The sequence below is a fragment of the Panthera tigris genome, chromosome A3 (genome assembly GCF_018350195.1).
Source record: "Panthera tigris isolate Pti1 chromosome A3, P.tigris_Pti1_mat1.1, whole genome shotgun sequence".
In the NCBI taxonomy this organism is placed as follows: domain Eukaryota; kingdom Metazoa; phylum Chordata; class Mammalia; order Carnivora; family Felidae; genus Panthera; species Panthera tigris.
Window position 1 is genome coordinate 82,047,767 of NC_056662.1, and position 144,179 is coordinate 82,191,945.

Here is a 144,179-nt window from a genome sequence, read left to right on the forward strand (position 1 = left end):
ATTATGTTTTCAAGGTTCATCCATGTTGTGTCAGCTTGTATCAGTACTTCTTTCCTTTTTATTGCCATACAACATTCCATTTTATGGATAGACCACATTTTGTGTATCTATTCATTGGTTGATGGACATTATAGTTATTCCCACTTTCGGACTATTATAAACAATGCTGCTATGAACATTCATGTACTGGTATTTGTGTGAACTCACGTTTTAATCTTGGGATATATGTAGGAGTAGAATTGTGGGTCATATGGTAAGTCTATGTTTAACCTTTTGAAGAGCTGCCAGATTTTCCAAAGTGGCTGCAACATGTTACATTCCTAGCAGCAACGTAAGAGGACTCCCATTTCTCCGTATCCCCACCAACACTTGTTATTACCTATCTTTTTGATTGTAGCCATCCTAGTGGATGTGAAATGATGTCTCATTTTGGTTTTGATATGTATTTCCCTCAGGCTAATGATACTGAGTCCATCATTGAGTCAATGATATTGAGTCCTATGATAGCTTTGTTTTACTCTTATGTTTTTCTTCCTTGGGGACCCTGATGATATATATGTTGGCTCTTTGTCTCCTGTGTCTCTCACTTTTTCTCTGATATTTTTACTTCCTTTCCAAATTTACTCTTGGTTCTCCTGTTTAAATTTTTTTCCTCAATGTCCTTTTTTGAATTCTTTGTCTAACCTATTTTCTCTTAGACATCATATAATTTAGTTTTAATATCTCAAGATTATGTTTTTCTTTCCTGAGTTCAGTCAATCCTCATTTTGCTGCTTTCTATTTTGAGCTTTTCAGTATCTGATTTTTAAATATTCTTTATAGCTGCTTTTTGCTCCCTAAATGATATTTAATTTATGTTAAGAGAACTGTGCTGCAGTTTTCCTCTGCGTTTTGGTTGTATTTTCATTAGCTAAAACGGTTTGATTATTATTTTGTTCTGCAGTTATCTTATATGGATGTCAGCTGCCATTTGCTGTTTATTCCAAAAAGTCTTGGATCCTCCTAAACCAGAAATAAGAGGTGGTTCAACTGAGGGGAGACAACAGTGTAGGAGGCCTAAGTAATAGGTCAAGGTTCAAGCAACAGCTCAGAAGGAAGGAAGGAAGGATGATTTCTTAGGAAAGACATCTCTGGGGGAAAATGGAAATGTTAGATGACTGTGAGCATTTTAAAACAAAGTGCTGGTAGAAATATGACACATTTAATGGAAAAAGTAAGGACAGATACAATGAAATCTGTGCAGGTAAAAAAAATCTTTAGCTCCAGGAAAAACAAAAGCTGTAAGAGAAAGGAAACATACCATTGTACAGAACTCATTAGTAAAGAATATTTGCCTTAAATTATGAAAACTGTGTTATAGCAAATATAAGGTGGATGACAGAAAATAGGAAAGGGGTATAATAGGGCTCAATCCTCATCAAACACAGTAAAAAGTCAGCAGATCAGATCCCATATTCATAAATCAAAAATAACAGTACATTATTTGAAAATATGTAAATAACATAAGATAAAGGTAAAAATTTGAACATGAAAGCCTCTAATAAAAGAGATTATGGGGGGGGCGCCTGGGTGGCGCAGTCGGTTAAGCGTCCGACTTCAGCCAGGTCACGATCTCGCGGTCTGTGAGTTCGAGCCCCGCGTCAGGCTCTGGGCTGATGGCTCGGAGCCTGGAGCCTGTTTCCGATTCTGTGTCTCCCTCTCTCTCTGCCCCTCCCCCGTTCATGCTCTGTCTCTCTCTGTCCCAAAAATAAATAAAAAACGTTGAAAAAAAAAAAAAAAAAAAAAGAGATTATGGGGGTTGAATGGGCCATAGACTCCTTTGTCTTACAAGTCTTTTAGTAAGACATGATTTTTTTAAGCTTATTTATTTATTTTGAGAGAGAGAGCAAGCCAGGGAAGGGCAGAGAGACAGAGAGAGAGAGAGAGAGAGAGAGAGAGAGAATCCCAAGCAGGCTCCACACTGTCAGTGCAGAGCCCAACGTGGGGCTCAAACTCACAAACCGGGAGATCATGACCTGAGCCAAAACCAAGAGTCGGAGGCTTAACCGACTGAGCCACCCCGGCGTCCCTAGTACTACATGATTAAAAAAAAAAAAAAAAAAAAAAAGAATATATGTACATATTACTTTAATAACATAAAAAATATAATTAAAAAAAAAGATCAGTTGAAATGCCAGCTGGGAGATAGTACCCTGAGAGTTTATACTATTGTCCTTCTGGGTGAAGTGCACACTCTGAGCCAAGGACCGCTCCAGTTTCCCCCACAGGAGGCAGATGTCAGTGAACCAGCTGGTGAAAGCAAGTGTGGCACCTCTCAAATTATTCCTAATGATTCTCCTCCAAAACGTGTGCTTCCCTTTCCTCCACATCAGTTGGTTTAGATATTTAAGTGCAGTACTCACACCAGAGCCTATAACAGTGGTTCCTACGGACTCGAAGCTGAGATTGGTGTGGTCTTCTCGTGCCACTACAATGTTGGCTGGTGACTGGTCCTGACCAGCAAGGGGACAGAGGCAGGAAGAGTATGACTAGAGCCTAGGAGATCTCCTGGGACACCTTATCACTCCATGCCAGAGATACACGCTAATGGAAAGGTACTGCACTACATGCAGGCAGGTCCACTAGGGCAGACTCCTCGAGAATAAAGATTTGGTTCACCCTATCGGGTAAAGAATCCTGGCCAGCTTGAAGGTAAGGGGAACCTGGAATGGGTAATGGAGAAGGGAAATAATCAATGTCAATGAAGCCTTATGATGAGGTACACCACTTTAGTGGTGTTTCTTTTCTTGCTGTGTTATGTACAAGTGTAGATTTTTTACCTCTCATCCTTTTCTTTCCTCTCCTTTCATTATCATATTTTTTTAAATTTTTTTTTAACGTTTATTTATTTTTGAGACAGAGAGAGACAGAGCGTGAACAGGGGAGGGGCAGAGAGAGAGGGAGACACAGAATCTGAAACAGGCTTCAGGCTCTGAGCTGTCAGCACAGAGCCCGACGCGGGGCTCGAACTCACAGACCGTGAGATCATGACCTGAGCCGAAGTCGGACGCTTAACTGACTGAGCCACCCAGGCGCCCCTAATTATCATATTTAAAGTATATTAGTGATGGTTTTAAATTTTAGTCTACTGCTACAACACTGAGATAGGATGATGGTGAAAGTTAGAGGAAGAATGGACGCTCAGCTACAGATGTGGACTTGGGTGCAGGGAGCCAAGGCCATGCTGCTCCAGCACTCTGGTTAGGGTGCATGCTTGCACTTCTAATGCCACCATTAATTGTTTTTCAATTCTTGTGATAATAGTTATTCACTCAAGACTCAGTTTTGTACAGGACCATTGGCTCGTCCTACTCTAGGTCATGCACCAGTGTTCTAGCTACCAATAGGCAAGGAGAGTTCTGGTTTCTATCGTGGCTTCCTCTAGACCCATTGGCTTCTAGTGTGGGAGGAGAGGCCCGGACTCCTTCCAAGACTGAGAGTACGGGAGGCTCCCTCCAAATTGGATATTCAGATGCTGGGTAGCCAATAGGAACTCCATGACAGTCCATCCTTAAGTCTGCCCAATGCAACCATCTCTCCTACAACAACAACAAAGGCACTCATCCTCTCCGCAAAAGACGACAGCTCAGTCTCATGAATTATTTTATCTGCCCCCAAGTCCACATCTGTAGGTGATGATCCATTTTTCCCCTTTCAGGGGATTTCAGGTGGTTCCTCAAAGGTAAGATTACTTGTCAAGCAAAAACAAAAGATGCTCAACAGAAAATTACAAAATGTCAGAGCTGAAAAGAACCTTGGGAGTCATCCATCCTACCCCCTCTTATTGATGAGTAAACCATACAGGGTAGAAAATGATAAAGGCCATAGGAAAGGTACAGACCAAGTGCTGCAAATTTCAAAGGAGGGGCAGTGCAGGTCTCCTTGAAATTAAGGGGAGGCTTGATGAAGGTAGGGGGACCTAAGCTCGGACCTGACACACAGTGGGTGGACTATCCTGGTCTTTTGCTAAATTCTGAAGTACTTTTCTGCTCATAGTTTGCTTCTCTTAAATTCCTCCAGCCATAACTTACTTGGCTTTTTGAGATCTTACTCGTTTGGCCGTGATTTTTTTCCACATTCCCTTCATTCGGATTTTGGTGTCCTTGACCTGGTTGCCTATTTGGACTTGGCCCGGTTCTCTTTCCAGCTACGTGTCTTGGCTGGAAAACACCTGAGTCTCAGTCCCTGGGATTAGGTGACTCCCCCAGAAGTCTTAGGAGATTCAGAGAAGTCCAAGGGTCACAAACGCAAATGCCTTCTGATTTCAAGCAGGTAACAAATGTGTGAAGTGGCTGGCTGTTCATTAATACACAAGTGGTGCTCACGGGATTTAAATTTTTATTGAAAACCGAAAGCAAATAAAATTAATGTGCTGCCCAAACAAAACCATCTGTAGGCTAGTTTCTGCTTTTGCTGTCAAAAGTTCCTGACTCTTGGTTCAGACAAAACCTGTAGCTATCAGGGCAGGTTCAGGAAAACCCAACAAGTCTTTATGTCCTAAACTGCCTGCGGCCCAGGAGTTCCGTGATAAGGAATTTATTACGCTGTCCACAGCTGAGGTTCAGACATTTACAGACCTGTTTTATAAATTAGTGAGGCATTCAATGTAACCCATATTGCCGAAAGTGCTGTTGATGCAAAAGGATCAGAAAGGAGGAACAAGTCTATGGATTACAATGTGACCCCTTCCCTACCCCACGGTGGTAGTTCCTCTAAGCCCCAGGATTCCGCTGGGCAGTAGACGCTAAAGAGCTGGGTCATTAGACTCCTAAGTCTCACTGCTGACGAGGGTGATGCATCATAGCCTTCCACAATCAGGATCTCACTTCCCCTCGGACTTCATCACCGATTTCCTATCAGACCGGGCTGCTCCCAGAGCCTCTGAGTGTCTGCCGGCCCATTATCCAACCCTTCCCACACTTTCCGAGCCTGCCTAGGTCCCACCTCACTGCTGAAGCTGTCCCCATCCACTCGTCCTGGACACTGCCCTCCCAACCCCGCGCGCTGGTGCCCGGTGGCACCTTTTGGGCCAGGGTCACACGCCTGCGTGTTAAGATGCGAATGCGAACACGCACAGAAAAAAAAACTTTGAGACCGCCCCCTCCCCCCCCGCCCCGCCCCGAGGCGGCGCTCCAGAAACACAGCCGCGTGCCCTGCGCAAAAATGAATGAATGAAAACGTGACTCAGGGTGCGACCTACACGCTGGGAAAGAGCACCCTTCCACACACCTCCAAGACTTCATGCCCCCGCAGGACCTGACTCGCCCAAAACAGGCGAACCTGACCCCTGAGCGCGGAAGGCGAGGGAAGAAGGTTGCACGAAAATCAGGCTTCCCACAGGCCAGAACGGCACGAGGGGCGGGCTCTTTTTCGAACAGGTCGCATATTGGTTGAGCCTCCAGCCTTAGGGCTGGGATTGGCCGCGACGCGCCAAAGGATGCCTCCGCGCGGAGAAGGGGCGGTCCCGAAGGGCGTGGCCGGGGCTCGGTCCCGCCCCGGGCGTAGCGGGCTCAGGCGTGAGGGCCTCGGTCTCCACCTGGGACCCCCGCGTCGGGGCCGCAGCGTCGTGTTGCTGGCGCCGCAGGCCCGGTCAGGGAGTCCGAAGCGCTTGAGGCAAGGTAGGCAGCTTCCCGCACGGGGGTCGGGGTTCTGCAGCTCCCGCCCGCCCGGACCCTCTGCCCAGCGGTCGCTCCAGGTCTGCGAGGCCGGGCTGGGCGCGTCGCCGGGCTCCGAGTACCCCTCCGGGAAGGGCACAAAGGCTCCCTGGTGGGGGGGGGGGGCAGGGGGCAGGGGCGCCTCTTGCCTTCGCCTCCATCTTGCAGGCGGCCCGGCGGGTGCGGGGCGCGGCGGCAGGAGGCCCGGGTTGGAAAAGCCTGAGCTCGGTGAGGCCGAGCCGAGGGGGCGCGCGTGTCCACGTATCCTCCGGTCCGAGCAGCTGCGCGTCTCGTTGGCCCCGGGCGAATTCACTTTCCCTCGCGGCCTCTCCCGGGCGTGTGCTGTTTACCCTGTGCGCTCGCCGGGGCCCAGGGAGTAAGGGGCTCGCGCTGCTCCGGTCGGGGCTAACGCCGAGACCCTCTGTCACTAGCTCACGGCCCTTCCCACGAGAAAGATGGAGACGAATGATGCTTTCTTCGTGCCGTGAATGCAGCAGCCCCCGGCTGCCGAGGGGAAAGCGCAAAATGTCTTGCTTTTTTTGCCTAGAAAGGCCACCCTTTTCGGCTGTCATCACTAGAAGTGTTCTCAGCAGCCTGGAGGCACATGCTCAGGCCCTTTGTAATTATTTGGTTGGGTTCGGTGTATTGTTTGTAATAAAAATGAGCGGAAACCTGCCAGTGCGGGAGCAGATTGGACCTCACTGGGAATTCCTCGGGGGGTGGGGAGTGGGGCCTGCACGATACGCTGTATTCATAAATACCCTAACAGCTCCCAGATCTAGGGTGGGAAGGATGTTGTTAAAATGCCGGGCAAAATGTACTAGATCAGTTTGCCTAGGGTTTGGTTAAAAGAAGTACAGGTCACCACTTCTCATCCTGTTGCCTCCATCACCTGGGTCAATGCTAGACCACTCAGTACTGAAAAGAGCAAAGAACTCCGTTTCGCCTCTTCTGAAAAGCTTTTAAAGCTCTTCCCCACCCCACAGCTAATAATCTCTTGTTCCTTTAGGCTACCTTCTATTGCCTCTTTTTTTACAAGCGTCAAGTTGTGTGGTTTCCTCAGCTCCTAGCACAGTGCTTGGAACAGAGAAGGCACTCAGTGGATGAAGCCAAAAGAAAACAGAAAAACAGCAGTGTAGCCAAAAGTTGGCAAAGCAAAAATTTTCATTCCTTTAATTTGTTGGACCAGTTATTATTACTGGTTAGGGAAGCTGTTGACTTCTGGCTCTCTTAAGTCAAATCAGGCTTTATCTGCCAAGTTACTAACTCTGGATACATTATTTAACTTCTCTGTGCCTCAGCTTCCTTATCTGTAAGATAGGAGTTATAATAGTACCCGCTCCATGGGTTCTGAGGATTAAATAAGATATTGACATAGGGGTGCCTGGGTGGCTCAGTTGGTTGAGCGTCCAACTCTTGGTTTCAGCCCAGGTCATGATCCCACGGCCCTTGGTCGAGCTGTGCCTAGGGCTCCACAGTGAGTGTGGAGTCTGCTTAATATTCTCTCTTTCCCTCTGCCCCTCCCGGGGTTCCCATGCTCTTCCCTCTCTCTCAAAAAATAGCACCAAAAAAAAAAAAAAAGGTATAAAGTGCTTAGCATAGTTCATGGCTCAAAGAAAACGTTCAGGAGCAGTTAGCAGTTGTTAGGATAAAAATAAACAGATACTTCAATAGATTTACTAGAATTAAGTATCTATATAGTACTTGACCCTTCAGGGTCTCTCTGCCTTTTAGTCCTTATCTGTGGCTTGATTTTAAAAAGTCCTTAAGCCTTTCGTGATTTTCCCCCCATAGCAAAAGTATTCCATAGGAGACTATCTGGTATTCATTTAGAGCCTTACCACCCACTACAGATTGATGAAGTGCCAGATAATAACTTGGCCAAGTACTGCAGTAGGAGCTGATATACTCTTAATGTGGTCTGATACCCAGAATGGTCCTGTAAGAGCAGAGGAGTAAAACAGATGGGGCCTGTTGTGGCTAACAGGAAATCTTCAGGATGATTGCTTCAGCCAGAATGGCAGAGCTTGTGGAGATGGACTTGGGGTGGCTTCTTTTCTTAGAACTTTGTTCACATGAAGAAACTGTCTCCTGTCTTTGAAGTTGTTCACAAACACTGTGAAAAGTGGAAGAAGCCTTCTCATTGGCTTTAGACCTGTTTGCCAGACCTAGAGGTGGCAGATACAACCCCTAGGGGCTATTGCCTCACTTCCAGGTTTTCCTGTACCACCTTCTGGGGGCAGGAAGCAGGCCAAGTTGTACATTTCCTTTCAGCTGGAGGTCCCCTTGAACTGTGTTGATTTCTCTTAAATTATTTGGAGTCATCAAGACAAATGCTGTCTCTTTTTCACTTGTAACTATCACAGGAGAATTCTGGTCTCTGATTCTGTTTTTAATGTAGGCATAATGAATCTTGAATCTTTTCTAGGGAATACGGTTCTTTCTGGATATGCCTTTCCAGCTGTAACATACTTATAATTAGCTATTATATTAAAAACCTGCCACAGATGTGAACTTTTTCTAGTGTCCTATTGCAAAGACTTTAAGGACATGGATCATAAATTTCCTTCCCAAGTGTACCTGGCATAAGATAGGCAATCACTGGGGCACCTCGTTGGCTCAGTCAGTAGAGCATGCAACTCTCGATCTTGGGGTTGTAAGTTCGAGCCCCACATTTGGTGTAGAGATTACTTGAAAATAAAGCCTTAAAAAAAAAAAAAAAAAGAGAAGCACTCAGTGAATGGTTACAAAGCCACTGTAGTGGTTCCTTTCCAGCCTGCTGAAACAGGCTTACTGATTAACCTGGTGCTCCTGAAACATTACTAATCGCTTGAGATCTTGCTCAAATGCAAATTCTGATTCCAAGACTCTGGGGTGGAACTTTAACATCTACATTCCCAACAAGCTCTGAGGTGATGCACATACTGCTCGTCTGTAGACCACACTTTGTAGAAAGGTACTAACATAAGTACTTGCATTTGGTTTTTAGAAGTATTGCTAAAAACAGATTATGTTTCCTTATGGGTTTGGATTTACGATCTTTTTTTTTCCTATTATGTTATTCTATTTTTAACAATTCTATTTTAATTTTTAACTTTATTTATTTATTTTTATTTTAGAGCATGCAAGTGGGGGAGGAGGCAGAGGGAGACAAAGAATCTCAAGCAAGCTCCACACTCGGTGTGGAGCCTGAGCTCTAACTCACAACTGTGAGATCATGACCTGAGCCAAAATCAAGAGTTGGAGGATGCCCAATCGATTGAGCCACCCAGGCGCCCGTTTTTAACAGTTGTTATATTTTGTTCCAAAAAATGATTTGAGAAGTCATTCCAAGGTACTTTCAGTATAACAAGATTTTTCAATAAAAGTAATTGAGGCAGATAGGTTGAAAGAAAAGTAGGAGGAAGTCAGGGGTGAGAATAGTATAAAAGGTGAGTGCCTTTCTGTCCTAAGCTTTTTGCTTGAGGAGGATTGCAGATTTGGCCCTGAGCTTCCTAGTAGTCAATGCAAAGAGGAAAATTTTATCAGTTTTGCCAATACCTATGAAGTGAAAACAAACTGGCTGTTCAGTGAAACAGTTGTTTTTGTTACTGAGACCAGAGAATTCTCCAGTGGTTTCTCCAAAAGAGGATCCTTTGGTACAGTGAGTGACATTGTTATCAGTCTTCATACATGTGACCTGACTACCTCACAGAAAATGCCCAGGACAGTAAAAGCAGTGGCCTCTGGAGCTGCAACCCTGTATGCCAGGGCCAGCTTCCTTAGACAGCAGGAGAGATTTTTGTTACAGGAAAGCTGGTTTTCTGCCTGCTCTATGGTGGGAATAGAGGATACGGTTGTTAACATGTTGAGTCCTCCACATCCTTGTAGTTTTTTTGAGTTTTGTTGGATGGGGACAGTTTGCAGAGGAGGCCAGAGAGCTTGCGTTCCAGTGGACAGGAGGCTGGGAGCTCAGCCAAGCTCCTTGTAGGTGTGGTAGTTGCATCTCTTTTGAGGCCTTCTGAAGACCTGCTTGATGAGTCAGAAGACTGGCCTTGCTGCACGGCTATCTGGTGGTCCCAGTCAGCCTGTGAGTGAGCGAGTGAGAAAATGAGGGGAGCAGCCTGGCCACAGCCCTCCCACCAAATTGATTTAGAGGGAGCCAGTGGCTCCTCCTCAGGCCCTGGAGGACTGTCTCTAACTCTAAGCAGAACAGAGGGAAGTCGCCCTAGGAGGAAAAAGAAAGGGGCTGCTGGTGCCCGAGCATCCTGAGGATGGCATCAGCCCATTACCAATCACGGGAAACACGTTTACCCTCCATAGCTTTGAACCTCTTCTTCCTTTTCACTTGGCTTGAACCTTCAAAGGAGGTGGACGCGGCGCTCAGAGTGACCTGCCCCACAGGGAAAGACAGGGTCGGTGTGGAGGACTAAGGGACTTGGGGTCTTCAGCAGCCAGGGAAGGAGCAGGTAGAATGGCGGTTGCTCTTGGCTGTTGACCTCCCAGTCTCAAACCTGTGGCTCAAAGCCACAGCATTCCTGGCACCCACCCCGCTCTGAGGCAGGCCCTGGCCTCTTGTGACTGCCCCTTTTGTTGGCCTCCCCCACATATATATTTACCCCCAACATGGTGCTTCCCATGCCTGGATTGGCTTCTGCCTTTAAGCTTCTTTCTCCCATAAATTAGTTCCCCCAGAAGCTTTCCAGCAACCTGACGATGTTGGATCCTACCTTGCCCCCTCCCCTGTTCCTTGTGGGCAGTTTTATGTTTTTAGGGAAAGAGCAATAGTACTAAGAGCCTCTTTGTCTGGTTCTCTGGCCAGATTCTGCCGCAATGTGTGCATGGCATTTGCCGCCTATACCTGTGGCCTCCTGTGAAAACACAAGGAGTTTGAAGCCTTTGGCCCCTAAACTGGTAGGGCTTGCTCTGTCAAGTAATACGTAGTCTGCGTGGCTGGTACAGGTGGCTGGCTGTGTGCTTGGGTACAGAGATGGGCCTTGCCTGTACACAGCTTCCCTGGCAAAGTTGGTATAAATCAGATTATCTCAGAGGGAGGTTGTGATTTAATGAGTCCTGGAGATAGTCTTTTTTTTTTTTTTTTTTTTGGCAGGTAGTCCTTTTTTGATTGGAGGAGGATTGATCCCTGGTTGACCATTCCTCTCTCAGAATGGTTTAGTTAAGAGAGGGGCATCATCCCTCCCCCTAATTCCCAGCCCTCCTTTGTCCATCCTGGATGGGAGTGAGTGGGAGGAAGGCCTGGCAGCTGTGACAGGGCTGCACGAGAAGGGTCAGATGTCCAGGCTTACAGAGTCAGCGTTGCCACATACGTGACGTATGAGCGTATTTTTACTGTAGGGCAAGCGGATGCCAAGCCTACATCACTCCTAATTATATATATCTGGTAGGTCATATGGCCTCTGCCGGAGACTAATGAAGAATTTTAATAGAGTCCAGGTGGTTGCTACACTATCCTGAAGCTTATGTGGTTTGTCTCTTGGTTTGGCCAAGGACAGGGCAGTTCTGGGACGTACAGATTTTTCAGATGGAGGGTTGAATTCATTGTTCGTTGTCTATGCTCCGAGGGCTCCAGGCACTCATTCCGACCTTGTGGTTCTTCCCTGGTAGGGAGGAGGCCGGCTAGCTCACAGGAACTCTGTAAGATACGTTATCTCTGAGCAAGGAGGCCCCCCACAGAGTAAGTAGTAGGTTTTGTAAAGCTGTTGACCTGGGAGACAGTGTTGGTTCAACACCACAAGTCATATTCATGGTCCAGAGCAGACCATTTTGAAATGGTCTTTGAAATGGGTGCTTTGAAAAGGAGTTAAGCTGCTTCTCATTGGAAGTGTCTAAGTGGAACCCCTACCTCCGTCCTCACCCCAGAAAGTTAGAAGAAATGATGTGTAATGAAGCTATAGAAATGAGGGCTGGACCTTCATGCAGTATTACAGCTGCCCACCTGGCAAGCGTGGATGGAGTTGAGGCTCAGAAATCTAAAACTTGTGCATTTTCTAGGCCACTTCATCATGTTTGATGTTTTAAAAATGCCTTTGCTTCCAACAGTCATCACTTTCAGTTTTCCCTGATTATTTCTATCCCGGTTGACTTCTACTTTTGTATTCTGTAGCATCTTATATACAACTTGAAATGCACTCTTACAGACTTTGAAATCTTTTCTTTCACATGTATCTGTCTCCTCATAACTTGTGGAGCCAAGGGGAGAGCATGATTTGGTAGGCAGATTAATAAGTAAGATTAGGAAAAGACTGTTTATCCAGACTGAGGAAATAAACCTGCCTTTTATGCAGTACTGTTTCCATGAAAATCATTCAGTCTCAGACCATCTTACCTGGTTGCTCAAGGGCCTCTGGCGACAGTGTTAACCTAGTTCAGGTTTGTCTGTACACTTGAAAGTTACCTAGGGTGTCTTCTAAGTAGCTTATAATTCTAGCTCACCACTCCCAACCCCCCAGAATAAATGGATAGCTTCTTTTTGAATAATGAGGTCCAGACAGGACAAATTAAAACTACATCATCAAAACAAAGACCGATCATTTGCACCCTTTTTTTGCCCCAGCATCATCTTATTTCAGCCCTCGTTGCAAGACCACACCCTTTTGGTGGAGGGAGAATTAGCCACCCATCAGGCCTGACTCTAGCCATTGAGAGAGTTTCTAGGAATGGAGCAACAGTAGAAGTTGGGGGCTACAGGTTAGATTTTCCCAGTTCATGGTCTCCACGTATTTCTCTAGTTGTGAAAACAGAATTTGCCTGTCAACAGCTTCATGTGTAGTTTTTTAACTAGCCACAAGGTGAGGATGTGGCTCCATGAACATGTTGCAGCAGGACTTGGTCACTCATCTCTTTGTCCTGTCATTCTCTTCCCTCCTCCATGTACTTTTCTGCTTTGTAACTTGTTGCCTTTGATGGTTCAGAAAGAGCTTGGGTTCTGGAGTCACACAGTCCTGGATTTAAATCTCTCTGAGCCTTGGTCTCCCCCTCTGTGAGGGAAGATAAGAGGACCTGCCTCCCGTGGGAAACTCACTCTGGCATGCTGCTGGTTGGGGTATAAATTGATGCCATGCCTTAGAGGGCCACTTGGTAACGTATGCTGAGGTATGTGCAGGTACCCTTCGCCTCAGCAGCTTTTCTTCTGGATGTTTCTGCTGTGCACGTGCTAGCATGCATGCAAGAGATGTGTGCCCTTGATGGTTCTGTTTGGTCAGTTCGTTGAAGCATGGGTTGTAATAAGGAAAGATTGGAAATAATCCCAGTATTCACAGATAAAGGGACAGTGACACTTTTAAGGTGGACTATGGTACTGGGCAGTGACGTAAAAGAAAGAGGAAGCTCTCTGGGTATTGTTGAGAACAGATGTCTAAGATAGTGTGTGTGTGTGTGTGTGTGTGTGTGTGTGTGTGTGTGTGTGTGTGTGTTTTAGAGGGAAAAAAGGAAAGAAAGCATTCTGAACAGGGTGTCCTGTACAGTGCTACTTTTATGAAAAGAGGGAGAAGGGTGAAATAGATTGTTGTGTTTGCATGTACATCAAGAGCTCAGTGAGAGACCTATGTACAGAATCAATGAGACTGTTTACCTGTTTTTATGGGAGTATCTAGTAGTAAATATTTTGCTTGAGTTATATGAGAAATTGGCTGCTTTTTCTCTCTCTGTTGGACTCCTTTGTTGCCTGTAAGGTGACTTGTTACACTGATTCTGTGCCCTACACTCCCCCCATGACACTGTTGGCACCAGCTGACCCACAGCACACTCCGTGTGCCAGGCAGTGTCTTAATGCCCTGCATCATGCAGGAGCTTGTTACAGTGAGGAATGGGGACAAGGACAGAAGGAGACTTATATCTGCAGTGCATTTTATATTTCATCCACAGATTACCTGTCAAAAAAATTGTTCTGCCCCATGCAGCGGTTGTGAGAAGAGAGTCAATGTGAATTGTGTGCTCTGCTTTAGAGTCACCTCCGAATGGGTCTGGAGCCTCGTGTGCCCAGGCAAGCAGAGTAGGACCCTTTTCCAGTACCGGGCGGGGTGTTCTGAAGACATAACTGTGCCCCGCCTGGTTTCCCCGGTGTGCAAGCTGAGCAGGATGAGCCCCAGTCTTCAGCCTCCGCCTTCCCCGCTCCTCCTGGCACCTCCTCTTGCTATCACTGCTTCTCCTGGTCTCTGAGGAAACAAGGCTATTTTTGTCCAGGTTCTAGCTTTGAGGTTCGCCCAGTGCATTCCAGGTGACCGCCAAAATCCTGGGCACTTTTGCTTCCCTTGTTCCCCTTCCAAATCTTCTGGGAGTCGTTCCCTCCTTCCAGCTTTTTGGCCTGGCCCCGTCCACCGGTGCCCCCAGGGGCAGTTGTTGCGTATACTGTTAGGCTGAGGGGAGCTAGTCTCTGTCTGTAATCCCTGAAGCTCTTACTGGAACAGGCCTATTTCACTTTCAGCTCCCAGATTGTTCCGTCTTCCCTCCGTGAGTGCTCGCCCAGGTTGTCCCTCACCTGCCTGCCCGCCAGCCGGCCCAGGGCTCTCACTGTCATATGCATGCATGCTTTGTGGCCATTACCACTGTCACCCACCTGGATTTCCCTCAGTGCGAGTTAATCATAACCTGAGCTAGTGGGAGAAGAGCTGCTGCTTGCTCTCTCTCTGGCAGGAATAAATCGCTACCTGCTCCACCGCCTGGGATGTGGTTTCTGTGCTTTGAGAGAGGGCCCTGCCTCCTCTGCCAGGCAAAAGCAGGCACTGTATGAAGACCCTGGGCTCAGCCAAGGCCTGAGCCTGCCCTGACTTGCTGTTCCCTACGGCAGAGCGGTCAGAGCCAGGCCAGAGCTGCCTGCTGATGGGAGTATTGCAGCAAAAGAACTGTCGTGGGGCTGGCCCAGGGAGGGCCCAGGCCGGGCCCCTTACCCCAGTGGCACTAGGCCAAAGGGACGGGGACGAAAATGTGGATTTAAGCCTGGTCTCTGATTTGGACCTGTATTGACCCTCCTGGGCACCTGGTGCTGGGGCTGGTACAGGCCATATAAAAGCAGAGGACAAAATGGTTTGCTCCTGCATCCCCTTTGGAAGGCTCTGGGGCCAAGGAAAAGCCAGACCTGTGTTCTCTTCAGAGGAAATAGACACCATTTGTTCTTTCTTTTCTTTGGCCAAAACAGGGAGAGAGGGAGGGAGGAAAGAGGTTGTCCTTAATTTTCTTTTTTTAATGAAATATAGTTGACATATTAGTTTTAGGTGTACAACATAGTGATTCAACAATTGTATACTTAACAAAATGCTTACCACAATAAGTGGATAAGTATGGTCACCATACAACATTATTTCAGTATATAGATTATATTACAATATTATAGACTATATTCCCTATGCTGTGCTTTTCATCCCTGTGACTTACTTACTTTATGACTGGAAGTCTGTACTTCTTAATCCCCTTTATCTATTTCACCCATCAACCCCACCCGCCGCCTCTCTGGCCGCCACTAGTTCTCTATATTTATGAGTCTGTTTCTTTTTGTTGTTGTTTTGTTTTTTAGACTCCACATATAAATGAAAACATATGGTATTTGTCTTTCTCTGAGTTCTTTCACTTAGCATAATACCCTCTAGGTCCATCCATGTTGTCATAAATGGCACAGTCTCATTCTTTGTTTATGGCTGAATATTCTTGGTAATATTCCATTGTATGTATGCACCATATCTTCTCTGTCCATTCACTATGGATGGACACTTAAGTTGTTTCCGTGTAATGCTGCAATAAACATGGGGGTGCATGCATCTTTTCAAATTAATGTTTTCAGTTTTCCTCAGTAAATATCCAGAAGTGGAATAACTGGGTCATCTAGTACTTCTATTTTTAGTTTTTTGAGGAGCCTCCATACTGTTTTCCCCAGTGGCTGCCCCAGTTTCAATAATTTACATACACTGCACAAGGGTTCCCTTTTCTTCACCTTGTTGCCAACACTTGTTATTTCTTGTCCTTTTTGTTCTAGCTGTTCTGACTGGTGTGAGGTGATGTGTCATGGTTGTTTTTTGTTTTTTTTTTTAATGTTTTGTTTATTTATTTTGAGAAGGAGAGAGAGGATCCCTAGCAGGCTCCTTGGTGTCCGTGCAGAGCCCAACAGGGGGCTCCATCTCAGGAACCATGAGATCATGACCTGAGCCGAAATCAAGCCAGATGCTTAACTGACTGAGCCACCCAGGCCGCCCTGTCATGGCGGTTTTGCTGTGCATTTCTCTGATTAGTGATGTTGAGCATCTTTTCATGAGTCCATTTACCATCTGTGTCTTTTTTGGAAAAATCTCTATTCAGGTCCTCTACCCATTTTTTAAATCACATTATTTGGTTTTTTGGTATTGAGCTGTATGAGTTCTTTATATATTTGGATATTAAACCCTTATAGGATACACGATTTGCAAATATCTTCTCCCATTCAGTAGGTTACCTTTTCTTTTTGTTGGTGGTTTCCTTCACTGTGCAAATGTCTGTCTTAATCATTAAAAAGCAAGGTTTCCTGGACACAGATGCAGAAAATACATCTTTTTTTTTTTCTTTCCCATTTTGTAGAGAGCTGAAGGCCTCAGGGGAACACTGACCTAGTGACATCTCAATGGCTTTGGGAGAAGAAAAGGCGGAGGTGGAGGCCCCCGCAGACACCAAGGCCCTGTCCTATGGGCAGTGGAGCTGCAGGGAGCAGGAAGTGGACACCCCAGGGCTCACGAGTGGGGAGCAGGAGCAGCCACCACACCTGGAAGCTGAGGGAGGGCTTGCATCCCCGGTGTGGGGAACAGAGAGGCTACCTGCCCCTGCCTGCTGTGACAGGGCTGGCCCCAGCCCCTCTGGAGCCTACCAGCCACAGGCCAACAACACCAGAAGGGAGCCAGTAGCTGGTAGATCTCAGCCTGCTCTTGGTTGCCTGCTTCCTTCTGCTGGCCCGGGGACTGGAGACCTTTTGCACTCTGTGGAAAGCCAGGTAGGTGATAAGGCAAATGGGACTTTAGATTTAACTAATGTGGTCATTTGGCAGTATGTTCTAGCATTCTTCTCACCCTCTTACCTGCTTTCCCAGCTTCTGTACAAGGTGGGGACTTAAGGGAGTCTGGGTGTGATGATTTCTGATTTACAGGCTCACCTGGAGAGTTGGGCCCTGGGGACTCTGTCCACAGTGTCTCCTGTTCCTCAAAAGTGTGACTGGTGACCTTGTGAAGACTGGGGATGCTATGGCCAAGATCTGTTGCCCAGAGGGCTAGACCACGGGGCCGTGTCTTGTTTCTGACTTGGTGATCTGAAGTCTTCAGGGGGAGCCCTGAGGAGACTTGGGTCCAGGGCTGTGGGCTCCGAGACTGGATCCCCTGGGACCCAAGGAACCTGGCAGAGGCTTGGAGCCCCCGTAGTAGGCGGCACCGTCCTTGGGGAAGAATTTCTTGCGCCTCCCTGACTGCAGGGAAGCCTTGCCTAGTACGAGTCACATGGATCAAGGAGTCCTCCTTGACTCTGTGACCTCAGACGTATCACCAAGTCTTTCAGGCCCTCAGAAAGGTGAGGGCCTTGGGAAGGTGACCTGAATGATCTGTCCCTTCCGGCTCTGGCATCCTATTATGTTCTGCTTGCCAAGGCCTTCCACAGAATGGCTTTGATCTCGTTAGTATCACTCTGGCCTCGGCTGCTGAATACTGCCCCCATGCAGTTCTGTCCTGTGAGGATGCTCTGAGTATGCCTGTCTGGGAGAAAACAGAAACTGGACCCATCTGCCTGGGAACCAGGGGTGGTGGGAAGTTCAGGGCACCCGTGAGAGATTCAGTGAGGCAGGAAGCACATAAGCAAACATAGAAATGGGCTATTTTGTGAGCTTACTAAAAATGGGCTGCTTGTTGTAGTACCTGTTGTTTGTTGAGCTCTTACCCTGTGCTTTTCACATGTGAGCTCCTTTCATCCTCGTGTCCTGAGGAAGTGGTACCGTTACCATCCCCGTTTTACAGATGAGGGAAGTGAGGCCCAAAGTCATACATCTGGAAGGTGGAAGTTAGGGGTTGGCATCGAGTCTGTCTGGTTCCAAAGCCCACGCCTTTAACCGGTGTGCTATCCCGCCTCCCCCGGGGCAGGTTCTTCACTGAGCAGATTAAAAACTCAGAGGGAAGAGGCTGAAACGCGTGACTCGCTTTGCCAGCGTTCAGTTCCCGAAGGTGTGAGCGGAGCAGGGTGTGGCCTGGTGGATCCCTGCCCGTTGGTTTGGATGTGTTTCCTTCACACAGTCAGAGGTTTCTTCTGCCCGGGATGCGCTTCTCAGAAGTTAGGTGGCGGGCTCTGTAGCACGACAGAGCTGTCGGAGTTGCACCTGCTCTCTGCTTGCATGGAGGCCAGAGGGCGAGATCGGTTTGGGGAGGGCAGTCTGCTTCCCGGAGCACGCAGAGTTTCCGTGCCGGAAACTAGCCGCACGCTGTCCGGTTCTTGCATCGGATAGCAGACTCTAATTTCAAGACCTTTCCTGAATATCGTCTAGGCCCCCAAGGAACATTCCAAAGTTGTCCTTTAAGAACGAAATTTGGTTTGCTTGCTTTTACTTGACTGCTTTTTCTTCCCTCTGTCATTACAGATGGAGGAGACCAGGCTTTCTGCCTCAGAGGAGCTACCTCAGACTCTTACTGTTCCCAGAGCCACAGGTCTCTGCTCAGGACATGATGCTGATACTGAAGATGACCCGTCCCCAGTTGAGTCGCCACGGGCGCTGGACCTCAGCCAGCAGCCTCACAGCTCAGGTTTCCCTTTCCCGACAAGATGGAGGTCTGTGGTGAGCCAAGGGACGGCTGTTCCTCAGTTCTCCAGCCGCAGCGTCTCTGCCTCCTCCCCGGGCAGCAGTCTCCAGGGTCACCAGGAGAAGGCGGAACCTCAGAGTTGCTCCATTGCCAAGGTCTCATCCTCCCTGGAGCTGGCCATGCCCCACTCAGCCCCCTCTGTGGGGTCAGTGCCACGGCTCCAGTGGTCACCACAGCCTGCGTCCTCTGGGGTTGATGCTCCTGGGCTGGGGAGGAGGCGCCTCTCCTTCCAGGCCGAGTACTGGGCCTGTGTGCTTCCAGACTCCTTACCTCCTTCCCCCGACCGCCACTCCCCACTCTGGAACCCGAATAAAGAGTACGAAGACCTGCTGGACTATACTTACCCACTCAGGCCCAAGCCTCACCTCCCAAAGCACCTTGACAGCCACATGCTGGCTGACCCTGTGCTGCAGGACTCAGGTGTAGACCTGGATAGCTTTTCTGTTTCCCCCGCGAGCACCCTGAAGTCACCCACTAATGGCTCCCAGAATTGCCCATCAGCAGAGGCCTCTGCCCTGCCATTCTCTAGGCCCGGAGAGCCAAGCCTTAGGCGGTGGTCCTCTGGCATACCCCAGAAGCAGGGCAGTGTGGGGTTGGCGTCTTGTAACCAGCTCACATCTACCCCCAGAGCCCCGGGCGGTAGGGATGCTCCTTGGGAGAGCAGAGAGCCAGCCCCGAGGGGTGCGAAGGACTGGCTACCCATGGGCAAGCACCCTGAGGCGGGCTCTCCCCAGCGGAGGACATGGGAGAGAGGGTGGCCCTTGCCCAGGACAGACAGAGAGAAGGGAGCCAGCCAGGGTGTCTGGCACCCTGCCTGCACAGAATCTGGATGGAAACCAGAAGAGGAGGTGGAAAGTGATGACGAGTATCTCGCCCTGCCCGCTCGGCTGACGCAGGTTTCTAGTTTAGTTTCACATCTAGGTTCCATCCCCACCTTGGTAACCCTGCCCACGGGGGCTGCCGAAGGGCAGACCTCCCTCGACGTGTCAGACAGCGATGGGCCAGCTTCCCTCCCGTCGGACTCTAGCCAAAGCCAGCTTCCTTCTGAGGCTGCCCTCAGAGGGTCCAGGGGCCCTGAGGGCCAGAACCACCGTTTGCTCTGCTCCTTCATCCATGCAAGGGGCTCTGCAGGGGAAGGCGGTCTGGGGAACAGCCAGGCCCTGGGAGTCTCCTCTGGACCCCTGAGAGCACACTCTTCTTTGCCAGCTGTGTGGGATCGGCATGCGTTCTTAGACCTAGATGCTGCAGGGCAGCCTCCTGGGAAAGGAGAGCCCGGAAAAGAATCACTCGTGCAGTGTGTGAAGGTAAACTCCACGTTCAAGAGGCTTTGCCTAGAGGGAGCTCTTCTGCCAGTGCACGGGGAATCAAATTTAGTGACCTTGAGCACTTACATGTGCCAGGCACTGTGCTGTGCCTTAGTTTACTTGATTCTCACACCTCTGCCCGATAAGGACTATTGTTGTCATTTCACAGTTGGGAGAAAGGCCTTGAAGGGGTAGGTAACTTGCCCACCCAAGGGCTGGAGCCTAAGTTTAACCATTACTCCTGGCTGCTTCCTAGAGCTCTTGACCTTGAGGATTAAGAGGTATTCTGCACGAAAAAGGTCCGGGCTCGATTGTCTGAACTAAACAATGGTAAATGACTTTCTTGACTGCAGGACTCCTCAGAGCTTCAGTTTGATAAAGTGGTGGCACTTCGGAGTTAGAGTCACTTCATGTACTGTTTCCTAAGACATTTTGATCACCAAACCTCTTGTGGACTCATGACTCTCTGGAGATAGAATTAATACCCTGTGGAATGAGGTCGTCAGCATCAGGCAGATCTGAATTTCAATCATAACACTGCCATATTTGGAATTTCAGCTTAGTCTTTTGAGTTTGCTCATTTGTAAAATGTGGAGCCTTGCCTCTCAGGGATGTTGTATGGATTACAATGAAACTTTTTTTTTTTTTTAATGTTTATTTTAGAGACACAGAGTGCGAGTGGGGGAGGGGCAGAGAGAGGGAGACAGAATCCCAAGCAGGCTCCAGGCTCTGAGCTGTCAGCACAGAGCCCCATGCAGGGCTCGAACTCACGAACTGCAAGATCATGACCTGAGCTGAAGTCGGATGCTTAACCGACTGAGCCATCCAGGCGCCCCTACGTGAAATAATTCTTGTTGAGGGCTTTGTATAGTCCCTGACACTAGGACGTTCAGGTATGTGGCTCTCTGCACATGGAGAGTCCCACATACGGCCTTGTGTCCTGGGTGAGCGCATGGACACTGCACACACACAGCAGCACAGGTGGCTGGAAAACCTTGAACCAATGAGCCAATGCAGATGTTTCCATTTGTCCCGTGAAGCAAGTAGGACAAATGTTAGCATGTGCCTCTTTTGTGATAAAAGACTGAAATACTGCGAGGCAAAGTGCTTGGCTCATAGCCTCCCTAGGGTGAGTGGCCAGCAGGAGTCTAGGAGCCAGGTGCCCTGGGCATTGTGGGAACAGAACAGGGACGAGCAGTTGTAATTCACTTGGTTTCCTGCCGTAGGTTCAAGTTAGTCGCGATTATAGTCATTTATCTTCTGTTTTCCTCAGGGACAGTTAACAAAGTTAGCACTGGCGCTCACTCGAGAATTGGTTTCCGTGGTTGGCATGCTTTTGGGCCGTTCCCTGTCCACGGCCCCTCCCCTTAGCTGCTCTCTTCTCACGTGCAGAGCAGGCTTTTCTCAGCCTGTCATTTTTGCTGTCACGAAGGCTGAGGGGAGACAGCCAAGGTGGGGCTCTTCATATTGCGCTGGCAGAGGTCTGGAGTCCGGGTGGGAACAGGTTGGGGGGAGGGAGGGGAGTGACCCCTCAAGTGAGGGAACGCTCCAGCAAAGTGCAGTCTTTCTCCTAGAATCCCTTGGATTGCAAATGTAAACAGCAGTTTGGTCAGTAACACCATGTGTTCTTTTATTTGCCTACAGACATTCTGCTGTCAGCTGGAAGAGCTGATCCGCTGGCTGTATAACATAGCAGATGTTACCGACCACCTGATTCCATCCAAGTCCAATCTTACAGGTCTCAAGTCTTCTCTGCAGCTTTACCGGGTAATACGTGGTCCTGGCTTCTTAGCCACCAGAGTGGTGGCTAAGTACTTGATTACAAAGTAAAAGCTCAAATAACTGATACTCGGTATGTTACGGCACAATTGACTGTTCTACCTGAAATCTAATCAGAGGTCCTTTCCAAATTCTTTTTGTTGAAAAACTGCAAAATGTAGTTCTCTCCCAGGCCAAGAAGAGTTTGGAGAAAATCTATTCATCCTCTGTCTAATATCCTTAGGGATGATTTGTAATGTAATTTTCCAAATGTCTCAGGGATTAAGTATAGATCTGCACTAGTCACGGAGTCACCAGTCACATGTGGCTCTTCAGATGAAGGAGAATTAAAGATTCCTATTTCTGTTACACTAGATACAACCACAAGTGTCTGGGCATCACATTTGTCTAGTGACTACCATATTGAGCAATGCAGATAGAACATTTCCATCATCACAGAAAGTTCTTTTGGAAAGCACTGACTGGAATTTGCTTCTGTGTGTTTTGTTTTGGGGTTTTTTGGTTTTGGGGGTTTTTTGCCTCTTTTTCATTAAGGTTCCGTTATTTTTAACGTCTCTGTGTGTTCTGGTTCATTTGACTTTAGATCAGGTGTATCTGGAATGATAGTTTGTGCCTGTTCTAGAATAATTATCAACAGGTTCCCCCTTCATTCTCAGAAGTGTTCTGAATTGGAGGATCAATTCTACAGTTATGCAAAGTATAACATTAACCTTGACTGAACTACCCAGAGGCCCGTAGCACTGTCTGGTTGGCCAAGCATTTTTAACCTCTTCTGAAGGAGCAGAGGTAGTTAGGAATTGTGGTCTGAGCCTGATGCTAGTCTCGAAAGGGTTTTCTGAGACAGTTCTTTGAATTTCTGTAACCTAATTAAGTGCCTTCAGAGGAAGATGTTATTGACCCTTGCCTCAGCCAGAGTAGCACCAACCCAGCCCCCGGCACATCCTGGCGGGAGGGAGGATAGGCCTTTGGTGTTCCAGCTTGGAGCCGAGTAAAATTTAGGGAGGGGCCTCGACTGGGTAGCCAGCTGTCCTGCCTTAGTGGGAGTGCTACTTCCTGCTGTGTGGAGAGAGGTGGCCCTGAGTTCCTTGCCCAGAGTGTGCTGGAGGGAGGAGGAGAAGGCTGAGTGTGACAGCGCCCTCTGCACGCAGCTCCTGAGTGTGCTTGTGTAGCTGAGCAGGGCTCACCCCTTGGGGGTCCAGGGGCAGTACATTGTGGGGAGAGGAAACTGCCTGGAAGTTGCCCTCAGAATTATCTGGGTGGTCTCTCCAGAGTGCCTCGGCCCCATCCCCGTCAGAGCAAGTGCCAAGTAGAACAAGTCCATTCCCTCCATTGTATCCCTCACTGTCCTTCTCTGCCTCACCTTCCAGGCTGGCCAGAGCAGCTGTCTTGTTTTGTGGGTAGAACTGAGATTTGAGCTGGGAGTTAACCCTCACAAGTCAGTGAAGACTGCCCTCTTGTGTCACCACACAGCTGTGTCATAAAGCACGACAGCTCTGTCAGCCCCTTCCCCACACAGAATGGTGCAGGACTCATGAATATGTATGAGCTGCCTTGACCCCCCCCCCCCCCCGCTTAGATAGCTCATACAAGCAAGTGTGTGTGTGTCCACATGTTGTTACTGTGACTCTGTCTCACTCTCTGTCTTAACACGGTAGGTTTATGGCAGCATATAAACTAGAGAATACTAAAGAATAAAATAATCAGCATAGGTATTAGGGCAAAAGAAAACTAAAGAATATGGTTAAATCCAAGAGTAAAATGATAACTTGAGAATGTGAACCACCAAGTTCTGTACCCTGTACTAAAGGTTGTCATGGATTTGACTTTACACGTCTTAACGTTAAAGGAACATCAAAACAGTCGGCTATAATAACACTTGGTACCCATGAGGAGAAAAAAAGTCAGCTACTTGGGAGACTCACAGCTTCCCTGATGCCTTCCCCAAGGTCTGCACAGAGTAGGACGTTCCGGGAAGAAATGGGTCGAGGCACCTCTTACGTGGCTCTCACTTCCCAGGTCCGTTAGAATAGAAGACATTGTGTTTTGAGAATCCCATAGTGAGTTGTGAGTTTAAAGAAGACCCAGTGAGGTATAACAAAAAGAACCCCTGCCCCCCAAGCTGTTCATGAACCAGGCTCTGCCAGGGAAAAGAAAACTCTTTTGTCAGACTGTAAACAAAAGAAAAGATTGACTCTATTTATTTTGGGTTCAAAGAATCAAAGAAGGGAGAGTTAAACTAATGTACTGTTTACTTGGGGAATTCTGAAGATCGAGTGGGTTTGTCTTCCAGGTGAGAGGGGAATAGAACTACCTTTGCAGAGGATCATTTTGAGTAAGTTTTATAGAACAATAGTAACGAAGCTTTTTTTCTTTATTTTCTCATATGCTTTAAGCAATTTAAGAAAGATATAGATGAACACCAGTCCCTGACTGAGAGTGTCTTACAGAAAGGGGAGATTCTTCTTCAGTGCCTGTTGGATAACACCCCAGGTGAGATGCTTGAAGATTTGAATTGAGCCCGCGCTCCATCCCTCGGCAGCAGGTCCAGGGAGCCACACTGTCACTGGTAAAGACCCCCCTCCCCCCAACTGCCATAGATTCCTGTGGCTGCGGCCCTCCCACTGTCGTTGCCCCACGGCCACAGGGGGAACCAGTCACGGTCAGAAAGGTAAGTTGAGTAGAAGGCCTGGAGCCTGCAAGAGTGACACACTTTTACCATTTCCTGGTAGTGACCTGCACAGGAGTGCTGGTTTTAATCTAGCGGTCTTTGGTTCTCTGTTAGGATATACACAGTAGGGAGCCCTCAGGGGTTCCGTTCCTATCCCAGCACAGGCTGGACCCCTCTCTGGTTATCTGCTTTGTGTTCTGCCTTGAAGGAGACTTGTTTCAGCATCTGAGAGCAGCCAGTCTGTTCTAAGGGAGCAGACTAAGGGAAGAAGTGAATTGATGAGAGAAAGGGACAGGTGGATAGTGGTATACCAAGTAAGCTCAAGTTCATTCTGTAGGATGGGCTCCCCACTTAGGAAAATGTGAGGTCACAGACATTAAGAGTATGCCTAAGCCTGCAGGGTGCAAGGATTTACAGTCGGCCTTGCCCTTGCTGAGGGCAGATGGGAGGGGGAGGATGAGGTGGGGAATGCTAGCTTTAAAGCAGAGAACTGATGGATCGCCAAAGCAGCCCCTCATTTCCTAGAAGACTAAACAACCAAGAGCTAAAAGAGCCCATGTAGATTATGCCTCAGTTTTGGAGTGAGGTGTGGTTTATCCCGGGAACAGACCACATTGTCAAAGCTGGGCGGGGCCCTCGGGCTCGAGAGGCAGTGAGGTGGCACTGTCCTGACCAGCAGCGGTGGGTGCGTGTTAGGCAGGCGGTATAGGGCGGTTTCTGGACCTGGGCATTATCAACATCTTGGGCCACATGATACTTTCTTTGTGAGGAGGGTTGTCCTGTGTGTTGCGATGTTTGGCAACATCCCTGGCCTTCGGCCATTATATACCAGTAGCACCTCCTCTCCAGTTGTGACAACCCAAAATATCTCCAGACATTTCTTCCCCTGGGGAGAAAAATGACCAGGGTTGAAAGCTGTGAACAGGCAGAAGGGTTTCAATGGGACAGGGAACTACTGAAGGATTTCTGGCGGGGATTATCCAGTGTGAATTATGTGAGCCCTTGGCAATCCCCTGCCCTCAGGAGGCCTTTGTTTTGGCTCTTGCACTAGGGTTTTTTGGGTTTTACGGGGGCAGAATTCAGTACGTCAGCCTGCTCTGCTGCATGTAGTTACATCAGCATCGTGCTGAACACCGTGTGCCAGGCACTGTGAAGTAGTTAATGTACCAATTTTTTTTTCCCATTTAATCCCAGCCTTGTGAGATAGGTACTCTTCTTACTCTCACCTCGGAGTTGTGAATTTGCCTGAGACCACACAAGGAGTGGCAGCCTGGCTCAAACCCCTTTCTGCCGACTCCCCCGCTGCTGTGTCTGGAAGTGCAGGGGCCTGAGCAGGAAGGGAAAGCCCTCCATACCAGGAAACTCTCCCAGAGGCCGCATGGAACAGTGGGCCTCTTAAAAAACTACAGGTTCTTTGACCTTCATTTAAAAACCAATCCAGTAATAGTTCTCGGTGCTTAATCTGTAATAACATTTCACTTTGCCCTTGTCTCAAAAGGAGTCTAAAGGTATTTTACTGCCAAAGTAAGGCATTTGGGGTTTCTGTGATTTTCAGATACATGCGCAGGCTCTTTAAGACTGACACACTGCCCCTCCCGTCCTTGGCTTGGACTAATGAGGAACTTTGGTGTCGTGTGAACATCACAAGTTCCCCTAGACGTGCACAGGGTTTCTCCAGCTATGTGCAGGACTGCTTAGCTCTCTGTGGGGCGCACCTCCAGAGTCCGTAGAGCCTGGGCACAAGCACTCCTACCCAGTTTCACGGCCTGCTTCCTTCTGCAATCACCAGTGCAACTGTAGGGACAAGAACCAAACTAACTCCCCCTCCGAAATGTCCATCTCAGCCTCCTGCCGAGGCCTCCCTGTGGGCAGCTGGCTTTTCGCTGTGCTTAGGCTCAGTGCTTGGGTGCCCGTGTCGCCAGTCCTTTCTGGAGCCCACACTCCTTAGCAGTGACGATTCAGGCTCCTGTGTGTATGTGTTCAATTAAAACAGGAAAGTCTTACTGGGAAAGATTACTTCATTCTTACTCCCAGCTTTCCTTTTACTTGGCCCCAACCAAATACTCTAACATCCTAAAATAAATGTTTAGAAAAAAAAAATAAAGGTCCCCGAATTCTGACAAACACACAGGAGGACTGAGCAAAGGTCTGGAGGGGAAAATCCAGCCCAGTCGCTCTTATAGACGAGCTGTACCATGCACCCTGGCCGCACTCCTCTGCCGGGCCTCACCAGGACGGCACTCCGCCCAGATGACACGGCACTCATGTGGCTTCCCCGGGGGCCTGATCTCGGCACAGCGAGCCTATGTCCCTTCTCCTGCCACCCGTCTGCCAGCATCCCCTGCAGATACGCAGCTTCCCCTTTCCCTTCCGCTGCTGGCAGATGTTGCAGCTGTAGCAGGAAACCAGAGAGAGTGTTAACACAGCTGATAAAGGCTCAGGAAGCTAAAGCAGCCTTTGTGTTTCACAAAGGAAATAAGGTTTCTCAAAGAAAAACAAGCCTGCTGTGTGTGATGCACTCTGAACCTAGCCTATCCCTTCCGCAAATGAACACTTGGCCTGTAGGAGGAAATCTTGGCCTTACTAACCTCTTGTCTTACTTAGCCTGCTTTCAGGTAATTTTCTTTTGAAGTCTGTTCGCTTAGGGCCCACAAAAGGTTCACGAGCATTCCCAAATACGTTCCCAGACTAGCTGCATACATGCCAAGTAACAGTTCCCCAGCCAGTAGAAGCTGTTAGGAACCTGGCAGCGGGGCCCAGTGTCCTAATCTTGGCATATTGTTTCGTCTCATTTAAGCCTCCTGCCCCGTAGGGTCTGGGTGTGCCCTGTGTCTTAACTCTAAAGGTCAGATGATGATAACCAGTCACCAGAGCACCCTGTTTCTGTGCCTTTTGGTGAATTACGTAAATCCAGAGTGAAGCCAGTGAGATTCTTTGCTCCGCTTTAATCATAAGTTCACAACACAGATTCTCCAGCACAACAAACACCAGTCCCTAGAGAGTCACTGTTAAAAAGAGTGGACATCCTGAAACTATTGCCACGTTCCTGTTTTGTGTAAAACACTGCACCCTTATATATGATTCTTCCAAAACACACATGTTGGGTGTTGGGGGTTTTTTTTGTTTTTTGTTTTTTTTTGGCCTAAATGCTTTGAACCTCATTTGTTAGTGTTAAAGGATGTCCTCGGGAGGATCTCGAAGCAGCCCAGTGAGCTGGAGAGCCATGCAGATCGCCTGTATGATGCCATCTTAGCTTCCCTGGACATGCTGGCCGGCTGCACCCTCATCCCTGACAACACGCCAGTGGCGCACAGGAGCACCGACGTGAAGGGGATTAGTCTGGTGAGTAGGCAACCCGAGAGAAGAAAACGTGTCCACTGGACCCCAGTGCCAGGTGAGGGTACAGAGCTCCTGCTCTAAAGGTTGGCTGTCTCTTGGAAGACTGTTGAACCAAGAGTGACTGAAACAATGAGATGCTAGAAGACCCAGACGCTGAAAAAGGGAGATGCTGCCATTGCCAGGAAGAAGGTTGGGGGTCTTCCTGTGGGAAGCTGGCTCACTGAGGTGCTTTCCATTAACTCCGTTTCATCCCCACTGCCCACTAAGGACTAGGGTGCCCCATGCTCGCACTTCTGTGGCAGTCCCTTCACCTCCAACCCCTCAAAGACAACAGTGGCAGAACTCCTCTGTGCCTACTTTTTTATATGTGTGCGTCTCCAGTAGAGGGCCATTCTCAGGCTGCCTGTTCTGGAGGCTCTTCTGGCCCATCTTCAAGCAACTTACTGATAAATCCTCACCCCTCCCTTCCCAACAATGATCTCTGCAAACTCCCTTCTAAAAAGGGCTAGGGGATAGGTGGGGTAACGTGCCTTGGAGACTTAACAGTACAACTTTCTTTTCATCTTTGGGAAAGTCCAACAGGGAATGATAGGGAAAAGGAGCTGAGAGCAGAGGGGGTTCGTGCCCAGTGTGGGGCCGCCACTGCCCAACCTGCTTTCCCTGAAACTTCCTCTCCTGCAACCAAAATGTGGTGCGTCACTCACAGACCTTCTAGGTAAGACTTCACTGTGAAAGTAAAGGATAAAATCCAAGTGTGTCCACTTGGGACAGGGAGGCCCTGTACTTGCATCAAGGAAATCTGAGCAACAGTCATTGTAGTTCTAAAATGAACACAGTGCCTGCGGGTGTCCTTTCTTCCTCTGCTGCATTCTGCCTGTAAAAATGTTTCTCTTTCTCTTTCAGGCATCTTCTAAGGCAGAGATGTAATCTGTCGGCTAAAACCTGGCTGGTGGGAAGCTTTCAGGAAGCCCTTGTAAGAGCCATTTATAACGCTGAAATCACAGGGGGAACTTAACTCTAATGTAACTAGTTTTAAAATGCCTTTCTCTTCCCTGAAGTAAGGGCTATTGAGTTCCTATCTTTATTTAAAATGAATCCTTCCAAACTAAGGTTTTCCTTTTGGTGCTTCTCAACAAAAGCATGTGGCTTTGCAGTTTTTGATAAAATAATGCTAATAAGGCTTACAGGCCTTTCATCCCCTTCAATCCAGCTAAAAAGAGCAGAGCTCCTAAAATAGTCTACCTGATACAAAGGTCATTTAAAGAAGGTTCGTTTGAGAGAGAAGGTACCAAATACGTGGAATTCTCAGGCATACCAGAAGACCCAGGAGACTGAAAAAACTGAATGGTTGGCCAGGAACTTGAGTCTTTTCATAAACTTAAGCTTAGGTTTATAAATCCCCCTTGAAGATTTTAGAAGAGACTTTAAGTCTCCAAATCAATAGTTCTCAAATTATTTTGGGTTGTTAGGACACCTTTTAAGTTATCTTAGGGGCCTAGTAATGCTCCGTCTGCCTGCCTAAGATCTTAAAGGAAAATGTGTCAGACAGAGGGAACTGCTACTGAGCTTTGCAAGACTATGGACCTGATTATCCACACCTAAAGGGCACCTCTAGGAGGACGCATCTATCCACGCATTCCTACTCTGTCTTGGAAGAACAGTCCAAGATCAGGGAAGAAAAGGGCGTGCGGTCAGTAGGGAAGGAAAAAAGGGAAATGTTTGGTTGCATGATCTGTAACTTGATAGGGAAAAAAAGAAATCTATGGATCAACCATTTAAAGCATCAATTGTAAAGCTTTTTAAAGCAAAACGATCAGCTATTGCTGGTAACCAATTCTGCAAAAAATCAAAACAAAACAAAAAACAACCTTTAAAACATTTCTCTTGTGCCATGAATGAACACGGAAGAAAGCATGTCTGTCCCCGCCCCCCCCCCGTATCTGTAGCGTTATGGTGGGCTAGGACTTAAGGAAAGGATTTTTTGCACTTAAACATCTTTCTTCAAACTCCTTCCAGATTCTCATTTGAGGAGGGTTCTTTTAAGAAAGGAAGAGCTTATGTTTATAAAAAATGCACAGATCATTTTAAATCTAAAGGTGACATTAGAACAATTATTCTCACGAGATTTCTGATACTCCTCAGAATAGAACATTTAATGCAAAATTACCTTCTTTAAAAGAAATTCAGGCCTTTAATCTTGGTTCCATAGTGAGATTTAAGAAGATAAAACCCCTCCAGAGCAAATAATTCTATATGTAAAATTTCCTTAGGAACGACAGATATGTCTAATGGCCTTTGTTCTTTTACTTTTTTTTAATGTTTATTTATTTTTGAGAGAAGGACCGAGTATATGTGCAGGGGAGGTGCAGAGAGAGAATCCCAAGCAAGCTCCGCACCGTCAGAGCTGGATGTGGGCCTTGATCTCATGAACTGAGCCAAACCAGGTGCCCCTAATGGCCTCTGTTCTTGAATTGATCTATTTTCTCTTCTCTTTGTGGCTAAAATTGGTACGTGCCTTTCTACTGAGTGTTACGGGATAGCCCTGAGGCATTAAACCCACTTATTTGCTAGTATATGAGAGACAGTTTCTATTAGGTTCACCAAAAAACCTAAGATGACAACCCTACAGAAACAGACTGGCCAACGATACAGCAACTGAATGCTGAGTATGCCATTCTGTTCCCATCCAGCCTAGTAATTACCAGCTTCACCTGACAGGAATTTTCAGAGTATTTTATTTCGGAATAACCCGTTTCCCAGGAAAGTATTACTTTACTTAGAAATAGGATCTAAGATACTTTTGTTTATCTCCTTTGAAATAAGGTGTGACTGAAGATACTCAGGACCTGGCTATGAATGCCACTGAAGAGTATCAACAGAACCGTGAATTATGTCTTTAGCAGTGCTTATAAGCAGTTTAAGACCACCTTGAAGACTCGGGTTGAAATCGTTTCATCCCAGGAAGGTGCTGCCAGCAGCATTTCCATGGGCAAACGTGGCGGGGTCAGACTCGCAGAGAGCCCGGCTGGCCACTGCACCGACTGCAGTTGGTACACATGAGCCTGAAGGACAGCGTTAGCTTGCACTGACATAGCCATAGTTACCTGTCGTAAACTTTCCTAGTAGTCCCTTTAAATCAGTAGAATTGAAGTCCACGGGCAAGTGGTAGTACTAAGAGCTGGACTGGCGGTTTCGAGCCCTGGGTTCGTGTTGCAGCTCCGTGGCTAGGCTCATCTGCAGATAGGAGACAGTATCAATACAGGGCTGTTTTTCAGCTTAACTGGGGACATAAAGTAGGGCTGACCTAAAAGATGCTGCAGTGGCAGCATACATGCTAAAGGCAATTTCAGTCGCAAGTCAAAGAACGGGACATTTTGCTCAGGCCAGAATGGCTATCGTTCTGCAAGGACTTCCCAGAGATTGCAACCAATCAGGCTTAGAACACTTCCCTTACTCCCATAGCTAATTCATGGAAGCCACTGACATTAAAATATGACAAGTGGGAATTCCCCTTATTAAATTAACAAATTATTACTTGAAGCGTTTGTACTCGGAGACATCTTGCGGGAAGCCCAGTCTTGACTGCTGTGGGGGAAAGAACACTAGATTTTCAGACCTAAATAAGTATGTAAATATGCTTACATCTTAAAATAAGTTCATGTAATGTTTCTTGCTAGCTCACCAGTAAGCTGACAGTTGGAACAGCTTGCTGTATAAACTGAAGTGCACAGCATCACACTAACATTTGTATTCTTCATCTGTTCTAGGAAATAGCTTCTGAATTCTTTCCCCCTCTATATGGTATCAGTAAGGCAAAAAACAAACTTCCGAAAAAAAACACAACTTCACCCACATAACTGTTGGTAACTTGAGGGATTTTTCAGTTGCCTTATGCGAGGATGAATAGATCCAACAAGCACATCTATAATACAAAGTAAACTATGATTTTATTGTGAAATTCTCAGATGGAAAATTAAATTGAATATTCTGTCCATTTCATTTTACAATAATCTTACCACTTATTTTTGTACCATGTATTTCAATTGCCTGTTCAGTGAAAATAAAGAAACCTATCATTTTTGGCTTGTTTTTAGTTAAAATTTTATCACTGGATTAAAGATCCCACCGTAAAATGTGTTGCCAACAGCCACATCCCAAGCGCCTAACAATGTTTTGGCTGCTATTTCAACCCCAAGGAAACCATCTCTGACTTTACCACCTCAAAATGCCATCGTTAGCAAAAGATTTTTGTTCCCCACAATAAAAACAAACCTTAGGCTCTTTGACAAAATTTTTCACATGTGCAAAATTCCACTGAAATAAATACATTGTTTTCATTTATCATTCCCACCCTGCATTTGTGTTCTTGGTTAATTTTTAGGGATATGATTCCTAAAATTAGGGCAATCAATAGTAAATTTCCTGCTTTCTACTTTAATGCTTTAACTCTCCTCCAACCTAAATTATACAGTTGTGGAGGATAAGATAGTTGACATCTGACTCAGAGCACTGAAGAAACAGTATCAGCACACAACATTAGTCTGATCACTTGCCAGTTAGGAAAAATGTGCTGCTTTTCACCTCTACCGCAGAAGAATTAACAAAAATGTTGATCGATGAAGCCGTTTCAAATGGTTTTCGAGAAGGATCAGAGATAAGAGACTAGACAGCATACATTCTAAACTTGTTTTCCATATAATTTAGTCTCCCTGAACCACTAAGCCTGGTTAAATCCCTATACAGCACAGAAGCCTCCCTAGGTCATTTACTGGATATATTATCTGAAAAGCATATTGGATGCTGCTCTAAGATAGGTCTACAGTGCCCTGGTTGCACACACAAATGGCTGTTTTGAGTATAATGCAAGGCTCTATTTCCCTTTAACCATAAGAATTAAAACAATACTTATCACCATACAGTTTGATATTACTTCCAATAAGTACAATATTTATTAAACATATCTTCAGTTGTTGTTACATAGTGTGCAACAAATTACAATATTCTGCAGCCACAAATTATATGCAGAGTATGAAGAAACTATTAATCAGATAGTGTAATCTTTCCGTTTATAACTCTACAAGGAAAAACTAGCAAATCAGATCTTACATATAACATCTCACTAAACTTTATGCATGGAAAGTGACAGACACTGGTTGTGCTGTTTGATACAAAATGGCTGAACTTCATCTTCAGAAGACTAAACCTGACATCTAAACATGCCAATATAAACATCAAAACAAAATATATTCTAACCAACCACGGGAAACAGTCTGGTATCAGGAAAGCAACAAGGATTACACACATTATTTTATAAACCAGCACACAAAGGTTTAAAACAGTTCTGAAAATGAAGTTAGCTGTCTTGAGTCAAGGGAATAAAAAAAAAGTCAGTATTGACCATTTACAATCTCTGACCTTTGTGGAGACGGTAAGAATCTGTTGTAGTGCAGCTACATACAGTACAATTCAGGCAATTTTGTTTTTTTCACTTGGGTTCAGATTGCAAATTCATTGCTGTGAGAGAAGGGCGGAGGCAAATTTTAGCAGCAACCTCCACCTGACTGCTTGACCGGAGTGCTCTGAATTTTAACATTGGACTTCTCTGCACCACCAGCTGTTGCTCCAGGACCCATTCGCTTTTTAATCTCAGCTGCCATCGTCATGAAAGACTGTTCTACATTCGTTGCATTCTTAGCACTGGTTTCCAAAAATGGAATTCCAAGGGAATCCGCAAATTCCTAAGAGAATAGTAAGGTTTAATTAACACAAAGTTTCTTCCACTTAGTGCATTTCTGTCATCTGAAGCGGGGAGTGAAGGAAGGACTAAGTTTGCTGAATCCGAAAAGACACTACGCGAACTGCCATTATCAGCATATGCTACTGCACGTATTTTATTATTTTTTTAAAGTTTTTATTTACTTTGAGAGAAGGCAAGTGTGGCAGGGGCAGACAGAGGAGGACAAAGAGAATCCCGAGCAGGTTCTGCGCTATCAGTGCAGAGCCTGACACGGGACTCAATTTCACAAAACATGAGATCACGACCTGAGCAGAAATCAAGAGTTGGGTGCTTAACCGACTGAGCCACCAGATAGATGCCTCTCCAGTGCACGTATTTTAAAAGCTGTAAATGGTAGTGGCTGTTGTGGGACTCCATACCCATACATAAATAATTCAAACTGAACACCTTCAAATGCAGTTTGAAAAACCAAACTTGAAACATACCTTTGCTGTTGTGTAGTCTACTACTTTCTTTGTGGTCAGATCGCATTTGTTCCCTACCAACAACTTGTTGACGTTTTCACTGGCATAACGGTCTATTTCCTGCAGCCACTGTTTAACATTATTGAAGGACTCCTAAGAAGACAGACATTTTTAAGAATGATCATACAGTCTGGACACAACTGCTCTAAATAAGCACGTAAAAACAGAAGTGTCTTTCCCGGCCTGAGGAGAAGTAGACAAGTCTAGCTACAAAACAGTAACTAAAGTGCTGGGAAGAAAGTGAAGTGATATATTACAATGACTATACATATATGCATAAGACATTAGAATGTGAAAGCTTAAAGGAGGGAAATACAGTTCACCATTAAACTGCAGTCAGATCTGTTTTGGAATAAACAACTTAAAAGCACCTATAAAATCTTGTGTTTTGACATTTGATCAAATTTTAGTTTATGAACAAGAGAGCCTACCTGAAGTATTAATACTAGAGATGTCAAAAGGTATTATTAAATAAATGAGTCCAAGGTAAAGATGCTTGTTTCCTTTCCCACAAACCTATTTAGGGGAGGGAGATTTTCTTATTTAAGTATTTCATGGTAATGACTAGAGACATTTTTAATTAGCACTTCTTTGTTTTCCTGTTGATACTACTCCCCCAATATTTCTAATGGCATGGACTCTATAAAGTCTATGATTCTAGTTATCTCCTAATTAGCTATGATTTCATAGTTGAGATGAGACTTAACATTTGACGCAAGAAAAACAAATCCTAATTTTCAAAGTTTATTTTTCATACTTTGAGAGAAAAAAAAGACCCTGAAATTTTCTTTTTGATCAAAAGAACAATGATGGCCCTCAGACCACATTATTCACACCTTCTCTACACCCTCCTTCCTACCTTCTTGTAACAACTAATTTTTAGATCCTCATGGTCCTCTTAAAAGAATCGTCCTCTAGCTCATCCTATTTCTGAACCACCTGCAGACGCAGAGATCTCTAATCTTGCTTTAGGCAACTCTGAGAGGTCTAAATTACTAGCAAATTGCTGCTAAGTAATTAGTAATTGCTAAAACCAAGAACACAGTATACACCAAACAATCCACAGCTCCCTATGAACTCTTATCAAAATGATCAGTTATTAGTCCATAATAAATATAAACAGTCCCTTGCAAGCAAATGTAAAACCAATTACTAAGTTTTCTATTTGCTAAAGGAAAATACAAAATTTTGGTCAATTTATTAGTATAACAGAGGGGAGAAAAGTAACAATATACCTGTTGTTCTTTTTTAAAGTACTGCTTTAAAATAAGTATTTTTTAATGTTTATTTTATTTTTGAGAGAGGGAAAGAGTGGGGGGAAGGGGCGACAGAAGATCCAAAGCAGGCTGCATACTGACAGCTGAGAGAGAGCCTGATGTGGGGCTCGAGCTCATGAACTGTGAGATTATGATCTGAGCTAAAGTCAGACACTCAACCAGCCGAGCTACCCAGGTGCCTCTAAAATAAATGTTTTTTATGTGACTCATTTATTTGGGAGTGGACAAAGTATTCTGCGCTATAAATAATACTGATGCCAAATACACAAAGTAAAAGAATCTGGTATTTATCCAATAGTAACCTCCTACTTTGTCACTGTAACACGACTTCCTCCTGGAACTTACCTGATCTGTCACATCATACACAACTATGATGCCATGGGCTCCTCTGTAATAACTGGAGGTGATTGTTCGAAATCTTTCTTGGCCTGCTGTGTCCCACTATTATAAAACAATCAAGAAATCCAAACAGTTCCATTAAATAAGAGGTGGGGAAAGGGCAGGAAGGAGAACAGTTTCGTTTACGCAGCTTTGGAGATTATCAAGATTTGACATGGGAACGTTAACCCTCAATGCTCACACTACTAGACTGCACGGTAATTGCCAAATACCTGAAGGTTCAGGATGAAAAGGTTGTGCCAATACTTCAGCTTGTGGTAATGCTCCTGATGAGTTCTTTGAGTCACAGACTATGTCATTCTCTTGATATTCCTTCCTACAGCCTTAGCACTGTGCAAGGCATTTAGTATGAAGGTGGACAGGTTGACCTGATTACGAAAGCTAGTAGCCTAACACCTCTTGAACAGTATACTCTCACAAATAAGACAAAATCACTTGTTAGGACATTTTACCTTCATGGAAAAGCACTGAAAGGACCTAATTCAGATAACTACTAGTCACGATAGCACTTTAACCATCTCAGGAAGATACTATCTCAGTCCTGGGAAAAACAATGTAAAGAAGATGATTCTAAATACTTTTAGAAAACTCATTTTAAGAGCCATTTGCCACACTTCAACCATATAGGCTCAAACAATGAAAACAAATGCTTATGTTGTTACATTAAGATTCTGGGTTTAAAAGACTAATTGTTAAAAATATCAAGAGGCAAACTCAATGGTTAGATTTTAAAAGCCTTGGTTTTAAGAAAAACAGTAAGTTTATTTGAATTGCTCCTAGTCAATGACATCTTCTTAAAATATGTGTGTAATCAGAATAGCTACCTACCCCACTAAAAGCACCTGGTAAAAATAACACCTTGACTGATGGGGAAATAGCAAAATGGGAATTGTTACCATTGAAAACAAAAACCAAAAACGAGCTTGATGCCTAAAGCAAGTGGAGATTAACATGCAACAGCCTTTAAATTAAGGGAGGGAACTGTAAAGTTTTGGATCATATAGCTCATGAGTTTTACACTGATCTCCATTAGTGTCTTAAATGGCAAAACTAAAGGTTCAGGAGCACTCAGTGAAATCACTTCCTTTTTTTAAGAGCCAGCCCAAACAGGGCTGTTGAAAACAAGTTACAATTTTGGGGAAATGTGAACACAGCTTGGATATTAAGAGAATATTATGGCAGTAGTGTCAATTTTGTTAGATGTGAAAGTGGTGAAAATAGTAAAAGAGAGATGCATACTCAAGTATTTTTGGAGTAAAATATGATGTCTGTAATTTACTTTAGCATGCTCCAGTAAGAAAAAGAAAGAAAAAAAAAAAAGATGTTAAAACTGTTAATCTAAGGCAAACCAAAAAAAGTCACCACAGCTTCATTACCTTTTTTGTCCAAAGTACTAAGCTGGAGCGTGCAGAAGACTATGTAGATATGCTGTGTAAGTAAGGAGGCTCAAAGTCTTTCAGGATATCCATGGAGAAACAAGAACTTTGGAGTCACACCAACCTGACCTCCAATCTAGGTTCCTGGTTATTTAACACTAGGGAAAGTCACTTAACAGTTTCCTCATCTACAGATCACCTTATAGAACTGCTAAAAGGTTTAAATGAACTGATGTTTATAAACTGCCTAGCCTGACTATAGAAGCTGCTCAACAAAATCTTAGCTCCCTTTTCCACCAGCCCTTTCACTAACATAGCAAAGTTAGACAAGAAAAGGAAGAAATTGTTTCTGAATAAATGCTAACAAATAACTGTGACTGGCGAAGCAATGACGTCCAAAGAGTAAAATTTCTGCTCTCCTTGCCACTCTGAAAACTCCTGAGTTTTCATCCTAACAGTACCTACCGTCCTCTCTAATTGATCACCCTTAGTATATAATTCTCATAACCCCTCATAATCACAGGGTAACTGATTTTTCCATGTTTGTCTCTCCCACTGAAATGGAATCTCCTCCTATGGAGCTCTGTTTCCTTCATCTCTGTAACCTCGTATCTATTTTTGAATGGATTAATTATGAGGAAAGGGCAGGAGTCCTGAAGTGCAGGAGAGGGGAGAAAAAAATTCAGAGTCCAAATCAAAAGAAAACTTAGCCCATGTAGCCCACACTGGCTAGACTCTTATCTCATATTTGATTTTAGGAATCATACCTTAATAAAAGGCACTTCTATCATGCAAGAGTGATCCAAATTGTGAAAGGTTCTGGAAGCATGCTTCCAGAAAGGAATGACTGACTTCAGAGGTAGAAGGTTGTGATAAGACCAATCTAAAGAGCGCAGGTTGCCAACAGAAAACAAATTAATCGTGTTTAGGCAGCTCCAAAAGGCAGAGGAGTAAGAGAAATTAAAGGAAATTGGCTTTAGCTCAACATAAAGAAACAATCAGAAGTTATTTATAAACAGAACTAGCTGCTTCCCAGAAGTGTTCAAAAAAAAAGGGCACCAGAGAGCAAAAGGAAATTCCTACTGAAGATGAAAGGAAGACTGAATGACCTGTAAGATGCCTTCTAGCCCAGTAAAGTCATAATAAATGAATGTTTCACAAATAGATATTCAAAGCTTACCCGAGACCAGTGATCATACATGACATAATCATTTCACACCAGTAATTAGATTAAAGGCTTGAGTACTTCTTTTTTGAAACAGTCTTTGTGCTACCAAGTATAAAGTCGGCACTCCACATACAATGGGAAAAATCAATATAGAAGGTAATCTGTTCACTGGTTGAAAGTATTTAAAGCTATTGCTATCAAAGGCAGATAAGAAAAGGGAGCAACTAAAAAAACAAGAAGGAATCAAACATCCATTTATTTGGGTATGTCACATCACCAGTAACATTTACATAATGCCCTTCACAAAGGCCTTTCGCACACATTATTGTATCCACATACACAGAGCTACTGGGTCTGGTTCTCACAACTACCTTACGAGTTAGTAAATCAAGTATCATCATGGTCATAGAAGAGGGAAGTCCCAGTTTGAAAAAGGTTGAAGTGAGTTAAATACACGACTGACTAGTAAATACCAGAAAGAAGACAATAAATCCAAGTTTTCTTTCTGACTCCAAATCCAGAAAACCAGCAGTCACTGGTTTTCTACACCAACACCAAAAGATACTCAGAAATTAACGTTTTTAAAGACCACTGATGTGTACACTGGCAGTACCCAGACCCATACAAAGCTGATATAACTGAACTACCACAACTGCCTACTTTTAATTCGGGGTTGGGGATGGAAGGATGGATAAGCGGACTAGGATGCCACAAGGGCACCAAATACTGAAAAAAGGGAGCAGTGAGTCACTCGGTTCTGCCAGTAACTGTGGGCAAGTCATTAAATCCCTTGGCGTTAATTTTCTGAGCTATGAAACATGTTAGAAAAGCTAAGTTCCTTTCCAATAAAATTGTTTCTACAGAGTTGGTACATATAAACTAATAAATACAAAAGAACTAAATAAAACTCATCTAAGCCACATATGAAGACCCTCTCCTACGTTTCTTTTAATGTTCCACAGTATTCAGCACGGTAAGGCATCAGAAAATACTCAAACTACTTTCACTATTAGGACAAGGTAAACTTCAACTTAGACCCCCCTTCCTCCCGCCCCCTGATAAAAACACAAGAAAAAGAACTAGGACCAAGTCTGACTTAAAACGTATTTCTCTGCTTTATGAACAGAAAATTCAATTAGGAAGGTAATCTTAGAGAAAACGTTTTTAACCTAAACAATTCTGATTCTCCCACTCTACCACAGGTACATGAGATTCTGAAGATCATAACAAATACATTCTAAATTTACCAAAATAATTTCCAAAACAAATTCTAGTCTAAAAATGACTTACTATTTGAAGCTTGATTGTTTTCCCATCTAACTCTATAGTTCTTATTTTGAAATCCACACCAATTGTGCTGATGTAGCTTTCTGTATATGTATCATCCTAAAGGGAAAAAAAGTTAATAAAATTAATGTTCAATAAAGTAAATAAGAAAATACAATTTCAACTTTTATCTATAAAGTTGATAAAGTTTATAAAGCATAACATGCTGAGAACAGCTACTCCATCCCAATACTCAGTTTGCGTTCTGATTACAATGCACTATTTAATAGTTTCTTCTTGGGATTTTCTTAATAGCTGTTCTTTAATTTTATCAAACATCTGTTTGCAAATTCTTTACATACATCATATAGAAAAAGGTTTCATATTTTTAATGATTACAAGTGATGTTTCTAGTTGTTAATCAGCAGAACACTCATTCCCCTCCGTGACCCTCCATCCAATATATTCGCCACAAAGGAAGGAGGTCCTTCTCTTCTTCCATTTTTGTAGAAGTCAATTTTATTTCCTAGTTATGACTTTTAAAAGCTTGTGCAACCATCACCGTTATTTAATTGCGGAACATTTTTATCACCCCAAGAGGAAACCCTGTCCCGGTAAGCAGTCACTCTTCATTTCCTCCTCTCCCCCAGACCCCAGAAACCACTACTAAACCACTTTATGTCCCTGTGGCTTTGTGTATTCTGGACATTCATGTGAGTGGAATCATGTATATGTGGCTTTTTATGTCTAGCTTCCTTCACTCAGGATAAAGTTTTCAAGGTTCATTCATGTTCTAGCATGTACCAGTTCTTTATTCCTTTCTATGGCTGAGCATAGTTCATTGTATGGATATAAGCCATTTTGTCATCCATCGATCAGTTGATGGACATTTGGGTTGTTTCCACATTTTGGCTATTACGAATAATGTTGCTTTATGAACACCTATGCACAAGTTTTTGCGTGAACAATGTTTAACTCAATAAACTTTTAAAATTAACACCTATTTTTCTCAAGTATCTGCCATGACATTTTATTTAGAATGGAAACAAAACTTTTTTTTTCTCTTTAACTGAAAATGTTTGTGAAAAGATATGTGAAAGGAGAGATCAAGCTATCACCACCTAAACCCACTGAAGAATCTTAGCAAGCACAAGGTAACTTCTATGAAGTATTCTGCCAACAAAGATGGGCCTAAATCTATTAAGAGCAGCCCTGTCAAACAGAACTTTCTTTGATGATGGAAAGGTTCTACAAACTGCTAGTCAATACAGTTACCACTAAGCTAATGGAGAACAAGGAACTGAATTGTAAATTTTATGCATATTTAATTAATTTAAATTCAAGTGACTACATGGGGCTCATAGCTACCATAAAAACAGCATGGTTCTGGGGCTTCCAATTACTGTAACAAGAAGGATAAAGGAACAAGTTTTAAGACACCACAAAAAAGCAAAGTGACAAATCTAAAATGTTGGAAAATCTATGTGACAACTACCCAGGTTCTGCAAAAAGTAAAAGACATAAATAAAAAAGGAGGTTGGAACAACTTAGATGAAGCAGCAAACGACCAAATGGAATGTATAGAACATGCTTGAATCCTGATTCAAACCAACTGTGACACCACATTTCTGAGACAATCTGGGATATTTATTCATTTTGTAAGCTCACAATGGCAGTGTTACCTTATAAAATGTCCAGTTTTTCATTAAGATTTTATTTTTAAGTAATTTCCACACCCAATGTGGGGCTCCAACTCACAACCCCGAGATCAAGAGTTGCATGCTCCACCAAGCTGAGCCAGCCAGGTGCCCCGCAAAATGTCCAGTTTTTAGACATGCACGGTTTGTGAGATCAAGCCCTACATCAGGCTCACACTGACAATATGGAGCCTCCTTGGGATTCTCTCTTTCCTCTCTCTGCCCCTCCCCAGCTCGTGCACACTCTCTCAAAATGAACAAACGTTTTAAAAATCTTATTTGTTTTTAATTGATTGTCTAATAAACATCAGATACTGCAGAAAGTGGACAGAGAACAAAATGAGCGCAATGAACATTCACTTAGCACTCCTACATGATAGATGCTTTGTTGGAAATACGAATGCTTTGTTAGAATTCTTATAAATCCCTACATGTGCCTTATTTGCATGCCTCTGAGCCACTGCACATGTTCTTCCTTCTGTCCAAATTTTCAACATCTCTCTCTGCATACCTCCTAATCCCCAGTCCCCGGGTCACAATTTTTATTCGTTCTTCAATTCTGAGCTCAGGCAATACTGACTGCCAAAACATTCCTCAACTTCCTTGGCCAATTCTTAGAGTTTCTTCCCTCTGTGCTCCCATAGCTTATTATACATTTTTTTTTAAGTTTATTTGGAGAGTGAGCGAGTGTGCAAGAGCAGGGGAGGGGCAGAGAGAGAAACCCAAGCAGGCTCTGCACTGTCAGTGCAGAGCCCGATGCAGAGCTCAAACTCACAAACTGCAGAGACCATGACCTGAGCCGAAATCAAGAATCAGATACTTAACCGACTGAGCCGCCCAGGTGTCCCTGTACATTTCTTTATTATACGTTTTGCAGCTCATCTGTATTCTAGGGGCCCAGGAATCAGTATTCTCTTAAATGCTTAAATGCTACCATGTAGGTGGGTAGTACTGAAACCCGTGGCTTAGATCAACAGGCATCCCAGAGAGGATTTTCTTTGAAACAGACACCTCAGGCTATAACCATTTTCATCAAGAGATGCCAGATTCTTCCCACATACCCAGGATTGCTGATTTACTATTATGGATGATTCCTGATTTTAATATTTGCCAATTTAATAAAAAGTACTACCTAATTTTAAAGTCTTTACAAATAAAATTGAACTTTTGTCAATTTTTATTTCTTTTGTGAACTGCTCACTCATGTTATTTGCCCATATTCCCATTATGACAAATATCCTTTTCATACTAATATGTACATTTGCTTTATATATTGAGAATATCCCCTCATGTATATTTTTTTGCTAGTATCACTGGTTTTTTAACACTTTTAAGTGCTTGATATTAATTTTAATGCAATCAAATTAATAATCTTTTCTTTCCTGATTTGTTTCCATATTAGGAAATATTTTCACACAAGCTAAAGAGCCACCTATGTTCTATTCTAGTAGTTCCTTAGAATAAAACATAGGCGGCTCTTTAGCTTGGTTCCTTGGTTTCATTAACTGTTTTATATGTATATACACATATACATATATACATATATATATAACATATATTTTAAGTGGTATTAATACTGTCAATCAGAAAAGTCAAGTATGACATGCTGCTGTCAAGTTCACAGTGAATTTCAACTTTTCTAAACTTCTAATTTTCCCCTGAAAGCTTAAATTTCATTACATACAGCAAATGCTATCAGTTATTTTCCTTGAAATGACAGTCTCAGTACATTGGAGAAAATGTCTGCCCAATACCACCAAATTCTACATAACTACAGTTTGTCAGCTGTCCTTTCAAATAAGAAACAAGCGAAAAGAAAAAGAAAAAAGGAGCTAGTTCAGCTCACAACTCAAACAACTATACAAGTGTTTTTATTTTCCTCAAGACAACCAACATACTTCAGTCTGCAGTTCAAGTGCTTTATATTTCTCCTCATTTTTTCACACAGAATATTTAAAAAAGAATACTCAAGGGTCAAGACTTTTAAAAATTAATCATTTTCACTGTTTTCATCAAAGACACTCTTAAGTGAAAATGACCCCCTGACCCCCCTGCTGCCCCGCCATCCCATGAGTAAATACAAGTAAATACTTTGACTAGAGTACAGTTTGGCACTTAGCACTGCCTTGATGTGGTGCTAAGGCACCAGAGGTTTAACCCACCACTGCATTTGCATCATCAGGGCAAATGTCAACACGGTGAAAAAGGCAAATGTCTTTTGTCTTAATACTAAGTAAATACTTACTTAGTAAATACTAATGGCTTAGTATTATTAAGATAAAAGTTTTAATCTCATGGACCCTCTGAGAAAGTCTTGATGATCCCCAGGGGTCTTTGGACCGTACTCTGAGAACCAATGACCTAAACAGTGAGAAGGAAAACATGCTAAATTTGAAGGCAGTTGATAAAGACTATGGAAGACTGTGGATTCTATTCAGTAGGTTCAAAGTTACATATCTGTTTGTGAAGTGTAGCATACAGACTATGCCATCGTCAAGAAAAAGAAAAAAGAAAAAAAAAAGTGTACCAGGCCCTGCTCTTTCTTTTATCCTACTAAAATTTTACTTGAAGATTCATTTTTCATCAAGTCACTTAAACACAAGCCAACTATTTGAACTCTACCAAGAGCGTTAGACATTCTAACTTTATAATCACACTTTGCTGAATTTCTTTTAAAATCAAGAGCCTAAGAGTCTAACATATCACTGGGAATGTATACTTGGAGACTTTCAAATATATAAATTCCGGAAGAACTACTTTATTCTGAATAAAATTGTTTAATCCTTTGACTACCTAGAAAACACAGCATAAACTTCTTTAAAGGCATTTCAATTTCAACTTACTGCAAACCTAAGGAGGAGGCAAGACTTTCCAACCCCAGAGTCGCCAATCAGAAGTAACTTGAATAAATAATCACTGCAAAAAAAAAAAAGAAAATCACATTAATAAAATGCATACCGCACTGTAGGCTCTACAACCAAAATATAAGCCAAGAATAATAGCTCACTTGAGGACTCCTGAAAAGCCCGTGAATGGCTTCAGAAGCCAAAACTGCAACCAAAAGCAAAAGCCCTTTTCATGAATCACTGAATAGGACACAATTCTATAAAAGTAAGACAGGCAATGCCACCCGTGATCTCTATCAGTGAACTTCTACCTCCAAGGAAAGAATGAAAGGAAATATAATTTCCTTTATTTATGAAACATAAATCTCTCCTTCAAATTCCAAGATCAGATCATTATTTCTTAGCAATCCTCCAAAGAAGGGGTTTTTATGTTCCTTTCCTAACATCCGCCTGGAATTCTACCCTTAAAAAAAAAAAAAAAGAATCATTTAACTTCTGAAACCTGTATTAAAAATATTTTAGACTAGAGACACCTGGGTGGCTCAACTGGTTAGGCATCTGACTCCTGGTTTTGGCTCAGGCCATGATCTCATGGTTTGTGAGTTCGAGCCCCACTTCAGGCTCTGCACTATCAGTGCTTGGGAGTTTCCCTCTCCGTCTCTCTGCCCCTCCCCTGCTCTCTCTCAAAATAAATAAATAAACTTTAAAAAAATAAAAGTATTTTAGATGAGATTGGTAAAATCAAATGCTGCTTCTGTCAACACACTTTACCAACATTCTAAGTTTGATATTTAAAGCATTCTTCAGAAAATGCTGAAAGCTAGGTTCTATTTATGTACATGAAACTGCCAGGACTAACTAAAAAACCAGCCCCAGGGATTCCTTCACGGAGCAGGATTCCTTCCTGGACCAGATGGCCTCCATACTGCCCAGTCCCTCATATCTCCTTTCTAACTCGGACTACTTCTGTGTTCCTTTAAGAATTTCAAAAAAAAAAAAAAAAATCCAGAATTTGTAGATTTTTTTAAAGAAAATCTATTCATAATTTTCAGTTTTGTCCTTTGTGATTTTAAAAGATGATACTTACAAAGGGAAACAAAAGCAAAAATGAACTATTGGGACCTCATCAAAATAAAACCTTCTGCACAGCAAAGGAAACAATCAGCAAAACTAAAAGGCAACCGACAGAATGGGAAGATATTTGCAACCGATGTATCAGATAAAGGGTCAGTATCCAAAATCTACAAAGAACTTCTCAAACTCAACACCCAAAAAGCAAATAATCCAGTGAAGAAATGGGCAAAAGACATGAATAGACACTTCTCCAAAGAAGACATCCAGATGGCCAACTGACACATGAAAAACTGCTCAACATCACTCATCAGGGAAATACAAATCAAAAACACAATGAGATACCACCTCACACCTGTCAGAATGGCTAACATTAACAACTCAGGCAACAACAGATGTTGGTGAGGATGTGGAGAAAGAGGATCTCTTTTGCACTGCTGGTGGCAATGCAAACTGGTGCAGCCACTCTGGAAAACAGTATGGAGGTTCCTCAAAAAATTAAAAATAGAACTACCCTATGACCCAGCAATTGCACTACTAGGTATTTATCCAAAAGATACAGAAGTGCTGTTTTGAAGGGGCACACACACCCCAATGTTTATAGCAGCACTATCAACGATAGCCAAAGTATGGAAAGATCCCAAATGTCCATCGATGGATGAATGGATAAAGAGGTGGTGTATGTATGGTGGTATGTATATATATAATACACAATGGAGTATTACTGGGCAATCAATAAGAATGAAATCTTGCCATTTGCAACTACGTGGATGGAACGAGAGGGTATTATGCTAAGCGAAATCAGTCAGTCAAAGAAAGACAAATATCATATGACTGCACTCATTTGAGGACTTTAAGAAACAAAACAGATGAACACAAGGGAAAGGAAGCAAAAATAATATAAAAACAGGGAGGGGGACAAAACATAAGGGACTCTTAAATATGGAGAACAAATGGTTACTAGAAGGGTTGTTGGAGGGGGGGATGGGCTAAACGGGTAAGGGGCATTAAGAAATCTACTCCCGAAATCATTGTCGCACTATATGCTAACATGGATGTAAATTTAAAAAATAAAATTTTAAAAAATGATACACTTAAAGTGAAACCCAAATATCACAATTTAAATTTAGATTACAATTATTTAAATGTAAGCAATATGTAAAACGTTCAGAAATGATTATCTCTGTAGATATCCATCAACTGCTACCTGGTTTACACAGTGATTATGTATTACCTAAAATGTTTTTCTAGTTTTACCAAGTTATCATAGTACACTTATTGTCCCTAATTATATCTGAAAAAAAAAAATTTAAAAAAATCCAAAGTGCCCTACTCAGCAACAAAATAAAAATCATAGAAGGAAACAAGAAGCTCTTAAGTCATAAAGGGGATTTAAGCACAGGATGAACTAATAAATAATTAACATCCTTTCCAGTTTGAGATCCTAAAGAAAAAAGGAGGGGAAGGGAATAATGACTAAAATTTACCCATAATAAATAATACTGAACTGACGTTAGTACTACTGACATCCTGCTTAGACCAAATAAAATTTTTTTAAGTTTATTTATTTTTAGAGAGAGAGAGACAGAGCATGCGCACATGCGTGCACAAGCAGGGGATGGGCAGAGAGAGAGAGAGAGAGAGAGAATATGAATCACAAGCAGGCTCCGCACAGTCAATGCAGAGCCCAACATGGGGCTCAAAACCACAAACTGCAAGATCATGCATGACCTGAGCTGAAATCAAGAGTCAGATGCTTAACTGACTGAGCCACCCAGGCGCCCAAGACCAAATAAATTCTTAAGAATGATGAACATTAGCAATGAGTACATGTTAACAATTTACATTGCAGTTAGCAAGAATAATCACACCACTGATACTACTTTACTTAGCTTTTAACAGAAATTTAGACACAACAAATGCCCTGAAATCAATCTCCCAGAGCACAGTGCCAGGCATCCAGTGAACACTCAATTAACACCCCCTGAATCAGCTGTATTGGACCCTGTTACAATAAAAGACAGCACTGGGCCACAAATGTTGGCTGAATACTGTTCATTACCTTAAAGATCAACCTTCTCTATTTCAGCATAAACATAAGGCTGGAAAAAAACAAGAATGCTTCCTAAGTGTGTTACAAATTACATTATGGTTAAAAGAAATTAACAGTTAATTTTCTAAAAATCAACTTTTTCAATTATCACATTCTTTTTAACTTTTACAGTGTTATTTTAAAACAGTTAATTTATGAGTTTCTGATAATTTACAGTTCACAGCTATTATAAATAATATGAACAGTTGAGCACTCTTCTCTGCAATGAGCTAATCACTGGAAAAAGTAAAAACTTTTTCCAGTTTTACTAACATGACAAGAGACTTGGAGGAGAATGGCAAACAAAATCAAACTCACAAACTTCTTCCTCTTACTGAATACACATACCTGGAGAGTGCGATCAATAGCACGTTACTTGCATTGGAACATTTAAAATTACCTACTACTGTAGTAGCTTATTTCTAAATTATTAATATACCAAATGTTCAAGAGAATTCAGAGATTCGAGACTGCTTAAAGATATTTCTCTAACTATAATTTACAAAACAGAACACAGTAAAAATGCTGACAAAAACACAAAAATCTATAACTAGAAAGCACGAGGTGACAATTCTGGTATAGAGTCAAGAACAGTTTAGCAAATGTGTTTTCATTTATTCCCCAAGAATTTGGATTTTCAGTTTACAATATAATTTTGACCAGAGTGCAAAAAAAATAGATTATTCTAGTTCAGAAATCTATAGAGTTACGAAATCACCACATTCTTCTAAATTAGATTCTCTAATTTCAGTTCAGGTCATGACCTCATGGTCCTGAGATCAAGTCCCTGGTTCCTGGTTGGCTCCACATTGGGCGTGGGACCCTGCTTAAGATTCTCTCTCTCCCTTTGCCCCTCCCCTGCTCAGACACTCACTCTCACTCTCTCTCTCAAAAAAAAGAAAATCCATTTCCTTAATTCCCTTCATTTCACAGACATACCTGTGAGTATGAAGATAAACTAACTTACTCATCTGTATATCCAAAAATCTGGCATTGTACCTTTTACAAAGCATGTGCTAAGAGACCAGAGAACATTTTAAATTTGCATTTTTAATCAGGTCTCTTTTGTTGTGAGACACAACTAAAGAAGATCTATGGCCATCCTTGATTAACATTTTGGCAAAATCCTAGGGGTAAAAAATGGATGGGGACACGGCATGTTAAAAGGACACAGGAACCAACAGAAAGTTCTCTCACTGGCCAAGGAAGAATAACCTGAACCACAAAATAAACCATGTATTGGGTTATAGGCCAATGAATAAAATAAACAACCATGAGTTCATACTGGTATCAATTATTAAATAAATAACTGGGAGATCAATCTTCCTTATAGGAGTCCAAATAATACATGTAGAAGGAATAAGTAGAAAATCATCAATAGATCACCACAGTAATAACTGCTGCAGGCAAAATCCAACAATGAATTCTAAAATTTGAGGGTGAAACTTTAAGGAGAAACAGGATATATATATGGCCTCAAAGTATGTCCCCTCAAATATTTATTACTGTGGTGGCTTTAACTTTGCCCACAAATTCTTCGAATACTCCTCCATCTAGAAGATGGACTTAATTCCCTTCTGTTGAGTGTGCGCTCTTCAAGACTGCTTTCTAAGAGTATGGAAAGGGAAATATAGTAACTTCACAATGGAGGAACCAGACAGACACCACCTTAACTGATTAAGGTGAATATCATCAGTAAGAAGTCACGCTGATTTCATGTACCTTCTGATACAATGTGATGAGTAGAGTACTCCGCCTCTAAGGTATCTTCTCAAAGTCCATAACCCCAGTTTAATCATGAGAAAACATCAGACAAATTAAAACTGAAGGACATTCTACAAAATATCTAATAGCACTCTTCGAAAGTGTGAAGATCATGAAAAACAGGAGACTGAGAAAAACACAGACTGAAGAAGGCTAACATGTATAACAAGTAAATACAACATGGTATCCTGGACTGGATTCTATAATAGAAAATGGACATTAAGAGAAAAACTGGAGAAACTACAATAAAAGTCTGTAGTTTAGTTAATAATGTACCAATGTTAATTTCTTTTTTTTTATAATTTTTTTAACGTTTATTTATTTTTGAGACAGAGAGAGACAGAGCATGAACGGGGGAGGGTCAGAGAGAGAGGGAGACACAGAATCCAAAGCAGGCTCCAGGCTCTGAGCTGTTGGCTCCAGGCTCTGAGCTGTTAGCACAGAGGCCGACGCGGGGCTCGAACTCATGGACCACAAGATCATGACCTGAGCCAAAGTCATGAGCTCAACCGACTGAGCCACCCAGGCGCCCCCAATGTTAATTTCTTAATTTTGATAAATGTACTTTGGTATGCAAGATGTTAATATTAGGGGAGGCTAAGTGAAGGATATACAGGAATTCTCTGTACTATTCTTACAACTCTTCTATAAATATATTTCAAAACAAAAAGATTTTTAAAAAACCACAAAGTAGGGGCGCTTGGATGGCTCAGTTGGTTAAGCGTCCAGCTTCAGCTCAGATTATGATCTCAGTTTGTGAGTTCAAGGCCCACACTGGGCTCTGCTGTCAACACAAAGCCCACTTCAGATACTCCGTCTCCCCTCTCTGCCCCTCCCCTGTGCGCGCTCTCTTTCTCTCTCTCTCAAAAATAAACATTAAAAAATAACATAATAAAAAAATAAAAACAGGATAAATACAAAGATGGAAGGAGTAAAATATTTTTTGAAAAAACACTAAGCATGAGGACATTAGTGAAATGGGCACAGAATAACAATCTCTTTGAAAAGCTATCTCCTGGGGCACCTGGGTGGCTCAGTCAATCATGCATCCAACTTTAGCTCAGGTCATGATCTCACGGTTTGTGGGGCTGGTTTGTGGGTTTGAGCCCCGTGTCAGGCTCTCTGCTGACAGCTTGGGGCCTGGAGCCTGCTTCAGATTCTGTTTCTCCCCCTCTCTCTGTTTCTCCTGTGGTCACACTCTGTCTCTCTCTCTCTCTCAAAAATAAACATTTAAAAAAAATTTTTTTAAGAAAAAGAAAAGCTAGCTGTTATTTTTTAAACATAAGAGAGACATATTTTGTGTTTTATCAAGTTAAATCAACAAATCAGAAATCTTGCTGGAATCTACAAAATAAAGACTTAAAAGCTGCTTTTGAGGCACAAGTATTAGAGAAAACTCTTGAACTGCTTGAACTTATATTAACATGAGCAAAGATTACATTTTAATTTAAACAGGAGATAATTCAGTGAGAAAGCAAAGACAGTTAAGGTAGACTGACAGATTAAGGCTGGATAGAAAGAGACAGATTCAGGGAAATAAACAGCCTTTTTAACAAATGGGTGGTGGGGCATCAAAGATAACGGTGATTGAAAAAAAAATTCTTTCACTATCTCCTGTAAGTCAATTCATGGTCTACTTCAGCAATATTGGAAATTCTCTATTTCCATTATTTATGATCTGAATATAATCTTGATACCTCTGCCATTTTTGCATGCAAGCACTAACAGATAATTTTCTGTATTTTTAAAAAAGTCCCTATCGTGAGAACATGATTATACTTTAAACAAGTTACAAACTTTGGTTCAAAATTCTACTTAGGTAAAGTGGTTTCCTTCTCATGAAGTTACCACACTGTACATAAAATGCGTAGTAAGGGATGAATCCACTTATGTCTGAATCTAAAATGCCACTGGGAGGGGTGCCTGGGTGGCTCAGCTGGTTAAGCTTATGTCATGATCTTGCCATTCCCAAGTTCCAGCCCCGAGTCAGGCTCTGTGCTGACAGCTCAAAGCCCAGAGCCTGCTTCAGTTTCGGTGTCTCCCTCTCTGCCCCACCCCCACTCATGCTCTCTCTGTCTCTGAAAAATAAATAAACATTAATAATAAAAATAAAATAAAATAAAATGCTACTGGGAATTCTAAAACCTGTAGAGACTGTTTATGTGAAACACTTGTGAAAAGATTACATTTTGTTTAGTATAATTCATTTCCCACTTTTGTTTTTAAAAAATGTTCACATACATAAAAGATTTGGGAGAAAATGGACACTTCTAAATTTTAGGATTACAACTGATATCTTCTTTACTTTTTTCACAGTCTGCAATAAATACATATTACTCTTATAACAAAAAACAAATTATTTGAGAGGAAGAAAAGTTTTAACCAGAGGTTTTTTCCAAAGACTTAACACCTCTGCAAGTTCATCCAGCATTACTACCATAACATAAATGATTTCTAAATAGGTAGAGCAGAGTCAAGATAGCACTGGCACATTCCCAATATAGCCACAAGTATATGAAGTCAATTTTTTGGATTAAATAAGAATAAACATTTTTCTTGTATGAAATAAAATTTAGATTACCAAACATAGGTCATATGTAAGAGAAAGCTGACTGACATTAACACAACTTTCAATATTCCACCCTCTGGAAACATACCAAGGAAGAAAAGACAAAAGCAAAACAACTGGCTATAATATAAAGTCGTTTTTATCCACACAGTACTCCCAAAATACAAACTTCATGTCACCTATATCTTAGAAAAGGCCTACTATTTTTAAAAGTTAAGTGGAAAGTAAATGTGTTTTTCATCCAGAGCAAATTCCCTTGCATGAAAGGAATGTTATTCTACCTTTTTTTTATAAATGTCATACTTGAAAATAACCTAAGCTCACATAAAAAATTTAAAACAAAATTAGGACTATGATATTATGACACAGTGGCCAAATTTTAATTCACTATTAAACTATACACTGTTCTATTAGACTCTAGGGTAAGGAATGATTAATAAAAACTTGGGCTGCAGTTAACTGTGTCTGACATCAACTTTTCTTCTTCACTTTTTTTTTTTTAATGTTTTATTTTTGAGAGAGAGAGAGCGCGCGCGCACACACGCACGCTTGAGCAGGGAAGGGGGAGGACAGAATCTGAAGCAGGCTCTGTGCTGACAGCAGAGAGCTCCATGTGGGACTAGAACCCAAGAACTGTGAGATCATGACCTGAGCCGAAGTCGGACGTTGAACAAACTGAACCACCCAGGTGCTCCCCTTCACTCATTTTAAGTATGCTCCACAGAAAACAATTCAAAATTGACCATCAGGCTGGAGAAAAGAGGTAAAAACTTTTAGTTCCTTCACATATTTCCATTGTTTGAATTTTATAAAGCACATATTACTTTGAAGACTAAACTACATAAAAAACAAAACAGGGGCACCAGGGTCCGACTCTTGTTTTCAGCTGGATCATGATCTCATAGTCTGGGAATTCAAGCCCTGCACTGGGTTCTGCACTGACAGTGCGTTGTCTGCTTAGGACTCTTTCTTTCTCTCTCTCTCTCAATAAATAAACAAACAAACTTAAAAACAATAAAAAATAAATTTTCAGCTATGGACAAAAGCACTGTCAAAGTAATCATCAAGTATCTCAGAGTACAACAGTCTTTCTTCCAAATTTAACGAAATACCCAAGCAATTTTTTAAAAATTGTCCCCATGAGCTATTCATAAAAGTACACGTTTTTCTTTGATATTTAGAGACAATAAATTAATTTTCCAGGTTCCATTTCAGCTCAGTTTAGAAGTGTTCCAAAAATTCAAAGTTGGAATTCTGAAAATGAAGGAAACTTTGGTAGCTCTAAACAAAGCGGCAAGTCATACAAGAGGACAAAAAAAGTAGATAGGTCTTACAACCTATGTAACCAGTATTTGCTGAAAAATATGCCAGGGAGGAGATGTAAATATCCTCTACTTCTTTTACCTTTCAAAGCCTGCACGGGTTTTAGAGCTGGAACGACCTGTATTTGAATTCAAGCTCCACCCTCTACCTTAGGTTTCTTGTCAGATTTAGAAAAAAATGCCTCTAAAACCTGTAGCACAGTATCTGGCACATTACAGAAGCACAATAAGTGGCAATTATTATTTTTCCTTCCTCCCTCCAAACCGCTAGGTAACCTGACGAAAACCTTTAAGAGCTTTGACAAAAACTTTAAAGCTATTTATCCAAACCCTCTGTTCAGATGATGGTGACAAAATACCACAGGAATTTACTAGTATAATCTAAAATAAAGGTTTAAAAATTACCAACTAACAGTTATAAGTACTATGATCACACCAGTCACAACTCCCAAAGCCTAGCACACACAACATAGTAACATGGCCTGCAGCAAGGGTGCCCTCTCCAGCAAAAGAAAGGCAGTTCTCTGCTCCACTTGCTTTACTCACAGAAACACATCCATGACTTCCAAGGCCCCAAGTATAAATATTCAAGAATAGTCATGAGGGTAGAAAAACTGAGAATAGATACAGTAATTGACTTCAAGCCTAAGGAAGCTTTAAATACCAACCCAAGATGTGAAAGAGAAAGTCAAAGACCATAATATGTACCTCGTAACATGTATTTCACAAACCTTTAACATTTTTAAAAAGACCTCTCTAATCATAAATTTTAAAAGACACTGACCACAAAAATGTTAGTCGCCTAATTAACTGGCTCAAATTTTAAATTTCTAGAGTTAACCACACACAGTAAGTTGGAAACCGCATACTAGGACTGTGAAATCACAGGCCCTTGAGTTAAAATTCCAATTCTGCTGCTTATTGAATGCCCTTAGGCAAGCCATTAAACTCTCCTCTGCCTTTGTTTCCACATCTATAAACCTAGGACACCATTTCTTCACAGGACTGAAGGAAAGAATGTACATAAGTAAAATTTCTGGCTATTGATGACAACTCAAATTGTTAGCTCTTGACTACATCCCAAGACTAGCATCAAGGGTTCTGGAGAGTCCTCCTCAGTACTCTGTTACTCTCCAGCTAAATAAAACATAAGTAAAACTTCCTGTTAATGATAGAAATCATAGGCCCTTTCTCTAAATCTTCTGTATCACCTATTCTGCCATGCTATTTTTTAAAAGTATCACAAGATTTAATCTGTGATAATACTGTGATACCAATTATACTTGTTTGAGCATGAGCCATTTTTTTTTTTTTTAAAGTTAACTTATTTATTTTGCGAAAGTGAAAAGCATGGATTGGGGAGGGGAAGAGAGAGAGAATCCCAAGGAGGCTCCATGCCACCAGCACAGAGCCTGACACACAGCCTCCATCCCACGAAGAGATCATGACCAGAGCCGAGATCAAGAGCGGGACACTTAACCGATGTTTAACCTACTGAGCCACCCAGGTGCCCCCATGAGTCATCTTCTTAACAAATTGGTATGCACCTGCGAGCAGAGTCCATCTTTCACAATCAAAACCGCCCCCCCCCCCCCATCCCCTGCCCCAACTCCTAGCATATTCTAACTAATGACAGAGAAAGGGCTGGCTGTTTTCTTTACCAAGCTTTCTTGTAAGGTTGAAATTACCCCTGTGTGTGTGTGCATGCATACACACACACACACACACACACACACACACACACACACACAGGTATGCATTTACTAGAAGATTTTTTTTAAATTTGTATTAAGAAAATTGTTAAAGTAGACAAAAACAGACTAATTGGGTGATGAGTAATCATGTGTGAGAAAAGCTTTAAAACTGAAACCACTGGCCATTTATAGTCTAATATCCCTTATTAGAATATTAGAATATGTCAAATAACATCTCTATAGCACTGTACAGTTTACTCTTGAGACTCAGAACTGAGGTGGTACTAATCACATTTTATAGAGAAAGAAACAGGCTAAAAACGCATAAATGACTTGCAGAGGTAAGTGTCAATCTGAACTTAAACCTAGGGTTTGTAACTCCAAATGCTGTTTTTTATCACACCATATTCCTTCAGTGATGTATTTTACATACTCAGATGATAAAAACCTTAAGTTAAGTCATACATATAAAACCTATCAGAAGGAGTCAAACGATTATGAACTAGTACACAGGACCTGACCAAATACAAAGTAAAGTGTGATTCACTGCTTAAATTAACTTAGAACATTTGTGTTGGTAGAAAATAAGTCAGCTTGGCTCAAAAAAGCATGGTAAATTTTACAATTCAGACTTCATTAGCTTTAGTAAGTGATGAATCCAATTGGTCTTTATGAAGACAGGTGCTAGCCACCAATCTACAAATAAAACACTAAATGATTATCCAGTGTGTATTTCACAAAGTTGCTTCAAATGTCCTTTTATAAACCTAGCTATTCGACTATTTGTATAAGTTTCATCAAACACTTAAGACTATATCACACTTGGCTAGGCATTATCCTAACTATATCCTTTACTGAGGTAGTAAAGATACTACAGAAATGATCTATTTTTCTTAATGCAAACACTAATGTTCTGTGAACTTCATGTGCCTGTTTCAAGGCTCTTGGAAACAACTCATATTAGTAATTCAATGAGAAACAGAAAGGTAGCATTTTAAAAAAAAGAGAAGAAAAGCACAGAATAGTTCACGAAAATAAAGCATACCCAAATAAATCTCACATTTTAAAGCTAATTAGCTCAATACCAGACTTTAAATTAAACTGAGTATAAACAGCATGCACTTTTATGCAAAATGTTGTAAGTATGTATGCACAAAGGGAGCATGTCCACAGATTTCATCAAATGCTCCTAGGGGTACATGACCATAATAAATGGGTTAAGAAAAACTGCTTTATATTTACCCAAAGAATACAAGAACACTAATTCAAAGGGATACATGTACACCTATGTTTATAGCAACACTATTTACCAGAACCAAGATATGAAAGCAGCCCAGTGTCCATCGATTGATCCATGGACAAAAAAGATGTGGGGTGTGTGTGTGTATATACACAATGGAATATTATTCAGACATAAAAAAGAATGAAATCTTCCCATTTGCAACAACATGGATGGAGCTAAAGCATATGATGCTAAGGGAAGTAAGTCAGAGAAAGACAAATACCTTACTTCACTCATATTTGAAATGTAAGAAACAAAACAAAAGGGGAAAAAAATGAGAAACAAATCAAGAAACAGGCTCTCAGTTATAGAGAACTGATGGTTACCAGAGAGGAGGGTGATGGAGCGTGGCTTAAATAAGCATGGGGATTAAGGAGTGAATTTGTGGTGATGAGCACCAGGTGATGTATGGAAGTGCTGAACTGTTGCAGGTGTAATTGTACACCTGAAACTAATATAACAATATATGTTAACTGGAATTAAAAAACAAAACAAAAAAATAACTGCCCTAAATCAAGTTATTGGAAAATATCTATAGGCAGAGTGAAAAAAACAAAGAATAATTCCATTTAAGTACTATTGTTATTCAAAGGAAATATATTCAGACAAGTTGAATCTATCACTGTTCATAGAAAACTTCAATTACATAATTTATGTAATTGCTCACTAGTTTGAAGCACAGACTGCAAAAAAATTGCCCCCGAAGCCAGGTGGCTGGCACATAGTAAGCACTCGTTAAATAGTAGCTTCTGTTAAAAAAAAAAAAAAAGATGTTTCCAAAGAATGGTCCCCCTTATAAACAAAGGCGTTTACATGAACACCACCTGTCAGAATTAGGAAATCTACAAACAGGGAACAGTGTAAACTTAATCAGAACCTATCACAACCTTGGATTTAATAAAGCAGAGTGCTCCTAGCAACTGAGCCAACCAGTCACAAAACTACCAAGGAAAACTTCATTTCCTACTCCTCCTCTGTACCCCATTTCTCAACAAACCAACACTTGTTCTCTCGCTCCTCGGGACTATTATTTTTTTCCAAATATCACCCCACATTACCCTTTTATTATCTGAAAACACTCACAGAGCAGTTTGAAAGAAAAGCCAAGACCTAGGTGTTCTTCCCTAAATAGTATTCTAGACATCAAAAAAGCAATCTCAGCTCCACCTTCTACAGGAAAAGAGAGGAGTAGTCTGACCATGCCTCTCTCCTTGGTGGGGGAAGGGGGGAGGCATTTTGCCTCTTTTACTGAAACTCCAAAGTTGAGCTCAGACAGTGGTAAAAAGCTGATAAGCTACATATCTAAAATACCTCATGCATTGGCATTCTATATCCATTTTTAGTTTATTTTCATCTTAAAACACTCAAAGTATTTTTTAGCAAACCTTAAATCTCAGAAACCTTAAAAAGCATTTTACTTGACCTTAAATATTTTCATACATTAGAAACAGACAAGAATAGATAACATTAGCAAAAAAAAAAAAAGCTATTAATTATCAAAAATGAAACTTTACTACAATGGCAAATAGTAAAACTATCCTAAACGTATAGTCAAAAGTTGCCAAGGAAAGAAATACATGCACACAAAGGATTGCTAGTAGGATGTGAATATAACAAAATGGTAGCACATAGATAAATTACTAAGACTGCTTTCAGAATAAAAAAGACTGAAATATCCAAGAAACAAAATTAGAAAGCAAAATTCTCTTTAAAAGTCAACTAAAGAGTTTTCAAGAGAACACTGGATTCTGAAGCTCTTTCATCTTTTAATATTTTTTAAAATTTTTTATTTGGAATATGTAAGAAACTGTCAAAAATTCTCATTTTAACTTAATAAAAAAATATTAAATGCCAAATTTCAGTTCTCTTCAAATGACCTGACAAGATCATATATTCACACAAAACTCTTAAGATTCATGCTGTAGATTCTACATAGCTGCCGGAAACACACTCCCCAAAAAAATCACACATGCTGGTTCTCTACAGAAATTAAGAAAGTATATTCTGGATGGTGAGAATACTGGTTATTTTTCTTCTTTAAACTTTTCTGAATTTTTCAAACCATTACCAACACCACCCAAAACTCATCAAGACAACCAAAAAAAGGCAACTTACTTTAATTGATTTCTTTTCTAATAAAAAAAGTTCTAAAAAAAAAGTGTATGAAAGCCAATTATGACATACTTATTATTGTCAGATAACAAAACATATTAAGTTGCTTTTACTTTCAAACTCTTATGTTAAAAGTGCAGGCAGAAAAAAAAAGAAAGAAAGCAAAAGGCAAATGTTCATTAAGTCTACTATTATTAGTCTCCTGTTAGAAGAGCAAAGTTTGAAAGACTGATTAAATCCTGAGCCATGATCTCAAACATCATTCGGAAGCCGTGTTAAAACATAAACAAGGCATTTACTATAAAACTTTTTTTTTTAATGTTTATTTATTTTTGAGACAGAGAGAGACAGAGCATGAGTGGGGGAGGGGCAGAGAGAGAGGGAAACACAGAATCCCAAGCAGGCTCCAGGCTCTGAGCTGTCAGCACAGAGCCTGATGCGGGGCTCGAACTCACGGACCATGAGATCGTGACCTGAGCTGAAGTCGGACGCTTAACTGACTGAGCCACCCAGGGTCCCCACTATAAAATTTTTCTACATTAAAGAACTACAGGTGATCCAAGAAGACGACTATAGTCCTTCCTATTGTAGTTAATTGGTATAATCATGATAAGTACCCACACTTTATTCTTAACACACTCCTTACAGATGAAGTAGCCAAAATGGTTTTCTTGACATTAAAAAATCCACCAAAAGCTTATGGATTAGAAAAAAATGTTTCTGGCATGACAATAATGCTAAGTATTTCTTAACCAGTGTGCTGAAATAATCACTGCCTGCTTCACCACCTAGCTCAAAAAATCTTCAGATCTCCAGAAAAAAGAAGGATTTGATCTTTTCACCTACTTTTCCCACTATTCAGATTCCACTTCCAGTTGCTTTTTCTTTTTGTTTGTACTTGAAATTCACAAATCAGTCATTACCCTTAATTTCTGCCATAAAGATAACCCAGGATTGTCATTTCTCCCATATTAGCCAAATAATGTAGAAAGTAGTCAAAGGGACAGCTTAAAATTTAATCTTTGGCTGCTATATTTCTCATTCTCCTCCTCCCAAACCAAGTTTACAACTAAAAGATCATAAAGTAATATAAGTAATATAAGATTGCAATAGGCAATCTTATATGTTGATCAATAATCTAAAAAAACCCTGTTCCTTCTGAGAGAACCAAATTTTTTCTTTTATCAAGAACCCATTTTCATTTTATCAAATTCAGTGGCACCCATGAAGCAGATTTTAAAAGTTTCTAAAAGGAATAAGATAAATTAGATGATAAACCAAAAACAAGGAATATTTAGAGAGCACTTTTAAACATTATCTAGTGTTCTACCCTTTCACATCAACATATGTGTATGCCAAAATACACACGTATTGTAACGTATATTATACCTAACATATACGGCTATAAGTATAAGCTGTTAAGACAACACCATAGAATTGTGAAAGCACTCACCCATTAAAAGTTTTAATTTAAAAAAAATAAAAGATTTTAAAGTTTAGAACAGGTACTAAAGTAAATAGACTTATAAGAATTTTTGTTCTTTTCTCTATTTTCCGATTTTTCATTAACTACTTTTATGATGGTTAACTTCATTAAAGACAAAAAGAAAAAACGCAAGTCACATTGTTAAAAATCTGCTTGCTGCTTGCCCTTGTGACCTTCCCTAATAAAATACCCATCACCTCCTCTCCAAGTAATTTTCACTAATGCTCTTCAAAGGTTTTCCCAACTCCTATTTTATTAGACACAGTCTAGACTAGAAGTATTAATTGGCCAGTTACGGGCATACTCGATAGCAGAAAAAGTATAAAAATGACTTCTGGGTTTGATCCTGTTGAGATCATTAATCTAACGGATGGTTTGGCACTTACTTACGAATTACTATCATTGCCATTTATTAACCATTTTTCTTTCTTCTCCCTTGAAAAATCCTCCCCACTCCCTGGAGCTTCTCTAAATCTACTGCTAATAATTCTCTCACAAGCCTCTTTTCTATGAATTCTTCCTGAACCCAACTGCCCAACCACAACCCTCCACCCTCCTGTGAACTCTTGTTGTTCCTATCCATGCTGCACATCTGGAACGAACTCTACTGGCATTTACCAAACCATTTTCTATATTCCATTATACACTCCTTAAGGGTAAGGATTATATTCCTAAATCCTAGCACTACTAGAATGTCACACATGATAATGACATGACACACACCACCTGGAGTGCTCTTCTTTTGCATACACTTGAATCTCACAACTACCCTGATAGGAATACTGACTGCTATCCTATTTTATAGAAGGAGGAACAAATTCAGAGGCCAAATAATTTGTCATGGTTCTGTTAAACTAATCTTCAAAATCTATTTATAGTACTAAATATATTCAGCAAATAGAAGGAACTCCCCTAATGGACAAGGTTTACAGGTCTCCATAAAGTGACAAATCCATGTACTTTATTGATGCCAGGAAAACCACCAAATTAGGATCCTCAAGTTCAACTCTCCCTAAATGTGCAAAACCAACTTTGTCCTAGGAGTCTGATAAAGAAATTAAAAACTGCCAACATAGCAAACATGGCACTATGGGAACACGATCCTCAATTTCTTAAAGTATGTAAAATGTTAATGAAATAGAATGGCTTCTGTTTAGTGCAAAAGGGGACATTTCAGCATCAAACCACCGTATTACAAAACTTGAAGTCAGAATGCATTTTGCAAGAACCATGTGACACACACATGACAGTCAGCTAAACTGATGGGTAGACCTTTTAGGGGAACTGTTTAGCACTAACTGACCAAAGAAGCAAATAAAGTCAACTTTTAAAATACTGACTTTTGCTTAAAAAAAAAAATTCCCTCTCTACCCCAAAGCCTTCTGATGCTGAAGAACACCAATTAAATCTCCATTCATTAATTTATATATGTAAGCTGAAGGAGGACTTTTTTTTTTTAAGGGCCATTAAAGAGAGCCCAAAGAAGTCTTCCCAAGAAAAGTGAACACCAGTTCCCAGGAAAGGTGCCAGGTGTGTCACATATGCTGTGGTGACTTCTTGAGTAAGAAAAAGAAATGCATTAACTTTTCATGACACGTCATGGAACCTCATTCCCTATCTTCGAGCATTCAAGAAGGTAATCCAAAACCTACAGATCATAGAGCCCATTCGTTTCTCTTTCAACTTGACAGCAGTCTTCCTTTAGTTTGATAACATCAGAAAAATGTTCCTACGTCTTAATTGTTTTTCTTTTCTCGACCTACACAAGACAAAATGACTTGAGTGTCCTCTAAAAAAAAAAACAAAAAAAACAAAAAAAAACCAAAAAGGCAATGGGCCCCGTGAGTTCTTGAAGAACCCCAGGGAATAAGTTAAAAAAACAAAACTAAACTAAAAATGTAAAATAAAATCTCTTCTCACCATCTACTCATTCCCCTCAATCCCACGCAGTGGGAAAAGCATCCACATTACCTGCAGCCTGGCCGGGAGAGTGAAAGAAAGAGCCAACAAGCTCAAGATTTACAAGTAAAGCAGGTTTCCACCCTGACGATTCTGACAGCTCCGCAGAGTGCGGGCGCAGGGTCTGACAGTGCCCTCTAGGACAGCTCTCCCAGTCTATCCTCTCCCCCCTTAAAAATAAGTCTTCCTTCAAAAGTCACTGCCTCTGCGAGAAACTACCCCTTCCCGCCGCCCCACCACCGACTCCCAAACTCCCCAACCCCCTCAACAGACTATTCCTCTGCACCGGCCCGGCACTGAGGGCCTCCAACCAGACCCGGTCCAGGCCCGGGCGGCTCACCCCTCCGACCCGACCCCTCCCCCCGGCCACCCCTCTTCCGTCAGACAATGGGGCCCGACTCCGGGCCACCAGCATCTCCTGCCTTACCACCCTCACCTCACCCTGGCCGAGGCCCTCACTCCCGCCTCAGCCCTCTTCGCCCCTCTTAAGCTTTTCCAAGCAGGCCCACGGACCCAGCCGACCGGTGCTCTCCTGCACTCACTATTCGGGATTCATGCTGGACATGTCACTGCAGCTGCCGCCGCCGCCACCGCCGCCCTTGCTGCTGCAGCCGCCGCCCTGACTCTCCGCGCCACGGGTAATCGAGGGAAAGGAATGAGATAGGCTGTTCCGGGAGAGCAAACGTATTCCCCCACTCCGTCCCCTAAGAACACAATCAGCAGCCGCCGCCACTCAGCTATCGCTTCCACCCAAAATGGCCGCTGGCGAACCAGGAAATAGGAAAGCCTTAGACCGAGGGGTCTTTACACAGCCCAAAGGGCGGCCGCACCGCGTGGGACGCCGGGAAAGAGAGTTCGAACCCACAGCGGGAGCTGGAGATGGACGGTGCGGTGTGTCAACCAGGACTCAACTTCCCGCCACACCCCGCGCCTCTGGCGCATGCGTACTTGAGAGCTTGTCGCTCGCCCCATTCCCCACTCTCTCACCTCCCCACCCTCTTGCCCCTCCCTGGTCCCCGCCCCGCTGACTCGCTGGCTTGGACTTCGCTCGGACTCCCCCTAGCGGATTGGCTAAGACCGAGCGGCCCTGGTGATGTCATCAGTGAGACGTGGCAGCCGGACGAGTCAGACCCCCCAAGGGGGAGGGGGAGGGGAGGGACAGAGGGCGGTGCCGGCCAAGGCTGGAGGATGAGGGTGGGGGGTGATCTGGGGACTCCCAAAGGTGAGGAGAGAAGGGTAGAAGCCAGAGGGACTGCTTTAGAGCGGAGGCTGCGAGGACGGGCAGGCTGGAGGATCTGCCTGGCGGGTCCGCCTGGCGGGTCCTTCCGCCTATGCGCCTTTTGCTGGCCTGACCAGCCTGAGGCTGGAGCTTTCCAGTTGATCCCAGGACGTCCGCGTTAAGGACGGAAGAGGAATTGAGGGGCCTCTGTTCACAACTTCGGGCCTCTAGAGAACACGGAGCCGTTCTTTCAGTTCACTTCCTCACTCACCCAACCTTACTGGGTCTGTTTATCGTCTAGTGTTGGTTGCAGACACTATTTTCTTTTTTCATTTCTTACCATTTCCTTTACACCCCGGCTCTGATCCCCTCAGCCTGGATGTTACAGTAGCCTCCAAGTGGACTGCCTCTATCTCTTCTTTGTCCCAGACATTTGCAAACGCAGCCAGATTTATCTTCCTGAAACAGCAGTTCCATAACAAACCCTTAATTTTCAATGGTTCCACTTTTCGTGGATGCGATGCAGCCCAAAGTCAGCCAGAAATTCAAGGTCTTCCTGCTCTGGCCCAAGGCTTGAGGTTGAACTGTAATTTTAGTTGTTATTTAATGCTGAGCTGTTCTGCAAGATAGAAAAATAATAAGCGATGGAAACATGCAATTCATCACTACATAATGCCTAGAAACTCTGGGAGTAATATTAACATTTTAAAAACCTAATAGTCTTAACTCTTTAATCAGCTCAGGAATTTAAATCTCCACTAAACTTTAACATATTATCTTGGGTTATTTAACTGCAAAGGGCATAGTATAATACATTGTCCAAAGTTTATCTTCCAACTTGTTCTAAGAACCAAGAAAATTATCTCCCAAGAGCGATTGCAAAATCACTTTAAATTCCCATGACACCATAATACAGAAGGAAGGCAGTTCTTATTACCCACTTACTAACTATACCCCTTAGCCCCAAAATTCTGCCATGTTGCCTCAGCTGACAACCTCATCAAATAGCACACTAGAGTTCCTTCACATCATACTGGCTTCAGAAATGAACATGGTGGCCACACCAGCAGAAAGAAGTACCTTGAACTGATCAGTGATAGACCTAAAAAAAAAAAAAAAAGTTTATTACCCTGGACTCTTGTCCTTTCTTGCTTATTGTGATTTCACAGAAGAACAACTGCAAAGAACTTATCCTGAACTAAAAATAGTTTTTAACCTGCCCCTTCCTTTGGAAGTATACCCCTAAACTTCCTTTAATTATCTATTTCCTTTCCCAACAAAGAGTTACTTCCTACTTACTTTTAACTTCAGTGAGAGAGTAGTTGTGAGAATTAAATAAAACAGTATAAAGCATATAACACTATGACTATGGGTTACTTAGCATTACCTTTCTCCTTCCTTTAACTCCCTCGGAAGTTTTAAGTGCATGTGCTGTACACTAAGAACAAAACATCTCATATCTCAGTTATGATGGTGTGATATGCAAGGAGATCAGAGACAGCTTAGCCTGGGATTGGTGGGTGGTTGTTTCCTACCCACTAGCAAAACTTAGGTCACTTACATTAAGACTTCCTTGGGGCACCTGGGTGGCTCAGTTGGTTAAGTGTCCAACTTTGGCTCAGGTCATGATCTCATGGTTTGTGAGTTCGAGCCCCGCGTCGGGCTCCATGCTGACAGCTCAGAGCCTGGAGCCTGCTTTGGATTCTGTGTCTCTTTCTCTCTCTGACCCTTCCCTGCTCATGCTCTGTCGTTCTATCTTACAAAAATAAATAAACATTCAAAAAAAAAAAAAAAAAAGACTTCCTTCCCAAACTTAGAGTGTCCGTCTTGCTGATTCAAACTTCAATATATTTTATGTTTAGGTGTTTAACTGCTTTTGTAGCTCGGATTAAGAAGTCAGAATAATTCATTAAACTAGTGTGTGCCCTGTCAACTGCCCCACTGCTGAATCAGAATTCTCCTAGGCCTATTTGTCCATTCTTTGGCTCATTCTTTTCTTCCTTTATTTTTTCTTTCCTTCCTTCCTTTCTTCTGGTCTTCCTTTCTTTCCCTTTTCTTCGCCTTTTCATTTATCAAATATTTGTGACCTGGCACATAATGAATGTGTTTGGAACTTGTGCTTGGAACCATGAGCAATGTAAAGGTGAATGATTATAGCTCTCTGCCTGCAAGGCGATTACAACCCAGTGAAAGAAAGATGTGTACACAAATGAAGCCTATAGGGGGAAATGCTATTTAAACGATATAAGGTGTATAAGGACAAAAAAAACAGACCAGTGATTGCCAGGAACTAGGAATGGGAGGAGGGAATTGTCTATAAAGAAACACAGGAAACTTTTTGGTTTCACTAAAATACTCTATAACTTCATTGTGGTAATGGTAAGTTACTCAACTATGTATGCTTGTCAAAACTCATAGAAATATACACTTTAAAAGGGGTGAATTTTTCTGTGTATAAATTATATCTCAGTTATGAACCTGACTTTCAAAAAAACGATATGAGCTTAAAGTACAGAGGAAGGAAACAATTCTGACTCAGACTATTAGGAATGTTTTCATGAAGAAGGTGACATTTGAATCAGGCCTCGAAAAAAATAAAATACTGATTATTGGCAGAAATGGGGGAGAGGGAGCCATTTATCCTAGAATGACAAAAGAAATGTGAGCATAACCCTAGAAGTGTGAAGATGCACATATTTAAGAAATAGAAATCACAGTTTCCATGGTAGAAAAGGGAGGAGGTGTTTAGGTTAAAGCAAGTAATGGGGGCCCCCAAATGCCTGCTAAGGAGTTTCAACTTTGTTCAATAGGTCATGGAGAGAGCCAAGAAAAGTTCTGAGAAGGAAAGTGAGGTGATCAGCTCAGTTATTTATTTATTTATTGTTTTTATTTATTATTTTTTTTTCCAGCTCAGTGTTCTAAAAGGAGCACTTTGGAGTTCTGTGGAGACTGGAGATAGGGACATTAGTTAAAAGGTAATTAGATTCACTTAGGCAAGAGATGATGTGTCTTGACCTAGGGCAAATTGCATCCAGAATGGAAGGAGAGGAGACTCCAGAGAGAATAGAACCTAAAGGTGTGGAGGGAGGAGAGGAGCTAAAAGTGACTCAGAGACATCCAGTTTACCTGCCAGCATGTAAACCAAGGCCCCAGTTAAAGCCAGAGAACAGAAGAGAGGGGCATTGGAGAGGGTGCAGGTGGAAGACTGGCAGTGCTATGCAGTTTGAGGGCAAAGTTAAAGCTGCCCTGGTGTAGAAGTGCTAGAATGACCAGGAATTGTTCCCCTTCTATATCAGCAAACACACACACACACACACACACACACACACACACGATTGTCAAAGACAAAACCAGAAAACCGTAAAGACTCCACCAAAAAACTACTAGAATTGATAAATGAATTCAGTAAAGTCACAGGATCCAAAATCAATCTACAGAAATATAGTGCATTTCTATACACCAATAATGAAGCAGCAGAAAGTGAAATGAAAAAAAATAATCCCATTTACAATTGCAGCAAAAATAATGAAATATCTAGGAATAAATTAACCAAAGAAGTGAACGATCTATACTCTGAAAGCTGTAAAACACTGATGAATGAAATTCAAGATGATGCAAAGAAATGGAAAGACATTCCATGCTCATGGATTGGAAGAAGAAATATTGTTAAAATGTCCACACCGCCCAAAGCAATCTACAGATTTAATGCAATCCCTATCAAAATACCAACATTTTTTCACATAACTAGAGCACCCCTAAAATTTGTATGAAGCCACAGAAGATCCTGAATAGCCAAGGCAATCTTTTTTTAAAGCACTTTTTAAATAGAATTATTTTATTTTAATTTTATTTTAAGTAGGCTCATACCTAACGTGGAGCTTGAACTCACAAGCTTAAGAGTCACATGCTCTACCAACTGAGCCAGCCTGGTGCCCCAGCCAAAGCAATCTTGAAAAAGAATAACAAAGATGGAAGTATCACAATTCCAGACTTCAAGTTATATTACAAAGTGGTAGTGATATTTTTTAAAGATTTTATTTTTAAGTAATCTCTACACCCAACGTGGGGCTCAAATGCACAACCTTGAGATCAACAGTTGCATGCTCTTCTGACTGAGCAAGCCAAGTGCCCCACAAAGCAGCAGTAATTAAAACAGTATAGTTTTGGCATAAAAATAAACACATAGTTCAATGGAACAGAATAGAAAACCCAGAAATAAGCCCACAGTTAATCTTCAACAAAGCAAGAAAGAGTATCCAATGGGAAAAAGACAGTGTCTTCAACAAATAGTGTTGGAAAAACTGGACAGCTATGTACAAAAGAATGAAACTGGACCACTTTCTTTTACCATACACAAAAATAAACTCAAAATGGATTAAGGACCTAAATATGAGACCTGAAACTATAAAAATCCTATAAGAGAGCACAGGCAGTAATTTTTCTGACCTTGGCTGTAAGCGACATTTTTCTAGATATGTCTCCTAAGGCAAGGGAAACAAAAGCAAAAATAAACTTTTGGGACTACATCAAAATAAATAGTTTCTCCACCATGAAGGCAACAATCAGCAAACCTAAAAGACAACCTACAGAATAGGAGAGATATTTGCAAATGATATATCTGATAAAGGGTTAGTATCCAAAATATATAAAGAACTGATACAACTCAACACCCCCTCAAAAAATAATCCAATTAAAAAATGGACAGGGGCGCCTGGGTGGCTCAGTCGGTTAAGCGGCCGACTTCGGCTCAGGTCATGATCTCGCGGTCCGTGAGTTCGAGCCCCGCGTCGGGCTCTGGGCTGACAGCTCAGAGCCTGGAGCCTGTTTCAGATTCTGTGTCTCCCTCTCTCTGACTCTCCCCCGTTCATGCTCTGTCTCTCTCTGTCTCAAAAATAAATAAACATTAAAAAAAAAAAATGGACAGAAGACATGAACATACATTTCTCCAGAGAAGATATCCAGATGGCCAACAAACACATGAAAAGATGCTTAACATCACTCATCACCAGGGAAATGTAAATCAAAACCACAGTGAGCTACTACCTCACACCTGTCAAAATGGCTAAAATCAAAAACACAAGAAACAAATGTTGGTGAGGATGTGGAGAAAAAGGAACCCTCTTACCTGTTGGTGGAAATGCTAACTGGTGCAGCCACTGTGGAAACAGTATGGAGGTTCCTCAAACAATTAAAAATAGAATTACCATATGATCTGGTAATTCCACTGGATATTTACCGCAAAAATACAAAACACTAATTTAAAAGGATACATGCTCCTATGTTTACTGCAGCATTATTTACAATAGCCAAACTATAGAGGCAGCCCAATAGTCCACTGACAGATGAATGGATAAAGAAGAGGTGGTATATCAGGGCACCTGGGTGTCTCTGTCAGTTAAGCATCTGACTCTTGATCTCAGCTCAGGCATTGAGTTCAAGCCCACCATTGGGTTCCGTGCTGGGCATGAAGTCTACCTTAAAAAAGAAAAGGAGAGATGGTATAAATATACAATGGGATATTATTCATCCATAAAAAGGAATGAAATCTTGCCATTTGCAACAAAATGAATGGAGCTAGAGAGTATAATGCTAAGCAAAATAAGTCACCCAGAGAAAGACAAATACCAAATGATCTCACTCATATATGAAATTTAAGAAACAAAACCGGGGCGCCTGGGTGGCGCAGTCGGCTAAGCGTCCGACTTCAGCCAGGTCACGATCTCGCGGTCCGTGAGTTCGAACCCCGCGTCAGGCTCTGGGCTGATGGCTCAGAGCCTGGAGCCTGTTTCCGATTCTGTGTCTCCCTCTCTCTCTGCCCCTCCCCCGTTCATGCTCTGTCTCTCTCTGTGCCAAAAATAAATAAAAAACGTTGAAAAAAAAATTAAAAAAAAAAAAAAAAAAGAAACAAAACAAATGAGCAGAGGGAAGGGAGAGAGACAAACCAAGAAACAGACTTTTTTCTAAAGAAAATTTTTAAGTTTATTTATTTTTGAGAGAGTGAGAGAGAGAGCATGCACATATGTGAGAGAGGGGCAGAGAGAAAGAGGGAGAGAGACAATCCCAAGCAGGCTCCATGCTCTCAGCATGGAATCCAACAGAGGCCTGATCCCACAAACTGTGAGATCATGACCTGAGCCAAAACCAAGATTTGGACACTTAACTGACTAAGCCACCCAGGGGCCCCCAAGACTCTTAACTAGAGAGAACAAACTGATGGTTACCAGAGTGGAAGGAGGTTGGGGGATGGGTGAAACAAGTGATGGAGATTAAAGAGTACACTTATCATCAAGAGCACTGAGTAATGTATACACTTAAAAAAAAACAAAACAAACAAACCAAAAAAAAAAAAAAGACAAAACTAGACAAAAGTTAAAGTGGTAAGAGGAATAGACTTCATCAATAACAACAATTGCAATAGTTGGAAAAAGGCCCAGTGTGAACTGAACTCACCATCACTAAAATAAAAGCTAGACTTTTTAAAGCTGGCATGTGCTAAGGAAAAGGCACTGAGAGGTGTTAACAGGGTTAACACATGTCTAGGGGTTAGTCCATGTGTCTAGGCCATCTGGGTTTGTTAACTGGCACTTATCCAGAAGACAAACTTTGTGCATCTTTATGACAGGAAGCAGCAGTGCAAATTAAAGCAAGGTCCTCAGTGCCCACTGGGCTGAGAGTGAGAGTTATCTCCTTGAATGTTTGCATTTCCAAGAGACAGGAAGCAAGGAAGGATTTATAATAGCAAGCTTTCTAAAGTGACTACTCTAAAAGGGGTTTTGGAGACCTCTCTCCCTGCCACCATGTTTTGCCTAGAACAAACAATAAATTCCTCAGGCAGCACTGAGCTTTCTCAGGCAGGCTTGGGTCATCCCAAAGACATGGCCTTCAGCAGTTAGAAACTATCCTGGTGTTTGTTCAAATCTCTTAGTGTATGGGAGCAGATAAAATCATTTATGCTGAGAGTCAGTCATTTTTATAAGCCAAGGTTGAGACCTGTTTGAGAAGAGGGCTCAAAGGAGCCTGACTAGAGTTTGGTCAAAGAGAGCCTTTGTCAAAGACAGAATCCTGCATTTAAGATGTCCAGTGATTGTGTAAGAAACATTTCTTTATGTCAATGGCTCCAATGTACCACATTTGATCTGCAGGCAGCAATGGCGAAAAGTCTTAGGGGAAATTGCAAAGTTGGAAAATGTTTCCAGGACTTGAACTTCCCAGCTACCACCACCCCCTTCTTTCAGACACCCTCTTCCCATACCCAATCTTACCCCAAATATATACTCTCAATATACATTAAACTCATCCCTACTTCACTCTAAGGTGCTTCCCTCTTCTATTCCACCTTTCCACACCTATTACCTTAGGGGTGAGAGACTTTAGAAGTGAGTTTACTACTTCTTTACCTCTGCTTTGCTCCTCCAAAACAGAAGGGTGTTGAGGCCGTAGACTTTTGCATCCATATATCCTCCACCCCCCATATCGAGTTCCATTCTCCACCCTGAACAAGACTTTAAGTTGGGTGACATTGGACTGCACCATTCTGTTCCACTAAAATATAACAGGAATCAGAGAGCACTGGCACAGGACAGAAACCTGGAGAACATTTAGTAAAGAAACCTTGATTCTTTTTAGACAAAAAACCTAAACTCGTGTGTGGGTTAATGACACAGCAGAAATAGAACCCATGTCTCCTGACTCCCATTCTCGTGCTCTTCACATTGCCCTTCAGATTATTTGCTCAGACCCCTGGAGAGGAAGTGTCAAAGGGCACTAAAGAGAGACAATTGCCTCATAAAATCCAACCATCTTTTTAACACAATAGACGAATGAAAACCAAAATAGGACTCTACTCTGTTCCATATTTACTCTCTGGTACCCCCAACAGTGCTGAGAAAGTTCCCAGAAGCTAGTGCTATCTTCTACATATTCTTCTCTCAGAATGCTACGTATTCCTAAGGACCACCTGTAATCACACCCCTTTCTGGAAGCCTTCCCTGTCTACATCAACCTGAAGTAGATGACCTTCGTCTTCTCTTATCTACCTCAGCTCTTTTGTTAGTGCTCATGTCATACCTCATACAAAACTATCCAATTCAGAAGCCATGATCCACATATGGCTATTTAAATGAGTTAAAATTAAGTTAAAAATTCAGGTCAGTTCCTCAGTTGCATTATCCACATTTCAAGTACTAAACAGCCACAAGAGGCTAGTGGCTACCATATTAGACAATACACATTAAAGAACATTTCCATCATTAGTTCTATTAGAACAGAAAGTTCTATTAGACAGCTCTATATACTATTATGATTTTTTTTTGAGAGAGAGAGAGAGAGAGAGAGAGAGCACACATGCACACGTGGGGAGGGGCAGAGGGAGAGGGAGAGAGAAAATCTTGAGCAGGCTCCATACTCAGCGTGGAGCCTGATGCGGGGCTCAATCTCACAACTGTGAGATCAAGACCTGAACCAAACTCAAGAGTTGGATGCTCAATTGACTGAGCTCCCCAGATGCTCCTAGTTATAATTTTGTATGTATATATTTTATTTTCCCAGATAGACTATGAGCTCCTTGAGGGCGGGGACCACACCTTTATCAACTCTATATCCCTCCCCACCAGCATTTAGCACAGTGCCTTATACCTAAGAAATATCCAACATATTCATTGATTGGGTCCTCAGGAAAGAATTGCCTCATTAGTAAGCTCTAGGATTACTCAAATCTTTTTCTTTTATTCTCAACCAAAAATAAAGCTCAGTCCATCTTTCCATAAAGAAGAACAATGTGTCAAAGCCTAATAGATAAGAAACTCCAGTCCACACAGGCATGGTCAGCAGGAAGAAAGGGCAAAGGAAAGGACTGGCTAAAATGTGCTATGCCTGCCATAGATGTTGAACTCCAGACCTTCAACACTCCAAAAAGAACCTCTGTCTGCACAGCTAGTTCTCTGACTTCTACCTCCCATGGAGTTGTCCCCAATTTGGAATATTTTTCAGGTCAAGGTGCTGCCAAGGTCACCACAGTGTTCAGCAAATGGCAGGGCAGGGGCCATGCCACAGGTGTGTCAAATAATCAGATAAAAACAATTCCCTAAATAGGTCTCAGAACCATTACAGACGAGGGTAACACCTGTGACTAAGGGCTCGGTGCACCTATCTGAACCTGTTTCAGAGCTCACCTCTCACAGCCTGACCTTCCCCAGCTCTCACCTACCTATCTGATCTCAATCAGAGAGGCTTTTGGATTTAGTTACTGAAGGCTAATCTCTCCCAGAAATCCTCCAGCAAGCCAGAGCTGAACCACACTTGACTATATTCAGTCCAGTGTTTTCCTTCCGTATCATCTTCTGTTGTTTTCTGATTGTTCCAACTGTAATACTTATGTCCTGAGAGGAAAGACCTCATTGTCATCCTTGTCCCCTATATTTTTTTTAACAGTTTTTTTTAAACGTTTATTTATTTTTGAGACAGAGAGAGACAGAGCATTGTCCCCTATATTTTTTAAGATGATTAAAGGAAGGTGATGTTTGTGAAAACAACTGCTGTGGAAGACGCCTCAAAATTGTCTCCAAAGACACCTCAAAATTTGGGCATCTAGCCCTGAGCTATAGCTCCTTTTTCTCTTCCTCCAAGGAAGGTACATTTAAAAAAATTTTTTTTTCAACGTTTTTTATTTATTTTTGGGACAGAGAGAGACAGAGCATGAACGGGGGAGGGGCAGAGAGAGAGGGAGACACAGAATCGGAAACAGGCTCCAGGCTCCGAGCCATCAGCCCAGAGCCCGACGCGGGGCTCGAACTCACAGACCACGAGATTGTGACCTGGCTGAAGTCAGACGCTTAACCGACTGCGCCACCCAGGCGCCCCAGGAAGGTACATTTTAGAGTCTTGTCCATTCTAATGGTACATTTTAAAGTCTCCTTTATCTCCATGAACTCTCTCCTGACCACCCAGGACATGATCCCTCTCTCCTCTGAACTCCCACCACCACACTGCTGAGCCCCTCAACACTCTGTTGGCATGAATATTGTTGCTTTCCATTAGGCATCTTGAGGATTTTTTTACTTGGTGCCTCCAGCGCTTAGCCCATAACAGATTTTCTATAAATAACTAGTGTTTGTTTATAAAATCAACAAATATATATATTTTTTATTTTTTTATTTTAGAGAGAGAGAACGCATGAGTGGGCAAGAGGGGCAGAGGGAGAGAGAGAGACAGAGACAGAGACAGAATCTTAAGCAGGCTCCATACTCAGTGTGGACCCCCACATGGGGCTCGATCCCATGACCCTGGGATCATGACCTAAGCCAAATCGAAGATTGGACACAACCCATTAAGCCACCCTGGCACCCCCAAATCAAAAAATATATTTTAATAAATAGTTAATTATATTAAACACACAGTCATCAGTCATCAGTCATCTTGCTCCATAATAGAATATATTCAGGACAAGGCTTTTCTTTTTCTTCTCTTTTCTTTTTTTAAGTAATTTCTGCACCCAACATGGGGCTTGAACTCACCGGCCCAAGATCAAGAATTACATGCTCTACCGACTGAACCAGCCAGGCATTCCAGGACAAAGATTTTAAAGTGCTCTTCAAAAAATATTCATATTTCAAAGCACTTTACATAGTGCCTAAGATGTTTTAAGCGCTAAGTAAATGTTGAGTGAGTGAAGCTTCTAAATAAGCCCTATAGAAAAGCAAGTCACAGTCTTCTGGTCACTTATATTCTTTTTTTTTTCTTTTTAATAATTTTTAAATGTTTTTTTAATTTTTTTAACATTTATTTATTATTGAGAGACAGAGAGAGATAGAGCATGAGCAGGGGAGGGGCAGAGAGAGGAGGAGACACAGAAACCGGAGCAGACTCCAGGCTGTCAGCACAGAGCCCAACGTTGGGCTTGAACCCACAAGCCACGAGATCATGACCTGAGCCAAAGTCGGACGCCCAACTGACTGAGCCACCCAGGCACCCCTTAATGTTTATTTTTGAGAGAGGGAGAGATAGAGCGTGAGCAGCAGTGAGGCAGAGAGAGGGAGACATAGAATCCCAAGCAGGCTCCAGGCTCTGAGCTGTCAGCACAGAGCCCCACCTGGGGCTCAAACCCACAAAGCACTAGATCATGACCTGAGCTGAAGTTGGACGCTTAACCAACTGAGCCACCCCGGCACCCCTGGTCACTTATATTCTAATATGTGTATAACAGTGATGGGCTTCGGGTGCCTGGCTGGCTCAGTTGGTTGAGCATCCAACTCTTGATTTCAGCTCAAGTCATGATCCCAGGGACATGGGATGGAGCCTCACATTGGGCTTTGCACTGAGCATGAAGCCTGCCTAAGATTATTTCTCTCTCTTCTCTCTCTCTCCTTCTCTGCCCCTCTCCCTATCTCCCCATCCCCTTTCTCTAAAAACAAACAAACAGGGGTCGCTGGGTGGCTCAGTTTGTTGAGGATCCAGGTCTTGATTTTGGCTCAGCTCATGATCTCATGGTTTCAGAGATCTAGCCCCTCACCGGGCTCTGTGCTGACAGCACAGAACCTGCTTGGGATTCTCTCTGTCTGTCTCTCTCTCTCAAAATAAATAAATAAACATTAAAAAAATAAAAACAAACAAAAATCCAAACAACGCAGCGGTGGGCTTGTATCAGCAACACTACTGACTGACAAATATCAGCAATGGCTCTTCTTATGTCCCAGTGCTACTGCCAAGGCACCACCCATGAGTGTAATGCTCTCATCTTCACAGGATCACTCAGGTTCCAGTTGATGCTGTTTTAGGAGAGCATCTTTTTCCCTCTATTCATCTTAAGTTCATTGGTGATACCCTGTAAATTAAACTAATAAAAAAAACAAGATGAACAAGAGAAAAACAGAAGCTTATTAGCATGTGCATCATGCATACACATGGGAGCACTCAGAGATGAATAACTCAAATGGGTGTTTAGAACTTGGCTCTTACACGGGTGCCTGGGTGACTCAGTCAGTTGAGCATCTGATTCTTGATTTTGGTTCAGGTCATGATCTCATGGAGACTGCTTGGGATTCTCTCTCTCCCTCACCCATTGCCCCTCCCTTGCTCATGCATGCATCCTCTCTCTCTCTCTCTATCTCTCTATCTCTCTCTCAATAATCTCAATCTCTCTCTCTCTCTCTCTCTCTCTCTCAATAAATAAATAAATAAATATCTTGGCTCATACAGCATTTTAACATAAGAATAATACATTTCTAGAGAAGTGTATACAAAGGAAAAAGACTTTGAGTTTCTACTGGCAGCATATTGTGGGAAGGTAAATATTTGGGGAATGAATGGAAGACAAAGGCTAGTTAGTAAAGTTGGTTACATAGATTCCTCTAGTGTCATCTCTGGGCTAATAAGGGTCTAGAGTTGCCTCTGATGATTAAATCCTGTCCTTCCAGATAGAAAAACAAAAAAAGAGGGGTATATCTTTAGAAATTTATATCCTGCTTTTAGGCAAATAGGGGAGGACAGAGAGTTTTTCTTAGATCTGCTTCTTCTCAATTGCTTTCAGCTCAAAATAATCCTCATGCCAAAGTGGCATATTTTGGGGTGGCTTATTAGCTACCCCTCACTCTTCAATTAGCCAAACCACACTGACATATTATGGGCCACAAGGAACTCATTTTCATTCACTTCTCAAACAATGGCATCCCTGTGGACAACTTCTATTTCACCTAATTGCAATGTTACATAACTAGGTTGGGGAAATCAAAATTATAAACTAGTATATAAGCATCTGTATGACAACATGAGATTACTCTCAGAGCCCCTTGTAAAATCCTTATAGTTGTGTGACGTTCTCTGGAATTGGGTTAAAATGGAAGCGTGAGAAAGTGGAGCTATCTTGTCTGATTCATTTTGCCCCAAGATTCTCAGCCAGGATGTCTCATCAGTAAGAGTTGCCCTTGCACTCCATGAAATCCCTCTTGGTCTGTCATCCCCTCATTCATTCAACAATTATGTATTAAGCACCTATTCTGCTCTGACATGAAGATAAACCAATGAAAAAAACCTGATCAGGTCTATGCCCTCATGAAAAACGTAAATTATCATAAGAGACATATCAGTTAACTACTATATTTCCTCAAATCTAAGGCACTGTTGATTTCCATCATGTATTTAATAACAGTTTTTTGAGGGGAAAAAAGAAGTGCTACCACATTAAATATGCACCATCAAATCGATGTCACCATCAAAAATTCCTCCCCAAACATATCATTAAAGCAATGTGTTGATACGACAAAACTCAGTTTGTTGCTTACCTAGTTAAGGGAAAGCATTATCTAGATAAGCTTTGTAGCATCTCAAAGAAGGTTAAGGGAAAAATTGAGCTATTTATTGAATTTTAAAAGTCTGGTTTAAGGTGGATCTTTCACTGGGGGGAGATGGAGTCTTGGTGAGCATTGGATAAGGATCATGATATAATAGTTTATGGCTGGTAGACACAGCAATTGAGGCAAAGGGCTCAAAGAGTTTTGAAATAGAAATTGTCATTTGATGTTTTATTTTGAAGAGTAGATGAGCCTTTTATGCAGGTCTTGAAATCAACAATTAAGTCATGTGTAACATTAACCTTCCTGGTAAAGAGTTGCCTGGACTAGTAGAGTCATGTTGATGACAGCAATAGAAGAGTAAAGTCATGTTAATGTATACAGTAAGCTACTTAGTGCCATCAACATGTGAAAAATATACTCCTTCAAAGAAATAAAGTCACTACACAATTAAGGATATGTAATTGAAATTGCAAAATGATCTGTGATGGATGGGGTGCTATGTTGTGTTATGCACATAACTGGGGCACCTCACCTACTCCGCAAAGGTCAGAAAAAGCATTTTTGAGGAACTTGTGTTTGAACTGAGGCAAAATAATGAATTCATCAAGATGAAGAAATGGAGAGGTGGGGTAGGAAGATAAGATAGTATGTGCAAAAGTCCTATGGCAGGAAAGAATATGGTATAAGAGGACTTGTTGAAAGATTATCAGGACTGGAGCACAAAGAATGAGAGGGAAGAGGCACACAGTGAAGACTAATTGACTAGGGGGCAAGAGATTGCTGTTCATTGCTATGCTTCAAAGTGATTTTTTATTTTTGAGACAAAAAACACTTAATGCTCTGAGGTCTGAAGACAATATCCCCAGAATTAAAATCTAACATTCTCAAAGCTTTAAAAAGAGTGATGAATGAGCCTCCATGCTAGGCTACCATACAACATCACATTCAAATTGTTGCCCAACAATAGCAAAACCAGTTCTAGAATATCCTCCTCCTTGTGCTCAAACTTGTGATCAAACAGGTTATTTTGATTCTGGCCTGGATATTTGGCCATGCCCAAGAGGCCAGATAAATTAGAATGAAAGAGTTATTTCCCAGTGTTTAATTCATAAATGAGCAAATTGATAATTTTAAAAAAGTCTTGGGATTAAGACCTCTGCTTTATAGTGATTTGTTTTATATACAATAATTCATTTATTCATAAGAATACTTCAATAACTTCTACTGGTACAGGCTGCCATACTAAATCTTGAATGAAAGTCGCTTTCTGTTTTTTAGGATTGTAAGCAGTCAAGGGTGGGTTTAGAACCACATGGTCAAATGAAATTCTTTATTCAGGGGCCTCTTTGCTCTGGTTCTCCATGACTGTGTATAAAAATTTATTATTGTCTGTCATGGGTTGACTGGGTTCAACTCAGCAGTTTTTGCTTGATGTCTCTCATGTGATTGCAGTTGGAAGTCATCTGGGACCGTGGTCACCTGAAAGCTTAACTAAGTTAGACATCCAAGATGGCTCGCTTACCTGGCTGGCAGTTGATGCTAAATGTTGGTCAGGAGCACAGCTGAGACTATTACCCAGAGCCCCTGCTTGTGGTTCCTCAACATGGTCCATGCATCTTACAACAGGAAGGGTGAGTTATGACCGGAAGCGGCCAAAGAGCAAGTATTCCAAGAAGCAGGAGCAGAAGCTGCTGGGCTACTAAAGGACTAAGCCAAGGACTTCCCCTGTGTTACTTCCACCGTATTCTATTGGTCAGAGCAGTAAGAGGTCCTTCCCAGATTCAAGGGGATGCAGAAATAGATGCCACCTCTTGATGAGGGAGTGACAAGTTAACATTGCACGAGAGCAATGGGGGAGGGGTAGGAGATACCATCGCAGCAATGTTTGGAAAGTACAATCTACCATATTGGAAGAGTGATAAAATTTGGATGATACTTTACCAAACCTTACAAGGAGGAGGGGAAAGATGCAAAAGAGTAGCAAGCATTACTCTTGCCTTTGAGGTAGTACTTGGCCATGGTAAGCTCACACTGAGAGAATTAGTTAAGGTACTTCCCAAATCACATACCAATAAGTATGGACAAATGCACGGGCATCTCCCACACAATATCAGAAATGCTCTTCTGAAGAGTAGAAACTATGTGTGAAAATCCAAACCACAAGCCTATTTTTGTAGTATTTAAAGGGAGAAAAGTAAAACATCAACCCCAGACTCCCAATCAATTTTGTAAGTCATAACTAAAACCACTGCAAAGCACCTACATATAAGTGATAATCAACTATATTAGATTGTAAGGTGCTTAAAACATTTGTTCCCCGATCACTGAACAATTAATATGAATGTCTATAAATGACTGCTTTGTGTCAAGAACCATGAAGGATTTGAGATTTTTATCCCACTTGCAAGCTAACAAGTTAGTCTGACACACTTTTATAGATGTTAACCAAAGACAAATCTCCTGGGTTACTGACGAAGAACAGTTTATTATTCACAGCAATAGCGGTAGCCAGACAACTATTATTTTCTCATATTAGTTCCTGGACTCCAGTTTCTCCAGGTGACATAATGAGGGCTGGGTGGTGCCTACACGTGCAGCTAATTGCATTCCAAGAGAGGAACCCCAAGATTAAGAAACTTCAGTTTTGTATAATGGACAGCAAGCAAACCCGTTGCTCAACTTTTGTTCCAGAGGGAGACATTATCTTTATTACATTGCATAGCATACAAAACTGGAAATAGATACTGTCTCCATCTTTCTAGGCTATACTATCCTTGAAAAGATAGTAGAGAACAAAATACTGTTGGTGCCTCTGCTTACAAGATGTGAAGAAACATGAGAGACCCATGGAGAATTGTCTCCCAACACTTTGTGGACAGTAAATGCTATATTCTAGATCAAGCAATAGCTGAATTGTGTGCCCCCTTTGTTGACATTTGATATTTTCTTTTCTCTCTCTTTCTCTCTCTCTCTCTCTCTCTTTTATTTTAGAGAGAGAGTGTGTGAGTGCGGCTGTGGGAGGAGAGGAGCCGAGGAAAAGAGAGAATCTCAAGCAGGCTTCATCCCACGACCCTGGGATCATGACCTGAGCCAAAATCAAGAGTCAGACGCTCAACTGACTGAGCTACCCAGGTGCCCCTGCTCTTTATTATCAATTAAGGGTTAAGACTCTGTAAAATTACTTACTAACATGTTCATTTGTGTCTGGTAGAGATTTGAATAATATCTCTTCAGTAAAAAATGGTAGTAGCATCAGTAGTAAGCTGGTAAACTGGCTGGAGGAAGAGAGACTGGCTTGAAAAGTTCCTGAATATGTAATAATAAGGTGGTATGATCCAGATCCAGCATGCTACTTGGTAACTTCAAAAAGTTATGGTTTGTTACCCTGTAGGACGTTAGCCAATTTTGTCCCTAACCTAGCAATCTTAATCTAAGATTTTTTTAAGGATTATATAAACCCTGGTTTCTCAAAATGTTCTTTGAACCAGCTTTGCCATCTAACTGGTTTCCCAATAAATTAATAATTTTTTATAATTAATAATAATTAATAATAAATAATAAAATTAATTAAAAATAAATTTTCTAGAGAGAGAGCTCATGTGCACAAATGGGGGAGGGACAGAGGGAGAAGGAGAGAGAGAATCTCAAGCAGGCTCCGTGCTCAGCACACAGCCCAACATGGGGCCCAATCTCACAACCCTGAGATCAGGGCCTGAGCTGAAATCGAGAGTCGGGTGCTCAACCAACTGAGCCATGCAGGTGCCCCTATTTGATTAAATGTTGACCCATTTTCATTTCAGATTTATATAAGAGTCATGAGTTTTAAACTTTTCAAAAAATTATATTTTCATTCTTAAAGTGTGGCTTCATCACTTATATTCAAGAATGGTGTGTCACAATGAGAAACCACTTCATACCCGCCAAGAAGACTAGATCAAAAAGTCAGATAATAATAAGTGCTGGCAAGGATGTGAAGAAATCAGAACTCTTATACAGTGTTGGTGGGAGTATAAAATGCAGCAGCTACTTTGGAAAATAGCATGCAGTTCTTCAAGTGATTAAACACAGAGTTACTACATACCCAGCTATTCCACTTCTATGTATATATCCAAGGAAAATGAAAACCTATGTCCACAGCAAAAGTTGCACACAAATGTTTGTAGCAGCATTACTCATGATAGCTAAGAGGTGGACACAACCCAAATGCTCATCAACTGATGAATGGATAAACAAACAGTGGTATATCCATACAACGGGATATTATTCATTCATAAAAAGGAATGAAATACCGATACATGGTATAACTTGGATGAACCTTGAAAACATTATGCTAAGTGAAGGAAGCCAATCACAAAAGTCCACATATTAAGTGAGTTTATTCATACAAAAGTCCAGAATAGGCAAATCCATAGAGACAGAAGATATATTAATGGTTGCCTAGGGTTCCTAAGGGAGGATGAGAAAGGAGAATGACAGCTAAAGGGCACAAGGTCTCTTTGTGAGGTGATGAAAATGTTTTACAACTAATTGTTCACATACTAAAAGCCATTGAATTGCACACTTTACATGGGTGAACTAAAAAAAGAAAAAAATGCTGTGGTTCACGGTGTTAAATGCTCAGAGAAATCAAATGGGGAAAGAATAGTGCAGGGGGAGATGAAGCAAGAAATGAGTTAGATTACTTTCTCAGGAAGTTTGGCTGTGAAGGACAAGCTAAATATCTAAGTGGGTATAGTATTGAGGAAATATGGTTTTTAGAGTGAAGCTAAGAAAAGATGTCTAAAGATGTCAGTAGACAGGATGAAGTTAGAGAGATAGGAGAAACAGATCGGTAGAGGTCCCTGAGGCAGTAGCAGTTGGAAAAATCCAGGGTACAGTTGGAGACAGTCTGGGGAAACCTCTTGTGGTGAAATGGTAGGGGATGGAGGCATGTAGGTAGGTGTGGAAGCAGGTGGGTTTGTAGGTTTAGTCACAGGAACTTCTGAAAGTCCTCTGATGGCTTCTGCTCTTGCTGTGAAGTAGACTGGCTATATGAGGGAGTAAGGAAGAAGGTGATTGGGCTGGAAGCCTGAGAAGTGGAAAAAGTTTGAAATGGTTCCTTCTCACAATGGAAGAATGGGTTTGCAGTGTTGCAGAAAAGACGGTGGTTGTAAGAATCTTATCTAGGTCCGGCTCAGAAAGTCCAGAGAAATTTAATTCATAAATATATCCACCAAGATGAATAGGAGAATGATGGACACCAGGGTTAGGGTCGCCCCATGGGGATTCCTTTTAGGATAAATAATTCTAGGTCTGGGTCTAGAGATCTGCAGTCTAATTTCAGGTAAACAGCTTATCTGTTGTGTGATCTTGAACATCAGTTAACGTCTCTGTGCTTTAGTACTTTTTTCACTGAAATTGTATTTTTTAACTTTCACTTTGAAATCATTTCAAATTTATAGAAAATCCAAAGAGAGTACAGAGAGTTCCCATATACCTTTCCCTAACGTTAATGTTGTACATAATCATGGCACATTTATCAAAACCCAGAAATTAACATTGGTACAATACTAACCTACAGCTTTTATTTGGATTTTACCAGTTTTTTCACTAGCATCCATTTTCTGTTCCAGGATCTAATTCAGGATGTCACATTGCATTTACTCATCATGTTTTCCACAATCTTGACAGCTTCTTAGTCTCTTCCTATTTTTTCATGAACTTGACACTTTTGGACAGTAGTGGTGAAGTACATTGTAGAATTTCTCTCCATTTTGGGGTGTCTGATGTTTTCTCATGATTATATTGTGGTTATAGATTTTTGGGAAAAAGTAGTAAAGAAATTATGTGCCCTTCTTATCATATCAGGGGGCACGTGATATCAACATGACTTATTACTGGTGATGTCAATTTGATCGGTTGGTTAAGGTGGTGCCTGCCAGATTTCTCCATCATAAGGTTATTACTTTTTCCCGATACTCCATTTATTAGAAGTCAGTCACTAATTCTAGTCCCTATTCACGAAAAAGGGGGTTCTGTGTTTCTGTTTTGAATCTTTGCAATGCAGAAGTTTAGCCTCCCAATTTCTATGATTCTAGGCTGTTTTCTATAGTGGTACAATCTGAGAGGAACCAGGAAGTTCCGCAACATTAATCATCCATCTATCTATCCTAGCCAAAGATTGAAATTCCAAGATTAATGAGGCGCCCACGGGGTTTTGCCTTGCTTACTTTCCAAAGGTCTTTCAAAATGAAGTCATTTCTGGAAGAACCAGTATCATCTAATTGTGACTGGGTACTTAAGGATGCTTGGAGGCCAAATGCAAACATTTTTATTGTGTACATGAATGTGCAACCTGAAAGTGCCTACTGGGCACACCTTACTCTGGTCCTTTGCTCCATCTTGAGACCAGGCAAAGAAATTATCTCCTTACACATATACCTAAAAAATTATTCCCAAAGTGCCATTTACTGATATTTTCATGGGCAGGCTAAGCCTCTAACAGCCAGAAGTTCCCATTAGATATCGCTCTTCTTTCATTCAAACCACTCCCACCTCAACTGACCAGTTCTTAATCTTTTTGCACAGTCTGTCCTCTACCCCCTCCATCCCCTCTAATATCCCCATCAATAAGTACTCAGCATCTCCCACTAGTAAAACAAAACCCTAAAGCAGGTTAGATAAGCCCCAGGGAAGATCTTAGTCCAGCCTGTCGTATCTAGGTCATACCTAGGTCATACCTAGCTTTTTTTTGAGAGAAAAAGCTAAGAACTCTGCTCCCAAAGAACCAGCACTTTCACCAACAGTTTGCAAACATCTCTAGGAGGATCACTCTCTAGGACTCTCAAAGCCCATCCTTGACCCTCCCCCACCAAGGTTGCCAGTGTTCTGTTGTGTTCCTGAAACCTGGCCATTCAATTCTGCTTGATGTAGTTGATCACTAAGTACATCTGTTCTCTGGAGTGACAATGAATCCCCCCCCCCCCAACATAATTTGCTTTTCCTATATTTGAGGACTCTCAATATAACCCTTACTGGTCTTCCTATTTTTTCTGGCCAACCAGCTTCATTTTCTTCTGTTATTTCTTAATGTGATATGTTTGCATAACTTTCACCAGCCTGGGCACTTCTCACTGGATTTAAGACCAATTTTCAGAGGCTTTTTAAACATTTTTTTTAAGTTTATTTATTTATATTTGAGAGAGGTGGGGGGAGGGGCAGAGAGGGAGGAAGTGAGAATCCCAAGCAGGCTCTGCACTGTCAGCGCTCAAACCCACAACCTCTAAGATCATGATCCGAGCCAAAATCAAGAGTCAGACACTTAACCAACTGAGCCACGCAGGCACCCCCAGAGGCTTTTTTTTTCAATATATGAAGTTTATTGTCAAGTTGGTTTCCGTACAACACCCAGTGCTCATCCCAAAAGGTGCCCTCCTCAATACCCATCACCCACCCTCCCCTCCCTCCCACCCCCCATCAACCCTCAGTTTGTTCTCAGTTTTTAAGAGTCTCTTATGCTTTGGCTCTCTCCCACTCTAACCTCTTTTTTTTTTTTTCTTCCCCTCCCCCATGGGTTTCTGTTAAGTTTCTCAGGATCCACATAAGAGTGAAAACATATGATATCTGTCTTTCTCTGTATGACTTATTTCACTTAGCATAACACTCTCTAGTTCCATCCACGTTGCTACAAAAGGCCATATTTCATTCTTTCTCATTGCCACGTAGTATTCCATTGTGTATATAAACTACAATTTCTTTATCCATTCATCAGTTGATGGACATTTAGGCTCTTTCCATAATCTGGCTATTGTTGAGAGTGCTGCTATAAACATTGGGGTACAAGTGCTCCTATGCATCAGTACTCCTGTATCCCTTGGGTAAATTCCCAGCAGTGCTATTGCTGGGTCATAGGGTAGGTCTATTTTTAATTTTCTGAGGAACCTCCACACTGTTTTCCAGAGTGGCTGCACCAATTTGCATTCCCACCAACGGTGCAAGAGGGTTCCCGTTCCAGAGGCTTTTTTAAAATGTGATAACCCTGGGGCACCTGGCTGGCTCACTCGGAAGAGCATGTGACTCTTGATCTTGGGGTCATGAGTTTGAGCCCCACATTGGTTGTAGAGCTTACTTAAATAAATAAATTTTAAAATAAAATAAAATGTGATACCCCCAATGAGATGCCACTTCACACCCATCAGACTGGCAAATCTGACAACACTTGGTGTGGCAAACCACTGTTGGGTAAATAAATTAAAGAGTATATCCATTCAGTGGAATACTACATAGCAGTGAATGAACGAACTAGAGTTATGTGTATCAATACAGATAAATCTCACAAATATAGTATCGATCAAAGTTGCAGAATGATACATGTAGTATGATTTCATTAATATAAATACATAAATACATGGAAAACATCTCTATATATGTAGTTTGATTTTATTTATATGAACATAAAAATACATGAGAATAGTAAATACCAAATTTGGCATGGTGAGTCCCTCTGGAAAGAGGGAGGGGATTAAATGGAAAGAGTGAACAGAATAATTCAACTATTCAACTATTGGTCTTGTTTTACTTCTTAAGTTGGGTGGGGAATACCTAAGTGTTTCTGGTATTTATTATAATGTAAAAATAAATAAAAGTGGATCCAATATTGGCAATATGTATTTTTTTATTATTTTTTTTAATGTTTATTTTTGAGAGAGACAGAGTGTGATTGGGGGAGGGGCAGAGAGAGAAGGAGACATAGAACCCAAAGCAGGCTCCAGGCTCTGAGCTGTCAGCACAGAGCCCGACACGGGGCTTGAGCCCACAAAACCGTGAGATCATGACCTGAGCTGAAGTCGGACTCTTCACCGACTGAGCTACCCAGGCGCCCCGGCAATATGTATCAAAAGCCTCAAAATCATTTATATACTTTCATTTGCTCCTTCCCCTTGTAAGGAATTTTTCTAAGGAAATAATAAAAGATGTATACAGATATACATATAAATGGTTGTGGTGGTTTCTTTATAATAGTGAAAAAAGTTACAAAAAACCTAAAGGTTCGACTCAAAGTGTTTAAAGATTATGTTCCATTGACATGATGGATGAGTAGAATGAGGCCACTAAAATTTTTGCATTGGGAAAGTATATGGTGGAATGGGAAAGTACTGGCCATTTAGTGTAGTTTTTTAAAGGATGTCACAAAGTAATATGTACTATGTGACTTAAACTTAAGAATGCAGATATGTGGACATAGGGAATGGACAAATTGTGACATATTCCTATAATGCAACACAAACTAGCGATTAAAAAAAAATCAATTAGCCCTCATGTATCAGCTAGGTAGAGCTCAAAACTATAAAGCCCAATGAAAAATGTCAAAAAATGATGCTACCATTTATAAAAAGATTAAAAACATACAAGATAGTATCACATCTTGATTATGGATGTGCACTATTTGAAAAACACTTAGAATAATAGTACCTGGCACATAATAAGTGCTTGTGGCAGGTTGTATTTTCCAACATGGCCAGAACAATGTTTTGCACCCTAAATGATCTTCCTACAATGTGGCATTCACAATTCTCCCATCAAGAAGTAGAGGGAGTCTATGTTCCCTCTTTTTGGATCTCCATGGGCGATGACTATTGCTGACATAACGCCATGTGACTTCTGAAGGTAGATCAGAACAGTCCCTCCCAGAATCCATCCACCATGCTGTAAAGAAGCCCAAGCTGCATGAAGAGGCCACATGCAGGTGTTCCAGCTGACAGCCCCAGATGAGGTCTTAGCCAGCAGCCAGCATTAGCCTCTAGGCCGGTGAGTGAGGAAGCCAAGAGACTCCAGCCCCAGCAGCCATCTGACTGCAACCTTATGAGAGATACACCTCGCTGAGCCCAGTCAACCCACAGAACCATGAGAGATGGTAACACAATTGTTGATGTTACTTTGAGCCAGTAATTTTTAGGGTGATTTGTAATGCAGCAGTAGATAACTGTATGGTGTTATATAAGAGTTTATTAAAAGAAATAAAATGGTAAAAGTATAAAAACAGAGACAGGAAGTGTACCTGCCAACCTCATGATAGTAAATACATCAGGGAAGAGAGGGAAGCAAACTGAGACTGGGGAGGACTTAATATGATAGTTCTTTAAATACAAACAATTAAATGCCAAAATTAAATTCAAAAGATGATAAAATTAGCACTTGTTAATTCTGGACTTGAAAGTTTTTAATAAAAAAATTGTTTGTCTGGTCCCCCTGCCCCCCAATACACACATACCACTCCAAAAAGGAAATACAGGTATACAAAATGGACTCTAAACCTAACAGGTTTAATCAGTGCTATATTGCCCAACAGAGGAGTTCTGGAGGGTTGAGAGGTTCCCAAGCGTGCTTGCCAGTGTGGGGAAGGGCTGATGGGGCAATAAAATAAAGCGGCTGAGGGTGCAAGTAAGTCAGCTCCACTTCCTTCACAGTCGAGGGCCGACTATGAAGAAGGAGGGTCACTGCGTATCCTATTACCACCTTACCTAACTCTGTCTCTCATGCAGTAATTATAATAACACAACTCCTTCTGGAATGGGAGGGAGGGATGTGGAGGCACCAGAGAGATTTTCCTTAGCACCCCTCTAAACACAGGAACCCAACCAGAGCATCACGAACATCTTACAAGTGTCCCCCTTGCATAAGATCGGGAGGAAATGAGTCTGTTGGGAAAGGATTCAGAAGACTAGAAGGGCACAAGGAATGGAAATTGATTCTCCATCAAAGGACTGATGTTTGCAGGTGAAGACACTGGCTATCATGTGTCCTCATACTTGAAGCAGAGCAGCTAAGAAGGATAAAATAGTATTATTCTGTTGCCTAAGAAATATTAATGAAGACAGCCATCCTTGGAGAAGATAGTATAGTACTGAAAGAATTTCCTACGACAGCACTTCTCAAACTGTGGTGAAGGACCAGGGGTTTTCATTTCCAATCCAAAATGAACTGACACTTTTGCTAAATGAAAACAAAGTACTAGAAAAATAATTATGCTTAGATTGCCATAAAACTTCCTAGATGCCTACTCTTGATTTCTGTGCTTGTGTTTTCATGGATGGACAAAGTTAATTAACAGTTTGCCTCTGGTCCCAGTCAATGGGTCACACCTTGAGTAGCACTGCCCTACGAGGCTGTCTTAGGAAGGTAAATCTCATATTGCCCAATTTCACAATAAATAAGTCTCTTATAAATGAAACACCAGAGAAAGGCAGGAGTTCCTTATTACATTCTTTAATTTTAAAATAAGTCCATTCAACTTCTACAGTTTATTTTTCAAGGAAGCTGGTTCATCCCAAGCAAGCATATTTTAAATGGCTTTTATGGAAGAAATTAGCACAGGCTTGCATTTTGTAAAGCTCAAGTCTTAAATATAGAATATGACAGTTGAAGTCTCAGAAGTCAAGCTCTTTTTCCTATTTGGCAATGTGTATTAATTGATCCACCGGTTAATTAAAAAAAAAGAGAGAGAGAGAAGCCCTGCGAGTTAATCTAGAGCCTGGGTTGTCAAAATTGTTGAGCATAAAATTTCACTGCTCTTGAGACATCTCGCACCTGCCTGAGCCAGGTGCACCTGTTTTCCAAGACAACTCCAACGACAATGCATCTAGTCAGGCTGGCAAGAAAAGAATGAGTTTTACTCAAGGACATGCATTTGGGGCTTAATGAGGCACACAGGATTATTATTTATAACACAATCAACATACGCAATTTATGAAGTGATTAAACCTTGTCCCAGAAGAGCTCACATGGATCCATGCCATGATGACCCAATTATTTAGAAGATTTTTTTCTTTGCTGCCATAATTTGCTCTCCTGTGATGAAAAAAGGATTTGAACTACTCTGAGATAAAATTCAAGGCCATAATGGCCTTTGTTTTCTCCAAATTAAATGGTAGCGGAAAGAAAGACTTAGCTTAAAAAGCAAAACAAATTAAAAATAACCTCACCCTGAACCCCCAGATGGGGACATGCACATTTTGATCTATGGTTTATCATCCTTGGTATTTTTATATCCTTTTTATTCCTTAGGACTTTACATTCACATGGTTGTTATTCTTTGAAAGTATTTTTAGTTACCGTGCAAGATCCTTCCAAGCCTCTTTGGATGGGCAGTGTAGTTGTTATATCCACTTTGTGTGGTGATAATAAAAATAGTTGGCTTGGGCACCAACCAGTCCAAATGGGGCATGAACCAATCAGAAGTGACCAGCAGGGAACTCCCAGTACAGCTGGAGCAGAGCCCATGGGGAAAACTGTCCAGCCTATGTGTGAGAGGAGGAAATAGATGGTTAGGAAAACTATGCCTAGGGTCATAAAGTCAATATTTTCTATTTTGAGGTAGTAGGACTGTGTTTAGGCTATCTGACTTCCAATCTGAACCCCCCCCCCATCATATATGTAACCACTTATAATAATGCTGTGTTCCAAAATAAGTAAAGACAGTGATAGAAAAGTTTTTTTCTTATCACTACAAAAAGGAAGGAAGAAGGAAAGGAGGGAAGACAGGCAGGAAGGAAGGAAAGGTAGGCGAAGAGGAAGAGAGAGTGAAAAAATTATCAGAGCCCCATAATCAATACTCTTTATGAGGACTGGAAATATAGCCTCATTGTGATCAACTGTTTTCAAATATTGATTTTGTCCTAGTTGATTAGAATTGTTCAAGACACTTTGTTTAGTGCTGGCTTTCTCAACAGTGGCACTATTGACATTTGGTATCATGGACCACATAACTCTTTCCCATGGGGGCTATTTCGTGCGATTTAGGATATCTAGCAGCATCTTGGCCTCTACCTCTTGGATGCCAGTAGCAGCCTCCTAGTTGTGGCAACCCAAACTGTCTTCAGACATTGCTAAATGTCTCAGGCAGTCCTCCAATTGAAAACGCCGGGTTAGTATGTTTGTTCTAAATATATTTTCAAACTCAGTTCATTTTATACCTGAAGGTCAAAAGTTGCAACCAAGAACTGGAATTTATATAAAAAAGAAAATACAAGATCCTTTCAACATGGGAACTCTGTAATTTGATTAAAAGAAAAAAAAATGTCCCCGTGCCCATTCTCTGACTGAAATGAGAATGCAAACGGAATGACCAAACTAGGCAACCAAGAGCAGCCACCTATCTCTGAACTGTGTGGTTCATAGACCTAACAACAGGTCTGTATTCTTCTATCCATTATGAAACATAGAATGACATTTGATATTTTTCTAACATTTCCAATAATTTCTTATATTTGTTTTAGATTTATAACCTATTTCCCCTCATTTTCTTCTCAGACGCAATAACTCTACATTTTCTGGGGGAATTTACTTAAGTTCTTTTTAATTTTCTCATGCAAGTTATTTTCAAAGTGCTTTGAGGTAACTGAAAAGTGTTCTGTGAGTAAGAGGCATACCTTTCAGCTTGTCCAACATCAATGCTCATAGCCGCGAGAGTTACGTGCTGTATTCGCAATAGTCAAAGGTGGGATCAACCTAAATGCCCATCAACAGCAAATAAAATATCGTGTCATATGGTTTCACTCTTATGTGGATCCTGAGAAACTTAACAGAAACCCATGGGGGAGGGGAAGGAAAAAAAAAAAAAAGAGGTTAGAGTGGGAGAGAGCCAAAGCATAAGAGACTCTTAAAAACTGAGAACAAACTGAGGGTTGATGGGGGGTGGGAGGGAGGGGAGGGTGGGTGATGGGTATTGAGGAGGGCACCTTTTGCGATGAGCACTGGGTGTTGTTTGGAAACCAATTTGACAATAAATTTCATATATAAAAATAAATAAATAAAATAAATAAAATAAAATAAAATATGGTGTCTACATACAATGGAATATTATTCAACCTTCAAAGGAAAGAAATTTTGACACATGCCACAACACGTATGAACCTAGGACATTATGCCAAGTGAAATAAGCCAGTTGCGAAAGACAAATATTGTGCCATTCTCCTCACACGAGGAACCTGGAATAGTGAAATGGAGAGAGACATGAAATAGAATGGTGATTTCTGGGGAATTGGGAGTTTTTCTTTAATGGGTATAGAGTTTCTGTTTGGGATGGTAAAAAAGTTCCAGAGAGTGATAATGGTGATGGTTTGCCCAACAATATACTTAGCATCACTAAACTGTATACTTAAAGTTATAAAAAGGTTAGGGGCACCTGGGTGGCTCAGTCAGTTAAGTGTCCAACTTCGGCTCGGGTCATGATCTCATGGTTTGTGAGTCCGAGCCCCGCGTTGGGCTCTGTGCTGACAGCTCAGAGCCTGGAGCCTGCTTCGGATTCTGTCTCCTTCTCTCTCTGCCCCTCCCCACGTGTTCTCTGTTTCTCTGTCTCTCAAAAATAAATAAATGTAAAAAAAAAAAATTATAAAAAGGGTAAATTTTATATTTGTATTTTGCCACAATAAGAATCAAATCATAATATTCAGCAATATAAAAATACTCTAGGAGTGCCTGTGTATCTCGGTCAGTTAATTTTCTGACTCTTGATTTCAGCTCAGGTCACGATCTCATGGTTCCTGGGTTTGAGCCCCTCTTGGGACTCCGCACTGTTAGTGCGGAGCATGCTTGGATTCTCTCTCTCTCTCTCTCTCTCTCTGCCTCTCCCCCTCTCAAAATAAATAAGTAAACTTAAAAAAATACTCTACGTACATAAAAATATGCAACCATAATACCTCTTTCACAAAAATCCTCTTCTCTGGGGTAAAGGGCATGACATCAATGTAATATCCACAGACACCCCCCTTGTTCTTTGAAATCTGGTCAAATGCGTTTCCAGATGTCTAGCTGGGCTGCATTTGTGGCCACGCCAACCATTTCAGTCATTCCTGAAATCCAGTTGCCGAGACCAGCCAATCCGATGGGAACTCACTGAACTAGTTTGGACAAATCAAAAGAAAGAACTCACCTTGTATTTTTTTTTTTTTTCTCAGAGTCTCAACCTTGGACTCAGTTCATTAGCCTCAAAAACTATTCAGATAAACAAACAAATAAAAAACTATTCAGCTAGTTAAGAGTTGAGAGTTAACATTTTTTTCTCGCATCCACTGACAAAGCAAGGTGCGAGCGACGCCTCATTTTTTTTCATTGCACAAAATCCTATTGATAAATACTTGACACTGTGTCTGTGGAATTGATTTGTCAGTAAGAGAAGATCTTGAGGGTCTATCTCTACTAGGGTACATCATGTACAAAATACCGTATACTACTCAATTGAACTAAAAGTCGTAAAAGAGAGTTATAAATGTGGAATGTGCAATCGGTATCCAAACACTTATGTACAAAGCAGGGCATTTATGGCTTGGTTATTGCCAGTGTAGACACCCTACTTCCACCACTGATCCTACGTCCAGGTCAGTATTAGCTAGCATGTGTGCACTCATGTGTAAGGAACTTGTATTTTGTAACAGAGAACGTGGAGAGGAGGTCTGCAGAGGGGGAAAGGCCGAGGTGAAGGAGATAGTTAGAAGTTGATGGCGGTCTTCAAAAGAGACTTTGAGACACCTGTCAAAACCAAGGAAGGAAGAGGAGGAGGCCCCTTCCTCCCATGTCTAGTTGCCCCAGCACTGTTCTTGGGCTCTGAGGACTGGAAGTGTTGGGAGAACCCAGAGACCACAGCTCGGGATGGGAATCAGGGGGGTGTCTCACCAGGAGGCTGCAGATAGCAGTAGTGGACAAGGGGATCCGACTTGGGAGAAGACAATGAAGGAAGATGTCATGACAGGCACTATTGAAGCATCCTTTTGTTTGCAAAATGCAGGGTCACTGTGGGGGAAAGATGGGACCATCTTTTTTTGGAGCACAGTGATTCATAAAAGTCAATGGATACTGAATCACGTATAAATTATTTTTATTTAGTCCCTATAACAAATCCTGTGAGAGTGGCATTATTTTTTTAAATGCATTTATTTTTGAGAGCGGGGGGAGGGGCAGAGAAAGGGGAACAGAGGATCCAAAGCAGGCTCTGTGCCAACAGCAGAGAGCCCAACGTGGGGACCCAACTCACAAACTGTGAGATCGTGACCTGAGCTGAAGCCTGACACTTAATGGACTGAGACACCCAGGCGCCCCGAGGGTGGTGTTATTATTCCCATTTTACAGATAAAGAAACTGAAAGTCAGAGAGTGTAAGTAACTTTCCTGGGCCACATGACTCTCAAGAGGCAGAGATGGGATCAGAACCCAAGTATGTTTGACTCTAAATCCTGTGTCCTTAACCACTGTGCTTCACTGCTTCCTACTATAGAAGACAAGGACAGGTTGGAGCATCAGAATTCTGAATGCTGCTCATTGCTCCATTTTATGCATTAACTGTTACTTTACAAAACACTGTTAAGAATGCCACAGGTTTGGGGCGCCTGGGTGGCTCAGTCGGTTGAGCGTCCGACTTCGGCTCAGGTCATGATCTCGCGGTCCGTGAGTTCGAGCCCCGCGTCAGGCTCTGGGCTGATGGCTCAGCTTGGAGCCTGCTTCCGATTCTGTGTCTCCCTCTCTCTCTGCCCCTCCCCCTTTCATGCTCTGTCTCTCTCTGTCTCAAAGATAAATAAATGTTAAAAAAAAGTAAATAAAAAAAAAAAAAAAAAGAATGCCGCAGGTTTTGTATATACACGGTTTTGTCATTTTGCTGTTAAATGCTACCGAAAGAGAATTCTAGTATTTCTGGGTTCACACATTGTTTTTCTTTTGTATCTGTCCTTCTAGAGTACTTAAAAAATGCTCCACACAAACGTGGGAGCCAATAGCCTATCCCAAATCATTTTAAGATAAGTTTGTTTAAAGAAAAAATGTCCCTTACATGGGGATGAAAGGTACAGCATAGGGAATATAGTCAATGGTATTATTACAGCCCTGGATGGTGACAGACGGTAGCTACACTCGCGGTGAGCACAGCATGATGTATAGACGTGTTATGTACATAGCTAATCACTATGCTGTACACCTGAAACTCATGTAACATTGTGTTTCAACTCTACTTCGAAGAAAATAAAAAATAAAGACATTTATTTTAGAGGCACTTGCCCTCTAAAGTACAATTCTAAAAAATGAAAGAGTGCCTCCATACACCTCCTACTTTCTTTCTAACCTGAATACATATATACTTGACACATTGACAATTATGACTGCATCACATATTATTCTGTTGATCCCTCTGAAAAGTGTTTGCGTTTTTGGCTCACGTTCTCTTCCACAATGAGTTCCCCTATCTTAGTTAAACACATTCCAAGTATTTAACAGAATATGGCAGAGTGACCCTGGAGCCTCTTTGGTAGGAGCCCTCTTCCATTTAGCTCGCCTATTTGGTTGCATGAAGTCTTCCCCCAGAATGCTAACGCTCTGAGAAAAGGGACTTTATTTTGCTCTCTGCTGTCTCTCTGGGGGCCAGAACCATGCCTAGTCAAGCAGGTGCTGGATACATATTGGCGGAATGAATGATGGATGAATATATCCAGACTATGTGAAAGGAAGGGGAAGGGGTGTCTTAGATAAAAAAGGCTATAGAACTATAGAGACTACCTGGCCCCTTGGGAGCTACAGGCATTACCTCTGGAGCCTGGCCTGTGCTTTGGTGGAAACTTCTAGTCTGAATGACCCAGCAGTGACCATGGCCCCCTTACACTCCATCTTATATTTCGAAACCCAGCTTGTGGATGACTCCTTGGGTCAGAGGCCCACCACAGGTGCAGGCAGGGGGACTACGGACGAAGAAGGTCAGTGTCAGCAGACACCATGGCTGGCATATCCTCTACTTTGCTCTTTACAGTGTAACCCCTGGGTTGGCAACATCAGCATCACCTAGATCTTGTTAGAAAAGCAGACCCTCAGGTCTACCCCAAGTCCACCGAATCAGAATCTGCATCCTAACTCCATCCCTCGGTGATCTGTAGAAACATTAATGTTCACAAAGCACGGTTACGCCAACACCATCGTGCGGCTCCCTGCCAGACACAGGTCTAACCATATTGCGTTATGCCCGGCACAGCCTTTCAGTAGCATCTTTTACCTCGGTAGTACCATTTTTAAGCTCTTACTTTATTTTTGTTTTCCAAGCAATAGAAGAGCTGCTATTTATTGAGCTCTATGAGATTTTTATCCTCTTTTTTTATACACGAGGAAACTGAGGAGAAGGGATGTTATACTGCCTGTTCAAGAGCATATCTGTGAGGCCAGGACTGCCATATAATTCCTAAGCATTCCTTGCCACACTCAAGGGCTAAGTTCTTATAAAATCTCCATATGTTAAACAATTTCCTCAAAAGGAAAAATACCAAAAAATTTTGGGGGGTGCCTGGGTGGCTCGGTCGGTTAAGTGTCCAACTCCCACTCAGATCATGATCTCACAGTTCATGAGGTCGAGCCCCACGTCAGGCTCTGTGCTGACAGCTCAGAGCCTGGAGCCTGCTTCAGATTCTGTGTCTCCCTCTTTCTCTCTCTGCCCCTCCCCCAGTCATACTCTCCGTCTCTCCCTCTCTCATGAATAAATAAACACCGAAAAACAGTTTTTTAGGGGCGCCTGGGTGGCTCAGTGGGTTAAGCGTCTGACTGTGGCTCAGGTCATGATCTCATGGCTTGTGAGTTTGAGCCCTGCCTCGGGCTCTGTGCTGACAGCTCAGAGCCTGGGGCTTGCTTCGGATTCTGTGTCTCCCTCTCTCTCTGCCCCTCCCCTGCTCATGCTCTGTCTCTCTCTGTCCCAAAAATAAGTAAAAACATTTTAAAAAATTTTTAAACTTTTTTTAATTAAAAAAATATATTTTTTGCTTCATTTCTAGACTTTCAGAGTTGAAGTGAGGTGGCCTGGGTTCCTCTCTGGCTTGTCCCTACCTACAAGAGGAACTACCCTAACAAGCTTTGGAGAAGCTCCAGAAGCTTCTGCCAAGCACTTTCCTGCAGTAGACCCCTTAAGTCAGGGCTTCTGACCCTGCTGCACTTGAGAATCACCAGGGGAGCTTTAAAAAATGCCACTGTCTGTACTCCATCCCCAGATATTCTGAACTAATTAGTACAAGCTTTCTTCTTTCCCTTTCTCTTCCCTTTAGTCTCCTTTTTTTCCTCCTTCTCCTTCTTCTTCTTAAGTTCTGTAGATAATTGACATGTGTACTCAGGGTTCAGAGCCTGTGCACTAATACCAGTGAAACCAATGATTCCCAGACCTAAGCAGGTACAAGTATCTGAATATGGCTCTGTTGAAGGACTTCTGTTGACTTCCTGGTACCACAGCTTTCTAATGAACTAAACTACTAGACATTTTCCTGATATGATACAAGGCTAATTCACAGGTAGTTTCTGTAATTAAAGTTTGTTTGGTGATACAAATAAGCCAAAAGGGCACAAAAATAGTGAGTAAGGATGGAAACCACACTGATGCCTCCTATTAGCTGGTGACTAACTCCTTCAACCTTCCTGGATAACTCTGGTGCTCCAAAGGGACAGTCCATCACAATACTTACCAGGGCCAGTAGGTCATATCAGTGGTGTCTCAGGGTCATTAAAAGGCCTAAAGAGAAGGTTCAATCCACTAGTAATTCTGAAAACCTACTGAGAAATGAAAAGCATATTTTATTCATGGGGCTGAATTAAGCTTGAGTGCTTCAGTGAGAAATGACAAATAAGAACCAGCACAAAAACCATTGATTTCAGCCCAATGGTTTCAAGGAAAGATAGTAAGTACTTTTTGCCCAGTAAAACAGTAATATAATGTAAAAAGATGTGTTTATTTATTTGTTTATTATTAGGGTTTTTTTTTTGACGGGGGGAGGGCAAAGGTAGAGGGAGAGAGAATCTTAAGCAGGCTCCGTGCCCAGCGTGGAGCCCAACACGGGGCTCGATCTCACGACTGTGACATCATGACCTGAGCCAAAATCAAGAGTCAGACACTTAACCAACTGAGCCACCCAGGCACCCTTATAAAGGGATACTTTAAAAAGCACAGGAAGAAAGAGAGAAGAGACCACAGCAATACAATTTTGGAAACTGGAAAGCAGGAGTCAAGGAACTGAGGAGAACAGAGGAACATAAAGGTAATGACATCAAAGTTCTCCCAACTAGTTGGTGCAGCCAAATCAGCCACAGGAAATTTCAGTCAGTAAGGTCCACATGTGCACCCAAAGCGTCAAAAGCTTCAAATTAGACTTTCAGTCTCCCCATGCTCTCATTCAAATAAGAGCTTTGTAATATTGGGAACAAGACAAGAACACACACTTTCACTGATTCTACTCAATATTGCACTGAAAATTTTAGCCAGAGTAATTAGGTAAAAAAGATATATATGGCACTCAAACTGGAAAAGAGGAAGTAAAATTATCTCTTTTGCAGACGACATGGCCCTATATATAGAAAATCCTAAAGGAAAAAAAAAACTATTACAGCTAATAAATGAATGCAGCAAAGTTACAAGATACAAGACCGGCACACAAAATTGTTTGTATTTCCATACACTAGCAACGAACAATCCGAAAATGAAATTAAGAGAACAACTCCCTTTATACTAGAGAGATAAAATATCTAGGAATAACGGCAACCAAGAAAGTTCAGGCTTGTACTCTAAACACTAAAAAATATTGCTGAAAAAAATTGAAGATCTAAATAAATAGAAAGACATCTTATGTTTATGGACTGGAAAACTTAATATTGTTAACATGGTAACACTACCAAAAGTGATCTACTGATTCACTGTAATCTCCATCAAAATCTCAATAGCCTTTTCTGCAGAAAATCAAATGAAATCATAAGAGATTCTAAATAAAGTCAAAACAATCTTGAAAGAAAAATGTGGAAGATTCACACTTCCTGATTCTAAAACTTTCTACAAATCTACAATAATCAAGACAGTGTGTATTTGCATACAAAGAGACGCTGATCAATGGAAGAGAAATTTAAGTTCATACATTGATGGTCAACTGATTTTCAACAACGGTGCAAAGACCATGTCCAATGGGGAAAAGAATAATCTCTTAAACAAATGATGCTGAGACAACTGGATACGCATGTGCAAAAGAAATAAATTAGACCCACCTCACACCATATACAAAAATTAGCTCAGGGCACCTGGGTGGCTCAGTTGGTTGAGCATCCACCTCTTGATTTCAGCTCATGTCATGATCCCAGGGTCCTGTGATTGAGCCCTACATCAGGCTCAGCTGTGAGCATGGAGCCTGAGGGTGGGTGATAGGCATTGAAGAGGGCATCTTGTGGGATGAGCACTGAGTGTTGTATGGAAACCAATTTGACAATAAATTTCATATATTAAAAAAAAATAATTTAAAACACAAAGAAAAAAAAAAGATTTTCTTTCTCTCTCCCTCTGCCCCTCCCCTGCTCACTCTGTTTCTTTGTAAAAATAAGATAAATCTTTAAAAAAAAATAGCTCAAAATAGATCAAAGACCTAAATATAACTGCTAAAAGCATAAAATTCTTAGGAGAAAACAGGAAAGTCTGCATGATCTTGGATTAGGCAGTCGTTTCTTAGCTATAACACCAAAATCATAAGCTAAAAAAAAAAAAAGCTAAATTGGACTTTGTCAAAATTTTAAACCTTGGTGTATTAAAGAACACTACCAAGAAAGTGAAAAGACAATCTACAGAATGGGAGAAAATATTTGCAAATCATATATCTGATAAGGGTCCAGTGTTCCAGAATAATTTAAAATACAATTACAAAGCAACAACAAAAGATAACCCAATCAAATAAAAGCAGACACGCAAGGATTAACAGACATAAGACAACCCAATCGAATAAAAACAGACGCCTGAGGACTAACAGACATCAGAAGGAAGCTTGTAACACCAAAACGTGGAGCAGGACACACAAACAGAAAAAAGAAACTTGTAGGAAACAGGGATGATGCAGAGAGAAGGCAATCAGTAACCATGATACAAGAACAGGATGCTACTGGGAAAAAAGAAAACAACCAGAGAATGGTCCTGGAAATTAAAAATTAAAAAATGAAAATGACGAGCTCAAAGGAAGGTTTGGAAAATAAAAAGAAAGTGTCAAAACTGTCATTTAAACCTGGGATAGCCTGACCCCACAGCCCATGAAAATAAAAGACAGGTATCTTAGGTTTGTTAACATCTAACCTGAATTATGAACTTGTATTTCCTTATGATGGATAACAGAGCATCTATTACCCATTGGATATATTGGAATATATATTGGAATCCGCTGGATCATTAGTAGACCTAGAGGCAAACTACTACTCTAATTTGCTCTGGAAATATAAAAAACGACAATAACTTCTAGTTTCACTGTCTTTAAGAAATCATCATGTACGTATTAGGGGATGGCATTCATACGAATGGCTACTGGCTAAAGCCTGACAATATATGTGGGGTTTTATTGTTTGTTTGCTTGTTTTGGCATGGAGAATCTCATTCTGGAAAAAATATAAGAAAGCAGTATCTTAGGATTATGGAATTTTGAAGCTAGGAGGAACCCTAGGTTTCATCTAGCCTTGCCTTTTCACTTCAAATATGTGAAAAACGAAGCTGGTTAGTTCCTGAACTGGGACCGGTATTCAAGCACGCTAGTTCCAAATCTGCTGCCATTTTTGATCTGTAGAATATTAGAAGTAGAAATAGGAGCACCAATGCCCACATGTAATTACTTTATTATCAGGAAACAGTAACTAGGTCGTCTGCTTGTACCCAGAATGTAATTAAAATGAGGACAGAAACACATAACTTTGTCTCCAAACTGTAGTGCTTACAGAAATGAGAGATCAAATCTTCTAACTGAACTTTTCCTACATATAATTACCAACAGGTGTTTATTGGCTGCAAAATACATAACAGTGGACAAAGCCACCAGAACACAGAGTGAAGTACAAACAATTGCTGTGCATTAGCTGTCTGTACACTATTAAACATCATTTGGTGCAACATTCCTTAATATCAATGAATAAATAGCTTAGGAATGTGATATATGAACTTGAATCCTCTTGCAATTAAACCAATTGAACAATTGACTTTCTGTGTGGTAATATTTTTTTATATAGTGAATAAACCGTAAGGAATCATAGCAAGGTGAGATAGAGCCAGTCTAGGCTATTGAAGTAAAAAGTACTTTCCAACATCTTTTAAATGACCTCTTATTATTACAGATGTAGTATATATGCAGTGGAAAACCTGAAATGCAAATAAGCAAAAATAAAAACCAGAGGGCATCACATTTAATGCACATTCTAAATCCTAACTTCGTAATTATTAACTAAAATTAGATTATGTTGCACATGTTCTCTGTCCATTTTAGTAAATTTTATCTTAATTAACTCACAGACCCCAAACTGTCTTTATCATTTGGTTTATTCAAGAAGACTCAGCCCAGGATTTCCACTGCATCTGGTTATTTGGGCCTTTAAATCTCTTTCAATCTACCCCAGTCGTGTTGAGGCATGACACTGACTTAGTGCAGAGACTTGGCCGGTTGTCCCACTTTCTCGGTTTGCCTGATTGCTTGCTTATGTATATTAGCTTGATCCTCTCTCTATCTCCTCTATTTCCTGTGAACTGTAAATTAGATCGAAATACTTAACATGTTCCAATTATTTTTTTTTTAATTTTTTTTTTTAACGTTTATTTATTTTTGAGACAGAGAGAGACAGAGCGTGAACAGGGGAGGGGCAGAGAGAGAGGGAGACGCAGAATCTGAAACAGGCTCCAGGCTCTGAGCGGTCAGCACAGAGCCCGACGCGGGGCTCGAACCCACGGACCGTGAGATCATGACCTGAGCCGAAGTCGGACGCTTAACCGACGGAGCCACCCAGGCGCCCTAACATGTTCCAATTAAACGTTTTTGGCTAGACTGCCATAGGTGATGTTGGTACTTCCTTGTATTACATCAGAAGACATAATCTCTGGCTGTCCAAAAGAGTAGTTACAAATGGCCTGCTGTGTGCCCGCAAGTCCCTAGCAGTACGTGAGCAAGTGCCCAGGCAGAAAATGATAGTGTCTCCAAAACACAGTTTGCCACATTCGCTTTATCATCCTCCCTTTCAGTGATCAGACCTTTTTCTAAACCCCTGTTCAACTTGATTCCATACAATTCATTTTCACTTAGTGCTTTATTTGAGTTGTGTTTTCCTCTGAATTCACCAAATGTCGTGTCCTAATAGAAAGGGGAGAGATGGACTATAAAGGATAAGATGAACTTACTCCATTCCATAACCACTGGGTTTTCATTCATTTAAATATATTTTAAAGTTTATTTATACATTTGGAGAGAGAGAAAGCTCGTGTGAGTGGGGGAAAGGCAGAGAGAGAGGGAGAGAAAGAATCCAAAGCAGGCCGCACCCTCAGCGAGGAGCAGGGCTCAATATCACCAGTGTGAGATCACGACCCACACCGAAATCAAGAGTCAGACGCTTAACTGACTGAGCCACCCAAGCACCACTTTATGCATTTAAAACTATGAGATTCAGTTTGAGAAACCAAGAAAGGCACTTAATAAGTCTATGAATATGGTCAAGCTAAAAAACAAAACAAAACAAAACAAAAAAACAGGGCAACCTTCTACAATAGACTATTTTTAGTAGCAGAGTTACTGTAGGAAAGAAGGGTGCTGCATTATATAAATAGCTCTCCCTGGGAGTATAATGATAACTCTGCTTCTGCTATATTAAGGAATCAGCCAAGAAAGGTTGGGAGAAATCTATTATGTTATCAAAAAGAATTTTTTTACACTGGCCCAAGGGACTAAGAACACTTAGAAAGAACCCAGCCCGTTACTGAATGCGGAATGTTGCGGGGGGGGGGGGGGAGTTTTAAGGAAAATGGATATCAAAGGTGCATCCTCCTATCCCATGGGGCACTTGCTGAAATTCTGCCAGTTCAAAGTGGGGGTTATTCCTACTCTGACTGCAATTCACACTCATGCTCACATATTGAGTAATGTCATTTCAGTTTGAGGAAGTACTAAGTGAAATCAATGAAACAGCTGAATTGATAGTTATTCCAAGAATTGCTACATACAGAATAAAAAGATCAATGAAATCATTCATAGAAGAGGCCATTTAGACAGGTTTGTGCCACCATAGTCAGAAAATAAAGACCAAGCTGTAGTGAAAGTGGAGCTCGGGATTCTGGATTTAAAAGACTTTTGACTTAAGTTTAATTTATGGCCTGATAAAGCCACATTTTAGGTTCTTTGCTCAAGCAATGCAGAGTGTGACTATTCACTCAATTCATTCATTCTGCAAATATTTACTGCATGCCAGGCCCCATATTGGGCCAGATGGTGTTTTAGGCACAGGGCATTTGACAACAAGCAAACCACCCTTCTCCTCACTGAGCTGATGTCCAAGTGGGAGAGACAGATGATAAATATAGTATTTAAGTAAATTAGGTTGTGTAAAAGGTAGTGAGAGCTACCGGGAATAAGAGCAAAGTTAGATGGATCTAACATGTGTGGAGGAACAGGCTTCAATTACAAGAGTAGGCTTTGTTAAGAAGGAACTATAAGCAAAGACTTGGAAAAGGAGCAAAAATTTGGGGAAGGAGACTTCCAGGAAGAGGTAAGAACCAGTATAGAGTCCCAAGAAGACAGGAGGATCTTGGCTTACTCCAGAAACAGCAAGGAGGCCAGAGGGACCAGAGCAGGGTGGGGCAGGAGGGAAGTAGAAGGAAACTACAGAGGGCCTGAGGCTGTTGAAGAATTTCAGCTTCCACTACTTCCTTGTTTACTCTGGGTGAGACTCTGCTTTTGAGTAGAGAAGGAACACAATTTGAAATCATTTTAAAAGAGTCTGGAAAGAGGATCTCTTTTGCACTGCTGGTGGGAATGCAAACTGGTGCAGCCACTCTGGAAAACAGTATGGAGGATCCTCAAAAAATTAAAAATAGAACTACCCTACAACCCAGCAGTTGCACTACTAGGTATTATCGAAGGGATAAAGGGTGCTGTTTCAAAGGGGCACATGCACCCCAATGTTTATAGCAGCACTATCAGCAATAGCCAAAGTATGGAAAGAGCCCAAATGTCCATCGATGGATGAATGGATAAAGAAGAGGTGGTATATATATACAATGGAGTATTACTTGGCAATCAAACAGAATGAGATCTTTCCATTTGCAACTACGTGGATGGAACTGGAGGGTATTATGTTAAACAAAATTAGTCAGTCACAGAAAGACAAATATCATATGACTTCACTCATATGAGGACTTTAAGATACAAAACAGATGAACATAAGGGAAGGGAAGCAAAAATAATATAAAAACAGGGAGGGGGACAAAAACATAAGAGACTCTTAAATACGGAGAACAAACAGGGTTGCTGGAGGGGTTGTGGGAGGGAGGATGGGCCAAGCGGGTAAGGGGCATTAAGGAATCTATTCCTGAAATCATTGTTGCACTGTATGCTAACTAACTTGGATGCAAATTTAAAAAATAAATTAAATAAAAATTTTAAATTTAAATGTAAAAAAAAAAAAAAAAAGAGTCTCTCTGGCTTCATAGTTGACAACAGACTGAAGAGGACCCGGCAGAAACAGGGAGATCAATTGGGAGTCTACTGCAATGGTCCAAGGGTGGGCTGGGAGTGGTTTAGACCAGGAGACAGAGTGGTGGTGGTGAAAGTGACCACTTTCTGGGCATGCTCTGCAGACAGAACCAACAGGATTTCCTGATGGACTGGATGTGGTCTGGGAGAGAAAGACAAGAGTCAATATCTCCAAGGTTTTTGGCCTGAACAACCACAAAAAAATGGAGTTGTCATCAACTGAGGTGTGGAAGCTGCTGATGGAGCAGGCTTTCAGGGAGGAGGGCAGATCAGTTCAGGGTGGATATATTACTTTGACATCCAAATGGAGAAGCCAGAGGGCAACTAGATATGTGAGTCTGGAGTTCAGTAGAGAGGTCTGGGCAGGAGACATAATTTAGGAGTGAGTATAGATACTAATTTACTTATTTCTATTCTTCTAACATGTACAGAAATGTATATATATCTAGTACATATACCTTCTACCTCCCTTCAATAAGTATTAACATCTTTCCATTTTAAATCTATATTTTTCTATTTAGATCTGCTTTTATTTTGTTTGTTTAAACAAGCCATTTGAGAGTTGGAGGCATCTGGTTGCTTCATTTCTGAACATTCTTGCATTCCTGACAGGAATATTAAGTCACAAGACTGAATAAGATAACAGGGGAGTGAATACAGATAGTGAAGGAGCCAAGGAAGATGCCTTGGGGCATACCAAGGGTAAGAGTTCTAGGAGAAGAGGAAGAACCTAGATGGAACAATCACTGAGAGAGACAAAACCAAGAGAGGGGTGCCTGGGTGGTTTAGTCAGTTAATTATCTGACCTTGGCTCAGGTCAGGGGTTTGTGGGTTTGAGCCCTGCAGCACTCTGCTGTCAGCATGGAGTCTGCTTGAGATCTTCTGTCTCCCTCTCTCTCTGCCCCTCGCCCTCTCTCTGCCTCTCTCTCTCTCTCTCAAAATAAATAAACATTTAAAAAAATAAAAATCCTTGACACAAAAACAGACACTCAGATCAATGGAACAGAATAGAAAACCCAGAAATGGACCCACAAATGTATGGCCAACTAATCTTTGACAAAGCAGGAAAGAATATTCAATGGAATAAAGACAGTCTCTTCAGCAAATGGTGCTGGGAAAACTGGACAGCGACATGCAGAAAAATGAACCATATACACTTTGTTACACCATACAAAAAAAATAAACTCAAAATGGATGAAAGACCTAAATGTAAGACAGGAAGCCATCAAAATCCTTGAGGAGAAAGCAAGCAAAAACCTCTTTGACCTTGGCCACAGCAACTTTTTTTTTTTTTCAATATATGAAGTTTATTGTCAAATTGGTTTCCATACAACACCCGGTGCTCATCCCAAAAGGTGCCCTCCTCAATACCCATCACCCACTCTCCCCTCCCTCCCACCCCCCATCAACCCTCAGTTTGTTCTCAGTTTTTTTTTTTTTTCTTTTTTTTTTTTTTCTTTTTTTTTTCTTTTTGGGACAGAGAGAGACAGAGCATGAATGGGGGAGGGGCAGAGAGAGAGGGAGACACAGAATCGGAAACAGGCTCCAGGCTCCGAGCCATCAGCCCAGAGCCTGACGCGGGGCTCGAACTCACGGACCGCGAGATCGTGACCTGGCTGAAGTCGGACGCTTAACCGACTGCGCCACCCAGGTGCCCCTGTTCTCAGTTTTTAAGAGTCTCTTATGCCTTGGCTCTCTTCCACTCTAACCTCTTTTTTTTATTTCCTTCCCCTCCCCCATGGGTTTCTGTTAAGTTTCTCAGGATCCACATAAGAGTGAAACCATATGGTATCTTTCTTTCTTTGTATGGCTTATTTCACTTAGCATAACACTTTCCAGTTCCATCCATGTTGCTACAAAGGGACATATTTCATTCTTTCTCATTACCACGTAGTACTCCATTGTGTATATAAACCACAATCTCTTTATCCATTCATCAGTTGATGGACATTTAGGCTCTTTCCATAATTTGGCTATTGTTGAGAGTGCTGCTATAAACATTGGGGTACAAGTGCCCCTATGCATCAGTACTCCTGTATCCCTTGGGTAAATTCCTAGCAGTGCTATTGCTGGGTCATAGGGTAGGTCTATTTTTAATTTTCTGAGGAACCTCCACACTGTTTTCCAGAGTGGCTGCACCAATTTGCATTCCCACCAACAGTGCAGGAGGGTTCCCGTTTCTCCACATCCTTTCCAGCATCTATAGTCTCCTGATTTGTTCATTTTGGCCGCTCTGACTGGCGTGAGGTGATATCTGAGTGTGGTTTTGATTTGTATTTCCCTGATGAGGAACGACGTTGAGCATCTTTTCATGTGCCTGTTGGCCATCCGGATGTCTTCTTTAGAGAAGTGTCTATTCATGTTTTCTGCCCATTTCTTCACTGAGTTATTTGTTTTTCGGGTGTGGAGTTTGGTGAGCTCTTTATAGATTTTGGATACTAGCCCTTTGTCCGATATGTCATTTGCAAATATCTTTTCCCATTCCGTTGGTTGCCTTTTAGTTTTGTTGGCAGTTTCCTTTGCTGTGCAGAAGCTTTTTATCTTCATAAGGTCCCAGTAGTTCATTTTTGCTTTTAATTCCCTTGCCTTTGGGGATGTGTCAAGTAAGAAATTACTACAGCTGGCCGCAGCAACTTCTTACTCAACATGTCTCCAGAGGTAAGAGAAACAAAATCAAAAAATGAACTATTGGGACCTTATCAAAATAAAAAAGCTACTGCACAGCGAAGGAAACAATCAGCAAAACTAAAAGCGACTCAATGGGAGAATATATTTGCAAATGACATATCAGATAAAGGGTTAGTATCCAAAATCTACAAAAAACTTATCAAACTCAACACCCAAAAAACAAATAATCCAGTGAAGAAATGGGCAAAAGACATGAATAGACACTTTGCCCAAAAAGATATCCAGATGGCCAACTGACACATGAAAAACTGCTCAACATCACTCACCATCAGGGAAATACAAATCAAAACCACAATGAGATACCACCTCACACTTGTCAGAATGGCTCACATTAACAACTCAGGCAACAACAGATGTTGGCAAGGATGTGGAGAAAGAGGATCTCTTTTGCACTGCTGGTGGGAATGCAAACTGGTGCAGCCACTCTGGAAAACAGTATGGAGATTCCTCAAAAAATTAAAAATAGAACTACCCTGTACCCAGCAATTGCACTACTAAGGTATTTATCCAAGGGATACAGGTGTGCTGTTTCGAAGGGATACATGCACCCCCATGTTTATAGCAGCACTATCAACAATAGCTAAAGTATGGAAAGATCCCAAATGTCCATCGATGGATGAATGGATAAAGAAAAGGTGGTATATATATACAATGGAGTATTACTCGGCAATCAAAAAAGAATGAAGTCTTTCCATCTGCAACTACATGGATGGAACTAGAGGGTATTATGCTAAGTGAAATTAGTCACGGAAAGACAAATATCATATGACTTTACTCATACGAGAAATTTAAGATACAAAACAGATGAACATAAGGGAAGGGAAGCAAAAATAATATAAAAACAGGGAGGGGGGACAAAACATAAGAGACTCTTAAATATGGAGAAGAAACAGAGGGTTGCTGGAGGGGTTGTTGGAGTGGGGGACGGGCTAAATGGGTAAGGGGCAGTAAGGAATCTACTCTTGAAATCATTGTTGTACTATATGCTAACTAACCTGGATGTAAATTTAAAAATTAATTCATTAATTAATTTAAAAATAAAAATAAATTAAAAAAGAAAAGAATAGAAAAAAGAAAAAAAAAGAAAAATCCTTAAAAAGCCAAAAAAATCCCCCAAAAAACAAAAACAAAAACAAAAACCAAGAGAGTAGTCTAGTGCTGGCAGACATTCTCTTCTGATTGCTTACATTTACCAAAATGTAAAGAGGCAGATACAAAAGCTATTGTATTATAACTTCAGGTTTCTCCTTTTCGCTTGTGAAACTGACAATTTCCTTCTACTAATTATGAAAGGAATCCAATAACTCCTTTGGATTGTTTTTAAATGAGCAACCTACTAAGCCCTGGGTCATAGACTCCATAAAGGATTGAAAGGTAGCAGAATATGCCCCTACAAAATATGCCACTTTAGTATATTGATTATTTTGAGCTGAAGGTGATGGAAAAACTTATTTTTTTTTTATTAAATAATGCAGGGAAAGGCTTTCTCTGGACTCCCCTCATTTGCCTAAAGACTGATCCTCCAAAAGGAACTCAATTGTCAAAAATCCCCTCCCCAGGATTTTCATTGCCCCGGGAAGTTTGACTTTTATCACTTTTATCACTGGAGAGGAGACTAGAAATCCACACCACACCCAGACAGACTTTGTCACACACTATCATACCTCTCATCTGTTCTTCTAGGGGCCCATTCATTTTTCCTGAAAATCATTTACTCTCTCCTAAGAGACCTACATTCTTCCTCCCCTTTCGCTATTAAGATCATATTTAATCCTGAATTCTAAGCCACTGCAGGGAGTTACTCATTTTTTTCCTGGTATCTCCCATGTATACTGAGGTATGCATGTTAATCAACTTCTGTTTGCTTTTCTTTCATTACATTAATCTATCATTTATTATAGAGGTCTCAGCCAAGAGCTCAGAATAGTAAAAGGAAAATTACTTCTTCTCTACACGGTGGAGAAGCGAAGTCTCAACATTGCTGCCTGAATTGGTTAAAAAAAAAAAATCAGTTTGCAGAACTAAAACAAACCAATCAATCAAATTCAGAGATTAATTTAGAAAAAAAAGAAGTTGAATGACAATTTGATTTTTTGTTCTGATTACACAGCTAATGCTTTGTTTTTTTATAATTTTTTTAATGTTTTATTTATTTTTGAGAGAGAGAGACAGACAGAGTGCAAGCAGGGGAAGGGCAGAGAGAGAAGGAGACACAGATCTGAAGTAGACTCCAGGATCTGAGCTGTAGCACAGAGCCTGATGTGGGGCTCGAACTCACAAACCATGAGATCATGACCTGGGCTGAAGTCGGACGCTTAACCGACTGAGCCAACCAGGTGCCTCTAACCCTTTGTTTTTTAAAGGTGCTATTCACATCTACCTACACTAAATAAACTGTGGTTAAACACTAAAATATTTTCTTTTCCTTGAAATATTGTTCATAGTCTAATAACAGCTGAGATAAATAGGGTATCTGTAGGTTAAGAGCAAACTCTGTCCCAGGACCTGAGCCTTGGGCATAGCTCTGAAAAACTTCAGTTTTAGAGAGAGGTTGCTAAGCGTTCAGGCAAATCTCATCCATTCTTGGGCTTCCTGGACGCTGGAACCTCTCCCTTCACGACTCAGGAAATAACAACCAACAAAATAAATCAGACATCAAGAGTAGAAAGGCACTTAACAATAAACAATAAAAATAGTTGATGTCATCTACAGCCTGAAACCCAGAGATAAAAGACACTGGATTGAAGACCAGGGAATGCTTGGGTTCAACACGCATTTGATTCTGAGTCTAAGAGAAAGTAAGTCTGACCACTCTCGGGAAGCTGGAGAACAGACTGCTCCGAAAATAAACTCATCAGCTCAGGATGTCTCTTTTCTGGACTCTGTTGCTTCTCTCTCCAGCTTTGAGTCTTCACCCAAGAAACTCTCCACTCTCCCTTTTAAGCCAAGCACTGAATTCAGAAAAGAAGAACTATTTCCTATACTTGAGTCTGTCTGGTTGAGAACAATACCAAGTCCAGGACAACAGCAGCCATAAAGAGAAATTCGAGGAAACAGAGAACAGAGAAGATAAAAGGGGAAGGAAAGGGAGACCCAGAAGAAAAGAGTAGGGCAGAGAGAAGAGCAGAAAATGGGAGGAAGCACTCTGATGACTATTTTCCACTTAGTACGCTGTATACTAAATGTAGAAGAACCAAAGAAAAAAAGGGATTCTATTTTAAAATGAGCTGCTTGCACATTCTAGGAGGGTTGCCAAAGGATGTTTCTTGTTGGAAAGGCACTGAAATGGGCTTTGTCAGGCAGAAGTAGGCCCCTGGGCCAAATCTAGAAGCAGGAAGTTGGAATAAAATCACTGGGCATGATAATCTTGGAGGTCATCTGCCAGGGGGTCACAGAAACATTTGCAGATTTGTCTCTTGGACACAAACTTTCTATTTACTCTCTCTCTCTCTCTTTTTTTTTTTAATGTTTACTTGTTTTTGAGAGAGAAACAAAGAGAGGGGTGGGGGGGAGGGGCAGAGAGTGAGGGAGGCAGAGAATCCCAAGCAGGCTCCACACTGTCAGCACAGAGCCCGATGGGGGGCTTGAACTCACGAACTGTGAGATCATGACCTGAGGTGAAATCAAGAGTCAGACGCTTAATGGACTGGGCTACCCAGGTGTCCCCAAACCTTCTTTTTCTACTTAAAATGAATTTAGGCTGTTGTCCCTAGGAGTTGCTATTAGTCCTGGGATATGGCGTATGTTGAGTTTTGCCTGAGAGGTACACGCACGAGCTGCAGAGGAGAACAGACAGAAGCGGGCAGGCCTGCCTTGGTGTCATGGTGGCACAGGGCTCCCCAAACCATGCGTTTAGCTAACACACAGAGCATTTGTTGTGTTTGAGGTGCTGCTCTGTGTGCTCTATCCATATGATGAAGACAACCTTAGGAAATAAAACCTTACAAATAACTATTCTTCTGTGGTATGGATGGGGAAATGGGAACTGAGAGGTTAAAGAGCAGCGTCCGAGATGGCCCCAGTGGCAAGGGGAAAATCTGGGCTCGAACCCAGGCAACAAGGACCTTCAGACACCGGGATTCTAACCACTTGACCACACTGCGCTTTGAAGAAGACAGGAACTGGAGGGTTCTTGCTCCTCCTTCCCACTGTACCCCGCCTATCCTTGCTTCCTCCAGGTCCACATATCACTCCTGCCTCGCCCTGACGTCGTTACTTGAAAAATCCAACCTGGGAAGTGGACTGTTTGGGATTATTACGGCTTGAGGATTATGCTAGTAGTTGGGGGAGGGGAGATGGGAGAAGAGGAGAAGCCACGCTTTGTGTGATGAAGGTGGAGGGTCGGGGAGACACTGAAAACTGAAGAGGACTGGGCAGGGGTGCTGTTAGTGGGGGTGTGGAGGAGAGGGGGCATGGGCTTCTCAGCCCCACCCTTTCCCTGAGTGGCAGCACCCAACCAGGGGAGGACCTGGCGGGGAGGTTGCTTGCATTAAGGGTTCTGTGCCTTGTTCGGAGCCATGTTCCTGACCCCTAGCACAATGCCTGCAGTTTATGCTGGTTCAATGATTGAACCCAGATGCTCAGTGGTGAAGCATCTCACTTCAGCTCAGGTTATGATCTCATCGTTCGTGAGTTCAAGTCCCACATGAGGTGAGCTTGAGCCCCACTTTGGGTGAGCCCCACTTCTTTCTCTCCCTCTGCCCCTCCTGGGATTCTCTCTTTCTCCACCCCCTCACTCACTTGTGCCCCCTCTCTCTCAAAAAAAAAATATTTTGTCTTCTGATCCAAAGTTTGTGATGAGGAATTTGGTAGACAGAATAATCCCCACCCCCCAACCGCAGAGAAAAGATGTCCACATCCTAGTCCCCAGAACCTGTGACTATATTAGCTTTAGAAGGTAAAGGGGAATTAAGGTTGCAGATGGAATTAAGTTTGCTATTCAGACGACCTTAAAATAAGATTATTCTGGAGTATCCATTCAATACCTGATGAACAGATAATTAAAACGTTCTATATCCATGAAATGGAATATTATTCAGCCATAAAAAGGAATGAACCATTGATACATGCTATAACATGGTTGAATCTCAGAGACATGCCAAGGGAAAGAAGCCAGACACAAAAAGTCACATGCATATTACATGATTCCACTTAAATGAAATGTGCATAATAAGCAATCCTTAGAGACAGAAAGTAGATTAGTGGTTGCCAGAGGCTGGGAGGCAGGAGGAACGGGGAATGACTACTAATGGGTACCTGTTTTTTACAAGAGTAGGGAGGGAAATGATTAAAATGTTCTTAGGTAGTGGCAATGCTTGTGCAACTTTGTGAACATACTAAAAATTACTGAATTATATGCTTTAAAATGGCAAATTTTATTGTATGTGAATTATCTCAAAAATAATTACTTCAAAACAATTCTTGGGGCACCTAGGTGGCCCAGCTGGTTAAGTGTCTGACTCTTGATTTCGGTTCAGGTCATGATCTCATAGTCTGTGGGTTGTCCTGTATTGGGCTCTGTGCTGTTAGCACAGATTGCTTGGGATTCTCTGTCTCTCTGTCTCCCTGCCCCTCCCCTGCTATGTCAACTCTCTCTCAAAAATAAATGAGTAAACTTTTTAAAAATTTTTTTAATGTTTATTTATTATTGAAAGACAGAAAGAGACAGAGTGTGAGCAGGGGAGGAGCAGAGAGAGAGGGAGACATAGAATCCGAGGCAGGCTCCAGGCTCTGAGCTGTCAGCACAGAGCCCGACACGGGGCTCAAACCCACAAACCGCAAGATCATGACTGAAGGCAGACGCTCAACCGACTGAGCCACACAGACGCCCCAAAAAATGAATAAACTTAAAAAAATTCTAGGTTTAGCAAGTCAGGCAATACAGACATAACTAAAGAAAAAGCTAATCACCTGTCTCCTCATTCCCCATTTAATCTTTCCCTTCTATATTAAAATTTTGATTTGATTACCTTACTCATAGTCTCTTGCTCTTACAAGCATACATGCAAATAAAAAGGGTTTTGTCTTTGATTTTATCCTTACAAAAATGAGGTCAGTTTATATACAACTTGCTTTCTTCACTTAACTTCTCAGGGATATCCCACCAAGTTAATACTATATATAAATTTGTCTGAAGTTCGTATCTTTGATGTTCTGTAATTTCTCCCCTCCCCATCTGATGGTTTAAGAATGGTATCACAATATATCAAAACATCAAGTTGCACATCTTAAATATATACAGTTTTTAAATGCCAAAGTTCTCGCAAATAACGTTGTTAAAAATATATTGAAAAAGTGGCATCTCATAAGTCTTAACACTTGTCTTTTGGTAACCATATAGAGAAATTTCTGCTAAGTAGGTCTACCTATGACTGGAATTGTCCGATCATGGAGTACACACATTTTCACTGTTTGTAGAATATGTCACTTTTGCAAAGGGATTGTATAGAGGTATATTTCCACTTGTAATACATGAGCAACCCAGTTGCTATACATCCCTGTCAGAACTTGGTATTTTCTACTGTTTTATTTTAGCCATGCTGGTGGTTGTGAAGTGTTGTTGCCTTATACTTTTTGTTATTGTTTAATTTTTTATTGAAATGCATATATCATAAATGTATATCTCAGTGAATTTTCATAAACTTGAGCACACCCCTATAGCCAACACCCAGATTAAGAAAGAGAACATTTCTAGACCGACGTGTAGCCTATGACCTTATAATTCTACTCTTGGGCATATACTCAACAGAAATGCACTTACATGTTAACCAAAAGACACAACTCAGTTTGGTTAATGGTTATCATTTTGCCACATTCCCCATAAATCCTAATATATTTTAGGAGAAGAAATACAGCATTACAGTTAAAGTTGAAAGCCATGTTGGGGCACCTGGGTGGCTCAGTCGGTTAAGCGTCTGACTTCTGCTCCGGTCATGATCTTACGGTTCGTGAGTTCCAGCCCTGTGTCAGGCTCTGTGCTGACAGCTCAGAGCCTGGAGCCTGCTTCGGATTCTGTGTCTTCCCCTCTCTCTGCCCCTCCCCTGCTCATGCTCTGTCTCTCTCTGTCTCAAATATAAATAAACATTAAAAAAAAAAAGTTGAAAGCCATTTTGACTTCCAATCCCAAGCTTGTTAACCTCCCTTAGGTCCCTGGGCTCTAAGATAGTCCCTCATAAATTGGGTATTTTTATACTTTTCATGCATCTATTTATATTCCTGCATTTTCATGACTCTCAAGGAAACTGAGCACTTTCACCTATTTCCTCTTTTATGAATTGCCTTTTCATAACACTGGCTCATTTTTATTGTGTTGTCTCTTATTTATTAATTTGTTGAAGGCTTAGTTTATTAAGATATTTACCATTTTCCATCATTTTTATTGCAAACATTTTTCTTCACCTTTTCACTTTGGTTATGGTTTCTTTTGCCTTGCAAAAAAAGTATTAATTTTTATGTAGTTGAACATGTCTATTGTTTTCCTTTTTTTTTTTTTATGTTTATTCATTTTTTGAGCGACAGAGCATGAATGGGGGAAGGGGCAGAGAAGAGAGGGAGACACAGAACCCAAAGCAGGCTCTAGGCTCAGAACTGACACCACAGAGCCCAACTTGGGGCTCGAACTCACGGACCGTGAGATCATGACCTAAGCCGAAGTCAAACACTTAACTGACTGAGCCACCCAGGCACCCCTCTGTTGTTTTCCTTTACTTTTTCTGGGTTTCTCATCTTGCTTAAGAAGACTGCCACACCCCTGAGGTTATACAAATATTCCCTCATATTTTATTCTAATGTTTTATTATTTTATTTTATTCTAATTTAGATTTATTTGCAAAGCACCATATTCCAGACACAGCATGGGACACGTACAAATACCCTGACTTACACTTAGAGTTTCCTATGCAGGTCGGGAAGCTATAGGGGAGCCACTTTTGTCTTCAAACATTTCCTATATAGCTGATGAAAAAGAAATGTTTATACCACTAAATATGATTAGCCCAGCAGCTAGCCTAGCATTTGATATTTTGTTAACAGGAAGTAGAAAAATATTAACCATTTGGTGAAATGAAATCAGATGAGGATTTTTAAACTATGACTTTTATCTGATGGTAGTTGAAAAGTGTGGCAGTTCTGAAAGTATTCTAGTTTCTTTCCAGGAAATAACAAGACCCAGGGATGAGTGCAGAGAAGAGCTGCAAATAATTGCCTAAATTTGAATACCAGAGAAAGCCATTTTGGGGGTTTTATATTTCTTGGCCAACGCTGGCTTTCTTTGCTTCTTCGCATGGGGTCCTCCCTCAAAAGCAATAGACTTTTTAAGAGCGAAGTTGGATGGAGAAAGTGTGGTTGCTAAACTAAACTGTCACTGTCCCCACTACCCAGACTCTTGCAATATACTGGGTCTGCCTTTGCACTTCCCCGACAAGAACCAACATAAACCATCCACTTTGACTGAAACAGTCATCTGGAGCCAATCTTGAAGAACATGGAGTTTATGCTTAATTTGTGAAGCTGTGGAGAGCTGCGCTAAGTATCTGAGGCAGTTTCACCCTAGTTCCCTTCGGGTAGGTGAATCCGGGCGGCCACAAACGGGATGTGCGCACTAGATATGGGACTTCTTTGAAGTCCTCGGGCGGGGAGTGGGGAGGGGACTGTTTCCGCTCGCCCCCTGCTGGCGGAGTAAGCTCGCATCACGAAGGGAGCCGCATTATTCTTTGCAGCTGCCAAAGAAGGTGCCCGTGGACCCAGAAATTGCTGCCGGCCATGAGCAGGGAAAGTTCATTCTGGGAACAGATAAAACATTTAAACTTTCCTTAGCTCATTTTTCGACATTTTGTAGTAGATAAGTCAACAGCCTACTGAACACCCCCCCCCCCCAAAGTTTCCCACTTGAGGAGGGAAAAGGGATATTTTGGTTGGGCTTTTCTTTACAGTCACTTAAAATCCTTTCTTGAAGATGTTTTTTCCCCTTAATGATCAGAGGGAAGCCATGTTTAGTCAGAGAACCAACAGCCGGACCGGAGCACGTCGTGCCTGGAACTCTGCACCAGATTATTTCTCTTTGCTTTGTTCCTTCAGAGAAGATGGCTGCCACAGCCTCCTCTTTTGCTGCCTGGCTAAGTTGGCAAGGTTAGTCAAACCCCCTGTAGAGCAGAGTGCCTGAGTTAATGATTTCTCTAACTGGGGTAAAAGCCACATGACACTGCAAAACTGCATTTTATTCTATTTTTGCAAACTAGTCAGCTTTTGCACACTGATGACAAAGCTTAATGTTGTGTCACTAGACTATCTAGAGCTCATGTATGTATTATGAGGAGCAATAGATACCTTCCCTTTTTGATGGCACTATGATTTTTCTGATAACCCTGAAAGACAAAAGAAGAGTGATCCAAAGAGACAAGATAGCATTTGGGTAAGGTTTAAGTCAAATTGGATCTCCGATCTGAGGGCCTTCTTTTTCATGGTTTTGAAGATTATTTAATGATGTGGGAAAATGTGCTTAATATATTTCAGAAAGCAAAATGTATATTTCAGAAAGCAAACGTGTACAACATGGTCCCCGGTTGTGTGTATTTTGTGTCTATAAAGATGATAGCAAGGAAATATTTTCTGCAAATGATGGAATGTACTTTCATTGTACGTTTCCCCCAAATGTCTATAATTTGCCTGTTGCACTTTTACAATCAGAAAATATAAGTGCCTTTTAAAAGAATGTTTGTTTGTTTGTTTATTTGTTTGTTTAGAGAGTGTGGGCAGAGAGAGAGAGAGAGAGAGGGAGAGAGAGAGTCCCAAGCAGGCTCTGTGCTGTTAGTACAGAGCCCAATATGGGGCTCAATCTCGTGAACTGGGAGATCATGACCTGAACCGAGATTAAGAGTTGGATGCTGACTGAACCACTGAGGCACCCCTAAATGCCTTTTGTATTTTATTTCATTTCATTTTATTTATTTAAATGTTTATTTTTGAGAGAGAGTGAGCAGGAGAGGGGCAGAGAGAGGGGGGACAGAGGATCCCAAGAGGGCTCTGCGCTGACAGCAGAGAGCCACATGTGGGGTTCAAACTCACAAACTGCCAGATCATGACCTGAGCCAAAGTCAGACACTTAGCCAACTGAGCCACCCAGGTGCCCCTCTTTCTTGTCGTTTTGATGATAGCCGATCTAACCAGTGTGAGGTGATATTATGGTTTTGATTTGTATTTCCCTAAATTTAGTGATTCTGAACACCTTCTGAATAACTTGGCCATCTGATGTCTTCTTTGGAAAAATGTCTCTTTAGATCTTCTGCCCATTTTTAAATTGGGTTGTTGGGCTTTTTTTGTTGTTAACTTGTATGAGTTCTTTATACATTTTGGATATTAACCCCTTATTGAGTATGTAATTTGCCAATATCTTATTCTATTCAGGAGGTTGCATTTTTGTTTTGAAGATGGTTTCCTTTACATTGCAGAAGTTTTTTAGTTTGATGTAGTCCAATTTATTTATTTTTGCTTTTTTTTTCCCCTTTCACCTTTAGGGTCAGATCCATAAAAATATCAGTAAGACTGATGTCAAGGGGCTCACCATATATGTTTTCTTTTAGGAATTTTATGTTTTCAAATCTTACATTCTTTAATCCATTTTGAGTTCATTTTTGTATATAGTGTAAGATAATGGTCTAGTTTCATTCTTTTGTATGTGAATGTCCAGTTTTCCCAGCACCATTTATTGAAGAGAACATCTTTTTTCCATTGTGTATTTTTGGCTTCTTTATTGTAAATTAATTGTCTGTATATGTGTGGGTTTATTTCTGGGCTCTCAATTCTGTTCCATTGATCTGTGTATCAGTTTTTATGCCACTACCATACTGTTTTGATTACTATAGCTTTGTAATATAGCTTGAAGTCAGAGAGCAGGATACCTCCAGCTTTGTTCTTTCTCCAGATTGCTTTGGGTATTTAGATCTTTTGTGGTTTCCTACAAATTTTAGAATTATTTGTTCAACTTCTGTGAAAAATGCCATTGGAATTTTTATAGGAACCACATTGAATTGTAGTATGGACATTTTAACAATATTCTTCCAATCCATGAGCACAGAATATCTTTCCAATTATTTGTGTCATCTTCAATTTCCTTCATCAGTATCTCATAATTTTCAGCGTATAGGTCTTTTACCTCCTTGGTTAAATTGATTACTAGGTATTTTATTCTTTTTGATATAGTTGTAAGTGGGATTGTTTTCTTAATTTCTCTTTCTGATAATTTATCATTATAAGTGTATAGAAATGCTACTGATTTCTGTAAGTTGATTTTCTCTCCTGCAACTTTACTGAATTCATTTATTAGTTCTAATAAAAGGAGTCTTTAGGGTTTTATTGTATTAAGTATCATGTCATCTGCAAATAGTAACAGCTTTACTTATTCCTTTCCAATATAGATGCCTTTTATTTCTTCTCCTTGCCTAATTTCTGTGACTACATCTTCCAGTATTGTGTTGAATAAAAGTGACAAGACTGGGATTGTTGCCTTATTCCTGATCTTAGAGGCAAAGCTTTCAGCTTTTCACCATTGAGTACAATGTTAGCTGTGGGTTTGTCACACACAGCCTTTATTATGTTGAGGTATGTTTTCTCTATAGCAACTTGAGGGGGGGGCGGTTATTGTAAATGGATGTTGAATTTTGTCAAAGTGCTCCTTCTGTATCTATTGAGATGATCATACGATTTTAATCCTTCATTTTGTTAATGTATATTATATTGATTGATTTGCAGATGTTGAACCACCCTTAAAATCCCTGGAATAAATCCCACTTGATCACAATATATGATTCTCTAAATGTATTGTTGAATTCAGTTTACTGTTATTTTTGAGTATTTTTGCATCTGTTCATTAAGGATATTAGTCTGTACTTCTCTTTTGTGTGTGTGTGGTGTCCTTGTCTGGTTTTGCTATCAGGGTAATGCCGACCTCATAAAATGACTTTGGAAGCATTTCCTTCTCTTCAGTTTTTGGAAGAATTTGAAAATGATGTATATTAAGGCTTTGAATGTTGGGTAGAATTCACCAGTGAACCAAGACTTTTGGTTGTTGGGGAGATTTTTATTACTGAGCTCTTTATTACCCCTCACTTACTTACTCTTACTAGTAATCAAATCTTTTCAGATTTTCTATTACTTCATGATTTAGTTTTGGAATACTGTGTGTTTCCAGGAATTTATCCATTTCTTCTAGGTTGCTCAGTTTGTTGGCATATAATTATGATAATCCTTTGTCTTTCTGTGGTATCAGTTGTAGCTTTTCCTCTATAATTTCTGATTTTGTTTGAGCCCTCTTTTTTTCTTAGTCCAGCTAAGGTTTGTCAATTTCGTTTATATTTTTAAAGAACTAGCTTTTAGTTTCATTGATCTGTTTTTTGTTTTGTTTTGTTTTTAGTATCTACTTTATTTATTTTTGCTTTTTATTTCTTTCCTTCTACTAAATTTGGGCTTTGTCTTTTCTAGTTCCTTAAGGTATAAGAAGTTAGATTGTTTATTTGAGATTTTCCTTTTTTCTTAATTTAGGCCTATGTTGCTATGAACTTCCCTCTTAGAACCACTTCTGCTGCATCCCACAGATTTTGGTATATCTGTTTTTCTTTGTCTCTCTCTATATTTTTATTTCTTCTTTGATTTCTTCAATGGCCCACTTGTTGTTCAGTAGCATGTTGTTTAATCTCCATATTTTTGTGGTTTTTCTAGCGCTCTTCTTGTAACTTATTTTTAGTTTCATACCATTGTGTTTGGAGAAGATACTTTATAAAATTTCAGTCTTCTTCAATTTATTGAGACTTGTTTTGTCATCTAACATGTGGTCTATCATAGAGAATATTCCATTTGTACTTGAGGAAAATGTGTAAATTGCTGCATTTGGATGGAATGTTCCATATATGTCTATTAAGTCCATTTGGTCTAATGTGTTGTTTAAGGTTGATCTTTCCTTATTAATCTATTCATTGATGTAAGTGGGGGTGTTTAAGTCCCCTACTATTATTGTATCATTGTCAATTTCTCCTTTTAGGTCCATTAATATTTGCTTTATATGTTTTGGTGCTCCTATTTTGGGCGTATATATGTTTATAAATCTTATATCTTTTTTGCCAGATTGACCCCTTTATCATTATTTAATTTCCCTCTTTGTCTTTTATTGTAGTCTTTCTTTTAAAATATTTTAGTCATTTTATTTTTCTTTATTTAAAGTTTCTTTATTTTGAGAAAGACAGAGCATGAGTGGGAAAGGGGCAGAGAGAGAAGGAAAGAGAGAGAATCCCAAGCAGGCTCCACACTGTAAGCCTGGAGCCCGATGTGAGTCTCAAACTCACGAACCATGAGATTATCACCTTGCTGAAATCAAGAGTCAGATGCTTAACTGACTCAGCCATTCCTGTTATGTTTTTTTTTTTTTTCATTTCCATTTGCATGGAATATCTTTCTCCATCCCTTCACTTTCAGTCTGTTTGTGTCCTCGCTTCTGAAGTCAGTCTCTTATAGGCACTATGTAGATGTGTCTTCTTTTACTAATCCACTCAGCCACTCTGTCTTTTGATCAGAGAGTTTAGTTCATTTACATTTAAAGTAATTATCGATAAGTGTGTACTTCCTGACACTTTGTTAATTGTTTCCTGGCTTTTATTATAGTTCGCCTGTTCCTCCTCTTTATTTCTTCCCTTGTGGTTTGATGACTTTCTTCAGTGTTTCGTTTAGATTCCTTTCTCATTTTCTATTGTGTATTTACATTTTGCTTTATCTTTAGTTTTTGTTTTGTGGTTACTGTGAGGTTCACATATTTTATCCTATGTATATAACCGTGTATTTTTAGTTGACAGCAACTTAAATCTGAACACATTCCAAAATTCTATGTACTTACTCCCCCTACCATGTGTTATGTGTTTGATGTCACATTTAACATCTTTTCACTTTATGCATCTCTTAACTAATTATTGTAGTTTTAGTTAATTTTACCAGTTTTTTTCTTGTAACCTTCATACTTGCTTTATAAGTGACTGATTCTCTACCTTTACTATATATTTACCTTTAGATATTTAGGTGGTTTGTTGTTGCTGTTGTTGTTAATTAGTGCTAGTTCTTTCCAGCTCAAAGAATTTCCTTGAACATTTCCTCTCAGGCCATTTTAGTGGTGAACTCCTTCAGTTCTTGCTTATATGGAAAACTCCTAATCTCTCCTTCGATTCTGAATGATAACCTTGCTAGTGGAGAATTCTCAGTTGGAAGCTTTTTCCTTTCAGCATTTTGAATATGTTATGCCACTCTCTTTTGGCCTGCAAAGTTTGTGCTGAGAAATCTGATAGCCATATGGGGTTTCCCTTATATCTATAAAGTTGTCTTTTCTTGCTGCTTTTAGGTTATTTCCTTTAAGTTTGGCCATTTTAATTATGTGTCTTGGTGTAGATCTCTCTAGGTTCTTTTTTTTTTTTTTTTTTTTTTTTTTTTAAGACACTCTGGGATTCCTGGACCTGATTAGGGAAGTTTTCAGCCATTATTTCCTCAAATAAATTTTCTGACCCTTTCTCTCTCACTCTTCTCTGTATGGAATCTCTATAATGTGAATATTATTTCACTTGATGTTGTCCCACAGGTTCCTTAAGCTATCTCCACTTTAAACAATTTTTTTTACTTATGGGGCATCTGGGTGGCTCAGTCGGTTAAGTGTCCGGCTTCAGCTTAGGTCATCATCTCACGGCTTGTGAGTTCAAGCCTTATGACGGGCTCTGTGCTGAGAGCTCAGAGCCTGGAGCCTGCTTTGGATTCTGTGTCTTCCTCTCTCTCTGCCCCTTCCCCACTTGCACTCTGTCTCTCTCTCTCTCTCTCAAATATAAACAAACATTAAAATAAATAAATGAATAAATAAATATAAATTCTTATACTTTCTGTTACTCTGTCTGGGCGATTTCCTTTGGTTTGTCTTCCAGCTTGCTGATCTGTCCTTCTGCTTTATCCAGTCTGCTGTTGAAATCCTCTAGTGCATTAAAAAAAATTTTTTTTTTAAATTTATTTTAGAGAGACAGAGACAGAGCACGAGCAGGGCAGGGGCAGAGAGAGAGGGAGACACAGAATCCAAATCAGGTTCCAGGCTCTGAGCTGTCAGCACAGAGCCCGATGTGGGGCTCAAACTCATGAAGCATGAGATCATGACCTGAGCCAAAGTTGAACGCTTAACTGACTGAGCCACCCAGGTGCCCCTCTAGTGCAATTTTTGTTTGGTTATTGTATTCTTCAGTTCTGGAACTTTTGTTTGTAACTTTCTTATATCTTCTACCTCTTTGTTAAAGGTCTCACTGTGTTCATCCATCCTTCTCCTGAGTTCAGTGAACATCTTTATTACCATTACTTTGAACTCCTTGTCAAGTAGATTACTTATCTCTGTTTCATTAATGTATGTTTCTGAGATTTTGTCTCGTTCTTTCATTTGGAACATATTCCTCTGTTCCCTCAGTTTCCTGGCTTTCTATGTTTGTTTCTATGTATTAGACAAAGCAGCTGTCTCTTCCAGTCTTGAAGGCATGGTCCCTGGAAGGTGAAACACACATTAGCAGGTGTGTTTCAGTCTGATGTCTGTGCAGTGCTCTGGGGGTGGTAGGCTGCCAAGCTCTGTCTCTCCAGTTGTTTCAGTCCCAGCCCTCTGGCAAGCAGTGCCAGATGTTCAAGGGTGTCCTCTGTACAAAGTGCATGCACCTTCTGGGTCTGGTGGGTCAGGGCAGCAGTGGAGGAGCACCTGGCTATGGTGTGCCTGTCCATTGGCTTTCGCAGGGCAGGGGGCCTCAGTGGACAAGCTCTGGGCCAAGTCTGGCAAGGTGGGGCCTCAGGAGAACACTGGGATGCGGTGAGCCATGTTATCGAGGAGGATTGAGAGTGCCCCAAATGGCATCTCCCAGCACTGGGCTAGCAAGGAGAAAGAGAGTTAAAAAAAAAAAAAAAGTTCCTGCTAGCACCTCTGTCTTTAGAAAGATCTCCAACAGACCCCTGCTCTTCCAGTCAGTGAGTCTCCTCACACATGGCCCAGGCACTTGTCAAGCTACCGCTTTCACATTGGGACTTGTAGCAACTGAGTCTGTGTGTGAGCCCTTCAAGAGTGGAGTCTCCATTTCCTACAGCCCTCCCGCTTTCTCAGATACTACTCTGTGGTTTTGAAAGCCAGTCATTTCGGGGCTCACTTTTTCAGATCCAGGTCTGACAGGCTAGGGTGCTTGCAGTAGGGCTCAAACCCCTCACTCCTCAGAGAGGAGCCATGCATTTGTGCTATGCCTTCCTCTTGTGGGTAGTTTACACTAGGGGTGTGGGTCCTGACAAGACCACTTTTCTGCCCCTCCTACTTGTTTTGACATGGCTTGCTCCTTCCTTCCTTCCTTCCTCTCTCTCTCTCTCTTTTCCTTCCTTCCTTCCTTCCTTCCTTCCTTCCTTCCTTCCTTCCTTCCTTCCTTTCCTGTGGAAGAGGTAGTGGAAGAGCTATTCTGCTAGTCTTCAGGTCTTTGTAGGAAAGAATTATTCAAAATGTAGTTGTAACTTTGGGATGTTGAACAGAGAAGGTGAGCTCAAGATTTTCCTACACAGCCATCTTGGACCCTCTCCTTCCTTGGGAATTTTTAAAGTAAATTTTCATTGACATATAACATACAGAAAAGTTCACAGTGCGCACACATACACGCACACACACACACACACACACACACACACACACATCATTAGTGTTCAGCTTGATGAGTTTCTAGGAAGTTCTCATTTTGATGTAATGCTCATAGACCATAAAACAGAACATTATCACAACCCCAAGAGCCCTGTCACTGGTACCAGTCACAACGCTCCCCAAGTTAGTCATTCCCTCCCTTCTGATATCAGATTAGTTTTGCCTCTTTTTAAACTTTATACAGGGGCGCCTGGGTGGCTCAGTTGGTTAAGCATCCAACTTCGGCTCAGGTCACGATCTCGCGGTCCGTGAGTTCGAGCCCCGCATCAGGTTCTGGGCTGATGGCTCAGAGCCTGGAGCCTGCTTCAGATTCTGTGTCTCCCTCTCTCTGACCCTCCCCTGTTCATGCTCTGTCTCTCCCTGTCTCAAAAATAAAATAAACATTAAAAAAAAATTAAAAAAAATAAACTTTACATAAATGGACTAATACATTTTGATACCTAGGTTCTCAACTTTAGGTTTGTGAAGTTCATCTACGTGTTGCACACAGCTGTTGTTTGTTGATTCTCATTGATACATAGCTCCTGCCATGTGTGTATACCACAATTTACTTATCCATTCTACCATTGATGGGTATTTGGGCAGTTTCCAGCTTTTGGTTATTATGGATACTTTTGCTATGAACACTCTTAAACCATTGTTTACATATTGAATACATATAGAATATGTATACCTAGGAATGGAATTCCTGGGTAATATTCACAAAATGACATATACACATATGTATACATATTTTTCATATTAGTAGATACCGCCAAACAGTTCTCCAAAGGGATTGTGTGAGCATTCTTGTTGCTGCAGATCTTCACCAGTACTTAGTACTTTATATCTTTTTTTAAATTTTAAGCACTTTTTTTTAACGTTTATTCTTTTTTTTTTTCTTCTTCCCCCCTAAAATGAAAAACGTTTATTCATTTTAGAGAGACAGAGAGAGACAGAGAATGAGCGGGGAACGGGCAGAGAGAGGGAGACACAGGATCCGAAGCGGGCTCCAGGCTCTAAGCTGTCGGCACAGAGCCCGATGCGGGGCTCAAACACACGAACTGCGGGATGCTCAACCAACTGAGCCACCCAGGCGCCCCTAAGTACTTTTTAAAAATTTATTTATTGTATTTACTTATTCTCTCTCTCCTAGGGAGGCAGGCTCCACACTTGTCAGTGCAGAGTCCGATGCAGGGCTCAGACTCACAAACTGCAAGATCACGACCTGAGCCGAAGTTACACGCTCAACTGACTGAGCCACCCAGGCGCCCCTATTTTATATCTTTTTAATTTTAGCTGTTCTGGTGGGTATGTGGTTATATTACATTGTAGTATTTTTTAAAACTTTTTTTGAAACATATACATAGTGAAAAATGCATGCATCATGCGTTCAGAGCTCAGTAAATTTTCATGAACCAAACACAGCACAGCTATGTCATCAGCACCCGGATCCAGAAACAGTACATTACCACTATTCTAAAAGCTTCATCATGTTTCCGTTTAGTCACTACCTTCTCTCCCACAGAGGGATAACTTCTATGCTGATTTCAAACCCATAGATTAATGTTGACTGGTTTTTTGTACCTTATAGAAATAAAATCATACAGAATGCCCCTTTGTATGTCTGATTTTTATCGCTCAACACTGGTAGTATAAAAGAATTCTTTCTTTCCATGTGCTCACTAATACTTGGTATTTTCCATCTTTTTAACTCAGTCTCTCTGGTGTATAATATATCACACTCGAATTTTATAGAGGATCACATTGTAATTTTAAATTGCTTTCCCTTGGTAACTGATGAAACAGAACATCGTTTCACATATTTATTGGCCATTTGGATTTCTTTCATTATAAAATCTGTTCAAGTCTTTCCCTGATTCTTCTATACAATTTTTTTTCTTATTTATTTGTCAGAGTTGATTATTTTCTCATAAAGTTAAACATATTCCTACCCCATGACCCAACTATTCTACTTCTAGGAATTTGCTCAAAAGAAATAAAAACACATGTCTACAAAATGAGTTGTACATGAATGTTCGTTGCAGCTTTACTCACAGTAGTAGGACATTGGAACCAGCCTAAATGTCTATTCACAGGAAAACAGATAAAGTATAATATATTCATAAAGTGAAATACTACTAAGCACAACAAGGAATAGACTTCTGATAACATGCAACAATATGAGTGAATTTTTTTTTAATGCTGAACTAAAGAGGCAAACAAACCTACTGAATGATTCCATTTATATAAAGTTCTAGAAAGACAAAGTTATCAGAATGAAATCAGAAGGGTGATTGTTTCAGGAGGCTAGGGGAGAAAGCACTAACTAGAAGGAGTTACTTTCTGGGGTTTTTGGGGTATGGTTTATGTAGGTTTATGTGTTTGTCAAAACTGATCAAAATATACACTTCATATCTGTGCATTTTATTATGGAAAATTAAAAAGTAGTATAGGGGCACCTGGGGGGCTCAATCAGTTAAACATCCGACTTCGGCTCAGGTCATGATCTCACACTTTGTGAGTTCAAGCTCCACATTGGGCTCTGTGCTGACAGCTCAGAGCCTGGAGTCTGCTTCAAATTCTGGTCTCCCTCTCTCTCTCTGCCCCTTCCCTGACCGTGCTCTGCCTCTTTCTATTTCTCAGAAATAAATAAAAAATTTTTAAAAATTATTTTAAAAAGGTAGTATAAAAGTTTTTGTATATAATGAACCTTATTTACATAACCCCAAAAGGGGTGCTTGAAATCAGTTAGGATTAAGAGGTGCCTAGGTGGCTCAGTCCTTTAAGCCTCTGACTTTGGCTAAGGTCATGATCTCGCAGTGATTCCAGACTCTGGGCTAACAGCTCGGAGCCTGGAGCCTGCTTAGATTCTGTGTCGTCCTCTATCTCTGCCCCTCCCCCTCTCATGCTCACTCTCTGTCTCTCTCTCTCTCAAAAATAAATAAACATTGGGGAGCCTGGGTGGCTCAATCGGTTAAGCGGCCAGCTTTGGCTCAGGTCATGATCTCGTGGTCCGTGAGTTCGAGCCCCGCGTCGGGCTCTGGGCTGATGGCTCAGAGCCTGGAGCCTGTTTCAGATTCTGTGTCTCCCTCTCTCTGACCCTTCCCTGTTCATGCTCTGTCTCTTCCTGTCTCAAAAATAAGTAAATGTTAAAAAAAATTTTTTTTAATAAATAAATAAATATCCAAAAAAAAAAAAAAAAGAAGACGTTTAAATCAGTTAGGATTTAAAAACCCAGTTACGTGGGGCACCTGGATGGTTTAGTCTGTTAAGCCTCTGACTCTTGATTTCGGCTCAGGTCATGATGTCATTGTTTGTGAGTTCAAGCCCCGAGTGGGGCTCTGCACTGACAGCACAGAGCCTGCTTCGGATTCTCTCTCCCTCTCTCTCTGCTCTTCCCCTGCTCATGCTCTCTTTCTCTTTCTCTCTCTCTCAAAATAAATAAACTTAAAAAAAAAAAAAAACCTCGTTAGTTGGAGGGAAGGAATTCCAACACCCTTACAACATAAAGCCAGCTCTGGAGGCTAAAGGTGAGCTGTTAAAATGAATCATTTGATAATTGATGTATTTTCTAAAGAAAGGATACATTTCACAAAATTGGGATAATTGGGATAATGTACATTATTCTGTCAAAGAAAGAAGAAAATTTACAATTAATACATCAGTTAAGACGCCGTGGCAGCCACTGCCCAGATGGGACTTGACTCCATCGTGCACCTCACTCCATTTCCTATGCAACCCTGCCTGATAAACCTGATATGGCTGAGATTGAGACATTCAGTAAGTCGAAATTGAAGACGACAGAAATGCAAGAGAAAACTCCACTGCCTTCAAAAGAAACAGCTGACTAGGAGAAGCCAGCAGACGAATTGTAATGAGGCGTGTGCTGTACATTCCATAAGCATTGCCTTCTTATTTTACTTCTTTTAACTGTTTAACTTTGTAAGATGCAAAGGGCGTGGATCAAGTTTAAACGGTTGTCCCCTTTTCATATCAAAGAACCAAGAACTACTGACAAGCAAGGCCGGGCCTGCTTCTCCCATCTGACTGGCTGGGAAAGAAAAGAACTTGTATTGTGGTGAAGGAAGAAGCTGGATGGGACAACAATGAAATCTAGAGTAAAAACCAAGCTGGTCCAAGGTGTCCTGCAGGCTATAAAATGCAGTTTAATCGGAGTGGCATTTTTTTGTTCAAATGATTTTAATTATTAGAATGAACACCTTTTAAATATGCAAATAAAAATTGTAAAACCCCCAAACAAAATCAATACATCAGTTAATTACATTCGTAATGTTAACACTTTAGGCAAATGAGAAGAATTCCTGTTCTTTATTACTGTTATAGTCTGCTTTTCAAGGGTCGGGTTTTGGATTTGTAAATATGAACAGTGTTTTGTTTGTTTGTTTAAAATTTTATTTTTAAGTAATCTCTACACCCAAGGTGGGACTGGAACTTACAACCCTGAGATCAAGAGTTGCATGTTCTACCGACTAAGCCAGCCAGGCACTTCTAAACAGTGTTTTTGAAAGAGTCTAGATAGGCATTTTGAAATAGACCAGGAATTGTTACCTAATTTATATATCAGGTCAGGGATACACATAATAAAACCCTGTGGGAACAGTAAGACCATATAAAGCAAAAGTGGAAGCTCATGCTATCTTATTGTAATTTCACTTCTAACAATTTATCCCAAAGAAAATATTGAAGCAGAGCAAAAATAAATATTAATACAGCTTTCCTTCCAACACTGAGTATGGTATATTTTTAAAAGTGAGAATAACCTAAGTATACAATATTAGAATAGTTCAGTAAATTATGGTGTATCCACAGAATGAAATATAATAAATTAAAATTATAATCAGAAAGACTTGGAAACATGAAAAGCAGAACATGAAATCAAAAAAAATATTAGGAAAACTCTTTTTTTAGGGTTTATTTCTCTTGAGAGGAAGAGAACATGAGCAGGGGAGGGGCTGAGAGAGAGAGAGAGAGAGAGAGAGAGAGAGAAAGAGAGAGAAAATCCCAAGCAGACTCCATGCTGTCAGTGCAGAGCCCAAAACAGGGCTCAATCCTATTAACTGTGAGATCACAACCTGAGTCAAAATCAAGAGCTGGATGCTCAACCGACTGAGCTACCCAGGTGCCTCATTATGATAATTCTTTAAGAATTATTTATGTAAGTAAAAAGTGACACACAAAAATTTAGAATAATTGTATTACAGTGGTAGCCTTGTGAATATTTTTTAATGTTTTAAAATTATATCTTACAAATTGTCTAATGAAATTTTTAAAAAGTTTTAAGTTTCTCTTATTCACAAATTTGTACATTTTCAGAGGTTTCACATTTTAATTTTCCTACTAACAGCCTCATTAACATGAGGTATCTTGCCTGGATACATTGGGAATTTCAAAAGAATCAATGCTTATTAAAAATAAACCTTTGTAAAGTGGGTAGAAGTTATTGATAATCATAGTAATAGCTTTGGTAAGCTTGTCCTCATTGCCATAAATTTGTCATGTAATTAGGGATCCAGTTAAGGTGGCTCAACATCTACTTTGAAAGCATATTTTCCCATGAAACCATTAAGTCATTGGTAATGGTGAATGTGGTGGTTTCTCCCACAACCCTGTACCCCTGCCTCCTACTCTCTATCATCCCCTAACCTCCCTCAGCACTAGGAAGATTCCAAGGAGCTAGTTTTGAAGAGCACACCCTGTAAACCATCTTCTGACTTGTTTGTGTGGATTTAGAACGAAGAAGCAGAAAAATAAGGCAACTCCTCTACCAACCCGAAGAGCTAAAATAATACTGTCAAGTTTTCCTGCTTTGTTTCAAACTCATATCTCTTTAAATTTTTTTTCTAAACATAACCACAATATCTTTATCATATCTTAACTTTATCTCCAAAATCACGTACCCATTAGTGACACCCATTTCAGTCCCACTCTGGCTCCACATGTGCTCAATCCAAGAGATGCAAATAAATCCACTGCTGCTTAGCAGCCTAATTGGCAAGCTATAGCTTTGGGCTGAAAGTATTGTGCCTCTCCCCCAAAATTAAGAGTGTGTCTGTTTCAGTCATCTTCCTGCCAAGCACCTTGTTCAATCTTTACTTGGTCTTTATAATCGTACCATCAGCCTGGAAGACTAATGTGGCAGAAAGGGAGAGAGAGAATATCCATCTGGACATTGTATAACATAGAATTCAGGTAGCGTGGTCCTCCATGTGGCTCGGACCCATTCATAAATGTCTCAGTCTATCTCCTCTCTTACCTCTCCTTTTTTAGCTGTATGCTTTAAGGGGATTCAAAAAACTGTGATTTTTTTTTTTTTAATCTGTGAACCTTTCTGCACCATGACCTACTCTAGGATAGCTTGCCTGGTAGGATGCTTGGAAGTCACCATTGCATCAAGTTAATTTCCCACATTATGGATTTAAAGCCAGGCAATCTGATTCCAGTGTCCACTCCCTTAGAATTATGCCATACAGACTGCTTAAAGAAATCATATATGCTCAAATTCTGTTGATTTCCAACAATCAAAACATTTTATTCAAGGGAGGAAAGGGTACTTTCCAAAAACCCAGGTAGAAAAATGAGTGTTTAAGACCATAAGAAGAGTCACAAAGAACTTGGGGAAAGCAAGACATTTTAAAGTGAGATAATAGAATGAGATACATTCCTCAAATGAAACAATTAGAATTTTTGTTTAAAGTAGCTTTCTGGAAAAGCCTACAGATAATGACTCAGTAGCAAAAACCTTGAGCAATTAGATTGTAGTTTCTAAATACAGTTTCCTACTAAAAGGAACAAAACTTCTTGAATAAATGGCTAATTCCAAGTCTGAAGTAGAATATATACACATTGAGACCTGAGATCCTACCAGAAAGCAAAGAAGTTATCAAAGATTAATAGAATCGTGTCAAAATGATTCAGAAGCAAACTTCAAGACATTCCTACTGGCCCAAGATGAAACAATTTGAGCAGCAATAAGAAATAATAGCTGTAATTAATTCAAACCCATGAAATATGGATACATAGTAAGTTCAAACTATTCATTTAAAAAATGTCATTGGCCATCTTTGGAGAGTGCTGGAGAACCAATTCATCATTTCTAAAAAAAAATGGACTGTAGGTAAAAGAGAACCTAGTAAGGCTGATTAATTTAGTTTCAATAAAAACTAAAAAGATCATTAAACATTAAGATGGAGACTATTCTGTCCTATGCTGTTAATAGTTTACTGAATTCTGTAAAAGACACAGGATAGGTAAAAATGCTTTTACTGTATTTTAAACAAATTCTTACAGATTCATATCTCAGGTAGTTATGTAAAAATGTGCATAAATGATGACAAAGACAGGAAGAGGCATCACCATACATAGTTAAACAAAACATTTTAGTCTTCTCTAACAGATTGCAACCCATTAGTCATTTATGTTAACTTTCTAGGGAAACCTCCATTTAAATTTGCACTCATGTGGGAGCACCTGGGCAGCTCAGTCAGTTGAGCTTCTGACTCTTGATTTAGGCTCAGATCGTGATCTCATGGTTCATGGGTTCTAGGTTAATGGGTTCAAAGTTCATGGGTTCGAGGTTGATGGGTTCAAGCGCTGCATCGGGCTTTGCTGTGACAGCACAGAGCCTGCTTGGGATTCTCTCTACCTCTCTCACTCTGCCCCTCCCCCTCCCCCCTCTCTCTCTTTTTTTTCTCAAAATAAATAAACATTAAAAAAATAAAATAAAAGAAATTTTCACTCATATGTTTCACAACTTTCATTAGGGGCCATTATTCCTATATGTTTATAGTAGTAACTGCAGGAGACAAAAATATTACAGCATGACATATTTTTAAAAGGGCCATCCAAATGAGATAAAATGTCGTGACCTTTACTTCTCTTTTGTAGGCTTATTTTAAACTATCACTTTATCCTGCATAAAGCAATTTTTCAAAGGGCATGTGATTTTTCCATTCTAATAAACTTCTTTAGACTTGCACCATAAAGAGAACTAACCTGCCTCCTTTGCATGCTACTCTATAATTTTCTATCCTGTCCTGTGGGGGTAGAGATTACTCTATTAACTCGATGCCTTATTAGGTCAAGTCACAATAACTGCCATGGCTATCGTATATGTAGCCATCCCAGAATAAAGGGAGTTTGAGGATGCAAGTTATATCAATTACACTCTTCCAAAGAGGGACAGGAAAATGGACTCTACAATGAGTGAACTAAGAGAAAACAGGCGTCTAGAAGTCTGCTCCTAATTATCAGGTCTTAAAGGGTATACACATGGGAGTGGTCACACCAAGGGTACATATTACACTTTTTTTTTTTCATTCCTCAAAGGCAACAGTATTCACAGATAAGAATAAATTCAAGAAAACAAAAATCCCAATGTTGCCAGAAGGTCGTGTCCAGCATCTGTGTTAAACATCACCTTGAAAGGCCCTGTGCTGTTAGAGTTACTAGAAAAAAGGAAATATAATCACTATTCTCAAAAGGCTTCTACATATAATGACTAACTTTGAGTGCTTCTCATGTACCATGCTTAGCACCATAAATATATATATGTATATATACATATATATGTGTGTGTGTGTGTGTGTGTGTGTGTGTGTGTGTGTGTGTGTGTATTAAGGCCTCACTACAACCTCCTCAGATAGATATTATTATTTCCACTTTAGAGATGGAGAAACTGAAGCTCAGGGAAGTTAAGTGATTTGCCCAAAGTCACACAGCAAGTTGAGTGTTGGATCAGGGTTTAGAACCTTAGCAGCCTATCCCTGGAGCCTGAGCGTTTAACTATTAAGTTATCTTCCTCACTGCAAGTTTGATTAAAAGAACACTAGTTAAGATACACAGATGGGTAAATTAGAGATTTTGGTTTTAGTCCTTCCTCTGACATTTTAGTCAAATCTCTTTGTGTCTCATTTTCTTCATCTATCAAATAGGAATTCTAATGCTTATCTTACTAATGTAACCTATCTTATGCAATTATTATGATAATGGAGTGAAAGTTCTCTGAAGTCACAAATATTATACAAAGTGCTGTGTATATATATATATATATATATATATGTATATATATATACATATATATATATATATATTTTTTTTTTTTTTTTTTTTTTAAACAACAGAGGGTACCACATCTGTCTCCTGTCTTTGTGGGGTCAAGTGCTTGGTGTTTGTATGAAAAACGAGCAAACCAGATATAGCCACTGCCTTTGTTGAGTGCACAGTCTCATGTCAAAGACAAACATTAAGCACACAAGTACACAAAGATGGGTATAATTTTACATTGTGTCTTGAAAGAAATAAACACCTCATCAGGAAGGAGAATAAGAGGATGGACTTGGAAGAAATGACTTTCGTACTGGTGTCGGGAAGAACTGAAAGTGTGGGGTGAGCCATGTGATGTAGGAGTCAAGGTAGAAGATGCATTAGCACAGGACTAGTCATGCAAAGCCTTGTGGGCACGGGAGTGGGTTTTGTATTTCATCCTAAGGGCGATGAGAAATCACTAATGAGTTAAGAGCTGGGGTCTGGCGTGGTCAAAGAGTTGAAGGTGTTTGCCAAAGTAATTGTGTTGATGAGCCACATTGTCAGGGCTGAATAAGGGGTCAGTGAAGAGAGGAGGGGACAGCAGGATGGAGAGAGAATGGTGGGTTCGATGACATGAAAGGAGCGTTGCTGGTGGTTACTTGCGAAAGTGGAAGGATAGGGCAGTGTGTTTGAAGGAGGGAAGAAGGCAGTGAAGTTTCTGGTCCATGTCATGATCATGGGAGTGGGTACTGGTGACAGAGTAAAGCATAGCTAGAGATGTGAAGTCAGAGAAGTAAAAGGCCAGGACAGGTTGACTGAACTGGTAAGAAAGTTCCAACTCTCAGAAAGCTCCAGCATCTGGGTTTTGTACAGGGCTGACCCCTGCTGGTAAATTCTAGGAAGAAGTTCTGGAAGCCGCACTGCTGGCTGAGTGGAACCCTCAGAAACTTAGCAAAAACAGCAGCCACAGGCAGCAAAGGAAGACAGCTATTTTTACTTAGACATAACATTTTCACTTTGCGAAATGTCTTTTCCAGGGGTATTGGACTCAGAATGTCCTCACAATTAAAACACTCCTAGATAAGTCCAGGCCCGTGTTATCAAATAAAGAAAATACAATGCATTAATAGTTGTGAGAACATGACTTTCTCCATAAATTTTGTTTTCACTTTCTTTCTTAGTGAAGTGTAACAAACGTTATAAAATGCACAAATTGTAACTATACAGCTAGACTAATTTTTTAAAGAAATGTATGGAACTATCACATTACAAATGCAACCATCACTCATATTAAATATAGAATATTCAACTAACCCAGAAACCTCTCTTGCCTACCCCTAGTCACTACTTACTATACTGTTGTGACTTCTAACAACAAAGATTAGTTTTGTTTGTTATCGAACATCATATAGATGGACTCAAAGAGGGTGTACTCCTTTGTACTTGGCTTCTTTTCCTTGACTTAATGTATATCTGTGAAATTTACCCATATTGCATAAAGCAGTAGCTCATTCCTTTTTCAAAAAATTCCATTTAGAAAATACACCACTATTAATATTTATTCTCTTGCTGATGGGCATTGGGTTGTTTCAAGTTTATGACCATTACTCTATATGTCTTCTATTGATCGGATATAGATATAGATATAGATATAGATATAGATATAGATAGATATAGGTATAGATATAGATATGGATATAGATATAGTAGATATATACATAGTAGATATATATATAGTAGATATATATATAGATAGATAGATATAGATATATATAGATATATATATAGTAGATATCTAACTAGATTTAGGGTTGCCAGGTCATGTTAAGTAGATGATGTCAAAGGTTTTCCAAAGAGGCATTCCTACCACCAGTATATGATAATTCCAGTTGTTCCACAATTTTTTTTGTAACACTTGGTATTGTTAGGTTTTTGTTTTGCTTTGTAATCTAATGTGTATGTCCTCCCATGTTAGCCAACTATTGGAGGGGCCTTTAAGAGAACCGCTTGGAGAATCTTGGAGTTTGTGTGGCAGAGAAGCAAGTGCCAAACCTAGTTCTGAAAAAATTCTCCAGGCTAAAGCAGTAAGTGGTGGCAGAGTAGAGAGCGCTACACTAAATGTGGACCGCACTCCCTCTGAGGGCAGGGCAAGGCATTGGTGGTTCTTATGGACCGAATGCAGGTCCTAGGTCTGTCTTGGATTCTGTCCTGGAGAGATCATCAGTTCCCAACAAAGAGGTGGCATGAAAGACGAAAGAGAACAGTCAAGAATGGCAGTCAGAGGAGGGGCATTGCCAGGGTCCAGGGAGCAGTCATCAAAGAGCCCAGCACAGGAATCTCTGATGGACTCAAGGAGGAGGCCCATGAGAGGAAGAGATCTGCCTTCCTCAGTGGGCACCTCCATGAGGTGACTCTCAGTGAGATCTTTCTGTCCCTTCCTATCCTGAAAGAAGAGATGAGTGAGAGCCAAGAAAGAGGAGGAGAACCAAAGTTGGAAAAGAAGTACAGAAGCTGACCATGCCCTGTCCCCACTGTTGCCTTTCCAGCCTAAAGCAAGCCAGAGCTGAGAGAAGGTTCAAATTATGTAAAAGGGTGAAGTTGTGATTAAGACACTAGCCCAAACATTTTCATTACTAAAATATCCCCGATTAACCCCCACATCCTAAAGCTTGCTCTCCCTGCAGAACTGCCTACTTTATTTAATGGCAACACCATCCCCCCAGTGGCTTCAGCCCAGAGCCATCAAGTTATCCTCATGTCTTCTCACAGCCCATAGTCTATCCATCAACAGATCCTGCCATTTCTACCTTAACATGTTCTATGTTTTAAAGAGGGGGAGTGGTCAAGTATGTTTTTGGTGTTTTCTGTACTGAGGATGTCCTGAATTACTGTTGGCCAGCTTTTAAGAAGATAAGAATTAGTACAGTTTGTAGGTTTGCTGTGTTTACAAAGACATGCTCTGTCTCTTCTTTTGCACATGCTTGTACTGTTAAAGGCTAAACCATCCAAATAGAGACCAAAACTTAAGAAAGGAACTAAAAATTCATTAAAGTGATATGATTGTGGTTGCTACTAATCCATACAGTCTAATACAAAGGAATTGTTGGTACAGGATATAAATAACATATATCCTAAGGAGATGAACTCAATTCAACTAGTAGATGAAAGTTTGATTTGGACATAATTATGTATGAACATGGGTTTTAATTTTTTTTAACATTTATTTATTTTTGAGAAAGCGAAAGAGAGACAGAGTGTAAGCTGAGAAGGGGCAGAGAGAGAAGGAGACACGGAATCTGAAGCAGGCTCCAGGCTCTGATCTGTCAGCACAGAACCCCACATGGGGCTTGAACCCACAAACCATGAGATCATGACCTGAGCCAAAGTCAGACACTTAACTGACTGAGCCAATCAGGTGCCCCTGAACATGGGTTTTAAAACAAATATAAAGCCTTAACTTAGATTATCATTGTGTTTTATAATCATCACTGCCTTTATGTTTATTTTTTTCTTTCATAATTGAGTTTTTATTGGTTGTTCTGAGGATCAGTAAAGACATTTCAATTTGTACAAGGTTCTTTTTTTAATTAAAAAGTTTTTTTTTAAATCTTTTTATTTGTTTTTGAGAGATAGAGACAGAGTGCAAGTGGGAGAGGGGTGGAGACAGAGGGAGACACAGAATCTGAAGCAGGCTCCGGGCCAGCAGCACAGAGCCCAATGTGGGGCTCAAACTCATGAACTGTGAGATCATGACCTGAGCCAAAGTTGGATGCTTAACTGACTGAGCCATCCGGATGCCCCCCCCCCTGCTTTTTTTTAAGTAGGCTCCATGCCCAGTGCAGAACCCATCGTGGGGTCTGAACTCATAACCTTGAGATCAAGCCCCTGAGATCAAGACCTGAAATGAGATCAATAGTCAGACCCTTAATCAACTGAGCCACCCAGGTGCCCCTGTGCACAATTCTTAACAGATATACCAAAAATCTAAAAAATCACAACTACGTGATTTTTTTCTAAAAGTTATTCCAGTGGGGCGCCTGGGTGTCTTCGTCGGTTAAGCGTCCGACTTCGGCTCAGGTCATGATCTCACACTTTGTGAGTTCCAGCCCCGCATCAGGGTCTGTGCTGACAGCCTGGAGACTGGGCCCTTCTTGGAGTTCTCTGTCTCCCTCTCTCTCTGCCCCTCTCTCCTGCTCGCGCTCTGTGTCTCTCTCTCAAAAATAAATAAACATTAAAAAAAAATTAAAAATAAGAACTGCTTTCTCCAATTGACTTGTTACTTTAACCATTCTAAGATTATTTGCAAAAACTAAAATTCAAGGGACTCTAGTTCCAGAATAGCAGCTTGAGGTACTACATGAATCTGTTCCCCAGCAAAATAGCTGTAGCTGAAGAAGATTACAAAAACACCCACTTAAAGTCTCTGAAAATTGTGCTACGGTTATACAGCAAATAAAGAAATAGTTATTCAAGGGAGTCTACTAAATTTCAGTACTGACAGTAAGAATCTGTAGTGCTTGAGCCACAACCTGCTTCTTCTCTCCCCTTCTCCAGCTCAGCTTTGTGGAAGTTCCACTGTAGGCAGATTTGGCCAAGAAGGCAGGGGCTTTCTTTCTCTTTAGTTTCCAGTCAAGAAATACAGTATCTTGGCGGGAGGTGCTACCAGTATCTCTCCTGTCCTCTATCTCGGACTTCAGAGGCTATATTCCTGATGAGGATAGCCAAGAAACTGAAGAGTCCTTTTCTCTGTGCAGCTTTTACTTATATGGCAGAGGCTCTCCCCCAGGGACTGCGGACAGAATAGTGGGGCTCCATCTCACAAACCGCGAGATCGTGACCTGAGCCGAAATCAAAAGTCAGATGCTGGGGACCGCTGGGTGGCTCAGCCCGTTAAGCATCTGACTTCAATTCAGGTCATGATCTTCCGGTTTGTCAGTTCGAGCCCTGCATCAGGCTCTCTGCTGACAGCTCAGAGCCTGGAGCCTGCTTGGGATTCTGTGTCTCCTCCTCTCTCTGCCCCTCCCACGCTCATGCTCTGCCTCTCTCTTTCTCTCAATAATAAATAAACTTAAAAAAAAAGAAAAGAGCCAGATGCTCAACCAACTGAGCCACCCAGGTGCCCCAAAACTATTTTTTTAAAGCAAATTTTCCATATAAATTTCCAAAAGGATGTTGATGATATGATAATTCAAAATAATAAAATGGTGCTTTCACATAACCTTACTTAAAAGGCTATGAGAAGATTTGAAAAATTATTTGTCTAAGATTTTTGAACAATGAGATATCAAAAATATTGATTATGACATTTTTCCACTTGATCATTTTCTCTCCTCCCCTTTTTCCTTCACTCACCAAATCACATTGTTATGTCTTTGTCTTATACTATATTGATTTCAAAGTCTAGTTCACATCAAATACAACTTCGTGAACAAAAGACATAGAAACAACTGAAGGGAGTTATTTTATTATACATATATAAGTTTAAATTATTATACATTGATATAATATGAAAAATGGTTCCAGGTAAAAGGAATATAATAGTTCTCATTTGAATCTACCCTCAAAAAATCTATTATGGTATTCAAAAAGTCTAATTTTCCCCACAGGTTTTATCTTTAAATTGGTTTCTTAATGGGAATAAGAACCCCAGTCAGTCAAATGAAGTTAAGGAAATTATTTTTTAAAAACTGATGGTCTGTGCTGTCTGAGAATTATGTATTTGTCTCCTTTGATTAGGTCTAAATTCTCTACCCAAATTATGGCTTTTTCTTTCTAAACTCTCCCTTTATCATTAGCAATTGCCACACTTTCAGAATTGTTAACACTTTGGCTGTACTTTATGGAAGTCTTTTTATTTTAAGCTTATTTAGGTCATTCCCCCGGGGCCTAATAACACTCTAGAATTTATGTAGATTTTCCTTTATATTGTGCTCCAGAAACCAAAACTGAGACTGAAAAAAACCTTATAAGGCAAAGAAAGTTTTTTCTCTCTTTAAAACTTTTGTAGTTATTATATTTCATCTTCCCGATTCCTGTGGATGAGAACTTTCACTGAGTTTTCGTTCTCTGTTACTTTGAGGCAAGAGCATCTGAACATTGGGAATGGCTGTAGGATCCATAAGGAAGGGATGGAGACATGACAAAAAGAGCCTAGAAGGATGGAAAAGCATGTTCTGCTTCACGGGATTGGAGAAGACAGTTATTGAAAATGACAGAAAGGCATGCTGTCAGCACTGTGAGAGTCTTCTCTCTGGAACTTAATAGGCATTGACCTGAGAGACAGGAATCATAATAAAAGAAGAAAAGCAGAGCAGAAAAAGAGAGAGAGAGTGGTGGACAGCAGACCCAGAGAAGGCCAGAAATGGCCAGCAAAGAGTAGAAGCCAGGGGGCTGCAGGTGAAGAACACAGTGACAGTGAATCAGGTGGATGTGGTGGTGGACAAAAGAGAAAGCAGCTTTGAGAAGGAGGTTGAGCCTGACCACTGATGGGAGAGAAGAAGAGGCTGAAGCACAGGCAGCAGGTCAATAGCCCTCAGCTGTGGGGAAGGTGAGAGGGTGAAAGGGAAGGGATTGAGGTGCCGCACATACACTTGGGTATTTTTAGCACCGAAAGCGGGACACTCAACAGTTTGGGTGAAGCGGAGAAAAACTGGTGGAGCAAAAGTTTACAGAAGGTTTTGACAAACTGAATGACTCATTCCTCTTCCTAACATTTCCTTTATTATTCGATCTGGGGTTTTGTTATACGGGGTGGGAACAGCATGAACAAAAGGGCAAAGATAGGAAATTGCAAAACATAATGGGAGATAGGGAGTAGATAGATGAATTTAGTTAAAATGAAAGATATTCATACACGGGAGTGGCGGCTGAAAAGACTAGAAATCTGGGGCAGAGTCAGGTTGTAAAAGTCCTCAAATATCAGAATAAAGAACCAGTCCCCAGCAAGGGGACAGGAAGGTTTTTCAGCAGGGAAATAAAATAATGAGCACAATGTTTTTGCAAAATAAACTTATCCACAAAAGACAGAATGGAGGGAGAGAGAAACCAGAGGCAGGAAAACACGTTAGAAAGCTAAGGTGTTTTTAGCCAGGAGCAAAGGCCTGAAAGATGTAGCTATGAGGCAATTCTGCTTCTGGGAATTTACATCCTAAGGAAATAATTATGTATACAAAGATTTAACTACCAAGGATGCTTACTGCAACATTGTTATAAAACATTTATAAAATGTTTCTAAAAACACTTTAAAGAGCATGTTTAGCAGCTAAATCATCGCCCCGCATTCCTCACTGTTTCCAAAAGTTCAGTCTGCAGAGTAAACATCTCCAACCTTACTAATGAAAATAAATCATCATCTTTCTTAGTTCCACAATACTAAAATGACTGACAAAGATATATCTACACACACGCGCGCACACACACACACACACACACACACACAGTGCTATATAAACTCCTGAAGATGGAAGTATCAATGTATTGTTCATAGTATTGGTATTGGAATCAAGAAGAAATTACAATTTCCTATAGACATTGGAGGTTTCCTGCATAACCACCATTTAAATTTACATAGAAGCAGGGCAAGCGGTTGAGAGGAGGACAAGAATCCTTCAGAGGGGATGTCAGGAGAAATTACTTAAATTAAATTTTCATATCTATATCTCATTTCTAAACTACACTGTAAATTCAATGAAAGTTGAGCTATAACACAATCCAAATAAAACAGAAATATAATTTTTTCAGATTTTATTTTTAAGTAACCTCTACACTCAACGTGGGGCTCCAACCCACAATCCCAAGATCGAGTGGCACACTCTACTATGTAAGCCAGCCAGGTGCCCCCAAAAATAGAATTTTTAAATCTTCAAAATAAAGTTTTTTCCCTCATTGGGCCAATCCTGACCCAATTCCAGTGGTCAGCCAATCCCATGCAACTGACTTCTATTTAGATTATCTAAATCAATGACTACTACAAAGGGAGGAAGAATTACCCTGATTGAATTAGACTCCTCAGACCCCTCCATGGGACCTGGAGATTATGATCCATCCATATGTCCCTGGAGTCTTATAGCTGGTACATTATTTGCAAGATGTGGATGGATGTTGGTAGAATAACTATGTTAAAGATGAAATTGAAGCCTATGATGACAGAAATCAAATGTCAAGAGAAATGGCACTGAATTGGAATAAAAGACTTTGCAAACATGATCACAAAACTGCTAATCATGATTTGAGAAATCTTAAACATGAAATATAGAAAGACTGGACACATGTCAATAGTATTATAAGGTGTGGGGAAGGGATGCTGAGGATCCAACTCCATCAATTAATATATCAGCTTTAACTATATGACAGAGGTTCTTAATTTTTTGGTATCTGTGAGACTTTTGAAAATACTACAGTTCTGGGCATCTGGCTGGCTCAGTCTGTTGAGTGTTGGACTCTTGATTTCTATCCCAGCATCATGTATGGCTCTGCATTGAGCTGTATTGGGTTCTGCATTGAGCGAGGAACCTGCATAAGATTCTCTCCCTCTCCCTCTCTCTCTCTCTCCCCCTTTGTCTCCCCCCCAAATAATAAACAAAAACCCACTAGAGTTCTATTCTTTTTTTGTATGAAGTATCTTTTTATTGTGTGGGTTTAGTAACACAGGGGTTCAAATAATTTTATCCTTATCCCTAGCTGCCAGTTTGTAATGGGCTTAAAAATGGTTCGTAATAAGATTATACTGTATTGGATTTTGTTTTCAATTATCTTTTAAAATTTTAATTCCAGTATAATTAACATACAGTGGTATAGCAGTTTCGGGTGTACAATACAGTGATTCAATAATTCTATACATTACTCAGTGCTCATCACGATAAGTATACTGTTAATCCACATCATCTATTTGACTCATCCCTCCACTGACCTCTCCTCTGGTAACCATCAGTTTGTTCTCTAGAGTTAAGAGTCTGGGTTTTTTGGATTTTTTTATTTGTTCCTTTTCTTATTATTTTTTAAATAATCCTACTTTCATTTTATTTATTTATTTATTTATTTATTTATCTATTTATTTATTTATTTATTTATTTATTTAAAGTAGGCTCCATGCCCAACATGTAGCTTGAACTCATGACAGCAAAATCAAGAGTTGCATGTTCTACTGATTCAGCCATCCATGCGCCCCTCTTTTTTTCTTTGTTCATTTGGGTTTTTTTCTTGCCCATTTCTTTTTTTCTTAAGTGATCTCTTTAGTTTTTTAAGTAGTATCTTTATTTTTAAGTAATCTCTACATTCCACGTGGGGCTCAAAATCACAACCACAATATCAAGACTACCAACTGAGCCAGCAGGCACCCCTACGTTTGTTTTGTTTCTTAAATTCCCCCTATGAGTGAAATCATATGGTATTTGTCTTTCTTTGACTGACTTATGTCACTTAGCATTTTACTCTCTAGATCCATCCATATTATTGCAAATGGCAAGATTTCCTTCTTTTTTATGGCTCAGTAATTCATTGTGCGTGTGTGTGTGTGTGTGTGTGTGCGTGCGTGTGTGTGTTGAGCTGTGTAAGTTCTTTATATATTTTAGATACTAACCCTTTATTGGATATGTCATTTGCAAATACCTTCTCCCATTCTGTAGGCTGCCTTTTAGTTTTGTTGGTTGTTTCCTTTGCTGTGCAGAAGCTTCTTATTTTTATTTAGTCCCAATAGTTTCCTTTTACATTTGTTTCCCTTGTGTCAGGAGACATATCTAGAAAACTGTTGCTTATGGCCAATGTCAGAGAAATTACTGCCTGTGCTCTCTTCTAGGTTTTTATAGTTCCAGGTCTCACATTTAGGTCCTTAATCCATTTTGAGTTTTTGTGTATGATGAAATAAAGTGGTCCAGTTTCAATCTTTTGCATGCAGTTGCCCAGTTTTCCCAACATCGTTTGTTGAAGAGTCTGTGTTTTTCCCACTGTATATTCTTTCATGCTTTGTTGAAGCTTAATTGACCATATAATTGTGGATTTATTTTGGGGCTCTCTATTCTGTTCTATTGATCTATGTGTCTGTTTGTGTGTGTGTGTGTGTGTGTGTGTGTGTGTGTGTGTGTGTGTGTGTCAGAACCATAATGTTATGAATACTACAGCTTTGACGTATGTCTTGAAATCTGGGATTGTGATGTCTCTAGTTTTGTTCTTCTTTTTCAAGATTGCTTTGGCTATTTGGGGTCTTTTGTGGTTCCATACAAATTTTAGGATTATTTCTTCTAGTTATGTGAAAAATGCTCTTGGTATTTTGATCAGGATTGCATTATATCTGTAGATTACTTTGGATAAAATGGACATTTTAACAATATTTGTTCTCCCAATCCATGAGCATGTAATATCTTTCCATTTGTTTGTGTATCTTCAATTACTGTCATCAGTGTTTTATAATTTTCAGAGTACAGGTCTTTCACCTTTTTGGTTAAGTTTATTCCCTAGGTGTTTTATTATTTTTGGTGCAATTGTAAATAGGATTGTTTTCTTAATTTCTCTTTCTGCTAGTTCATTATTAGTGTATAGAAATGCAACAGATTTCTGTATATTGATTTTGTATCCTGCAACCTTATTGAATTCACTTATCAGTTCTAACAGTTCTTTGGTGGAGTCATCAGGTTTTTACCATATATATATACATATATATATATATATGTATATATATACATATATATATGTATATATATACACACATACGTACACATATACATATAGTGTCTGCAAATAGTGAAAGTTTTACTTCTTCCTTACCAATTTGGATGCCCTTTCTTTCTTTCTTTCTTTCTTGTCTGATTGCGGTGGCTAGGACTTCTAGTACTATGTTGAATAAAGGTGGTGAAAGTGGCAATCCTTGTCTCGTCCCTGATATTAGGGGAAAAGCTCTCAGTTTCTCACCATTGAGTATGATGTTAGCTGTGGATTTTTCATATATGGCCTTTATTATGTTGAGGTATGTTTCCTCTAAATCTGCTCTGTTGAGGATTTTTTTTTTATCATGAATGATGTACTTTGTCAAATGCTTTTTCTGCAGCTGTTGAAATGATCATGTCGTTTTTATCCTTGCTCTCATTGATGTGATATATCTCATTAATTGATTTGTGAACATTGAACCACCTTGCATCCTGGGAATAAATCCACTTGATAGTGGTGAATGATTTTTTAAATATATTGCTGGATTCAATTTGCTAATATTTTGTTGAGGATTTTTACATCTGTGTTCATTAGAGCTATTGGCCTGTAGTTCTATTCTTTTGTAGTGTCTTTATCTGGTGTCAATATCAGGGTAATGCTGCCTCATAGAATGAATTTGGAAACTTTCCTTCCTCTTCTATATTTTGAAATAGTTTGAGAAAAATAGGTATTCTTCTTTAAATTAAAAAAAATTTAATGTTTATTTATTTTTGAGAGAGAGAGAGAGAGAGAGAGAGAGAGAGAATGAGAGCAGGGGAGGGGCAAAGAGAGGGAGTTATAGAATCCCAAGCAGGCTCCAGGCTCTGAGCGGTCAGCACAGAGCCGGACGTGGGGCTCGAACTCACAAACATGAGATTGTGAACTGAGCTGAAGTTGGACGCTTAACTGAGCCACCCAGGCACCCCGCTTCTTTAAATTTATTTAATGTTTATTTTGAGAGAGAGAGAGAGAGAGAGAGAGAGAGAGAGAGAGAGAGAGAGAGAGAGAGAAAGCTCTGAGGCGGGGCAGAGAGATAGAGGGAGAGAGAATCCCAAGAAGGCTCTGCACCGACAGTGCAGAGCCTGATGTGGGGCTCAAACTCACAAACGAGGAGATCATGACCTGAGCTGAAATCAAGAGTTGAATGCTTAACCGACTGAGTCACCCAGGTGCCCCAGGTATTTCTTCTTTAAATGTGTGATAGAATTCACCTGTGAAGGGGCACCTGGGTGGCTCAATCGGTTAAGCACCTGATTTTGGCTCAGGTCATGATCTCACGGTTTGTGAGTTTGAGCCCCACATTGGGTGAGCTCCAGCCCCACTTCGGGTGAGTATGAGTCCTACTTCAGGTGAGCTCAAGACCTACTTCAGGTGAGCCTGGCTTCTCTCTCTCTCCCTCCTTCACTCTCTCTCTCTCTCTCTCTCTCTCTCTCTCTCTCTCTGCCCCTCACTTACTTGTGCCCTCTCAAAAGAAAATAATAATAATAATAAACAATAAATAAATAAACAAACAAACTTTAACAAATTAAAAAAAAAAGAAGTTACCTGTAAAGCATTCTGGCCCTGGACTTTTGTTTGTTGGGAGGTGTTTTTTTTTGTTTGTTTGTTTGTTTTTTATTGCTGATTCAATTTAATTGATAGTAATCGGTCTGTTCAAATTTTCTGTTTCTTTCTGATTCAGTTTTGAGAGGTTATATGTTTCTAGGAAACATTTCTTCTAGTTTCATTTCTTCTAGTTTGTCCAATTTGTTGGCATATAATTTTTCATAGTATTCTGTCATAATCCTTTGTATTTCTGTGGCATTGGGTGTTATTTCTCCTCTTTCATTTCTGACTTTGTTTATTTGAGTCCTCTTTTTTTTTTTAATGAGTCTAGCTAAATGTTTATCAATTTTGTTGATCTTTCTGAAGAACCAGCTCCTGATTTTATTGATCTGTTCTATTGTGTTTTTTTTTAATTTCTGTCTTATTTCTACTCTAAGTCTTTATTATTTCCTTCCTTCTACTGATTTTGGGTTTTGTTTGTTTTTCTTTTTCCAGCTCCTTTAGATGTAAAGTTAGGTTGTTTATTTGAGATTTTTCTTGATTCTTGAGGTAGGTCTGTATTGTTATAAGCTTCCCTGTTAGAGCAGCTTTTGTTGCATCCCCAAGTTTTTGGATCATTGTGTTTTCATTTTTATTTGTCTTCATGTATTTTTAAATTTTCTCTTTGATTTTTTGGTTGACCCATTTATTGTTCAGTAGCATGTTATTTTTTTTCAAAATTTTTAATGTTTTATTCTTGAGAGAAACAGAGCATGAGTGGGGGAAGGGCAGAGAGAAGGAGAGAGAGGGAGACACAGAATCCACAGCAAACTCCAGGATCCAAGCTGTCAGCACATGGGACTCGAACTCATAAACCATGGGATCATGACCTGAGGCAGAGTCTGACTCTTAACCAACTGAGCCACCCAGGTGCCCCATTAGCATGTTATTTAACCTCCATGTATTTGTGTTCTTTCTAGATTTTTTTCTTGTGGTGGACTTTTAGTTTTATAGCATTATAGTTGGAAAAGATGCATGGTGTTATTTCATTTTTTAAAAATTTGTTGAGATTTTTTGTGACCTAATATGTGATCTATTCTGGAGAATGTTCCACGTGCACTTGAAAACAATGTGTATTCTGCTGTTTTAAGATGGAATGCTCTGAATATATGTTACATCTATCTGGTTGCATGTGTCATTTAAAGCCACTGTTTCCTTGTTGATATTCCATTTGGATTATCTATCTATTGATGTAAGTGGGGTGTTAAAGTCCCCTACTATTATTGTATTACTTTCAATTATTTCCTTTGTGTTTGATATTAGTTGCTTTATGTATTTGGGTACTTC

The 144,179-nt window shown here is 40.9% G+C and overlaps 2 protein-coding genes across 8 annotated transcripts; one reads left to right on the plus strand and one right to left on the minus strand.

Moving 5' to 3' along the window:
* Positions 1-5,549: 5,549 nt before the first annotated feature.
* On the plus strand, positions 5,550-29,925 carry CEP68 (centrosomal protein 68). Of its 5 annotated transcripts, XM_042981553.1 has the most exons (8): positions 5,550-5,657; positions 16,233-16,638; positions 18,259-19,782; positions 21,427-21,549; positions 23,955-24,051; positions 27,399-27,571; positions 28,472-28,541; positions 29,909-29,925. In XM_042981553.1, exons 2-7 carry the CDS (start codon positions 16,276-16,278, stop codon positions 28,493-28,495), a joined length of 2,304 nt encoding a protein of 767 aa, XP_042837487.1. In that variant the 5' UTR covers positions 5,550-5,657; positions 16,233-16,275; the 3' UTR covers positions 28,496-28,541; positions 29,909-29,925. The 5 variants fall into 5 exon arrangements, 3 of the variants coding, with proteins under 3 accessions (XP_042837487.1, XP_042837486.1, XP_042837485.1); XR_006215767.1 differs by lacking the exon at positions 29,909-29,925 and having other exon boundaries at positions 27,399-28,283; positions 28,472-29,327; XM_042981552.1 differs by lacking the exon at positions 29,909-29,925 and having other exon boundaries at positions 28,472-29,327.
* Positions 29,926-30,672: 747 nt separating this feature from the next.
* RAB1A (RAB1A, member RAS oncogene family) lies at positions 30,673-62,075 on the minus strand. Of its 3 annotated transcripts, XR_006215769.1 has the most exons (8): positions 61,752-62,075; positions 43,856-43,928; positions 39,340-39,435; positions 35,452-35,547; positions 33,791-33,922; positions 32,984-33,306; positions 31,104-31,153; positions 30,673-30,802 (listed from the first exon to the last, which is right to left on the minus strand). XR_006215769.1 is itself a non-coding variant. In XM_042981554.1 (6 exons), the coding sequence occupies exons 1-6, from the start codon at positions 61,772-61,774 to the stop codon at positions 33,109-33,111; spliced, it is 618 nt and encodes a 205-aa protein (XP_042837488.1). In that variant the 5' UTR covers positions 61,775-62,075; the 3' UTR covers positions 31,492-33,108. The 3 variants fall into 3 exon arrangements, 1 of the variants encoding a protein (XP_042837488.1); XR_006215770.1 differs by lacking the exon at positions 31,104-31,153; XM_042981554.1 differs by lacking the exons at positions 30,673-30,802; positions 31,104-31,153 and having other exon boundaries at positions 31,492-33,306.
* Positions 62,076-144,179: the final 82,104 nt, after the last annotated feature.

Excerpts from the sequence above, each read along its gene's own strand:
- CEP68 (XM_042981551.1), top strand. The coding sequence starts at position 16,276 with ATGGCTTTGGGAGAAGAAAAGGCGGAGGTGGAGGCCCCCGCAGACACC. Across the intron at positions 21,550-23,954 it reads CTTCTCTGCAGCTTTACCGG|CAATTTAAGAAAGATATAGA; the intron begins GTAATACGTGGT and ends ATATGCTTTAAG. Across the intron at positions 24,052-27,398 it reads CCTGTTGGATAACACCCCAG|TGTTAAAGGATGTCCTCGGG; the intron begins GTGAGATGCTTG and ends CTCATTTGTTAG.
- RAB1A (XM_042981554.1), bottom strand. The coding sequence starts at position 61,774 with ATGTCCAGCATGAATCCCGAATA. Across the intron at positions 43,929-61,751 it reads TCCAGCATGAATCCCGAATA|TGATTATTTATTCAAGTTAC; the intron begins GTGAGTGCAGGA and ends TTTTTTTTGCAG. Across the intron at positions 33,307-33,790 it reads TAGACTACACAACAGCAAAG|GAATTTGCGGATTCCCTTGG; the intron begins GTATGTTTCAAG and ends CTATTCTCTTAG.